General features: G+C 38.7%; 1 protein-coding gene across 1 annotated transcript; it reads left to right on the top strand.

Moving 5' to 3' along the window:
- Positions 1-75,423: 75,423 nt before the first annotated feature.
- LOC149187032 (uncharacterized) lies at positions 75,424-136,686 on the top strand. Its single transcript, XM_089409533.1, has 2 exons — positions 75,424-75,870; positions 136,507-136,686. The coding sequence occupies exons 1-2, from the start codon at positions 75,424-75,426 to the stop codon at positions 136,684-136,686; spliced, it is 627 nt and encodes a 208-aa protein (XP_089265659.1).
- The last annotated feature ends 7,493 nt before the right edge of the window (positions 136,687-144,179 follow it).

Raw genomic sequence — 144,179 nt, 5'->3', positions numbered from 1 at the left:
TGTGTCATCCATGTCAGAAGAAGACACTGGGACCGAAACACTAGGAGGAGTAACAGGAATATCTTCTTCGAAAGGCTCCCAAACGGGGTTCCAATGGATATCGCAAGACTTGTCTTCTGGAGCGCGAGAATTAATCGGTTGGATACTCGGAATAACAGGGAGAGTATCACTGACAACCGGTACCTCAGGAGCAATAGAAGAGGGAGACCCTTGGTCACTTGGGACGGGAGACAGGTTCAGTGATTCCACCAGGATGATTCAATTCAAAAATCCTAGGAAAACTAACGAGAAAGAACCCTACACAAGCTAAAATGCAAAAAAGATATAACAGGGTAAATGTGAATGTGGTCGAATAGATTTTAAGACACAGGAACAGAACTTGGCCTTTTCATCTTTAAAGAGTCGAGAAAAGGACGAAAAGATGACTCTAGTTGCCTTCGAATATTTAATGAGCCTGAAGTGACAAGTGCTCAGATGGACCTTTTCTTTTATGGAGTTCGAAAAGGAACGAAAGTGACTACTCTGGAGAACTAGGCAAAAGAATTACCAAACAACCCGTAAAACTGCATATACACCTTGGTAGTCATATGAAAACCAAGGACTTTCCGTATGGCAGTCAATCTTCCTGAATGTTGTGTTCGGTGCGTTACGATTTGCAAGGCGGCAGACACAGCTTCCTAAGGATAAAGGATGATAACCTAGTGGGGTCTCCCAACATATACTCGACGGTACATGGGAGCACAATTCCGTACTAGACCGCTATTGAGTCATAGAAGGAGGAATCACCCAACCTTGAGTGCAAACAATAGTGACTAGGTTTAACGACACTGGAGCACGTCTCTAGCCTAGACCTCTAAATAGTGTGCGTTATGTTCCAATGCGTTGTTAGGTTTATTCAGTTCATTTTAGAGTTGATCTTGAATTATGTTTCAGTTTTCAGGCCTTACCGTATGTATACAACAAATCCTAGGATGCAGCTAGAATGAGCGAAATATCCTTTTACTTCAATGAACACCTACCTACGGGAGGGTAGAGAGATCATTCCCAAACCAAGAAAACCAAGATAAACAAAGACAGTCACTCAGTGCATACAGACATCAATTCCTAAAGTGCATGGATACTACTAATGAGAGATTTTATCATTCGCTTTCCAATATGCAAACTTGAAATGCAAATTCACTTTCACTTTCGTATACTAAATGAATGCAATATTTTTGATTTTGATGTCTTTAAATCTAGAAGAAACAAATAAGCAAACAAGCAAGTGTGGAAAAAACCGGTTGATCCAAACAATTGTGATCTATGTTCGGTAGTGAAAAGAAATCGAATCAATACCAAGGATTGGTTCAATAACAGTCACTAAACAATCAACCAAAAACAAGCAATGGGGAAGGCTTAATCAAACTAACAAAAAGTTGTAAACGAACCTTGAGAAAACCAGCAACCAAGCCAATTGATTCAAGAAACTTGAAATAATGAACTAGGTCACACAGGCGAAAATGCAAGATTCCTTCAACAAAGCCAAAGAAAGAGTGCCTTAACCATAAACAGTGAAAAAGAAGCCACTGAGCAAGCAAGAAAAAACAAGGGACCCGTAGGACTGATGGACTCAGGAGGTAGAATTGAGAAAATCAATTCTACAACAATCAACGCTGGTAATACACAAGCAACTAGCACTGATAAAGAGCTGACTGTAGCAACAGAGCGATGTCGCCGCAGAAGTACACGAATTTTCTGCGATGGACGGATTTCCAGAGTCATCACGATTGTGTGATGTTATTAAGCGACGCACAAGATTTTACAAAAGGGTGAGCGTGATGACAACGCAACTGTTAAATTATTATCTGCGATGACGTTTAAAAACATGACAGGTGAACAAAAACTCCCAAACCAAAACCAGTCAATCCTTCAATCAAATAGAGGTACTTCCCAGATCAAGCCGGGAAACTCAAAAGACTGATAGTCAATCCCTAAACTTCAAGAGAGACCAAATCAAAATCAAAACAAGAGCAAACAAGAGAAGAACATAGGACAGACTGCCCAGCAGAGTCGCCAATTTGTGATGCAGGAAAGTGTTCCCTTTACGGACAGAGGAAACTCCTCTAGCCCTAGAGTGGGTCTAGTCACAAACAAGGACAAATCAACAATAGCTTTCCTTAAACAGTCATAGTTGGAGGCCTACCTCAACCGGTGGTTGATGGAGTTCCGTTGCGCTGCTCCAGCTTCTGCTTCCTTCTCCTAATGAGTGATCAACCTAAAACAATGCAAAGGAAATACAACAAAGCACGTAACCGAAAAACAACAATGATATATTTACTCACAAAGTCAAGAAGTCATGAGCTATCAAGTAAATTACATACAAGACATAGTAAAACATCATTAATTGTATTAATAATGAAATAAGAGCAATCTTACAACCAAAGTCTTGATGTCACAAGCCTTCTTAGAGGGATCCAACCAGTATGTTCCTCAAGCATTCACTCTTTGAAGATGGATCTCCCAACATACAAGTATCTCTCACTCATAAGTTTTGCACAAAGTTAAGGGCACTTCACACCCTTCCACAAGCTATCAACAATCCCACACTTGTCACACTCACACCAGCTATCTAGCAAAATCACAAACACTAGCAACACTGCTCAATCCAAGAATTTACCAACTAGCCAACTATCCAACTAGCAGAGCATAGCAATGGTGAGAGTTTAAATAGGAGAAGGAGTCTCCATGAAAGGTGGAAGAGAGAGATTATCTCCAAGGAAGGTAGCACAAATGACGGAACAACCATACCAGAGGAGGAAAGGCGACACAAACTATGCCAACAACCAGGTCTGGAGTCATCCAGAAGGCAGACTGTTGGAACAAATTCGCCCAATCTAGATCATCACGGGTGCATAACTGAGCTTTAGCGCTGACATCGCTAGTGAGCAATGTAGCTAGTCAGATCATCGCTAAAGATAATAAGTAACCTCACGCTGGAGCTTGAAATCGGACCATTGTGTTAATCAGATACTTCCATGCTGAAGGTGCGGCTGGACTGTTTATGAGAGTCGTTCAGCGTGTATATTAAATCCATAGTCGCGATGAGGCAGATAAATTAGGAAAAGTGGGTCATTTGGAAACACAAGAGAGAATTTGTTCAATATGAGCATGTTTGACTTCGACACATGACACAGTAGAAGGACTAGGGTGAAGGCAGTGACAAATTACTATGTAAAAATAGGAATGGACTGGTTGGAGGGACACTAATCCCTAGTAAACTATAAAGACAAAACCATTAGCTTTCTCACGGAAGAATGAGATAAATAATAAATTTATGTATTAAAAGAGACATTAAGTTGTGATCCATCACAATTAATCAATTGAAGAAGTGCATTAGGAAGGGTTGCTAAATTTATACGGCACAGGTGGGTCATACTAATACGAAGGATAAGTTAGACATCCTGGAAAATATACCCATCATTCAGGAATTTGTGGATGTCCTTCCAGAGGAAATTTCGGGAGTACTACCAAAAATGAGTATTCATTTCACCATAGAACTTGTTCCCAGAGCGACCCTGGTGTTAAAAGCTCCTTACCATATGAGTATATGTGAATTGATTAAACTCAAGATACAGTTGTAAGAGCTACTTGATAAATGTTACATTCGTTAAAGCGTGGCGCCCTGCCTTTAGTTAACTTGGTAATGTCGTAGATTAAATGAGGCTCATACCTCATCTGACCTAAACAACTTTCGCTACTGCTTGTATCACTTGGAACTCGCCTATGCCACTTTGGTTGTAGAGCTTGAACTTCCAAGGATGTGGGTGCAAATGACTAGGTTGAGCAGTGGATGGGGTAGGGAATAGTTACCCTAACCTTCTTGAGTGAACCATGACCGTTGCATCTGAAAACCTATCAAGCACGATGTGGATCCTTCCACCTGTCCTTACCCAATGAATAACAGTTGTGGGTTGTGGCTTTCGAGGAGGTTCTGGGCAGTAGTCAATTATGTCGAAATTTTTTGGTTAAGGTATAAGAAGTAGGCAGGGTAAAATTATACCTTTGGCCAAGTCGTCTAGTCGTTAGTTCAAAATAATAAATCACCATGGGAGTGATTAGTTTACTAACCATCAAAATTCCACAAGCAAGGCAAAGTAATGATAGATGTGGTGTAAATTGTCTAGAAAAGAAAATGTGTATCTTTCTAAAGTATTTGGCTTCGCATCTTACATATAGGCATTAATCTCCGCTCAATGAAGGAATTACATATATCCCTCATACTAAAAAGTATTTTTTTTTTAGTAATTTCAATTACTTTATCTCATTATATCAATTCTACGTAAAATAAAGCTAAAAATTGAAGTATTTTATTTAGGTGTACTCTAACTTATATACTAAATGACATTTTTCACGACCATTTTTCTGGTTAATTTTAACCAAAATTTGACAAAGATTTTTAAAAACTTGAGTTTAAATTGTTTAATATGCATAATTCGAGTGCCCTGGGGATTTTTTAGGGTGTTGAATCCATTTATGAATTCAAAAATGTATTTTAAACAACAAAAAATCTGGAAATTGTATTGCCGAATTTTGGTGAATTCCGGTGAAAAATGTCATTTTGTCTATAAGTTAGACTACACCTTTTATTTATGGCCAACATTGAATTTTAAAATAACATTATTATTTTTTTATGAAGTAATGTTACACACAATATCTCTCGCATATACATATATTAGCCAACACACACACACACACATGTGTGTGTGTGTGCATTTTTTTAAAACATTTCCCTCATATACTAGGTTGTAGAGCGCCTCTTGGCGCAAACATTTTAATTCAATGAAATTAAATTACAAATCAAAATAACAAAATAAAAATAACCCCATAAAAATAAAATAAAAATAAAAATGAACCACCTTATGTATGAAGTGATCAAATTTCTTGATATATAAACCTCTTTCAGATTTGGAATGAAAATGAATCTAAGTTAGTTTGATTTTTTATAAATGAAATGTATATTTAAATTATATAATTTATGTAAATAGTAATTAGTTACACTTAACCATCAAAAGTAATCCATAAAACTATTATAAAAAGATTATATTAAGTAAATTTATATCAAGCATAGTCTAACTTATAAACAAAATAGTCTTCTTCACGCGAATTCACCAAAATCCAGCAATACAATCTCAAGATTTTTTGTTGTTTAAAAAAAAATTGAATGCATAAATGGATTCAGCACCCTTGAAAGCCCTTGGGGCACTAAGATTATGCAGATTAAACTATTAAAACTCAAATTAAAATTAACCAAGAAAATAGTCCTAAAAAAAGCCTTTTCATCTATAAGTTAGACTACACTTATTAAATCTATAAATTAAATTAAGCTTTAAAAAAAAAAAAATCAAAATTTAAAAAATATTAAAATTAATTATTTTTCAAATTAAATTAAAATAAATTTAATATTATTTTACTTCTCTCAAAAGTATATAAATTAAAAATGTTATAATAATTAATATTAATAAAAAATTACCTATAAACTAAGGACTCTTACGAGTAATCTTATTTTATAAGTTTTTTCTTAACCATTATCTATTAAATTTAATATTAGTTTTTAATAGTTATCCAATAACTTTTTCCTTTTAAATATTTTCACTAGCACATTTTTGGAATGTTAAGCACTGCTGCCTTTTTCTTTTTTTCGAATACAATTATTTGTGACATCTTCATTTTTCATTAGCTGGAGTGCATTTGGAATGCATAAATGAATTTATATCCATTAAAAACTTAGTTTTTATATAGTTAATGACACAAATCTGAAGCTCCAACAAGTTTTTGGTCGGCCAAAAGTCATAAAAAAATATAACAAGGAAAAAACAGAAAAAACATGAATATTTAGTAATTGGAATATTATAATTTTATTTTTTCATGAGGATGGTGGGTGGATGGGTTGAGTATCCACTCAAAATATGGGTTATTTCATAAATTCACACAAAATTTATTTCCATGAAATTTAAATATTATGACAAATTGAAAAATGTACATGCTTACATTAAAACATTTTTTTTATATAATAATAATTATGCTGAGGTGCTCTCCATCTCGGTATAGAAAAGATGTTATTATCATTTAGGGGCTCTATAATTTGACAACCCATGGTTTTTCCAATGGTATTTATATGTAATATAGCCAATTTAAAGACATGAAGAAACTATATATATATATATGTATGTATGTATGTATGTATGTATGTATGCATACATACATACATACATACATACATACATACATACATACATATATATATATGCCACCTTAGCTCCATCTTAACTCTTGATATATCAAGCATTGAGAGGGATCAAATCTCTCATGGTGCAAACCTCTTCTTTTAGTGAAAAACTTGAGGAAAGATTTGCATCTTGAGAGACTTGATCCTTCTCACTCTTGATAGATCCGAAGTTAAGATGGATCCAGGCTAGTTTAGATGAAATCCTTCCACAAGGGAACTTGAGACATATATTATTACATGAAAATGAGCATTTGTCCTCACATTTGGCTTAATAACAAAGTCCCTCTCAATCAATACATTTCTATGGAGATTTCAGATATCAATGCTAAGAATATGTATATGGTCCCCTCATTTGGTTCAAAACAAAGACCCTCTCAATTATACATTTAGAAGGATATTTCAAATATTAATGTTAACAACATTTTTATATAGCAATTTGTTACTTTGCATTTATAAATTTTACATTTTATAAGAAAACCAATCTAGATAAGGATTTCCTCACGAAAACTCTAAAAAGGGCATTCACCCTAAGAAATGAAGGTAGTATCAAGTTATTCTTCTAAGCAATGATTCCAACCTTAATCCTCTCCGGATGGATGAGCTCCTTGTTTTCACTAACAAGTACAAAAGAAACTCTAAAGATCGTTTCGAGAATTTATTTAGTATTGAGTTAATCAAGCTCTATAACTTTCAGAGTTTAATAATTTGCAATGGTCTAATGAAGTAGCCAACTTCTAATCAAATGGATTGTATCCAAGAGTTGGCTAGTAGTTTCCTAGGTTATGTGATTTCATAGGTTCCCATATACAAACAAACAATAAAGTTCACATTTTAAATAGTCATGATTTTGAATCCAATCATAGATCTTTAGCCTTAACCTACAACTTTATCATGCACAAAGCTCCATTGAAGTAAATTATGGTAATGAAAGGCACTTGTTTTTCGATAAAAGTAAAGTTGAATATTTTCTTAAAGGACTCAAATATCCAATTAAATTGTCTATCCTATACAATAATGGGTGAATACATGAAGATGAGTTACACTTTTGAGCCAAATGTGGTGATGAAATTTTAAAATTTTCCTCTTTTATAGAATTGAAGCCCTCAAAATTCATATAAGCATTGTGAATTTTGATTCAGAGTAAAAATACAATATGCAGAGAATTATTTTTTTGCCCTAACGATTTTAAAAAAAAATAAATTAATGTTATATAATCTCTTAATTTTCCATTAAATGCAATATTTGTCCTTGCAAATTTGGGCACATCTTAAGAGGTATGTGTGTGTTCACGTAGCATAAGTTAGCTAAAATGTGTAATTTGAAGAATAATATGTGTGTGTGTGTGTGTGTGACCATGATCTACATGGAAAGAACAAAGTTTTTCATATTAAAAAATTATTTTTTTTATGCAAAATTATATTTTTTATTATTTTTCGAAGTTGGCGAAGTAATATTTCAATTACATTTTGCAGACACACGTGTTCACGTAATATTTTTTTCTACTCTTTAAATAAATTCAAAAATCAAGAGTACTCTTTTGAATAGGACTCATAAACGAAGATGTTTGTATTTTTTGAATTTTTTTTGTTTTGTATATTTTTTGTTATTGATTTTTTATTCATCCCCTTCGAAACTATCCAAAAAAAGTTCAAACATTATGTTTAAAATAAATTAGATGAAAAATATCATACAAATTTGAAAATGTCAAACTCATATACCATTGGATAGAGGATTCCTTCAAGAATCCAACATGATCAACTTTGCCACATAAGAACAAATTCTTCTTGAAGTCCACTAGGGTAAAAAATGGTGTTGCATAGAAATCTGTAGAAGGATAGCTAAAACTCCATTTTTTACTTCCTCAACAACTCTATTGAGCACTTAAAAAGCTTGATCAAATGATTGAGGTAAAATTTGAAATAGCTCAATCATGCCCTTTAAACCATAAACTCCATGTTGTGTTTTGGGTGGGAAGTTTAGAAAAAGTAGCTTAATTGAGCATTTATTTTTAATCACTCAAACAGCTTGATCGAGCTTCTTTTTACTCTCTCCGAACTCATGCGCTTACCAAAAAGTGTAACTCAGCTCCATGCACTCACCCAAATATTAATGACCTATACCATAATTTTATGGCTACCCTATGTACTTCAATTAACAAATTCTCTATCAAGGTGTTATGTAAAAGGAAAAAATGGACAACCAATTCTTGGTATGACTATAAGTGAAAATTTTCTCAAAACTCAATCAAAGATGCTTCTAATGAGTTCTTAAAATCATATAAGATAAAAATATACAAATCACTAATTAAAAGAGAAAAAACACTACATAAATAAACAATAAGAGAAGATTCTTTGCATGTCAAAGATCAATCCTAAGAGATTTTAGAAGAAACTTTTGACTCTACAATTACAGAAAATAATATGATTCCCCTAAAGGAATGGAACTCCTACCTCAAAAATCATTACGAATCTCTTATTGTTGTGGACAACATTCCAAATGTTTCTATAGTGCATGATTTTTTTCTATATAAGACATGAATCTTTGGCTTAAGAGACTTGAAAAAGGAAAATCTAAGGACATCAATGGATACCAAGCTGAAATCTTCAAAATTGAAGGGCCTACCCTAATCTCTCACATACAAGCTCTTCATTTTATCATTCAAGCAAGTCTTTCTTAGAATGTGGACTCAAAGCATCATCTTTCTAATATTTAAAATTAGGGATAAACGTAATCCCTATAATTATATAACCATTATGATTAGCCCATCTTAACCAAGCTTTATGGAAGTATTTTTGGGAAAAAAATCAACATATGGCTTGAAATCCTTGGAAAAATAGTCAAATGACAAGTTAAGTTTAGGAGATATCATTTGACTATGGACCATCTTGTTACTTTGAGGATCATTGGAGGAATTTTGCAATAATTAAATTAATCTTATTTTTTGTTTCATTAAGGCTAACATTTTGAATAGGTTAGAAGAACTAAAAGCTCCTTATGAGCTAAGAACTATTATTGTTGGGCTATAAAAAAATGTCATTGCCTTTGATTTAGGAACATTAAGGGTGGTTAGAAGAAACTAACTATAATATAGGAGTCAATAAAAGTTTTCATGTATCCCCTACTCTCTTTGGCATTTACATTGATAAATTGAAATATTGGCTGGAATTTGGTTGTATTAGCCCAACTCTCATTAGTATAGTCATCATCGTTCTTCTTTACGTTGATGATATTATTCTTATGGAATTAAATCCATATGGATGTAAATAATCATATAAGAATCATTAAGATTTTCTTCTCTAGTATGGGTATGATTACGAACATGGACAAAATAAAGTTTATGATGATATAATCCAATAAGATCACTAATGACATTTTCATATATGATAATAATAATTTTGGAAGAAGTTCCTTCATACAAATATCTTAGAATAAATATTTATCATAAGCTCAATTGGAACTCTAATGTTAAAATAAGTATATATGAAGGGCAGAACTCTTATCATGGGCTTGAAACCAGGTATACAATAGTGGATCTTGGGTTGTTGGATAGGTAAAACCTCCTATTTGATACTCTCATCACTCTTGTTATCTTATATGGATGTGAAGTATAAGGATGTAGTAATCTAGATAATCTTGGAGAAGGATCCAACAAATCCAAATGAATTTTATAATATATAATCTTAATATTAAAATAAATACATGTTATCCTATCATCCTCATAGAAGTGAGACTCTCCCCCATTGAATGCATGAACATGATTAGGTACTTAATATACACGAACAAGATAAACAATGTAGGTGACAAGGGCCCCCCAAAATTGCTTCCAATTCTAGCCATAACTACTAGTGGCTCAAGCAAGGATGGCATCAATATGCCAAGTCTTAGATAAATAATCAAGAAATACAAGAATATATCATCCTATAGGATACTGATAATATTAAAAATATTATTACAACTAAATTTAAAAATAAATTGTGGTGCAATAAAGAGTAAGAAAATAAAATGAAATTGATATACTAAATGAAACTAGTCAAACCTCATCTAGAAGATCAAAATTTCTCATTTATCAGTATACCAAAGAAGAAAATCAACAATGTTAAAATATGAACCAACTCCCATGCGTTACATACTGGAATTGGCATTGGATAATTCTAAAAACACCATGTGATGCAAGAATCTATCATCTTCGAGACACTAAGAGGGTTGAAGATGAAAGAAATTTTATCTTAGAGTGTCTTACATACACCAAAATTAAAATTAAATTTCAAAATATTTATTGCAATATTGACCTTCCTTAACTCCTCAATCATCAAAACTATGACAATCTTCGAATCTTTCTTTTAATGCTTATTGAACAGCAAAATAAGGTCATAAAGGAACATAAGCAACCTCTTACATTTTTTTGGGGTATGATGGACCATTTATGACCTCAATGGAGGTAATCATCATCAATATTATTTTCTTTTAAAATTTAAAATAAAATATTAAGTATTAAAACTAAAAAAATTATAGAAATATTAATTTAAAATAAATAAATACTAATTTTATCTTTTTAATTTATTAAAACAAAAATAATCATAATAATTATTAAATATAATATAATTTGTCTCCTTATATATATTATAATTATAATTATAGTAATTTAATTTTAAGGTCATGGTCATGCTAGACACCAAAGTAGTGTTGAAAAATTAAGTAGTCATGGTCAACATTTTTCATTGGAAACATAGAGAATAAATGAATTTTTGACATCTACAAGTCGTCCCATCCACATGTCGATTCCAACAAGACATCATATTGGCCCTAATAGGGCTAATTAGCCCTCACATGATGCCTATATATTAGATTTGTTGATCCTCATTTCCACCCATCCATTCATAACTCATTCAATCTGCAATTGGAGAAGTAATTCAATACGTGCGAAGGGAAAAAAAGTTACATTGATGATGATGATGATGGTTAACGTCCACTAAGACCAAACATTGGTCTATCGGACCTAAAGAAACAAATTATTTATTTTGATTTAAGATTTTATTCCTATGCTCAAAAAGCTTGGAGAGAAGCCTCCCGAGCTCACTATAATTTTGGCATTGTAAAAGGCTAGCAAGGTCAGTATTGTAACAAAGATTGTGAAACTGAGATCTAATGTGGTTGTACGCGGGGCACTCTAAGAGGAAGTGGTTTTCATCCTTTATGTTCCTATTCTCACATATATGGCAGATCCTTTCCATCCATGGCGTTTTAGGAACTGCCCAATGACCTATTTCACTATGGAGCTCATGAGAATTCGTTCTAATATTTGCTATATTAATTTTCTTCTTTGAGCTAGTTAAAGTAGAGAGATACTTTTGATCTTCTAGGGTGGGGTTGATGACCTTCTTATAATAATTTAATTTTCTTTTAGTCGCAAATCTTTCTCACACCACATTTTTTCTTTGAACTTAGAAGCAACAATATCTTTAATGTTATTTATGTTTTTCAATGCATCATTCTCGTTGATCTCCCAATAGTTTAACCAGGCCCTTGCATAATTATGCCACCCCCGATTGAGCCTTAGGTGGTTTTGGCTGGAATTTCAAGCTAGCTTAGGAAGTCTATGATCGTCTATGTTATTGAGTTTGTGCTTGTATAGCAGAAACCTAATCATAGCTAGGCTCTCAATAGGGGTGTATTACTTTTAATTTTCAGGTTATAAGCTATAAAATGCTTCTGGATTTGCTCAATATTTCTCCATGATTCTCTGGAGATGCTGCAACCCAAAACCTCACAGCCATATAAGATAACAGGAGTGACTAAAGTTTCTAAGAGGAACTTCTTTTTATCCCACATTACAAGGTTTGTTGTTTTAGAATTATTTTCAAGACCAAAATAAGCTTTCCACCCCCCATTAATCCTTTTCTCAATGCTATGGTTCCAATTGAGTTTGTGATGAATATCAATTCCTAGGTACTTGTAAGAATACACTTCCTCCAAGTTATTATTTTCATACATAAAATTAGCGTAAGTGTCATTCTTTGATTTAATAATTACAATCACGTTGACCTAATTCTTTGAACTGAAGTTGAACGAATTTTTTCTTGGGTATTTTAATTCTATTTGGGCTACCATCTTATGTCATCTAGAAGGCCAAATACTACATAGACTCTCACTCTCTTTGATGTGACTTATATCTAAAGTTGACTAAGGGTTTTTTGGGCAAAATTTTTCTTGGTTCGTTGGCATCATCAGCAGTAACTACAATGAGAAAGTTGACATCCTATCACAGTGATTACAGGTCTATATTCCAGCCTCCTTGTGCAGACCCTCTCATTGGACAAAAGTGGAATCTCTCTCTTTCTTTGTGTAAAATTTGATTGGGAATCTCATTGTTGATTATTTTTAATCTGTTGGAACATTTAGATGTACTATTGATGGACAAAATATCTCTCTCATAAGGATAGAATTTTTGGGTTTTGCCCTTGTGGGTTTTTCCCTGGCTGTGAGCCTAATATTGGTGTCTCTTGTCTGTTGTCTCTTTCTTATTGTCTATTGTTTATTGTCTACTGTGATATCTATTTACTGCTCTTGTTGAAGAATTATTGGTTAAATTTTTTCAGGTATAGCTACTTGTTAACTAAAGTATAAAGAAGGAACAATTTTCATTAATAGAAGTAGTCATCAATTATGAAAAACAATTGTAGTCATTGCATCACTATAATTTCAACAAGTAGTCTATGACATCCCCTTGTTTGTATATAAGGACCCTCCTTTGCCTAGAAGTTTGTGTATCAAAGTTTGGATTTGGACCTATAACCTCTTAAAAGGAAACTAGTGAGTTAAGATAAACAATTTTATAAAACTAAATATATGTTTTTTTATAAAGATTAAATTTGAAAATAGATAAAAAAAATGAAGTTCTTGTTATGTATCTAGATCAAAATAACATAAGAAAATATAGCTCAATGACTATATAATAAGCCAATTCAAGGGGGAAACCTCCCTTTACATCACATAAATGAACAATTCTTGGATGATTCAAATGTCAATATGTCCTTGGTAAATATAGGAGTCTAAAGGGTCAAAAAATAATTAGGGCCTACATAACAATAATAATTCAATGGCACAACAATAACAATAATGGGCTTCTATGGGGAACACCAATAACAAAAGTGGTTTCTATGGGACACACAATAACAATATGGGGGCTACACTAGTATTATAGGGACCTAACATGCCCCTCTCCTTCCTCAACGCTTGAGTGGTTATGGATGCTTATGTATAAAATATTCATCCTCCCATGTGGAATCTTCAGTAGGTAAGTTCTTACACTTAATGTGATACTCTGAAATTGATTGATTTCGTAGCCAAATTCTTGTTTCCATGATTTCTTTAAGATCCAATATGATTTTTCCTTCCTTGTAAAGTTTTGGAAATAGAGTTTGAACTGGGATCTTGTCACCTATAACCTTCTTTAAGCATGAAACATGGAAAACTAGGTGTACTTTTGAAGATGTCGGTAACTCCAATTTGTATGCCATAGTAGCAATCATTTGCAACACCTTGTAAGGGCCATAGTACTTGGTGATAATTTATTATCCTTCTTAGCTTGCTTGAGGGACATTTGTTTGTATGGTTGGAGTTTAAAAAATACCCAATCACCCACGTCACAACTTCTTTCATTGTGATGTTTATCTACGTGTTATTTCATTTGATTTTGTGCGAGAGTGAGGTTATATTTTAAGAGTTGAAGAACTTTTTGTTGATGCTTGATGTGATCTTCCACAACTTGAACCTTAAAATGGTCTCTTAGAGACGATGTGATCGATGGTGGATGATATCCATAAATCACTATAAAAGGGTTGTTTTGTTGTTTGTACTGAAGGAAATGTTATACCACCTTTTTGCCAGAGGTAACCAATTGAACCATTGTGTTTTTTATCAGATACAAAGCAAAGAAGGTACCATTCCAAACATTTTTTTCACTATATCAATTTGGGATTTTTTACGTAGATATAAGAGATCATTGTACCATACTAAATCATTTTTCTAGATAAATATATTAGATGCACTAGGATCTTGCTGCAACCTTTCAATGTGTTTCCACACCTCTTCGTCATTCTTCCATTCATCCCTTAATTGAGTTATCCAATTAGGTTGGATAATATAAATGGTGCACAGTAATGCATCCACATCCTCATACCTTCTTGAGAGTGCATATGCAATAACATTTTTCTTCCCTTTTTTATGGATGGCTTCAAATTCACAACCCAACATATTTGTGGCCCATTTTTGTTGCTCTTCTAAAGATAATATTTGCTCCAAAAAGTATTTAAGACTATCATCAAACAATAGTAACATAAATTTTCTAAGGAGGGGTTTCAAAGTGAAATTAATAAGGCCGAAATGCGTGACTAGAAACTCATAATGACCTTCATGAGTTATGAATGTTATTTCTGAAATGTATTTTGTCTTCATTCTAATTTGATGATATCCTGAATGAATATCCAACTTAGTGAAGTAAATTGCTCCATGTTCTTCATCCAACAATTCATCAATGAAAAGAATGGGAAATTTGTCTTTAATAGTGAGCTTGTTGAGCCATCTATAATTAGGACACATATGCCATGATCTATCCTTCTTGTCCACCAATACCAGTAGAGAAGAGAAACAACTTTGGCTAGGTCAAATTATACTTGCTGATGAGCCCCAAAAATGGATAATTATATGGGCTCATTCAACCTCCTAATTCGACTTAATCCACCATTCTCATTAGTTTATTGCATTTTTTTTATTATATTTATGCTAATAGAGTGAATTGGGTTAGTCATTATGCCAACAAGTCTAATGGGTGCTTTGTGCATATTTTTAGTCAATTTTGAGACAAAATCAAAGGTTTTAATGAGCACTTAGCAGCCAAATTCGTGGGAGAACAAGGGAGAGGATTTGTAGGAAGGTGTCCCCTTCATTTATGGGCCCTTACCTCGAATTCTCCACCATCAGCTCGGAGTTCAAGGGCCACCAAATCAATTATCACAAGGGCAGCCAAGCAAGTGCTAGTAAAAGTGTTGTTAACTACAAGTTTTGGCAGTCGAGTTCCTAAAGTTTAGGAGGGCTGTTGGGGTCCTCAATTTGTATAAATAAGAGGGCTTAGGGCCTCATTTGATTTGGTCACTTTGTAGGAAGAAGTTAGCTAGTTTGTAGTTCAATTTTAGTTAGTAGATTAGCTCTACATTTCAGCACATTTTCAAGCTTTCCCTTGTGGACAGTTTTGATGTAACTCTTTTTTTCTTGCTCAATAAAGATAAATACAGCTTTGCACCAGCTCTAAATCTATCTTAGGAGGCTGTATCTCTTGGGGTTGGGCCCATCTCAAGTGACCAGTACCTCCTTTGTTTACTTTTATGTGTCTTTGCTGCATTCTTAGAATAAAATCTGCTATTTAGATTTAAATCTTGTTTTGTTATTTAGGTTGTTTTTGATGATTAAAATAGCTTTTCATGTTCAGATTTATTTGATAGGTTAATAACAGGGAATATATTCAGAAAAAGACCATCAAGAACCTTTGATTTCACCTCTCCCTCAGTGGGATCAGGAGCTGGGATCAAGGTGACCTTGCTGCCAACAAAAACGCTTTCTTTGCTTCGCCATGCAATCATTAGTGTACGATTCTTATTTTCAGAAGTTGGTTACATGTTCAGATTCTTGATTGCTTTGTTGCATAAGTTATTTCACATGGTTTTAGTGCAAATAAACTTATGTTCCATTTCTTTGCTGTTATCTAGGTCAGAATAGACTAACGTAACTAGCTCCTTGATTTTCCAAATCCTTGTTTGTTTCGTTTGAAAAACAACTTGCAGAGCACCTGTTATCCTTCTTTATCTACCCATACTCCATCAAACCCATCTACTTCACCCCTCAACTCAGCTTCTTGCCTTACGTTTGCCATTTGCTCACATAACCCTAGTTTTTGTGCATCATTGCTTCAGTCCTCCTTGAACAAATCCAGCCATCTACATCTTTCCTCAACTCCATCCACCAAGTCCTGGACCACCTCCAACCCTTATCCTACCTCCATACCCACTCCTTCATCTTTTTTCCTCCATCCATCCTCAAAAATCCCATTTCTGAACATCCTGTAGAAAAATTACAGACATCCTGTAGAAAATCACAAACATCCTGTAGAACCCCTGCAGACTTCCTGTAGAAGCTCATGAATGAGGTTTCTTGATAGTTGAACTCTTTGAAACTCTCTGGAAGGGTGTTAGGGACCCCTTAGGCCCTCTCCGAACCTTCCCTACCTCCTGCAAGCATTTCCTCTCACCACTCCACCTCTGCACAGTAAAAAACCAGTCAAAGCATGCATGATAATTCTAACAACTTATTCAAAAATACAAAAAGATGTTTCTTTCAGATGTTACCATAGAAATAGCTTAGATACATGCATTTTATCTTCACAAATTCAATGGCATCTCTTTCAGTAGCTTGCATCCTATTTCTTGCATCAGTAGGGCTAGCTGGTAAAATTAGGGTTTGCTAGGGTTTACATTTTCTTTCAGCTTTCCAGTTTCTTTCTGCAAGTAGATTAGCCTTCTTTGAGTTAGCTTTCATCCATCAGTTAAAAAGCTTCTTCTAAGAGCTCATAGAAGTTGGTTTAAGCTCCTAGCAGACTTGTGCCAGCTGACCAAGTGACAGTTGCGGCAAGAGCTAGTACTTGTGCATACAACACTGTCGCTTCCAAGTTTGTTACGAACTACCGGGTTGATAAAATTAAAGAAGGGAGTTCTAGGATTTGCAGCATTATTGCTGCAATACTGGGGCTCACCACTTGCCTCTATCATTCCTACAACCATACATTCAATTTCACTCTTTTGGGCATAGGGATATCTGTAAGGCCTGATGTTTGGAGGAAAACTTCCTAGAATGAAGTTAATAACATGATCATGATCACGAATAGGTGTGAGACATTTGCAAGTCTCAAATACCTTGAAATGACTGTCAAGGACACTTTGGAGGTTTAGAGAAATGGATGACTTAGATGTTTGAACATCTAGTGAGCATAATTGTGCAATTACCCCTCGTTGTTCCTTCTTAAAAAGGCTTATGAGGTCATTACAGTTTATTATCTTCCCAAATTTCATTATGATAACTGTCAATTCAATTCCCTTTCCTTCCCATAAAAATTTCAATAAAATATCTTGAAAATTAAAAGTTATTGTCCCCAAAGAGTGTAACCATTGGACTCTTAATACAACATGATCACCACCCATTGGAATGGGAAGCATTAGACTACTCAATACATATTACCCCATAGTTAGATTGATATTATGACACTTCCATGAGAAATTTATTGTTCCTACATTTGCAACCATCAATTGGAACTTTGGTGCTAGATATAGAAACCAATTTAATGCCTGGCTATTTTACTATGAATAAATGGGTACTACCTAAATCAATCAACACTATTATATTTTTATTCTTGATATATCCTTCTATCTTAAGAATTTGAGGGGTGTTAATTCCCACCAATAAATTACAAGATATGGTTGGATTCATTTCTTATTTTTCAATCCATGAGGTTGATTCCTAGTGTATATCTTCTTCTTTTGATGTTTCTTGTTTCTTTTCTTCCTCCTCTTCACAATCTATATAAAATAATTTATTCTCCCCACACTTATGACATTTACTGTGTTTGTTATCACAACAATAATAAGGCCCTTTTTCCCTTTTCTTCCTCTAGTTGTTGTTGTGTCAACCTTGTGGGTTGTGAGAGGCTAGGAGTGGAAACACTTCCATCTTTACAGTTGTGAGTGGTAGACCTCCTTGTTGTTATAATTTTTCTTTTAACTTTTCTTGCCACCCTGAAGGAAAGCCTCATGTTGGATGTTATCCTTTAAAGTCCATATGAAGACATGAATCAGATTCTCCTAAGGAATATCAGTTACCTTGAAATTCAATCTTTGGAAATTCTCAATGTGCTCCTAAACTAAACCCTTTTGTTTGAGATTTATTAATTGGTTAAATAAGGTATTTCTCTTTGTATCCTCATAATGTGCTATCAATTTCTCAATAAATTTTTTCCAAGTGACGAGTGATTTACGAGAACAAAGCCATCGATACCACACAAACCGATTTGGTTCTAAATATAAATATGCAATATGTACCTTTTGTGTGTGTTGCACATCATGTAGATCAAAGAATTGTTCCATCTATAGTATCCATGTTACTAGATCCTTGCCATCAAAATTTTTCATATCGATCTTTAGAATATCGTTGGTTTTCAACCCAAAGTTAGAGTCTCTAAAATCATGACTCGCATTCCTTTTGTTCTCATCCTAAGTTTCATGGGATACTTTATCACCATTAGGAAGCGTTTCTTGCAGCAACTTTGTCAAACCTTCCATTTTTTCTTCTAAACCATCCTTCAAACCTTCCATGTCTTCTTTTAAACCATCCATATTAACATTCATCATCCCTTCCAATTTATTTTTGGTTGCACTTTGTGAAAGCGAAAGTTGTTGCACTTGGTCCCGTAATTTTAATATATCATGTTGCATTTATTCTTCTTCGTGTGTCATAGTAGAGATTTCTAAGGGATTAATGAGTTTAGAATTTCTTTTTGGGATGAAATTTTGAATCAAATAATGATACATATACTTCACTATGCCCTTTAAATCACTTCAAACTAATGTTTTAAACAAAAGTTATGCAAATTTTAAAATACACACCTTGTAAAGCTTGATTTTGAGCTTGTTAATAAGGTTGACATTGAAATTGTTGCACCTTTGTTATTTAAGCCTCCCAAGGTCTAAAATTTTGTATTGTGGTATCCTTTGTGTCTTCTTTCCAACCCCATAATTTAGACCGATATTGGATTCTTTAAGATAAAGTTATGCTAATTCTCCCAGGCTGACATGATTATGGACTAGTTCAATAGATCGAACTTGTATGGGATATCACATGTAATTTTTTTAATATTTGGCCCTAAAATGTGTATCAAAGAAACTAAATTCAATGAAATTTAATCTTTTTTTACAAAATTAAATTCCAGTGCTCGAAGAGAAAGTTCTGTCGATTTTCCCTAGAACACCTGTTTGAGATTGAATTCTAGAGCATGCAGAAACCCTAACTTGGACCATATCTCCAAAAATAAAGTGAATCAAGATATGAAATTCTAACCAGATGCTCATAAATATTTTTCCTTTTTGTGACACCAATTTCACATTTTGAATATTTGCAGGAAAAAAAATTATAGTGAAAACTCCATGATGATCTATTTGAAGCAACAAAACCCTAGGATCAATAGGTCTGATACCAAATGTTATTTATCCAAATAAAAATAACACATAAACACATGAAAAGATAGATCTTGAATAACTAGATAATAAGCCACTGTGAGGGGGAACCCCCCCTTTACATTACATAAATGAACAATTCTTGGATGATTCAAATGACAAGACCTCCCTGGTATACAAAGGAGTTTAAAGGGTCAAAATATAAATAAGGACTACATAAAAATAATAATGCAAGGGCAAAACAATAAAAATATGGGGGCCACACTAGTATTATAGGGACCAAAAAGTTCTTTATTACACAAACAATAATATTTTATATTTTGGATTGTAACTATCTAATAAAATTATTATGAACTATGGAGATTTATTTTTGGTGTATGTTAGGATGGTAATTTGTATTAGATCATATCAAAAGTATAAATAGATCAAATTTGTACAATATGTGTATTGATTTTCCACTAGGGAAAGAATCCTAGTCACATATTATAATTTTTTATCCCATGAACAAGGTTTGAAACAAAAGAAAAAACTACTGAGATATTGATTGCTTAAGTACTATCACTGAGATTGCCTTCCACAATATCTATCATATCCATTTTTATTCCTTAAAATTTGAAAAATAAATACCAAAATTATAAAGAAACATGATGACTATTTCGAAGGGGTATCTTCCTGGATAGTGACATGTGGACCAATATCTTCCTTTGAATATAAAAAATCAATATTTTCTAGTACCTTTGACATCTTTGTCACCTTTCTATCTAATGTTTTGACGTACTTTTGGGTTTTATCCAAACAAATGATAATCTCTTATTTCTCCTTTGATCTCTCAACTAACACCTTTCTCATGATAGTCTTTGATTTCCATTAGATATCTATTTTCTTTGTGTATTTGGTGCTCCCAGTCTTGGTGGTGCCTATCTATTGGACCTAACAACCCACATGGTCAAAAACTTCTTCATTTGAGATGAACCTTCATTCAATCCTGGCTTCTCTTTTTTCATTTTCAATCTCTTACTAAAATATTATAGAAGTATTGGTTTGAAAAACCTTGGTAGATTCTCTACAACAATTTTCACTCCATTAGTAGAGGGTCCTATTCCATTATGAAAATATCTTCTATTGTGGGCCCCCCTACCTCAATCTACGGCTTCAAACTAAATGAAATGTGTATGATAGTGAGAAGAGGGGAGAAAGAGGATTGATTTTCTAAACAAAAGAAGAAACATGAAGGAATTATTTTTGGATGAAGAGATAAGTAATATACCACCCAGGAAGTCACTAACTAGCACTCTAACAACCCAAGCCTTGGTAGAGGCTTGACCCAAAACTCCACCTCCTAGATATAGGAAACAAAGGAGCCAGAGAGGCAGTTGCAAAATGAGTTCGAGGAGCCACCAACTATAGAGGGAGACAAAGAAAACCAAGGGGAAAATTAGAGGAAAAGGAAATGAGGAGATGCAATCAAGCTACAGAGACCCATGAAGTCCATGAGAGTAGGAGAAGATAGTAAAATTGGAGAAAGGTAAGTATACAAGTTCGATTTGGACAACCATAAAGAAATCCCAGACTAGGAAAACTATCTTAGGAACAATTCACAAAACCAAAAGAAAATCTGCAAGAAGAAGGAGGAGAGCCAAGGAAAGCTCCATAGAAAAAAGAAAACTATTTATTTCCTAGCAAGCAAAACGAAAAAGAAAAAGCAACTAGAAAAGAAACATCAACCAATGAGGGATGAAGAATTGAAATAGACTCAAAAATTTCTGTAGATACCCATCAAGTTGTAAGAGACCAAATGCGTCCTCCTCCCAAGCAATTGATGAGAGTGGTGTTCCAACATGATGGTTTCTTGTATGCTTAACTATGCAACCAACTTCCACCATGATGCTATGGTACATGTATAATGAATGACCCTACAACCTTCTCCCTGTTATGTTATTTGTAATCTCCCCCATACCACTACACTAAAATCCCATCTTAATTCTCCTAGTGATGGTGGTAAGTAGTTTGACATCATTCATTTGTTTTGAATGCCAACTGCTAGGCATTGTCAGGCCTAAATGTCCCTCAATTTGACCTCCCATATCCATTAATGAGCTCATTATAAATCACCCGTCATGTGGAGTTTTTTATAATTAGTTATCACATTACATAAATTTTTAACAATTGAATTATAATTAAATATTTGGACTTCTTGATTTTTTAATTAATTTAATTATATTCAATTTTTTCAATGGTTATTTACTCTTTTTAGCAATTGTTACTAATGTTTTGTTATAAAACAGCAAAGTCATAAGAAATAAATGGTTGGTAAACATCCTCTCACATCAAAACACTTATCTCATAATACATCACACCTTGCCAAAATTAAAATTTAAAAAATCATAAAAATTAACTAAATTATAACTTTATTTTAATTTATTAGTATTATTTATTATAAAAAGAATGAATATATATATATATATATATATGATGATGATGATGATGATGGTTAACGTCCGCTGAGACCAAATAATGGTCTATCGGACCTAAAGAAACAAATTATCTACTTTGATTTAAGATTTTATTCCTATGCTCAAAAAGCTTGGAGAGAAGCCTCCCGAGCTCACTATAATTTTGACATTGTAAAAGGCTAGGAAGGTCAGTATTGTAACAAAGATTGTGAAACTGAGATCTAATGTGGTTATACACGGGGCACTCTAAGAGGAAGTGGTTTTCATCCTCGATATATATATATATATATATAAAGATTCTTAACCATAAAGATTAACGTGTAAAAGGACTTTGTTACAATACCATGGGCCATTGCCATGGTTTACTAATATCACATGCCCAAAAAAACATAACTCATGTTCATATGACACATGTCCATGTGGAATTTTTTTAATTAAACCATTTAATTAAAGGGAAGAAATAACATAACTACTTTTGAGGTAAATTGTAAAACTCAAACTTTGACGTGTGCCTACTGTTAAGAATATTCTAGAATATTATGTAGAGATTAAGTCTCTTCCATCTACCTAATCATTATTGATAAATAAATTAAATTTTGAAATTATATTCCAAAATAGACATGATCAACTTAATTAAAACTCCAACACTCTCTTATGATATATTTGTACAACTTATTTAATTCATGATGATGAATGGAGTGTCCACTCAAAACATTAAACATTTCACTCTAATTAGATCAAGACATAATTGAATTTTAATTTGATTTATAATAATTATTTACTAATTTCTTTTTTAGTTATTACATCAATAAGCCTATCTATTTTTGAATATGGATTCCACAATTTTAATTTAATTATAAGTAATTACGCTGATATGCATGTCTATTTTGGTATAGGTCTCCCAAAATTTTAATTTAGTTATCAATAATTATTAGGTGGATGGTAGGTATTTAACTTCCATAAAATATTTCAAAATATTCTTAGTAGTATACCGAAATCTGAGATTTATTTCCAAAGTAGTTATACATTTTTTGCTCCTTTAATTAAATTCCTTTATTAAAGAAAATACCATATGAACAAGTGTTGTAAGAAATGAGTTATGATTGTTTTGGCAACTGACATTGATAAGCTATGGTATTGTGACAAAGAGTGGGAGTGAATCTAAATGGTTAAGAATCTTGTTACATGGTTTTCTTAAATGTATATTTGTTTAACTTATATATTAATTATTTTTATCATTAATTATACCGTAAGGCATTCCCCTTTGAAAAGAATGCCCTTGGATTCCACTCTGTATTGATATTCAGCGTTGGATGTAGTGTTAGACGATTGGAAAAATATTGACCATTGGATCCTACTTTAGTTATGAACGAATGCTTGTGTCAGTTATCAACCAACTGATTAGCTAGAACGAATGCTTGTGTCAATTATCAACCAACTGATTAGCTAGAACGAATGCTTGTGTCAGTTATCAACCAACTGATTAGCTTGTGTTTAACTGTTATCAACCAACTTTGTGCTCCTCTGCCTTTTCAAATTTTTCAAGAGGAGGCTCAATCGTGCTTGGAATCGGTCGATTGAGCTCTCGCAAGACTTGTTCTTTGGCGCTGGTTTTCTTAAGGCCGATCAGGGGTCATTGGAGGTGTAGATAGCGAACCAAACCTTTGCACCCTCCCATCGTTTCTAACCATTCTATGGGTTGCGTCGTCGATGTTTGTTCTGTTGGGGAAAGGGAGTGGAGACCAAGACCTATCTAGGGTCGAAATCATCCATCCACTCCAGAGTCTGCAGAGTGCCTCTCCCTGTGATCGTGATTTCGCATCGCCCGTATTGGGTTTTCCCGGCGTCAGTAATGTTCGCAACATAACCCACCTAGTTAGACTTGTGGCTCCACGACTGGCGAGAGAGTGATTTCAGAAGAAAAATCTCTCGGCACATGGATGGTATTCTCTAGCCCTTGTCTAGCTAGATTATCCAAGAAAAAGCTATTTTATCTCTTGATTTCACTACGCTTAATTTTTATTATTTTTAATATAACAAAAATATACTGAAGTGTCCATTTGACAGCTGCCATTGGTTGCCTGGACGCCGCCCTCATGGCCCTGTGGGCAAGAGCCTCTCCGCCCCTAAGAAGTCTGATTCTCTCGTCAAGTGGGAGGAGCTGAAACTTGAAACCTCTAATTCCAAGCATTGTTGCTTGGAGGCCACCCTGGACAACCTGAAGGCCGTTGTTGGGTTCAATGCATAGAATTTCAAAGCTCTTTGTTTGTTGGGGACGTGTTATGAGAAGAAAGGGATGCTCGTCGATGCCCGGAAAGCATTCCAAGATGCGTTGGAGGTAAATCTGTCATCGCAGGAGGCCAAAGAAAGCATGGATCACCTGTCTTGATTAAGAGATCTAGCAGCATTTGTGAGATCGTATGCTACATTTATTTGTGTATGAGATGCCTTGGATGAAGAATAATCTCATGAGCATAGTGAAGGGATTTTTGTTTTTAAAAATGATTGGAAATGTAGTAGGGTGCTGCTGGTAGGAAAAAAAAAAAAAAGCGTGACCCATTTACATGACATTCCTTGAACATCTAATCTATTGTCATAAAAATAGCTAACTCAAAATTGCTTGCCTGTAAACGTCGTTTAACTCTAAGCACATAAGGCATCTTTCCAAAATAGAGGCTTTTGAGAAAATAAAAATGCGATGATTCCGTCTAGTTGGATATCTTCTTCCTTCTCGCCATATTTTATAGGTTCAATTCCATCGATGACTTTCCTCGAATTGAATAATCCATTCAATTGGTGTTGGGCGCAGTATCCCCCAAGGGAAGTTTTGGGGCTTAGAGCCTAGCTTTTAGTCAAAAGTTTTAACCCTAATGTAAAGACTCTGCATTTTGTGTGCATGGAGCGCATAGTTTGTAAAAGAGTCATAGGGTTGTCCACCCTCAATTTTGTAAAGTAATGTCAGCTGTAGAGATCTACCCATGGTTCGCAGACCTTGGGATTGTATAAATAGAGTGAGGCTCTAAGTAGTTAAGAAGATCATCGGAACATGGAATAATAAGGAGAAGGATGAAGAGTTGAGTCATATTTGGAGTGTAAAGTCTAGTCTTGGGTCGTAGAGTAGGAGAAGGCTCTGCAGCTGAGTGCATAGAGGCCTAGTAGTCTGCAACTGAGTGTGCGGACCCCTGCAGCTGAGTGCGCAGGGCGAGTTGAGTCTGTAACAGTTGGAAGTATTAATAAAGAGAAGTTTCATATCTATTCTGTGTATTCATTTCCTATTTTATGCATTGAATATATTGGGTATAAATTGCACTTCTATTGTTTATATGATGCGCGAATATATATGATTGTATTGACTAAGTGAATACAAGATATAATATCTGTTTACGTGAAGTTGACTAACATTTGTAAGAAGATAAGTAAGATACGTGGTGTAATTTGGGGAAACAGTGCAGGACGCTGCCATAGCAGTGCGAAAGCATCTCAGCCCCTTGTTAAGGAGGCGATTATAATAAATCATGAAGGTATTGAAGGTCAAGACAGTGCATAAAGTGACATGCATGAAGGTAGGCACAGGACTAAATCATCACCTCAGACATCTCAAGGGTGTGGAAACTTGGTTCCAACATCCCCCCATATTGCTTCGGGTGAGACTTCAGTCCGCACTCTGTGGGCTGATGCTAAAAGGGCCAATAGTGTAGGGATTTGTTTAGCTAAATAACTCTGAACCTAGGTTAGGCCCCATCAAGCCAACAAATGGTTCCGTTGTTGGGACCAAAATTTGCATAGAGATGTCTGATGTCGTATCATTGGAATCCAACTAAGAAGGAAATTTAAGGCTAGTTGGACAGAAGAATTCACGAGTTTGCAGCACAGGAGAACAGGAATCTGTGATTAACAAAATAAGAGTGGTTAGACAACTACCTATACACAGAGATCCATGAAATATTCTTTGCGTCTTTCCCTACTAAGTTGTACGAGTGGATCGCGAAGCTATCGAATAGTCAACGAAGGTGGAAACTCGACAATCCTATTGTGTGGACCCCAGAGCTAGTGCGAAGGTTGGAAGCATCGGAGGATAAGATCGTGCACGCCATTGATCATTGGCTCGATCGTATTATAGGAGGATTCATTACTGAGTTCGTGGTTGACACCTCAGTTAGCTATAGCAAGGCAGAGCGATGCTTTCTCAAAGGACCACAAGGTAAGTATGTAAAGTCTTTGAATACTTGGATTAAAATGCTATTGTGCGAAAAGAGGGTTATGCAGTTACCTTGATGTTCGGGGCTACGCGAAGTTGAAAAGCTTATAGGAAAGAAGGAAGTAAGGGACCAGAAACCATCCCCTTGATTTCATCTCTGCAAGGGGATGAGGAAGAGCTCGCAAAGATCTCACCGCGAAGTGCGATCCATCTGATAAGGCAAAGAATTCTGCGAATACAACCCCCACCCACACCGGCACCAACTTCACCACCATCACCTCCATCTTCACCCGTACCACCTCCACCACCACTGCGATTCGATATGGCAAGCATAGTAAAGTTGCATGTGTTCAAAGGTTTGGGAAATGAGGATCCAGACCAATTCTGGTTTGTGGTAAGGGTTGTATGGGAAGCGCAAGGAGTTACAGATGACAATATAAAGAAAGTGACACTGGTTAGTACCCTAAAAGGCCATGCGCTGACCTGGTATATTAAGCACTCCAATGATAATCCAAATGCGAGAATCGCGATATCCAAGCAGTGCTATACAAAGAATTTAGCAGTGCGAAGTTTGAAGCACAGTCAATCATTGGATTCAAAGAGATCACAATGCTACCAGGCGAGACTCCTTGGGAGCTAGATCAAACGCTGAAATGTACAATTTGCGAAGATAATATGAATCTGACGGATGGACAACATTGCGAATGGTTTGTAGTGTCGCTAATGCCACATTTGAGGAGTGTGCTATCATAGTAGAAATTAACGACTCAGGTAGAGGCCTTAGAGATCGCGATGAGGCTGCATGAGACCCTGGTGCAGGATCCCAACTTGGGAGTTCAACAGATCCATGCATAGTTGCAGAATTTATGCCTTGAGATGCAGAGTCTGAAATAGGATAAGACAGCTCGACCAGAAGTGTGTGAAGAGGTATGGTAAGTAAAATGCAAGGGTCAGGGTCATGGTAAGGACCACTGCCCAGTTTTCGCAAATTACCTCACAGGAGGAGGACCGATGCCTTTAAGGCCGGAAGTGCAAGCAAGACCTAGTGTGGTGCACGATTTGTCAAATAGCTGGAAAACATGCCACAAACAAATGCCATTTGTTACAGAAGTATACGCAAAATTTGCAATAGTTGTTCTACAACTTTTGTAGGTCAATGGGACACAATGAGCATACTTGTAGAAGTTATGAGTTAATGATGGATAGAACTCCCACCTATAGAGTTCAGGCCGAAACGTGGCCCCTTGATCAAAATGCAGGAATGGCGCGAACAAGATTTCAGGGGTGCGGACGAGGCCAAGGCGGAGGAGGACCTAGAAGAGGTCACGGACAGTTGATATGCTACAATTGTGGAGGGTCAGGACATTATGCCCGCAATTGTACAAATCCAATGTGCCCGTCATGTTTGTATTGCAACTTGTTTGATCATGAGACCGAAGATTTTCCTACACTGATAGCTAGGATACACAACAAAGGAGCGCTACCGCCTCCCCTGACTCAAAACTTGCAGATGATGAGGTCTGAGCCACACGAGGAAGATCCAATTGTAAATATTGTGCTCCGAAGTGGAATCGTGACGAGAGATGACAAAGGAAAACAACAAGAGGATAGTACTTGGGTTCAAAAAGATCCAGTGAAGGAAGTAGAGTTTGATTTGGAGCGCACTCGGGAAACCTTCATGGAAGCCAAGAAGAGCTTCGTTGAGGCCTCCACTTCAGGAAGCAAAGATAGACCAGAGCTAGAGATGGACCCATCCATGCTCACAACGTTCTTGGAAACATGTATGAAGTTACTGTGCGATAGTAAAGCTGTAAAAGGGTTACAGGAACTCATTAACAGATGTGCCGGGACCGCACCAGGAGAACCGCACGTAGTGAGGAAGATCGAAAAGCACAAGACAAGAATGGGAAGAGAAATGAGACTAACAACACAGATTGGAGAATATGAGATGGATCAAGTTATCCTAGATTTAGGATTGGATGCGAATATTCTGTCGAAGCAAACATGGGAGCGAATGGGGAGACCTATGCTACAGTGGTCTCCTATTCAACTACGAATGGTGAACCAACAGAAAATAATACCCATGGGGTGATTGCAAGGAATAACCATGGACATTGAGGGAGCGAGTGCATTAGCAGAATTTGAAGTGATAGAGATTGTTGATGACAACAATCCCTACCCCATGCTCCTACGAATTTATTGGGCCACTGACATGAACAAGGTGATTAATTTAAAAATCAAAAAATGATTTTTGAAAAGAAGTCACTACGCGTAATTATACTCCTGGACCTTGATGAGGGACCGTGCTATACGAAGCCGATGCGTGACTATGAAAGTGATGATTATTTGAACTACATATATAAGATAACAACGTGAAACCAGGACTGGGTGAATCCCACCACAGATGGGCGGATTGCATGGAGCGATGGCAGAATCAGTTGCACAAGGTAACTACACTAAATTGTAATATGATGACAAGGTCATTGCGCTGCATATCGACAGAAGTAAGAGATCTGCATAGTTATGATGGCCTAAGTGAGGTAGATACCTTATTGAATAAATTTGAGAGGAAGGTGCCGGAAAAGCAACACTTCGAGGCCTTGGACTAGGTACTGCGCGCTACGCCCGCGAGGTGGTGGGGTATGCACAAAGAGAGATTTGACGACTGGCACCAATGTAGGAGAATGATGCACACACGATTTGGAAAGACTAGCATGCGCTTGACAGACAAATAAAATGGACAGGATAGTTTGCACGCGCATCTAGCCAAGAGGATGCAAGCATATTGAAAACAACCTATGTGGATGCACATGAACTCCGCGCTGAGAGGTATGGTCAATAAGCATGCATTGGGGGAACCGATGTGAAAATGGCTCTTAATGTTGGGAAAACATTATGTAGGAAGAACAATCACACAGAAAGTTATCCACACGGAAGCGTTCCACAAGGTATGAAATGCACTGAACAAAGTATGTAATGTGCAGCGAAGTGATTGGGACCTGCACGTACCCATAGTATTATGGGATTATAGGACAACATGCAAGAAACTGACGAGACAAACTCCTTTTAGGATGGTCTATGGAGTGGAAGTTGTAATGCCTATGGAATACATAGTGCCTAGTCTACACATAACAATGCTCACAGGTATGATGGATAGCGGAGCCCTGGAGGAGAGGCTCGCACAGTTGGAGGAGCTCGAAGAAGAACTATTTTTGCCCAGATTTCACCAGTAGTTCCAAGAGCAGCGTGAAAAGTCTTAGCACGATCGACATATTAAGTTGCGCACCTTCAAGGTGAATGATTTTGTGTTTTTGTATGATAGTAAGTTCGATAAATTCTCCAGGAAGCTCAGAATGCATTGGCTGGGACCATATGTTATTAAGGAGATCACAGATGGTGGCGTGGAACAGATGGTAAAGTTAAATGGATAACTCTTCCTAGGAAACATTAATGGCAACCTTTTGAAGGTGTAAATAGGGACCTCAGCCATCTGACTAGCCGATAGAAGCCTAGTCTTAGCGCTCCAGGAAGCTGAAAGGAGGTGCGAGACTATAAACTACTTTGCCCAGGAGCTGCGCGATGTCAGGTCTACACACAGTAGCAAAGTGTCGCAAGGTCTGCGACAACGCGAGGGTAGTTGTGCTACCGCGCGGGTCAGTTGGACAGTGACCGTTACAGTCACTATTCATGATCTGATGCTTGGTTTGAGACTAAATGGAGCAAGCGACATGCATTTAAGGTGAACTTTATGGTCTAGATTCTTGAAAATTTGCCACCAAGTGAGAATTAATGGTGCTCCGTTAATGAAAAAGGTATTATAGACTTTATGTGAAGTTTTCTTATGTTACTTAGTGCAATGGATTGAAAAGATTGCAAATAACATAAAAAAAAAAAGCAAATTGAAACATAATCAAACATATCAACACAATAACAATTTGATAATGGAGTTCACCAGACTTCCTGGCTACCTCTATGGGTCCTTAACTTCTAGTGTGACCACTTTATTAGTCTTCAAAATGCTTTTATATACATGAGCTCAAAAACAGAGACTCAAATGAGAAAAAGGATCTCACCATTGCGTTCAGCATGAAATTTTGAGTCAAACGAGTATAAACTTGCCCATATTTGGCCTCTATGACCTCCAAACCCCCTGGAGAAATCCAAAACCGCCTCTGCCCTCTACAAAACCACTTTTGTCTGCACAATACTACCTCGATCTGTGCACTAGTGGTTTGACTGGTTCGGCACCTGCATAAACCTTAAACAAAGTTTTGGTGGCTTGGTTTACCAAGCTCTGCCCTTGGCATTTTGGTTAGCCCAAAGGTGTGAAGGCATTTGTATATAATGTTGGAGGTCAGCGAGTCAAAACCCCCGCTCGACACTCTAACGTTTTGATATGGATTGATACACATAAACTATGGTTTGGCCATATATATTTCTACTTGCTGTTGATATATGGTGGTTCAGTCAATTCATATATTGTGTATTGTTTAACACCTCCCACTACATGTGGGATATTTCTGAAATAAACTAAGGGGTCTGGCGGCCGTGGGGTTGACCCCAACCGTCGACCCTTTTTTTCGACGCTTCCAATCCCGTAAACATAAATACAACTTCATCCATAATCCTAACAAGATCCACCGTAGCCCGTCTAGTGCAGCCCCTCCAGCAAAAACTCAGTCTTCTGGGAGGTCAGGGATTCAATCCTCCCTGATCCCCAAAATTTTGGAAATAGGTGATATTGGGCAAAATCCGGGCTGCCACGTGTCAGCACCGGATTGGCCCATATCAACCAATCAGAATCTGCCATGTCACCTCCTCTGCTGACATCATCCAAGACTCGTGGCTCATTCCCGGGTTGACATGTGTCCTTTCTGACATAAGCCTTGACTTGGTTGAATGTTGACCGTTGATCGTTGACCTTTGACTTTTTTAATTTTTCCCTAATTTTCCCAAAAACTTTGACTGGCCTTAACTTCATTCGAACTCAGATTTACACACCGTTCGCACCATTGGAATTGTATCGACGAGCGCTTTGACTTGATTCTACTTTCAAATGCATTTTAAGACTTTGATCTGGAGGCAAAACTGGATCCATTTTGGATCACTCCTCCCCAATGGAAGCTTTTGCACCACCAAAAGTTAGTTTTAGTTGTTGAACAAGTGAGGATATTCTTCCCTCACTTTTCCAATTTCTATCCATCGTGCTTTACTTGGATTTGTACCTTTGAGTCCCACTCAAAGATACTCAACACTTCCTCGTCGCGAAGTCCTTATCCTCCTGTCAAGAACTGCATCCTCCTGTAGCTCATTGAGATACTCGGGAAAAAAATCTTCAATGGACGGTAATTGAACTTTCTCTTCGGAATCTTCATTCAATGAAGTCTCATACAGTCGCAAGTTTTCAACATTTACGACGAAATAGATCTGCATATAAGCTGGTAGATCTAGGCGGAAAGAATTTTCACCAATTTTTTCAAGTACTTTGGAAGGACCATATCTAATTGGTTTCAACTTCTTACCTTCCCCTTGCAGTCTTTCTTTACTGATGTACAACCAAACTTGACCACCAACTTGAAAACTATGTTCAACTCGATGCTTGTCATGTCGTGCGTTATACTTTGCTTGGCTTCTTTTCCAGTTGTTCCTGTATTTCTTGGTGAATTTCCTGGATTTGTTCAATGAAGTTGGTTGCTTTGTCCACATCATTGTGTCCATCAACTGCTATGTATTTACCAAAGACAAAATCCAAGGGAGACTTTGGTATAAAACCAAAACAAGTCTCAAAAGGAGATCTCTAAGTAGAAGAATGTTTTGCATGGTTGTAAGCATGCTGCACATAACACAAATGCTCATCCCAAAGTTTGGGATGCTTGCTACAATATCCTTGAAGCAACTGTATCACTGTCCTGTTGACCATTTCCGTCCAACCATCTGTTTGCGGATGAAATTCCATGCTCTTCTTTAACTTTGTGTCCATTAACTCCCATATACTTGACAAAAATTTCCTGAAAAATCGAGAATCTCGATAAGATACAATAGAAGTGGGTAACCCAAAATGAACCCATACATTTTGAAAGAACAACTTTGCAGTTTTTTCAGTTGTGACCTGTTTATTACATGGTGTCAAAATACACATCTTACTGAACCTATCCACAACTACATACAAATAATCATGACCCTTTCTAGACTTTTGCAATCCCCCAACAAAATCCATGGAAACACTTTCCTAAGGACAAGAAGGAATTGGAAGTCGAGTCTACAAGCCTAATTTTCTATTACTTGGCTTGCTTGTGGCACACATAGTGCATCCTTTAATATATCTAGAAATTGTCTCATTCATCTGTGGCCAATAGAAGAATCTTTGTAATTGTGCAACTGTTTTACTTACACCAAAATGACCTGATATGAGAGAAGTATGTGCTTCTTGAATTATATTAAATCTTTCAGTTTGTGGAATTCATAACTTTCCCAAATGATATAAGAGTTTGTCATTTATGAATTAATCCAATTCTTCTACCTGCTTGCCATGTCTTAAAGTTTCATATACATCCTTAAAATCTGTGTCTTGAGCATACTGTTCAATGTAACTTTCAAGAATTACTGAATTATGCTTAAGTATTGTGGATGCATTTATAATTGGTCTTGATAACATGTCTACAACCTTATTATATATGCCCTTCTTATATCTGATAACAAGACGAAATTTCTGTAGAAAACCCATCCATTGATAGTGTCTTAATTGTTGCAATTTAGTCTGTGAGTGTAAATATTGAAGTGGTTGATGATCTGTGTGTATGATTGTTTCTTTACCCATTATGTAATGTTTCGACTTTTTAACACTCTGAACTAATGCATACAAGTCTTTATCATATGTAGGATATTTAACTACTGTTGATGTGAATGTATCAGAATGAAAGCATATAGGCTTTCTGTGTTGCATCAACACTACCCCCATGGCATATTCACTTATCTCGATCTCAAGTGGATGTTGAAAATCTGGCAGTGCTAGTACTAGCACTATACTGATCCTTTCTTTCAATGTGTCGAAGACTTTCTACTATTTTCCTCCCCACTAAAACACATGTTTCACACTTGTCAAAGCATGTAAAGGAGTTGCAATCAAATAAAAGTTAGCAATAAACTTTCTCTGATATTGTGTTTCCCCTAAGAAACTTCTAAATTCTGTAGCAGTATTGGGCTTAGGCCAATTTACAATGGCTTCAACCTTAGAGGGATCTATCTTCAGTTCACAACCCCCCTACAATATAACCTAAATAATTCAAATATGTTATGCCAAATTCACATTTTGACAATTTTACTTAGAGATTTTCTCTTTTCAAAACATCTAAAACCTGCTTTACATGTTCATCCCATGTTCTACTGAAAACAAGAATATCATCTAAATAGACTATTACAAAATCATCAATGAATGGTCTAAATACATCATTCATGACTCGCATGAATGTAGTTGGAGCATTAGTTAAGCCAAAAGGCATAACCATCTATTCATAGAGTCCTTGCTTTGTTTTGAAAGCAGTCTTCCATACATCATGTTCTACAACTCTAATTTGATGGTAGCCACTTCACAAGTCCAATTTAGAGAAGTAAACTTGATCCAGATTTAAACAGGAACGCAAAAAATTACAGAGATAACCATATACACAAAGATGCAGCGGAAATAATACTTCATTTCATTAATGGAAAATACTGAAATATGCTTACAACCAGAAATGGAAATAAACCAGCTAGGGCGATGGTAGCTTATCTCTGAGAAGAGATGTGATGGCTACATGCCTCTGAACTATGTTACAATGAGGCTCGAAGGCCTATTTATTGTTGAGAAACAATGGAAAACCCTTAACATTCCAAAACCTAACCCTAGGAGATGAAACACCAAACTGTGGGCCCCGTTTGGGGTAAATTGGTACATCAACTTCTCGGGGTCGTAACTTTGGCATATGATCTCCGTTTGATGCATACAATAGCTCGTTAGAAAGATCTATCCGAGCACTACCATTGTTGGAACGGGAAACATTCCATGGACCCATGTTGCCCCCGGATTCCCCAAAAAACGTCGTTTAGGGCCTCAAAACGGCTCCGGAAGTTCAGGACCCGAAAAACTGCTAAAAATAGTAAGTTGTGCTACAATTAAGGAAACTGAAAATGTTGAGAAGGACAATGGTGGGGGTCCAGGTGGACTTGGCAGGTGGCCACCAATATCCACCTGGATCATTCCTCCCCCCTTAGGAAACAATGGTCCCCATTGCGTTGAGCTCCTCCATGAGATGAGGAAACTTTTGCTGAACTTGTTCCCTGGTGAGCCACTTGCCTTGCTGAAGGAGTTGGCCTGCTTTGACAACTCGATACAGTTGGATATTCTGTTGGCGAGTGTTCTTGATCTGTGTCCATGATCCGATCAGTTGCAGCTTGTTCCATGCAATCTGGATTTAATTCTGTGGGTTTGAGCTGTTCTGCAATGTCGGATGTGTCTAGCAATGGTGGAAAGTATGGCCGAAGGCGGTCCACATTGAACACTGGGTGCAGGCCAAGGAATGGGGGAATGCTGAGCTCAAATGCATTGTCTCCCATAGCCTTAGTAATGGTGTAAGGACCATATCAGAGTGGTCTCAATTTCCGATAGGCTCCAGTAAGGCGTTCCTTTTGCAAATGCAACCAGACTTTGTCGCCCACCTGAAACTTGTGTGGCACCCGATGTTGATCATGCCGCTACTTGTACTTGGCATTTGATTTCTCAAGAATTTCATGGACCTGCTGGCGAATATGTTGGATGCGCTCAATGAAGCTGGTGGCCTTATCTGTTTCGGACTGGACATGAGCTGAATTCATGTGAGTAGCTGCAAGTGGCATGGCCACATCAATGGGGCATAGTGGCTGGAATCCCAAACCCACCTGAAAAGGGCTATGGCCAGTGGAGCTGTGAAGAGCTCGGTTGTAGCTGTGTTGAACATAGGGGAGGCTCTCGTCCCATGTGCGTGGATGCTTTGAGTTATACATGCGCAGAATGTGCGCGATCATCCTATTGACAACCTCTGTCTGGCCATCAATTTGAGGATGGAAGGCTGTGGACTTCGTGAGTTTGGTGTCCAGCATTGACCAGAGACTGGACCAAAATGTGCTGAGAAACCGACTGTCCCGATCTGAGATGATAGACTGTGGGATCCCAAAGTGCACCCACACTCGTTCAAAGAAGAGTTTAGCAGCGACTTCTGCTGTGATATTCTTCTTGCAGGCCACCATAATGGCCATCTTCGAGAACGTGTCGACGACCACAAAAACACAGTCATTTCCATGCTTAGTGGAAGGAAGGCTTGACATGTAATCCATGGAGATGCATTCCCAAGGTCGACTAGGGGTAGGCAACGGGGTATAGAGGTCGTGCTTCTTAATGGTCGGTTTGGCAATGGCACAGGCAGTACATGATCTGATGTACTTCCCAACATCCTATCGAAGATTCGGCCAATAGAAATAATTTTGTAGTATTGCCACTGTTTTCTCGACCCCGAAATGCCCAGCAGCCCGACTGTAGTGTGCTTCCCAAATCATCTTGGCACGCTCGCTTGAAGGAACACAAAGGTGACCGAGGTGGCATAATAGGGCGTCCTGGAGGTGAAAATCTGCAACACGCCGACCCTCCAAGAGTGTCTGGTATGTGTGGCCAAATTCTGGGTCGCTCTTGTAGAGAAGTGGCCAATCAGAAGTCTCGTGCCCACAAGAGTTGAGCACGGTGGTTAACGCCATGATCGGCGGTCGACTGAGGCAATCTGCAACATTATTGGTGCTGCCCTTCTTATACTTGATATTCAAGTGGAACTGTTGCAGGTATGTAGACCACTTCTGATGGTGATCATTCTGCAATTTCCCTTGGGTCTGTATGAACTGCAGGGGTCGGTGGTCTGTGTGGATGACCGTTTCCTTCCCCAAAATGTAATGCTTCCATTGTCGGCAGGCCTGTACAATGGAATACATCTCTTTATCATAAGTGGGGTACTTCCGGACTGTGTCTGAAAGTGTTTCACTGTGATATGCCACTGGATGTCCATGTTGAGTAAGGACTGCCCCAATAGCATAGTCAAAGGCATCTGTCTCGACCTCAAATGGTTGTTGTAAATCTGGTAATGCGAGCACTGGTGCTGTGCAAAGGTGATCCTTCAACTCCATGAATGCCTTCTGTTGAGATTCAGACCAAAAGAATCTTGCTTTCGCCCCTCCCTTGGTGACCTGACTCAAGGGTCAAGAAATATGAGAAAACCCCAACACAAACCTGTGGTAGAAGTTGGCAAGACCTAGAAAGCTGCGGAGCTCTGTTAGAGTGGTTGGAGAGGGCCAATCCCGAATGACTTGGACCTTGGCTGGATCGACATGCACCCCCTGTTCATCAATTATGTATCCCAGATACTGAACCTGGGTCATGCCAAAAGTGCATTTCTCCAAATTGGCACATAGCTTGTGTTGCCGCAGTGTTTGTAGAACCTGTCGGATGTGGTGGAGGTGCTCTTCCCAACTCTGGCTGAAGATCAGAATGTCATCCAAGTATACTACTACAAAGGAGTTGGTGAATGGCCGCAAGATGTCATCCATTAGCCTCATAAAGGTTGCAGGAGCATTCGTCAATCCGAAAGGCATGACCAACCATTCGAAGAGGCCCTCCTTGGATTTGAAGGCAGTCTTCCACACATCAGAGGGTTCGATTGGTACCTGGTGATATCCTGACTTCAGATCGATCTTGCTAAAATATTTCGCCCCCTTTAGTTGGTCTAGGAGGTCATCAATCCGCAGGATCGGGTACCTATTACGGACAGTGATCTTGTTCAGCACCCGATATTCAATACAGAATCTCCACGTCCCATCCTTCTTCTGTACCAACACGATCAGGCTCCCACAGGGCGATGAGCTCAGACGGATGTGACCTTTCTGCAGGAGCTCCTGAATCTGCCTCTTGATTTCATTGTTCTCCAGAACGGAGCGCCGATAAATTGGTCCATTGGGCAGCGGCGCACCTGGGGTCAGATCGATGGAGTGCTTGACTTGACAGTGCAGAGGAACTCCTGCCGGAGAGGTGAAGATGTCCTCATACTCTTCCACAATCTTGTCCATCTGTAGTTGTCGTGCAGAGGGACCCCGTCTAGAGGCCGCGGCCACTGTCTTCTTCTTTCCTTGAGGGCGTATCATCAGGAAAACAAATTTCCTGGTTTTGGAAATGATCTTACTGCATTGTTTTGCAGTAATCAAAGAGATGGCGACAGGTGGTGCTACCTCTGGTATCCTGAACAACTTATTTCCCAATGTAATAATAACAGCACGGGGTCTTGATTCATACACAGCATGTCGCTTCCACAAGTATGGTTGTCCTAGTAATACATCACAAACTTCAAGGGGAGCAATGTCACACAATACCTCATCCGTGAAGGGCTTGATGTTGTATGGAAGGCGACACTGCTGGCTCACGCGAAGATCTCGTCCTTGGTGCAGCCACCCAATGGTGTATGGTTGTGGATGTGCTGTGGTCGGTAAGCCCAACTGCTTCACGACCTCTACCGAAATCAGGTTCTTTTGACTCCCGCTATCGACAATGAACTGTATCGGGGAGCCCTTTACCCACATCTGAGAGTGGAAGAGACGCTCCTCCTCCTCTGGATCTTCGGGTTCATTTTTCTGGATATTTGCGGTAGCAACAGTGGCGCTGGGATCCGCATCAATGATCTGTTTCCCTTTTTCATACCCCTTATCGGGTTCTGACTCAGAGTCGGAACATGCATCTGATTCTGAAACCTTTAGCTCAGCCACTAGTGACTGCTTGGCCCGACACTCACTTGTGTTGTGAGTGGAGCTCTTATGGAACTCGCACCATTTTCCAGTGTCCTTTCTCGGCTTCGCGGCATTGTTCTTTGCTTGCAGCTTCGGCTGGTTGTCTTGGGCTGTCCCGCCTTGGCTTTGTCCTTTGTTCTGTGGTTTCGGGGCACCTTTCCCCTGCTTTGGATTCGCAGATCCAAAATCTCGCTTCTTTTGTTTCAACTTCTGCTCGACCTTGACGGCATATCGGTATGCTACACCGAGTGAGGGGATGTTTAGGAATTGTATTTCTTCCTGGATGTACTTGTGCAGGCAGCCACGGTATTTGAGTATCAAATGTTGCTCCGAATCCTTGATACCCAACTTTGTGCGAAGGGTATGGAAAATATTGGTGAACTCCGGCACGTCTTGGTCCCTTCCCTGCCGCAGCGTGGTCCACTTTATGTATTCATCCTCATAGCTTCCAACAGGGTAGTACTGCTCCTTGACGGCATCCCGGAACGAATCCCAGGTGGGTGCGGCTGAAAATAGTGAGCCAGTACTTTCATCCTTCTGCTCGCAGTAGGTTTCCCACCAGTCCATGACGTGGGGGGCTGCTTTGAGAAGAGCAAAAACAATCTTTTCCCGACTCGAAAAATCATGAACAGAAAAATAACCCTCTAGCAGATTTAACCATTTATCTACGGCATCTGCGACTATCTGACCCTCGAATATGGGGATTTCAAAATTAACTTGTACCTTAAAGGGTGTGGCGTTTCCAGAGTAGCTGCTGGAAGCCGATGCATCGCTTCTGGGTAGCCGCTGAAGGATCTGGGCAAAGTTGTCCATCATCGCGTTCCGTTGTCGCAAAAGGGCTTCTTCGAGCAAGATTTTGATGGGATCTCCTGCCCCCTCGTCTTTCTTCTCGTCCGCCATGGGAGGCCGTCGGGATTTGCGAGGCTGGTCTTGCAAAGGTTCAACCAATTCAAGCCCTAACTCCTTATATCCCGACCTTGTTGGGGACATGCAAAGAAAAACAGAGAAAAAGCAGACCGCTCTGACACCACTGATCCGGATTTAAACAGGAATGCAACAAATTATAGAGATAACCATATACACAAAGATGCAGCGGAAATAATACTTCATTTCATTAATGGAAAATACTGAAATATGCTTACAACCAGAAATGGAAATAAACCAGCTAGGGCGATGGTAGCTTATCTCTGAGAAGAGATGTGATGGCTACATGCCTCTGAACTGTGTTACAATGAGGCTCGAAGGCCTATTTATTGTTGAGAAACAATGGAAAACCCTTAACATTCCAAAACCTAACCCTAGGAGATGAAACGCCAAACTGTGGGCCCCGTTTGGGGTAAATTGGTACATCAACTTCCCGGGGTCGTAACTTTGGCATATGATCTCTGTTTGACGCATACAATAGCTCGTTAGAAAGATCTATCCGGGCACTACCATTGTTGGAACGGGCAACATTCCATGGACCCATGTTGCCCCCGGATTCCCCAAAAAACGTCGTTTAGGGCCTCAAAACGGCTCCAGAAGTTCAGGACCCGAAAAACTGCTAAAAATAGTAAGTTGTGCTACAATTAAGGAAACTAAAAATGCTGAGAAGGACAATGGTGGGGGTCCAGGTGGACTTGGCAGGTGGCCACCAATATCCACCTGGATCAAAACTGCATCTTTTAATTGATCTAACAAATCATCAATATGAGGAAGAGGATAATGATTATTTATTGTGATTTTATTTAATGCTCTAAAATCAATGCACATTCTCCACGAACCGTCTTTCTTTCGCACTAACACAATAGGTGATCCGCACGGTGATGTGATTGGTCGAATAAACCCTTGATCGAGCAACTCCTGTACTTGCTTCTTTATCTCTGCATTCTCTAGAGCTGATAACCTGTACATTCCAATGTTAGGCAATGGACATCTTGCTGCAAATAAATCTCATGTTCTATCTCTTGCTTGGGTGGAAGCCCTTTAGGCTCTTGAAACAAAATATCATAATCAAAAACGAATTTAACTATATCTGCTTTTTGTTTAGGATTACAGCCTTGGAAAGCATCGAATTTATCAATATACTTTGTTTTTACAATCATAAGTAAAAATTGTTTACTTGAATTTACAATGCTTTTCATTTGTCTTGAATTTATGAGAGAGAATTTATCTTTGAGTTTATGAGCTCTTACAATATATTCAATTCCATCCTTAGTGAGTTGATACTTATTTTCAGTTCGATAGAAGATAGCATTTCTATCATACAAGTATGGACTTCCTAATACAATTCCACATATGTCCAATGGGACTATGTCTAACTTAGCCTCATCTAAAAACTTTGACCTAATAGCAAAACAAAATTTACATTGTTTCGTAACTTGTAGCTTAGTTTTATCACACACCCAACCTAATGGATTTGGCTTTTTATGAGGTTTTGCTTCTAGACCCAACTTCTTTACAATTGCCTCAAAAATCAAATTAACTTTTGAACCACTATCAAATAACGTGTCAATTTTAGTATGCTTGGAAATGACTCTAATGTGAAGTAGCTCATTTATTTTCCTCTCATCATTATCATTATGAACATAATGCGAAGAAGTACTTGTAGATGCTTTAGAATATTTATGTTTTATACCTGTAGTTGTAACTGTTGTCTCGTCATCTGAATCTGATCCCAATTCCTTTTGAATAGCAACAACATTCTTCCACTCCTTACTCCCAAACTTCTTAGGCTTCAATTCTCGATGAAATGACTAGCAATGTGCCTCATCATGGCCTTCCTTCTTACAATGAGTGCATGAAGGTTTATCTTTCTTCACCGTGTTCGTTTTCTTCTCCTTCCATTTAAGTTTCTTCTTGTCTTTATTCTTGCTTTCAATAGGTTTGGAGGATTTTCCAACATCATGGGTTACATTTTTTCCTCTAGCTTCTAGATGAGTTGCTTGGACCGATACATCATCTAAGCTAGTTGGATTAAACATAAGTATAGTATGCCTCAAATAACTATGTAGGCCACCTATGTATTTCAACAATGTCTCTGGTGAGTCCAATGATATGCCTAATGTTAAAGCTCTCTTATGGAATTTTTGAGTATAACTTTGAACACTTTGACCTTTTAATTGACGTAGTGTTTGCTAACTCATCATTGCTTGTTGCATATAATCCAAAGGATAGAATTGCTTTTTAATAGCAGAAACAAATTCATTCCAAGTTGAAATGATTTTACCATTATTTTTTAGATCTTCTTGTGTCTTGCCTTCCCACCATACAAGTGTGGTTCCTCCAAGTCGAAGGCTAGCAAGCTGGATCTTCTTCCTTTCTGAAAAAACTTTATGCACCCTACAATACACTTCAATTTTTCTTATCCAATTATCAAGATTTTCAGCGTTAAGTTCTCCATCATAAATTTGCAAATCAAATTTTACATCTAATTTGATCAAAGAGGATTTCTTCTTTTTCTTCTTAGAAGGACTGGATTTATGAGAAGATGATGATGATGATGATAACGATGATGGTGATGATGGAGGAGATGGTGGAGGAAGCATTTCTCCCTTTCCCTTATCTTCTTGATCTTTAGGTGATGAAGTGCCTTCTTCTTTGTTCTTATTAAACTCGTGATACATCTCTTCCACCATTGCACGTATCATCACGAAACTATCCAGAAATTGAGATTCTGACCCAAGTGGGGTTTCATCCATCATCCTTCTTTGTGAAAATACCCTTCCAATATCTGGATTCGCCTCAACAAGTTCACCTTCACCTCGTTTGAGCCTTAACCTAGTAAGCATTCAAATCTTCACACAATCTTGTCAGACCTTAAAAACCTTGCTGCTCTGATACCACTTGATCTGTTAATGAAAAAGGTATTATAAACTTTATGTGAAGTTTTCTTATGTTACTTAGGGTAATGGATCGAAAAGATTACAAATAACATAAACACATAAGCAAATTTAAACATAATCAAACAAATCAACACAACAACAATTTGATAACAGAGTTCATCGGACTTCTTGGCTACCTCTTTGGGTCCTTAGCTTCCAGTGTGACCGCTTTATTAGTCTTCAAAATGCTTTTACAGACATGAGCTCAAAAACAGAGACTCAAATGAGAAAAAGGATCTCACCATTGCATTCAACTCGAAATTTCGATTCAAACGAGTATAAACTTGCCCATATTTGGCCTCTGTGACCTCCAGACCCCCTGGAGAAATCCAAAACCACCTCTGCCCTTTGCAAAACCACTTATGTCTGCACAATACCACCTCGATCTGCGCAATGGTGATTTGACTGGTTCGGCACCTGCATAAACCTTAAAGAAATTTTTGGTGGCTTGGTTTACCAAGCTCCGCCCTTGGCATTGTGATTAGCCCGAAGGTGTGAAGGCGTTGGTATATAATGTTGGAGGTCAGCAGGTCGAAACCCCCACCCGACACTCTGGTGTTTTGATATGGATTGATACACATAAACTATGGTTCGGCCATATATATTTCCACTTGTTGTTGCTATATGGTGGTTCGGTCAATTCATATATGGTCCATTATTTAACACCTCCCGCTGCATGTGGGATATTTCTGAAATAAACTAAGGGGTCCAACGACCGTGGGGTTGACCCCAGCTATCGACCCTTTTTTTCGATGCCTCCAATCTCGTAAACATAAATACAACTTCATCCGTAATCTTAAAAATATCCACCATAGCCTGTCCGGTGTAGCCCCTCCGGCGAAAACTCAGACTTCCGAGAGGTCAGGGGTTTGATCCTCCCTGATCCCCAAAGTTTTGGAAAATAGGTGATATTGGACAAAATCTGGGCTGCCATGTGTCAGCACTAGATTGGCCCATATCAATTAATCAGAATTTGCCATGTCACCTCCTCTGTTGACTTCATTCAGGACCCGTGGCTCATTCCCGGGTTGACACGTGTCCTTGCTGACGTAAGCGTTGACTTGGTTGACTGTTGACCGTTGACCATTGACCTTTGACTTTTTTACTTTTGCCCTAATTTTCCCAAAAACTTTGACTGGCCCTAACTTCTTCATCTGAACTCGGATTTACGTGTTGTTCACACTATTGGAATCATATCGACAAGCACTTTGACTTGATTCTACTTTAAACTGCATTTGAAGACTTCGATATGGAGGCAAAACTGGATCCATTTTGGATCAAATAGACCGAATGTGGGGGGAACAGTCGAGTTCAAATTCAAAAGGTGCTATAAATTGCAAAGGGTTGTCCAGCAAACAACACTTGGAAATTTGAGAACTGAGTTGTTGCACGCCTAGAAATTCATGAACCTAGACTTGTTTAATCTGTTAAAGGCAAATTCTTTGTTTGAGAACTTACCCAAACCATTGAGAGAAATGTGGAATAGAACTATGGTTACCCTTGAGGAAGCCATGGATACCAGAGCAATGACCATTGAGGAGGCCGCGCGAGCCATGACGGTAGGAGAAGCCCCAGAAAGTGTTGGGATAGTCGCATCCCTAAATCACCACACACGTCGAGACCCAAGAAAGACAAGCAACCTATGGTACCGGTGCATGTGTCCCCTAGGAATCCGTTAAGGACTAGGGTTACCATGGAAGAAAAGGGGAAGGCAATCAATTTGGAAGCCGATGAGGAGGAAGAATTTGAAGAAATCCTGGTAGAGGAGGAGGAGGATGTAGAGATGGAGGTAGAAACTCAGGGTGCGGACCCTCTGACCAGGCTGCCTACATATGTTCCTCCACGAAAGGGAAAAGAAAGGGTGCCCAAAGACATAGATGAGAGAAAAAGCTCTTTGCAGACTCCGCTGCCCCTGACGACATTATTTTTGAAGGAGCACACTTGGGGTGAGTGCCTGCGCAAAATTTTTAGGATTGGGATCTTGTGGAACACGAGAAGTTCCCACATTTGGCAACCACACAGCTCATGCGCCAGAAGAAAGACACGCCGATGGGAGTTATAGAGTTGGAGCCGCGTAAGTGGCTAAGAGGTGTAGAAAAGGCGGGACTGTTAAACCTGCTCTGGGTGCCGCATTATCATCGCACCCCAGTGACTATTTTCGTCATCAGGCAGCTACTCTGCCTATTGCATGATGGGTGCTTGTGGCTGGAGGAGCTCATCCCCATCATGGACCACTTGATTCACAGAATTACCCAACTCCCTTACAAAGGGGAGGACCCAGTGAACATCTCGGAGGGTAAAAGTGATGATTTGACCATCGCAGAGGCCATGAAGAAAAAGTTCAAGCTGGAGAAGAAGAAGAGAGGGTAAGCGATTTCTAGCATCAATAATGCTGCAGTCAAAGTCGCGATGCAGATGCTGGTTGGGAAGGTTATGTGGAAGTGATGCGTGGATCAGGTGCCTACGCCGGTGGTTGCACTTGTTGCGCAGTGCGTTGAAGGGGTCTAGTTTAACTAGGCAGACTACTTGTGCAGAGAATTCCTTGCGAACTGCCGCGAGGCGCAAGAGCAGGGGAAGACTTTTCATTATGCATGACTATTGTTGTCCATCGTGCTGGTGGCATGGGAATTGCTCGAGGACAGGCAGTTCCCAAAAATTGCACAGAATCTTCCGAAGGCAGCAAAGTATGCTTCGCTGTGGGCAACTATAGATGCATAGAGAATCAGGGACATTAAGATATTCTCAGTGTTCATGGAGATGAACATCAGAATGGGGATTAACCACAAGCTGTAGTTATTGCCCACTGTTTATAATAGTCTACAGAGCTTTGCTGAGTTCAGGGTGGACTTTCATCATGTATACATCAAGGCATGAAAGGACCCTGCAAAGACTTGGAACAAGCTCCCTTATCTGGCGACAAACGATGTCATCTTCGTTGTCCTTGATTCATGGCCGCCGAATTGGTGTGCTCCATCCAGCTTCGCGGTGGAAGTAGAGAAGTCTACCACGTAGAAGAAAAATGATGAGGCGAAACTGTGGATGGCACAGTTGGCAGAAAATCACAGGAATGAAGCGACACACGACACTGCGAAGGCAGCGGAAGAGCAGCAGAGGGTAGTAGAGAAGGAGCGCGAAGGAAAAAAGTTGCCTTCGCCTAAACAGGGAACATATCTAGACGAAGGTGGCACATACCCACAGAAGGCGTCCACACAGCTGAAACCACAGCGCCCAAGAGAGCAGGTAGGGCCGTGGAAGAAGTCGAATGCTTCAAAGAATTCTTTCGACCTGATCACCCTCACCAAGGGGGATCTACATGACATTGGGGAGACAGTGAGGGACGTCACCACAGAGGCCATCCAGCAGTTTGCAGAGGAACACCAGATGGTGTTGGGGGCTCTCCAAGTGTAGATACAAGAGTTGCAGGTGCGCACTCCACAGGCTAGTACTGTGACAACCAACCTCGCAGTAGGCACGTCTACGGCTGAGGAAATGTTGTGCACCAGAATGACCAACACTATAGTGTTGCCAAATGGAGCACTCGTGACAGAAAATGAGGCCAACAGGCCTATGGTTAGTGGGCTGAAGCAAATTTGGATAAACATGGTTGCGCTCCCTTGGGAGATGCTCTACATTTTGCAGAATGGAGTTAGTGTAGAACTGCGAGCCAGGGAGGGTCGCACACTCCAGGTCATGAGCGAGCAGCGCATCAACATTGAACAGTTGAGTTTGTAGCGCGACAAGGTAGTGGCACAGAATCGACAGCTAGTGCAGGTGGTCGATGAAGCCTGCCGGATGGTCTTGGAGCTGGCCATCCAAGCAGAGGAACTGACGGAGGCACGCATCTAGAAACTCGTAGCAGGGGTGTGCGAGGCAAAGGAAGAGATGGCTAAGGTTCAGTTGGAACTGAACCTCGAGATAGTTGAACTGCAATTGAAGGCATAGCCTTCAACTCCGCATGAGGTTAAGGAACAACGTGCCAGCACGATTATAGTAGCAATAACGAAGGTCAACAGTGCAATGAAATACTGCACAAAGCTACTCGAGGGGTTATTCAAGGTTCTCACCACTCTACAGGAGGACCTGAACATACAGTGCCTAGAAACAGAGGCACGCGAGCTACAATAGAAATATGATGAAGTAAAAGGGACCGCATAGATGGTTTCCCTTACACAGAGGCTCGCGCAGATGCAGCAGGCGAAAGTGCTCAAGGAGCAGGTGGATGTTGCTCGACATAAGGAAACAGTTTTGAAGGCGCTCTTACAGCCATGGATTGATGAGGCATATGTCATTACAGCCTCTATTGAAGAAAAGCTCGCGCAGATGCAAGGAACACAAGAACAGGTTCAGGGAGGCAGTTCAGCTACAGCGGTCTCTGAACAGTGCGTCCAAGAACTACAACAGGCAGCCGCTCAGTGCGTTGTCAATCTTGTAGTGATCCAGGTAGAATTGGGAGGTCTTCACGCAAAGATCATCGTACCAACAGAGTGACTCAAGGGCGAGTCACGATGTTTGTGTTGGGGGCCTGTTGGGCGCGGGATCCCCCAGGGAAGTTTTGGGGCTTAGAGCCCAGATTTTGGTCAAAAATTGTAACCTGATGTAAAGACTCCGCATTTTGTGGGCGCGGAGCATGTAGTTTGTAAAAGAGTCATAAGGTTGTCTACCCTCAATTTTTTAAAGTAATGTCGGCTGTAGAGATATACCCATGGTCCGCGGACCATGGAATTGTATAAATAGAGCGAGGCTCTAAGTAGTTAAGAAGATCATTGGATCCTGGAATAATAAGGATAAGGATGAAGAGTTGAGTCATATTTGAAGTGTAAACTCTAGTCTTGGGTCGTAGAGTAGGAGAAGGCTCTGCATCTGAGTGCGCAGAGGCCTAGTAGTCTGTAGCTGAGTGTGCAGACCCCTGCAACTGAGTGCGCAGAGGCCTAGTAGTCTGCAGCTGAGTGCACAGGGCAAGTCGAGTTCGTAACAGTTGGAAGTATTAATAAAGAGAAGTCTCATATCTATTATGTGTATTCATTTCTTGTTTTATGCATTGAATATATTGGGTATAAATTGCACTTCTATTATTCATATGATTCGCAAATATATATGATTGTATTGATTAAGTGAATACAAGATATAATATATGTTTACGCGAAGTTAACTAGCATCTGTAAGAAGATAAGTAAGATATGCGGTGTAATTTGGGGAAATAGAGTAGGACGTTGCCAGAGCAGTGCGAAAGCATCTTTGCACAAAAGGTGATTATAATAGATCGCGAAGGTATCGAAGGTCAGGACAATGCGCGAAGTGACCTGCACGAAGGTAGGCACAGTTGGACTAAATCAACACCTTAGACATCTCAAGGGTACGGAAACTTGGTTCCAGCATCCCCCCATACTGCTTGAGGTGAGACTTCAGTCTGTGCTCCGCGGGATGATGCTGAAAGGGCCAGTAGTGTAGGGATTCGTTTGGCTAAATAACTCTGAACCCAGGTCAAGCCCCATCAAGCCAACAATTGGGATTCGATAATTGTTATTGAGGCTGTTGCTTAATGCATCGTTCAATCAAGATGAGTATTTTAAGAAGTTTTGAATATATATTTTGTACTGGAACCTTGTATTTTAAGAATGTCCAAACATGTATTTTGTACTGTTAACTATTCTTTTCATACTTTTTTTAATTGATTTTGTAATAAAATTTATAATTCCAATGTTGATTAATGTACTAAATTCATTTTATCAGTAGTGTATCACTTTAGTCATTAAAACTTAGAAATAAGGTTACTAATTCTAAATTACTCAATAAAATATATCAAAATGTTTTTCACTCTATAAATTATGGAAACTATATCATAAAAAAAAATTGAAATTTGTATTTTACACTCTTAACTCTAATTATAATGCTAATTAATACCCTAAAATCCTTCTATCTAGTTCTAAGAGTTTGAAAATGATCAATTTAAGAAATAAAGAAGTTACTAATAAATGTTGTTTAAATCTTGAATGGTCATAAAATTGAGGTGATGAAAAAGATAGGTAAAAAAGACAATGATAGAAGCTTAAGCTTTATTTTGTTATTTTTATTATACTTTTAATATTTTTATCCAAAAAAAACCATTAATATAAAAATTATAAATTTAGATAAAAAAACACTATAAAGATATATATAAATTTTAAAATTGTATAATCTGAATACACTAGTCCCGGTCCCTTCAAGAGTGCGAGATGAAATCCTCATTTCTACTCAAATTTCAAGCTTGAAAATGGGGTTTATCAACATCACATATAATTTCTACTCAATTTTCAAGCTTGAAAATGGGATCTATCAGCATCACATATATGTGCACACATCCAAAGGAGCCATCAATATGCTCCTCTTCCCACTATACTTAGATCATAGCCATAGGTATGATTGAAGAATTTTCTCCAAGCATTGAAATTGAATTTTTCTACGAAACCAACAAGAGGCATAATAGACCTGTCAAACTATTACACATAGGAGTATGATTTCATCTTGATTCAAACTCTAATCCACAAGGCACAACCCCATAGGGAACCACTATGACAATCACCATTGTCACTTAAGAAACATATCTTCACTGACCAACTTTCCTATGCCTCAATTACCTAATTTATGCTTATGCTTTTTTTTTTTAAGTGAAAAACTTTATTTTAAAAAATATATGATATTGTAATAATAAGTGTTATAATCATAATTATATAAATAATCTTAGGTTAGAAAAGTGATTCATCATTACATGAAATCACACAGAGAATCATTACATCATCATGGGTCATAATTATATTCATTTTTAATGTAACTCTTAGTTGAGGAGATGAGTAAACTCAAATTTTTGGGGGTAAATTTAATGAATTTTATTATGAATCTTTTAAATGCGAGCAAGGAACGTTATTACATTTGAATGTTTCTAATTGAATATACATAATGATTGAATCATAGTGCAATTTTCTAACTCAATTGATCCATTATCATGTGAACGGAAGGAAATACTTGCCTTTATTTGGTATAAACCAATTCCATAACAATTGCCAAATATAGTTAACAAATTTATTGTTTTGGTTATAGATGATTTTTGGAAGATCAAATCCTAACAATGATGTTTGGTTAATAATTATTTTTGGGTTGTTGATATCATCAATTAAAAGGACTTTGGCATCCTCATAGTCCTCTCTATGATTCAAAGACCAAATGTGTTGAGGCTTCATTATTCAAATTTACCATAGTTGTGGTAGAGTATGGTAATTTGATATTTTCAACATCCTTGAGTTCAAAAGATTCATATTTTGGCTTCAACTTCATCTTCTTATAATTTATCCAAAAGCATTCGATGCAGGTCACTATGATCCAGTCCACAGACTCATAAAAAAGATAATGTGTTATGAAACCAGCTCAAGAAAAGATAGAAAAGATAGATCCAACGCCTTAGAATTCAGCCTCTTCGAGGGGGAAACCTCCTTTACATTACATAAATGAACAATTCTTGGATGATACAAATGAAAAGACCTCCTTTCTATATATAGGAGTCTAAGGGGTCATAACATAATCAGAGCTGACATAACAATAATAATGTAAGAGCACAATAATAACAATAGTGGGCTTCTATGGGGCACAATAGTAACAATATGGGCACTACATGGGTACAAAATATAATAAGTGGGTTATACTAATAACAATAAGGGGTTACACTAGTAGTATAGGGGCCTAACATGCCCCTCTCCTTCAAAAAGCGTTGTCCTCAACGCTTGAGTAGTTCTTGATGCTTCTGTATAAAATTCTTGTCCTCCCATGTGGAATCTTCAGTGGGTAAGTTCTTCCACTTGATGAGATACTCTGAAATTGATTGATTTCATAGCTGTCGAGTTCTTGTTTCTGTGATTGCTCCAGGTTCCAATATGATTTTTCCTTCCTCTTCAATTTCTGGCAATATTGTTTGAATTGGGATCTTTTGCAACTTTTGAATAAGTGGCCATACTTCTTCGTCCTTATTCCATTCATCCCTTGCTTTGTTTATTCAATATGGTTGGATAATATAAATAGCACAAAACAATGCTTCCACATCCTCATCCTTGAAGAGTCTTCCCATTCGGTAAGGTCACCATTTTTTAAGTGCATGTAGTATTGCCAACATTTCCTTCTCATAAATAGCTTGCTTGAGATATAGCAGTAAAAAGACCCAATCACTTACATCAAAACATTTTTCACTACAATGTTTTTCTACCTGTTGTTTCGTTTGCTTTTGCACCGAAGTGGCGTTATCCTTTAAAAGTTGGAGAACTTGTTGTTGATGCTCGATGTGATATTTCACTACTTGAACCTTTTTCTTCTTGATATGTCCTTCTATCTCTAGAGTTTGAGGAGTGGTAATTTCTTCCAATCCTTTACAAGATATGGTCGGATTCATTTATTGATGCTCGATGTGATCTTTCAGTTCTTGAACATTTTTCTTCTTGATATGTCCTTCTATCTTGATAGTTTGAGGAGTGGTAATTTCGAACAATGAATTACAAGATATGGTTGGATTCATTGCTTTTTTCTCGATGTGATCTTTCACTTCTTGCACATTTTTCTTCTTGATATGTCCTTCTATCTTCAGAGTTTGAGGAGTGGTAATTCTTGCGAATGCTTTACAAGATATGGTCTGATTCATTTCTTCTTTCTCTAGGGTGGGGTCCTGGCATATATCTTCTTCTTTTAATGTTTCTTGATCCTTTTCTTCCTCCTCTTCATATTCTATGTAAAATAATTTCTTCTCAGCACACTTATGACCTTTAGTGCATTTGCTATCACAATTGTAACAAAGTCTTTTTTCACTTTTTTCTCCCAATTGTTGTGGTGTAAACCTTGTAGGTTGTGGAAGACTATGGGAAACAACACTTCCATCTTTATAGTTGTGAATGGTATGCTTCCTAGTTGCCATAATTTTGCTTTCCATTTTTCTTGCTAACCTGAATGCCCTCTCTAATGAATCAGGTTCCCAAAGGCGCACATCATGTTGGATATTATCCTTTAAAGACCCTATGAACACATCAATCCTATGCTCCTCTGGAATATCTTTTACCCTTATGTTCAATTTTTGGAACTCCTCAATGTGCTCCATTATTGAACCCTTTTGTTTGAGACTTATTAATTGGCTAAAAAAAGTGTTGCTTTTTGTATCCTCATAATGTGCTATCAATTCTTCCGTAAAAATTGCCCAAGTGATAAATTGTTTACGAGAACAAAGCCATTGATACCATACAAACTGATTTGGTTCCAAATATAAAGTTGCCATACGTACCTTTTGTGTGTTTTGCACATTATTGAGATCGAAGAATTGCTCCATCTGTAATATCCATGTGGCGGGATCCTTGCCATCAAACTTCCTCATATCAATTTTTGGAACATGGTGAGTCCTCGATCCAACATTAGAGTCTGTGGAATCATGATTAACATTACTTTTGTTCTCATCATGAGTTTCCTTTACTAACTTTTCACCATTAGTGACCCTTTCTTGTAGCAAGTTCTTCAATTCTTCCATGTCTGTCTTCAAATCTATCTTCAAATTTACCATCAAATCCTCCATCTTAGCTTCCATGCCCTTTATCTTAGATTCCACACCATTTATCTTAGATTCCACGCCAGTTATCTTAGATTCCACGCCATTTATCTTAGATTCCACACCACTTATCTTAGCTTCTGTTAGCTTTTGTGAGCGTGACATTTGTTGCACTTGTTCTTGTAATTTTGATATATCATGTAGCATTTCTTCCTCTTCTTCATGAGTCATGCTAGAGCTTTCAGGTTCCTTACTAGGTGTTTGCATTTTCTTTCCTCGGGGCATCAGTTACCGATAATAATGCTTTACTATGCCCTTTGAATTTCGTTAAACCAAGCTTACATAAAAATTTAAAAAAAAACTACACACCTTTTTTCACTTTATAGAAGCCTGATATTGAATCTGATGTATCTCTGTAATTTCAGATCATCCAGTTCTGAAATTGCTACCTGTAGTAGCCTTCTGCGTCCTCTTTCCAATGCCACAAGTCTGAGCCAAATTGGATTCTCCTAGTAAGAGTTATGTGAAATCTCCCACAGTGACTTGCTTTTAGACTGGTTCAGTAGAGCGAACTTGTACGACGTACCACAAGTCACTGTTTCAACCTTTGAATCTAAAAGACATATACAAGAAACTACAGTCCGTCCTCTTTCTGTACCTTCTTATGAAATTTCAATCCGATCCCCAGAGAGAAAGTTATGACGATTTTCCCCAGGTCACCTGTTTTGAATGTAATTCAGGAGTCTGCAAAAAGACCAACTTCCTCAGAGCATATCTCCGCAAATATCGCGCGAAAAGATCTGAAATTTGGACCCAAGGTTCAGCGCAATTTCTTCTCAAATGGGTTTTTTTTTGCGACTTCTGAAACGTCACAGAAAAAAAGTTATAGTGAAAATTCCACGATGACCTGTTTGGAGCAGCGAAACCCTAGAATCCAAAGCTCTGATACCAAATGTTATGAAACTAGCTCAAGAAAAGATAGAAAAGATAGATCAACGCCTTAGAATTCAGCCTCTTCGAGGGGACAACCTCCTTTACATTACATAAATGAACAATTCTTGGATGATACAAATGAAAAGACCTCCTTTCTATATATAGGAGTCTAAGGGGTCATAACATAATCAGAGCCGACATAACAATAATAATGTAAGAGCACAATAATAACAATAGTGGGCTTCTATGCGGCACAATAGTAACAATATGGGCACTACATGGGCACAAAAATATAATAAATGGGTTATACTAATAACAATAAGGGGTTACACTAGTAGTATAGGGGCCTAACATAATGATACAAACGTTTGCTAGAGTTTGAATTGGGGAACAATGTCAATAGATTTAAATGAAACCGAGGAGAGTTATATCAATTGCAAGAAATCTTGAATCCAAAATAATGTTGGTAGATAAAAATAGGGTGTGGATATATTCCAACCATTCAAGTAGGCTAATACTTCAAACGTAAGTTTCGCCAGTGCAAATACATATGGATGTTTAACCAAAATACCAAATCAAAGTCTTCTGGTGAATAATTGCTAAGGATAGAGATTTTTATTATCTCTACAGTGCATTCCTTAGCAACTACACTAAATAACCAAAAAGAGAGAACCTGATAGTGAGGATACTCATGTCATGTCAATGAAGTAATTCCTTAAACCCCCCTCTTTAACAAATACCCAAAATTCCACTTAGACCCTTTGGAAACATCTAGTGACAATTTCAATGTCATCATGAAAGAGTAATAGTTTAATGCTACTCTTTCCTACACTACTGCCTTACGACGTTTCGTTTGCAACATCTGGTGCAATTGCTAGTAATAACAATTTAAAATAAATACAAAAATTGTAAGTTAAAAGTTTTCATTCATTTGTCAAAAAGATACATATCAGTCTAATTGTTTAGTATTGGTATGCCTCTCAAGAAACCACACTAGTCCTTAAAGAGAAGTGATTTTGTTCAGAACATGATACATACAATATACCATTTATAACAAATTTTAATCAAAACTAAAGTGACTAGATGCCTTCTAAACACCACTAATATATATTTGTTTAACATAACAAAGTTCTTATAAATAAACATAGTAGATAGAATACCAAAATTTTTAGCAACAAGAACATGCATGGCTCTATGAGGATGTAGAAACATCAATGGAGACAAGGGTACCCTGTGATGTATGGCCTTTGCCCTTCAACAACAATTCCTCAATCCTATCCAACTAGGTAGAGATATTTATGTCTTCCAAGATAAAATATTTGTGACCATTTGTCATTCATTTATTTTCATTGAGATTTCTTTGCATACCTCATTATGTTCCAAAAAATCTTTTCTTAACAGGGAATTCATGTTCCAATATAATTTTATTGTAAAATATATTGGTTCTCGCGCCTCGTGATGTGGCCCAGGTTAGGCACCTAATCTTCCATGGAGGCCAGAACCTCTTCATCACTTCACTCATTACAATCAGTTCTTTCTTCATCATCAACTTGAGCAATTTCTCAGTAGATGGGATTGGGGGTCTGTGAGTAGTCTCTTTGCACAACATTAAGAGCTCGAAGTCTACCATGAGCGCTCCCCTCAACCTGAGAGGAGGAGCCTCATTGAGAGCTTGTGCATTGTCGAGGCATTGAAATAGAATGGATGAAAAACAATATGTAGGGTAAAGCATATGAGAGGTTGAGAATAATAATAAGGGAAAAGTTCAATAGGAGAGAGTAATCACATTGTGACCACAATGATGTAAAAACCAATTTAAATTATCGACATAGAGAGCAGGGGAGCTCGAATAGGGGGGAATTTTGCTTATACAAGGGGTAGGATGATTGGCCATGACGAATTTAACCAAATAGAGGGAGGACCAAATTCTTGATTAAAGAGGATAGTGCCTACAATGAAATCTTAAAAACCTTGACTTCTAACATTTCTGTAAAAGTAGTATGTATTTAATTGTTAGAAACAGGATATCGAACCACTCCTTTTAAAACTTGAGGGGAATACTAGTAATATGGTTGACCAAATTACCTTGAGGAATGCTAGAGTTGAGGAAGTGAGCATTCATGTGCTTTCCCATGCCACTACCAATGAATCCCCTCCTCCTTGAGCACTCTTCCTTCGCTACTTTCTCTCCAATGCAACAGGGAGGCCAATCAATGAATATATATAACGACCTTGGATAGATTATAAAGAGAGGAAATCTATGAAGATGACTTCGAGAACCAAATAAAGGGATGACTAGGTCAGGAATATCATGGCATACCCCTTCGATCAAAATGGAAACAATGAGACCAAAGAGGTAATGTGAGATTGGGTGAATCATAGAGTCTGTTAGAGAGAGGTTGCTACAATATTCCGCGACATAGCTCAACATAACCAAAATAATTCCTATTTCCATATTAACAAAATCCTTCAAATGAATTCTTTGAGAAATTGGCATCGAGTAATGGAATATCCTTTTGAACGGGCCTGCGAGGTTAATGAACTTGCATAGTTAGTACAACATGTGGCAAGCATCTTCATATTGCCATTAATTATTATTTGAGGTGGTGGCTCCAAATCTTTGTCAATTCTACTCTCACATCCATTGAAATCATTTATTTCTTCCTCAAGCATTCTGTTGGGTCCCTATAATACTAGTGATTACCCCATTACTATTGTAGTTATACCCCTTATTTATATTTTTGTGCCCCTATTACCCCCATGTTGTTATTTCTGTGCCCCATAGAATCCCTCTATTGTTATTTTTGTGGCTTTATATTATTATTGTTAGGTCGGCTGGATTATATTGTGACTCCTTAGACTCCTATATATAGAAAGGAGGTTTTGTCATTTGTATCACCGAAGAATTGTTCATTTATGTAATGTAAAGGAGGTTACCCCCTCGAAGAGGTTGAATTCTAAGGCGTTGATCTATCTTTTCTTGAGCTGGTTTCATAACATTTGGTATCAGAGCTTTGGATTCTAGGGTTTCACTACACCAAACAGGTCATCGTGGAATTTTCGCTATAACGTTTTTTCTGTGATGTTTCAGAAGTCGCAAAAAAAACCCATTTGAGAAGGAATCACGTTGAACCTTGGGTCCGAATTTCAGAGCTTTTCGCGCGATATTTGCAGAGATATGATCTAAGGAAGTTGGTCTTTTTGCAGACTCCTAAATTACATTCAAAACAGGTGACCTGAGGAAAATCATCATAACTTTCTCTCTAGGGATCAGATTGAAATTTCGTAAGAAGTTATAGAAAGAGGATAGACTGTAGTTTCTTGTATTCGTGTTTCAAATTCAAAGGTTGAAACAGTGACTCGTAGTACGTCGTACAAGTTCTCTCTACTGAACTATTCTAAAAGCAAGTCACTGTGGGAGATTTCACATAACTCTTCCTTGGAGAATCCAATTTGGGTCAGACTTGTGGCATTGGAAAGAGGACGCAGAAGGCTAATACAGGTAGCAATTTCAGAACTGGATGATCCGAAATTACAGAGATACATCAGATTCAATATCAGGCTTCTATAAAGTGAAAAAAGGTGTGTAGTTTTTTTTTTTAATTTTTGTGTAAGCTTGGTTTAACGTAATTCAAAGGGCATAGTAAAGAATCATTATTGGTAACTGATGCCCCGAGGAAAGAAAATGCAAACACCTAGTAAGGAACCTGAAAGCTCTATCATGACTCATGAAGAAGAGGAAGAAATGCTACATGATATATCAAAATTACAAGAACAAGTGCAACAAATGTCACGCTCACAAAAGCTAACAGAAGCTAAGATAAGTGGCGTGGAATCTAAGATAAATGGTGTGGAATCTAAGATAAATGGTATGGAATCTAAGATAAAGGGCATGGAAGCTAAGATGGATGATTCGAAGATAGATTTGAAGAGAGAAATGACAGATTTGAAGACAGATTTGAAGACAGACATGGCAAATTTGAAGACAAATTTGACAAATTTTCTACAAGAAATACTTACTAATGGTGAAAAGGTTGTAAAGGAAACTCATGATGTGAACAAAATTAATGTTAATCATGATTCCATAGACGCTAATGTTGGATCGAAGACCCACCATATTCCAAAAATCGATATGAGGAAGTTTGATGGCAAGGATCCAACCACATGGATATTACAGATGGAGCAGTTCTTCGATCTCAATAATGTGCAAAACACACAAAAGGTACGTATGGAAACTATATATTTCGAACCCAATTAGTTTGTATGGTATCAATGGCTTTTCTCTCGTAAAAAAATTATCACTTGGGCAATTTTTACGGAAGAATTGATAGCACATTATGAAGATACAAAAAGCAACACTTTTTTTAGCCAATTGATAAGTCTCAAACAAAAGGGTTCAATAATGGAGCACATTGAGGAGTTCCAAAAATTGAACATAAGGGTAAAAGATATTCCAGAGGAGCATAGGATTGATGTGTTCATAGGGTCTTTAAAGGATAATATCCAACATGATGTTCGCCTTTGGGAACCTGATTCATTAGAGAAGGCATTCAGGTTAGCAAGAAAAATGGAAAGCAAAATTATGGCAACCAGGAAGCATACCACCCACAACTATAAAGACGGAAGTGTTGTTGCCCTTAGTCTTCCACAACCTATAAGGTTGACACCACAACAATTGGAAGCAAAAAGAACAAAAGGGCTTTGTTACAGTTGTGATAGCAAATACACTAAAGGTCATAAGTGTGCTGAGAAGAAATTATTCTACATAGATTGTGAAGAGGAAGAAGAAAAGGAGCAAGAAAGGTCAAAAGAAGAAGATATACTCCAGGAACAAAGCCTAGATGAAGAACAAATAAATCCGACCATATCTTGTAATGCATTGGTGGGAATTACCACTCCTCAAACCATCAAGATAGAAGGACAAATCAAGAAGAAAAAGGTAATAGTGTTGATTGATTTAGGAAGCACCCACAATTTTATTCATTGTAGGGTAGCAAAAGAATTGAATTGATTCCTATATCCAGCACCAGAGTGTCAAGTGATGATTGCAAATGGAGGAACAATAAATTGCTCTGGAAGGTGCCATAATATCAAGCTATCCATGAGAGAATATGTATTGACTAGCCCAATGCTTTCCATTCCAATGGGAGGTGTTGATGTTGTACTAGGAGTCGAATGGCTACAATCCTTGGGTACAATAGCTTTTAATTTTCAAGAACTTTTCATCAAATTTTCTACGGAAGGAAAGGAAGTTGAATTAAGGGGTATTGTAGGGAAACCAGGAAAGATAATCAGCTCTAATGGTATGACAAAGCTTCTAAAAAAGGAGCAAAGAGGTGTAATTGCACAATTATGTTCGCTAGATGTTTCCACATCGGAATCATCTATTTCTCCAGATCTCCAAAAGTCCTGGACAATCATTCCAAGGTATTTGAGACTCCCAAAGGTATCCCACCTATGCGTGATCATGATCATGATATTCATCTGATTCTAGGAAGTGTTCCTCCAAACATCAGGCCGTACAGATATCCCTATGTCCAAAAAAGTGAAATTGAACGCATGGTTGCAGAAATGCTAGATGTTGGTATAATTCAACCAAGTCAAAGTTCTTTCTCTGCTCCAGTAGTATTGGTGCACAAGAAGGATGGATCATGGCACGTGTCTGGATTATAGGGAGCTCAACAAGCTCACTATTAAAGATAAGTTCCCCATTCCTGTCATTGATGAATTACTGGATGAATTGCATGGATCAATTTACTTCACCAAGTTGGATCTTCGTTCAAGATATCATCAAATAAGAATGAAGATTGAAGACATTCTGAAAACGGCATTTAGAACTCATGAGGGTCATTATGAATTTTTGGTCATGCCTTTTGGCCTTACTAATGCACCTTCAACATTTCAAGGTTTGATGAATTCAATTTTCAAACCATTCCTTAGAAAATTTGTGTTAGTATTTTTTGATGATATACTAATCTACAGCAAGTCTTGGAAGGATCATGTTGAACATGTTGATAGGGTGCTACAACTATTGGAGGAGAAACAATTATATGCAAAAAGATCCAAATGTTTCTTTGGAGTCCAGGAGGTGGAATATTTGGGTCATATTGTATCTCATGAAGGAGTTAAGGTAGACCCTAGCAAAATTAAAGCCATTAAGGAATGGAAAATCCCCACATCCATAAAGCATCTGCGAGGATTTCTTGGGTTGACAGGGTATTATCACAAGTTTGTTAAGAATTATGGGAGAATAGCAACACCTCTAACAACATTATTGAAGAAAGATGCATTTTCATGGACTCCGGAAGCAACAAAGGCCTTTGAACATCTTAAAGAGGCAATGTGCCAAGCACCGGTCTTAGCTACACCGGACTTCACAAAAACCTTTATTGTGGAATGTGATGCTTCAGGAAATGGAATTGGTGTTGTTCTAATGCAAGATGAAAGACCCATTGCTTTTGAAAGTCGTCCAATCAAGGGAAAGTTTTTAAGCAAAGCTATTTATGAGAAGGAAATGTTGGCAATACTCCATGCACTTAAGAAATGGAGAGCCTACCTAATGGGAAGACACTTCAAGGTAAAAACGGATCATGATAGCCTTAAATACTTTTTAGAACAAAGATTATCCTCTGAAGAGAAACAAAAGTGGGTCACAAAGATGTTGGGTTATGACTTTGAAATCATCTACAAAAAAGGGAAGCAAAATGTGGTGGCAGATGCACTCTCAAGAAAGGATGAGGATGTGGAAGCATTGTTGTGCGCCATTTCTATTATCCAACCAGATTGGATAAACGAAGCAAGGGAGGAATGGAAGAATGATGAAGAAGTGTGGGCACTTATTCGAAAGCTACAACAAGATTCCAGTACGTCTGATACATTTAGCTAGAAAAATGATTCATTATGGTACAAAGATCGCTTATACCTCTATAAGATTTCCCAGCTAAAACAAAAGATTCTTATGGAATTGCACACTTCTCCCTTAGGAGGGCACTCGGGATTTTTAAAAACTTACCACAGGGTTAAGAAGGAATTTTTTTGGGATGGCCTTAAATCAAATATTCAAAAGTTTGTGGCAGAATGTTTGGTTTGCCAACAAAATAAAGTTGAAACAATTAAGACATCGGGTCTATTACAACCTTTATCCATTCCAAGCCAACGTTGGGAGGAGGTTTCAATGGATTTTATCACAGGTTTACCCAAGTCTGAGGGAAAGAGTGTCATCATCGTGGTAGTTGACAGACTTACCAAGTATGCACACTTTTGTGCATTATCACATCCATTTAAAGCCAGTACAGTTTCTACTGCATTTATGGAAACAATTCAAAAGCTACATGGAAACCCAAAGATTATTGTAAGTGACAAAGATCCATTTTCACTGGAAATTTTTGGACATAATTATTTTCTTGTCTTGGTACTCAGTTAGCTCATAGCTCATCTTATCATCCTCAATCTGATGGGCAAACTGAGATAGTAAACAAATGTTTGGAAGGATATCTTCGTTGCTTTGTATCTGATAAATAGACACAATGGGTCAAATGGTTGCCTCTGGCTGAATGGTGGTATAACACTTCCTTCCATACAGCAACAAAAATGACCCCATTTATGGCACTTTATGGGTATCAACCACCATCCATCACATCATATTTAATAGAAAATTCTAAGGTTCAGGCAGTGGAACATCACATCGAACATCAACAACAAGTCCTCCAACTCTTAAAGGATAACCTCGTGTTGGCACAAAATAGAATGAAACAACAGGCAGACCAACATCGCAGTGAAAGAAGTTTTGATATAGGTGATTGGGTATTCCTACGGCTACAACGATATAAGAAAATGTTCCTAAAGCAAGCTAAGAAGGATAATAAATTATCACCAAAGTATTATGGTCCGTACAAGGTGTTGCAAAATATTGGTACTATGGAATACAAATTGGAGCTTCCTACAGCTTCTCGATTGCACCCAGTTTTCCATGTTTCATGTTTAAAGAAGGTTATAGGCGACAAGCTCCCAGTGCAAACAATATTGCCAAAACTTGATGAGGAAGGAAAAATTATATTGGAACTGGAAGCAGTCACAGAAACAAGAACTCGACAGCTACGAAATCGATCAATTTCAGAGTATCTTATCAAGTGGAAGAACTTATCCGCTAAAGATTCCACATGGGAGGATGAGAATTTTATGCAGAAGTATCCAGAACTACTCAAGCGTTGAGGACAACACTTTTTTGAAGGAGAGGGGCATGTTGGGTCCCTATAATACTAGTGATTACCCCATTACTATTGTAGTTATACCCCTTATTTATATTGTTGTGCCCCTATTACGTCCATGTTGTTATTTCTGTGCCCCATAGAATCCCTCTATTGTTTATTTTGTGGCTTTATATTATTATTGTTAGGTCGGTTGGATTATATTGTGACTCCTTAGACTCCTATATATAGAAAGGAGGTTTTGTCATTTGTATCACCGAAGAATTGTTCATTTATGTAATGTAAAGGAGGTTGCCCCCTCGAAGAGGTTGAATTCTAAGGCGTTGATCTATCTTTTCTATCTTTTCTTGAGCTGGTTTCATATCACATTCCTTGGGTACCACCCTAATCGAGTGAATAATTTTAAATAAAGTAATAATTTAGTTAATTTTTATGATTTTTTTTAGCAACTTGAAATGTATGATGAAGTAAGTGTTTCAATGTTTATTATGGATTAGCCTATTGGCATTTACAAGGTCCCATTTAATTTATATGGTTACGCTATGGTAGAGATATAACATGAGGAATATTTTAGAATCACAAAATCAAAGTTTCAGATTTATTTCCAAAGTAGTTATGTCATTTCTACTCTTTTAATTAAATTGATTAATTAAGAAAATTATCATATAAAATTAGTTATGGTTTTTTGGGCACATGGTATTGAGAAGTCATAGTATTGGCCCATGGTATTGTAACCAAGATAGCCTATTTACATGTTAAGAATATGCTTGATTAAGAATCTTGTTACATGTTTTTTATATGTATATATATTTTAACTCATACAATAATTCTATTTATAATTAATAATAATAATAATAATTTAAAATAAAGTTATAACTTAGTTATTTTTTTATGATTTTTTTAATCTTAAAAACTTAGTGTATTATGAATTAAGTGTTTTGATGCTTATCATGAATTAATGCTTATAGGAGCTTACTCACCATTTAATTTCTATGGTCTCACTAGTTATTTATTTTTGGTTTTTCTTTATATCATATTATTTTGACATATATATTTCAATTGAATTTTAAAAATAGATAAAGTATCTATACAAATATTAAACATTTCATAAAATTATACATAATTTATTTTCAACAAATTTAAATATACAATTTTTTTTTTCAAAGGGCCAGTTAGAAGATTTCTATTAAAAATAAAATCTAGTTTCCAAGCCAAACCCCTTACATAGTTCATCCTATTCCACTATAATTCTACTTCAGATGTTCAAAACATATGAAGTCTATGCTTATGTTTTTTTTCCTATAACCATAAATAGATGCTTATTATATATTCTTTAGTAAACTCCTAGATATAGCCAATACTTGCATAACATCAAAAACTAAAACACATCTTCGTTGATCAATTTTGTTGCTCTAGATGTTGAACCCTCTTTCCTTTTTTTCATGTTGCATCTTCATCGGCTTCGACCTTTGCTAGAGCTAGTTGTAGTCTCAAGATGAACATGTCCTCCATTTCTGACATTTTGCAGTGGATGATTGCTATCTCGGTCCTAAATTCACACTGTAACCAATCGGTTTTAATCTACATGAATTCGAGCTTCGAGTTGGTTAACAATTGGAGATATTTTTGAGCTTTTCATTCAGCTTCATTTTGTTTCTTGAATGTGTTCAACATGCCTTCCATAGCCTCCATATTCATGTCCATAATTTAATTGATGTCGACATTAGTGATGCCATGGGAGGAAGATCCCACATTCTCCATGGTGGTGAACTTGCACAATGTCAACACCTGCTTGTGGAAGCTAGTTCAAATTGTTGTTGCTTCTTTGAAAAAAATCTTTGTGTGGTTCAGGGCCCTGAGGTTGATATATAAACTTCTCCAGTGAATATAGTCTTTGGGGTCTTAATGCTGAGACTGAAATTGCCGTCTTAAACACTTGTCTCCTTCTTGATCGCAATTGAATGTAGGACTTGTTCATCCATGTCAATTCGGCTTCAAAATTCTTATTGGTGAATAAATGGCCCTAGCATGAGGAGAATTGAATGCATACTCCTCAATAAATTATTGATTCTTTATTGATTCTTTGAGAGATCACTTGATTACTTATTTGACCTAAAATATTTGTGTCTCTATTATTCTTGGCTATATTGTATTGTGCATATGGTTTACTATTTTATCTACAATTTCTTACTGTTACTGAGTGATTGAAAATAATTGCATAAAGTGATTGTTGTTGAAAGAAGAAATTTCCCAAGTGATTGTTACAACATAGAACATTGGAAAATTAACATGTATTCAAAGATGAGGTGAATACGAGCCCAAGGAGACAAGAGAAATCACCCTTTGAGGATATATTATATATTTTTGAAGAACATTTGACTTGATTAAGATGAATAACTCATACTTCAATATTGAAGAGAAGTTGAATCACTCATCTAACTATGTTATCTACAGAGCCAGGGTGGATTTGACTTTGGAGGGGAATGATTTTTTGGAGTATGTTGAAGGAAAGGTACCCGAGCCTCCAGAAAATGCTTTTGGTGTTGTCATTCCAGGTACAAGAAAGGTGAGGTCAAAGCTAGGAAAATCGTTATTGATTCTTTGAGAGATCACTTGATCACTTATGTTTGGAAGTATAAGAAGTCTAAGGAAATCTATGATAGTTGGTTGGGATGTATGAGGTGAAAAACTTGAGCCATATTATTTCTTTGAAGAATCAACTCGAGGACATCAATATGAAAAGGGGGAGACCATTCAATCATACTTCATGAGGATATCTCAACTCAAGGATCAACTTTTGTATATTGGAGAGATTACATCTGATAGAGAGTTGGTTCTAATCACCCTCGGAGGTATTCCTACAATTTGGGAAAAATTTATTACAACCATTAGAAATGATGATAGGTTTCTTTTATTTGATGAGTTATTGGGAAAGTGCACTCAAGAGGATTGCAAGATTATCTCTAGAGTGAGAATTCAAAAACATGAAGAAGGGGAACTCACTATATTTGTTTCTTAATCCAAGAAGAGAAAAGAAAGAGGAGGACCATCTAACTAGAGGAATTCTACTCTAACATCCAAGGACCCCAATAGAATATTTAAAAGAAACAAAATTCAGTGCTACAATTGCCAAAAATATGGTCATTATGCTTGATATTGCTCGGAAAATGATAATGCTCCTAGGTCTAACAACAATAATCATGGCTACAACAATAATAGGTCTAAATATAGAAGAAGTGAAGCTCCTACTACTCGTGAAGAAGGTCAGTGTGCTCCCAAGAGATCAAGGAACTCAAGGTATGATAATAATGAAAATGCAACTCAATTTGAGTACTTTCTTGTTTCTGCACTTTCTAGTTTCTCTCCTTTGGATTCTTTTGATAACTAGTTGGTAGATAGTGGGGCTTCTAGACACTTCACTAGTTATCATTAATTCTTGTCACCTGGTTGAGAGGGAGACAAATTTGAAGATCATTCTTGGGGAAAATTCTACTTATCTTGTGAAGGGTTTTGGTTCGGTTTCATTTCATTTGTATTATGGTCAAACTATACATATACAGGATGTTTTGTATGTATTAGGATTGAAAAAAAATTGTGTCTATATCTACCTTGGAGGACAAAGGAATGAAATTTTATTTTATAAATGGAAAGGTCCTTACTTGTCCAATGGAATCTATCTTGATGGATGCCTTGACTTTGGGATCAAGAATTGAAGGCCTTTATAAAGTCAATGGAAGACCAATCCGAACATTTTTCCATGATAGTAATCATCAATGTGAACTATGGCACTGAATATTTGTACACCTTCACTACAAGGCCTTGCCTCATGTGACAAACATGGTTTCAGGGATGCTCAAGATTCGTGTAGATCATGATGGAGTTTGTCAGAACCTCTTCATCACTTCAGTCATTCAATCAGTTCTTACTTCATCATCAGCTTGAGCAATTTCTCACTAGATGGGATTGGGGGTCTGCGAGTAGTCTCTTTGCACAACATTAAGAGCTCGAAGTCTACCATGAGCACTCCCCTCAACCCGAGAGGAGGAGCCTCATTAAGAGTTTGTGCATTGTCGAGGCATTGAAATAGAATGGATGAAAAACAATATGTAGGGTAAAGCATAGGAGAGGCTGAGAATAGTAATAAGGGAAAAGTTCAATGGGAGAGAGTAATCACATTGTTACCACAATGATGTAAAAACCAATTTAAATTATCGACATAGAGAGCAGGGGAGATCGAATAGGGGGGAATTTTTCTTATATAAGGGGTAGGATGATTGGCCGTGACGAATTTAACCAAATAGAGGGAGAACCAAATTCTCGATTAAAGAGGAGAGTGCCTACAATGAAATCTTAAAAACCTTGACTTCTAACATTTCTATAAAAGTACGTATGTATTCAATTGTTAGAAACAGGATATCAAACCACTCCTTTTAAAACTTGAGGGGAATACCAATAATATGGTTGACCAAATTATCTTGAGGAATGCTAGAGTTGAGGAAGTGAGCATTCATGTTCTTTCCCATGCCACTACCAATGAATACCCTCCTCCTTGAGCACTTTTCCTTTGCTACTTTCTCTCCAACACAACAAGGGAGGCCAATCAATGAATATATATATAACGACCTTGGATAGATTAGAAAGAGAGGAAATCTATGAAGATGATTTCGAGAACCAAATAAAGGGATGACTAGGTTATGAATATTGTGGCATACCCCTTCGATCAAAATGGAAACAATGAGACCAAAGAGGTAATGTGAGATTGGGTGAATCATAGAGTCTGTTAGAGAGAGGTTGCTACAATATTCCTCGACATAGCTCAACATAACCAAAATAATTCCTATTTCCATATTAACAAAATCCTTCAGATGAATTCTTTGAGAAATTGGCATTGAGCAATGGAATATCATTTTGAACGGGCGTGCGAGGTTAATGAACTTGCATAGTTAGTACAACATGTGGCAAGCATATTCATACTGCCATTAATTATTATTTGAGGTGGTGGCTCTGATTCTTTGTCGATTCTACTCTCACATCCATTGAAATCATTTATTGCTTCCTCAAGCATTCCTTGGGTACCACCCTGATCAAGTGAATAATTTTAAATAAAGTAATAATTTAGTTAATTTTTATGATTTTTTTTTAGCAACTTGAAATGTATGATGAAATAAGTGTTTCAATATTTATTATGGATTAGCCTATTGGCATTTACAAGGTCCCATTTAATTTATATGGTTACGCTATGGTAGAGATATAACATGAGGAATATTTTAGAATATTCTTAGTAGTATTCACAAATCAAAGGTTCAGATTTATTTCCAAAGTAGTTATGTCATTTCTACTCTTTTAATTAAATTGATTAATTAAGAAAATTATCATATGAAATGAGTTATGGTTTTTTAGGCACGTGGTATTGAGAAGTCGTAGTATTGATCCATGGTATTGTAACTAAGATAGCCTATTTACATGTTAAGAATATGCTTGATTAAGAATCTTGTTACATGTTTTTTATATGTATATATGTTTTAACTCATACAATAATTCTATATATAATTAATAATAATAATAATAATAATATAAAATAAAGTTATAACTTAATTTTATTTTATTTTAATCTTAAAAACTTAGCATATTATGAATTAAGTGTTTTGATGCTTATCATGAATTAATGTTTATAGGAGCTTACTAACCATTTAATTTCTATGGTCTCACTAGTTATTTATTTTTTGTTTTTTCTTTATATCATATTATTTTGACATATATATTTCAATTGAATTTTAAAAGTAGATAAAGTATCTATACAAATATTAAACATTTCATAAACTTATCCATAATTTATTTTCAACAAATTTAAATATACAAAATTTTTAAATTTTTTTTTAAAATGCCAGTTAGAAAATTTCTATTAAAAATAAAATCTAGTTTTCGAGCCAAACCCCTTACATCGTTCATCCAATTCTACTACAATTCTACTTCAAATGTTCAAAACATATGAAGTCTATGCTTATGAATTTTTTTTCCTATAACCCTAAATAGATGCATATTATATATTCTTTAGTAAACTCCTAGATATAGACCATACTTGCATAATATCAAAAACTAAAACACATCTTCAGAAGTAGAGCTCGTTGATCAATTTTGTTGCTCTGGATCTTGAACCCTCTTTCCTTTTTTTCATGTTGCATCTTCATCGGCTTCGACCTCTGCTAGAGCTAGTTGTAGTTTCAAGATGAACATGTCCTCCATTTCTGACATTCTGCAGTGGATGATTGCTATCTCGGTCCTAAATTCACACTGCAACCAATCGATTTTAATCTGCATGAATTCGAGCTTCGAGTTGGTTAACAATTGGAGATATTTTTGAGCTTTTCATTCAGCTTCATTTCGTTTCTTGAAGGTGTTCAACATGCCTTCCATAGCCTCCATATTCCTGTCCATAATTTCATTGATGTCGACATTAGTGATGCCATGGGACGAAGATCCCACATTCTCCATGGTGGTGAACTTGAACAATGTCATCACCTGCTTGTAGAAGCTAGTTCAAATTGTGTGGTTCAGGGCCCTGAGGTTGATATATAAACTTCTCCAGTGAATATAGGCTTTGGTGTCTTATTGCCGAAACTGAAATTGCCATCTTAACCTCTGGTCTCCTAACCTCTGGTCTCCTCGTTCTCTATTGAATGTAGGACTGGTTCATCCATGTCAATTCAGCTTCAAAATTCTTATTGGTGAATAAATGGCCCTGGCATGAGGCAAATTGAATGCATACTCCTCGATCGATTAATATATCAAATACCAATTCAATTCAAAGGATACACAAGGCAATTGAAGGTAGGCTTTTGCATGCCATGTGTTAATGGGAGCTCGAAAGGAGTACAAAAGGAGTGACGATGGAGGCCAGGTAGTTAATGACAGTTGAAAAAAAATATGCCATCACTTTTGAGACCTTAATACTCTTGACTGTTAGCTTGGTCCTTAGGCTTCTCGTATGCCCATCTATTTAATTTTCCGTTAATGAAAATGATTGTTCCCATTTTCCTTCTAAGAATAATCCTGGAAATGTAGAATTTGATAAACATCCATTATTCAAATCTATAATCACTCGGTTCAAAACAGATAATTTATTCGCTAAAGCATCCATTATTGAATTTAAATTTCTTAAGACATAGAGAAGTTCAATTCGGTCAAATTGTTGAAGTTTTAGGAGAATATGAAGCATAATGGGAGAGGAGTTGTATTTTTTTTTGTATTTGGACTCTCAATTTCATTGGATTATTGTCAATGAATCACCTAATATTATGATTTTCTAAATCTTTTTTTTTATGGTTAGTTCTAAACATTTCCAAAGAACTAGAAGCTCCACTTGATTTTGGTTTCCACTCCTAATCTCTAAACATATTGGATCTCAATTTTTTTATCAGAACAAAAAACCATCATCCCTCATAACTCTTGCCACCCCTAAAAAAATATGTTTTGTAGCTAGTTTATATTTCTTTAAATATCTTATTTTAAAAAGTAATAGTAATTATTAATGTATTTATATTTATTATTATTATCATATTTGTGGCCTATAGGATTAGTGTATGGTTTGGTTTAAAAAACCATGACTCAATGGAATTTAGGCCATCAAAATCAATTAAGTATTGCATGAGGCATAGCTCACACCAATCTCTAAAATTGAGTAATTGCATAAGTGTGACCCACACCAATATTTAAGATGATTGGATAAGTCACTTTAAAAAGGACGTGGTTGTGCGTTTCAATCCGCTTATGTGTGCACAAGTCACGAGATCATTGATATAATCATTCTTAGTGTGAAACCACACATTTAACCACTACCTCAAAAAGATCTAAAATCCTTTCAAAGAATTTATTTGATATTGAGCTAATCAAGCTCTATACCTCTCAACATTATGTGATTTTAGATATCTCCATATACAAACAAGTAATACATTTTGACATTTTAAATAGCCATAAGCTTGACATTGATTATATATATTTAGCCTTGACCTTCAAATTTATCATGCATAAAAGCTCCACTAAAGAACATTTTGGTAAACAAAGATACTTTTTTTTTTAAGTAAAGCTAATGTTTTCTTAAAATACTTTAGTCATTTAAATTGGATATTCTATATAACAATATTAATGAATTATATCATAATTTTATGTTTGACGTCTCTACTTCCATTAAAAAATTATTCATAAGGAGTTATGTAAAAGTAATAGTAGGACAATCAATTCTTGGTATGACAATTGCAAAATTGCTCAAAATTCCATTATAGGTGCATCTAATGGGTTCTTAAAATCATATAAGATAAAAATATACAAAGCACTAATTTAAAGGAAAAATCAATACATAAATAGACAACAAGAGAACTTTCTCCACTCATGAAATATCAATCCTAAGAGATCCTAGAAATAAATTTTGACTCATAAAATTAAAGAAAATAATATGATTACCTTGAAGGAATGGAACTCCTAAATCAAAAATATTTATGAATCCCCTATTTTTGTGGACAACGTTCCAAATATTTCTATATAAAAAAATGTTATTTCATAACTCTAGGATGCTTGGCATGTTTTTGCAATCCCTCCTCTTGAAATGAAGAAAAATCACTAGAGTCTCTCTTTCATTTTGCAAAGGCTTTTAATTGTTTTGTAGCTATATAAAGCAAATGTTTTAATTGTTTTTTAATTTTCTTAACTCTATTTGTGTTGAACATTGCAACATGTCTTGTAATTTCCTTTTATCCTTGACAAGCCTCCTTTTTGTCTGGTTTTATACACCTTTTTGCTCTATAATCCCTCATGTTTTTACCTAACTCTTATGATTATTGTCATCATTTTCTACATTCTTGGACTAATTATCTTAAATTCGAGCATGATAAGGTAAAATTGTAATTATAGAAAAATATCTTCGTTATATGCACTTTTTAGAATTAATGTTCTTTAAAATGTTGCTAATAAAGGGTTGCGCAGATCCTGCACCTTGTACAAAGATCCTGCAACCAAGGAGATGAATGTGTGGATTGTCTTGACACCAAGCATACTACGTGGGTCCATGATTAATCAACATATAGTACACTTGCTAATGATTGTTATGAGTTTTAGGTCATGGTCAAAGTGCACATGAAGGAGCCACAACTAATTTGAGACTAAAATAGAGGTAACTATCTTGGGTTCTCTCTCTCCATTAATGATTTGCAAATGTCTTGAGATAACTTGTGGTTATACCAAATATCATCTTTTCCATATGGTTGTTATGAATTGCACTCTTTTTCATGATTGTTTTGTCTATTACAACATGTAACCTATATAAAAGAGCCATGGCCCTATGCTTGAGCAACGAGTCCATTTAAATTTTTATGCTATTGGTTTAGGTTCTTGGGGTCCATCCCTGTCTTGTAATGGGATTTTGAGATCTTATCTCCAGATGTAAGACATTGAATAACAATTTAATGAAAGGACCATATGCCAGGTTTTACATTTTATTGTTTTCATATTTTATTACTTTGTGATCTGAATCTTTTCCAGGAAGCACGAGTTGGTTGGTTGGGCCCACCAATCATGCTTGTTGCCCCCTTTCTCTTGTTTATTTGCTTGTACAAGTTATAGATATCCTTTCATTAATTGGTATTCTAAAAGTTTGGTGTGCTAATTTGTATTTTAATTTTCATATTTGGAAATCATTGCATGTCAATAACAATAGAAATCATGTACTTTTCCTTTCTAGTTTTTATATTTGGTTTTTATAGCTTTACATAGTGTGATTTGAAACTCTTTGCTGATTTGTACCCTGAATTGCATTTGAGATAGCAAGATCAAGAGTCTTTTTTCTAAACCGTTATGTGCCACTTCTTTTTATTGAGCCAAGAATTGCAACTGCGCAAGAGTGATTATAATTTAATTATTTTTATACAATTCATTTCCAAAGGGGTCTTATCTTTGAGTATGCATCTAACTTTCTATGAGGCCTCTACAATTATTGGATATGCTTGTAGCCTTAAGAATTGGTTTCTTTTTATTTCAAAGAAAACCATTTGAGTGGTTTGTAATCTTGATGCTTGTAAGATTATATAAATTATTATAATGTTATGAAACTTCAACCATGTTTGTAAGATTGTGAACATTATTATAATTCTTGGATGGAGTCCATGCATTATTATATGAAGTCCACCTCATTCCCTTTTATAAAAATGAAATATGAGGGGTTATAATCTTAATGATTACATGAATTTTAATGCTTACCTGATTTCCTCAATGCTTGCAAACAAGATTCAATAAGAATACTTTTTATTTTTTGGCTGAATTTGGATTTATGGCAACACACTTTTTATATTGGTTGGGAATTATATTTTTAATGAAAAATATGCATAGGATGTCTTATGCTTATACTATTGTGTTGAATTAAAATGCGGGGTGTTCACAAATGGTCCTTTTTACTATAATATGTTGAACATTGGCAGTTGAGGGAGAAATTCCCTCTTTAGAGAAGCCCAACAAACCCTAAGGATACTCTACTTACCCTTGGAAAAAATTATTTTGCACATGGGAAACTATTATTTTTAATATTTTTCCAAGTCACCCTCAAAAAGTACAAGTCGACCCAAAAGGATAAATTCATCCACCAAATCCACATATAAATACACCTAAGGTCACATCACATTGAGGCAACACATCACATCATTCATTCTTCTTCATTGGTTCGATCTGGTCTAAAAATTGCGGGGTTCAATCTCACATGTGTGAAGAGGATAGAGAGAACTATGTGGCAATGTTAACTTTTCTATTTTGGCACCTTTGACTAGAGTTGACTTTGGATGGTTTGACTTGGTTTTAGATCTGTTTCGAAGGCCAAATTTAGGAGGAGAGATAAGACCAAATATTTTTGGGCATTTTGATCAGTGTTTGTTGTAGATGTCTGGCTAGGGTTTCCACAAGTTGACTTTGTTTGACTAGAATTTTGTAGGTAGAATTTTGGGACTATTTTGACCAAGTTTATTTAAGAAAAAGAGGTTACATTCTTTGACTAGTTGATCGAACTCTTTGAAGCTAATTTGACCATTGAATTGTGACTATTTAGGGATACGATCACTGTTATTGACTTTGATGGAAAATTGCAAAATTGGTATTTGACCAAATTTGACTTTTTAGCTCATATTAAATTAGATTTTGATTGGTTGACTTTGTTGATCAAGGCTTTGAACTTTTACTAGTTGTTAATGTACTTGGACTATGTATCTCTTTGTTGAACATTTGATGAACATCTAATAGAAGAATTATTTGGTTAGGGTTTTCCCCCTTGTGAGGTTTTTCCTTGGTATTTGACCTCAAATATTTGTGTCTCTATTATTCTTGGTTATATTGTATTGTGCATATGGTTTACTATTTTATCTACAATTTCTTATTGTTACTGAGTGATTGAAAATAATTGCATAAAGTGATTGTTGTTGAAAGAAGAAATTGCCTAAGTGATTGTTACAACATAGAACATTGGAAAATTAGCATGGATTCAGAGATGCGGTGAATACAAGCCCAAGGAGACAAGAGAAATCACCCTTTGAAGATATATTATCTATTTTTGAAGAACATTTGACTTGATCAAGATGACTAACTCATACTTCAATATTAAAGAGAAGTTAAATGACTCATCTAACTATGTTGTCTGGAGAGCCAGGGTGGATTTGACTTTGGAGGAGAATGATCTTTTGGAATATGTTGAAGGAAAGGTACCCGAGCCTCCAGAAAATGCTTCTGTTGATGTCATTCCAAGTACAAGAAAGGTGAGGTCAAAGCTAAGAAAATCGTTATTGATTCTTTGAGAGATCACTTGATTACTTATGTTTCGAAGTAGAAGAAGTCTAAGGAAATCTATGATAGTTGGTTGGGATGTATGAGGTGAAAAACTTGAGCCATATTATTTCTTTGAAGAATCAACTCGAGGACATCAATATGAAAAAGTTGGATACCATTCAATCATACTTCATGAGGATATCTCAAATCAAGGATCATCTTTTGTATATTGGAGAGATTACATCTGATAGAGAGTTGGTTCTAATCACCCTCGAGAAAATTTTATTACAACCATTAGAAATGATGATAGGTTTCTTTTATTTGATGAGTTATTGGGAAAGTGCACTCAAGAGGATTGCAAGATGATATCTAGAGTGAGAATTCAAAAACATGAAGAAGGGAAACTCACCATATTTGTTTCTTAATCCAAGAAGAGGAAAGAAAGAGGAGGACCATCTAATTGGAGAAATCCTACTCTAGCATCCAAGGACCCCAATAGAATATTTAAAAGGAACAAAATTCAATACTACAATTGCCAAAAATATGGTCATTATGCTCGATATTGCTCAGAAAATGATAATGCTCCTAGGTCTAACAACAATAATCATGACTACAACAATAATAGGTCTAACTATACAAGAAGAGAAGCTCCCACTGCTCGTGAAGAAGGTCATCGTGCTCCCAAGAGATCAAGGAACTCAAGGTATGATAATAATGAAAATGCAACTCAATTTGAGTACTTTCTTGTTTCTGCACTTTCTAGTTTCTCTCCTCTGGATTCTTTTGATAGCTAGTTGGTAGATAGTGGGGCTTCTAGACACTTCACTAGTTATCATTAATTCTTGTCAAACTTGGTTGAGAGGGAGACAAATTTGAAGATCATTCTTGGGGAAAATTCTACTTATCTTGTGAAGGGGTTTGGTTTCATTTCATTTGGATTATGGTCAAACTATACATCTACAGGATGTTTTGTATGTATTAGGATTGAAAAAAAAAATGTGTCTATATCTGCCTTGGAGGACAAAGGAATGAAATTTTCTTTTATAAATGTAAAGGTCCTTACTTGGCCAATGGAATCTATCTTCATGGATGCCTTCACTTTGGGATCAAGAATTGAAGGCCTTTATAAAGTCAATGGAAGACCAATCCGAACATTTTTCCATGATAGTAATCATCAATGTGAACTATGGCATTGAATATTTGTAAACCTTCATTACAAAGCCTTGCCTCATGTGAGAAACATGGTTTCAGGGATGCTCGAGATTCGTGTAGATCATGATGGAGTTTGTCAAGGATGTGCCCATGGAAAACATGTGAGGGGACCATTCCCTTCAAGTAGAATTAGGACTAATGGAATACTTCAACTCATACATTTTAATTTGTGTAGACCCATGTCAATAACCTCTCTTGGTATCTATATGCACTATATAATATTTGTGGATGACTTATCCTTCAAGACATGGATTTTCTTCTTGAAGAACAAGGACCAATAATTTGACATGTTCAAGGACTTCAAGGAGATGGTGGAGAATCAAACAGGAAAGGGGATAAAAATATTCAAGTCTAATAATGGAATAGAATTCATTTCAAATGAGTTCATTGACTTTTTCAAGAAAGAAGGAATTAAGAAGGAGACCATTGTACCGTAAACCCCAATAAAAATGGAGTAGTTGAAAGGAATAACAGGACTGTCATGGAAGTCACATGTGATGTGTTGCATGATCAAGAGTTGTCAAAGTTTATATGGGAAGAAGTTGTTAACATTATTGTCTATATTCAAAATCGAGTTCCTCATCAAGCCTTGGATGACAAGAATGCCAAAGAAGTTTTCATAGGTGTAAATCCCAATGTTAGACACTAGAGGATATTTGGGTTCATTGTTTACTTTCATGTGCAAAAAGACAAGAGGAACACGCTAGAAGATTCGGGAAAGAAATATACTTTTTCAGTTATTATGAACGTTCCAAAGCTTATAGAATATATGTACCTAGTTAAGGGAATATATAATTTAGCATGGATGTGAGATTTGATGAATATCTTACCCTTGGGAAAGCAAGGGACATTCCTCCCCCTTCCAATGTTGGAATAATGGATGATGCCATGGATGTACATGAAGACTCTCGTATGCCTGAGCCAAAGAATGATCTTACTGATGATCCCATGGAACCCATGGACCACTATGATCCCCCTTTTGTGATACTCCTACTAGAAAGAGACCATTATGGCTTCATGAGACTCTACAATATTTTGAGAGACATGTTGCTACAAGAGGAACCTTCAGGGAAAGCAAGAAGCCATGTCGATATTAGGGATATGTTTTAGCTATGAGAAACATCCTACAGGTTGAACCATGCACCTTTGAAGAAGTAGTGAAAGAGAAGGTATGGAAGGAAATTATGGCAGAGGAATTTGAATCCATCATGAAAAATGATGTGTGGGAAGTGGTTTAGAGACCCGAAGGGAAATCTGCTGAGACTTCCAAGTGGATGTATAAAATCAAGCATGGTGCTGACGGATGTGTTGAAAGTATAAGGTAAGGTTTGTGGCTAGAAGATTCTCCCAGAAAGAGGGAGAGGAATATGAAGAGATATTTGTTACAATTTCCTTATATAATACCATCTGATCCATGTCGATCTATCGAAAAATGCTCATGAACCATGATAGTCTAGGGTTTCTGACAAACCCTACCACGGCAGGAGTACAGGTGCGGCAAGCCTCCATTAAAGAGACGTAGTCTCTTGAGTGCTGCTTCAGATGCACTGACGGAGTCTACGTAATGAATATTCAGATGGGGGAGGCCACGGGGCCTCCCCCCATAGACAACAACGACAGCGGAAATCCCAACTTGAATACCAATGAAAATGAAAATCCATCATCCAGAATAGCGGTACAGTCGCAGAATCAATCCGCCCAGCAACAGGAGGCGGAAGCTTCGAAAAAAGGACAAGAGAAGGCCTCCACGGAAAATGAAGAACCCATGAAGGCGACATCGTCCACATGCAATCCCATAGTAGCAGAGCGCCCCAAGATCGACTTACCAAGCCATCGAATCAATGCCCAAATATAGTTTATGAAGGATCATGCCCTTATAGGTAAATTCATTGGTTTCTGGCCAATAGAGAAAGCCTTGAAGGGATGGATTGTTTCAAAATGGAAACCAAAAGGACATGTTACCCTACAGCTAGGGCCAAAAGGTTTCTTCAATGCTATATTTAACTACATCGAAGATAGGAATAGAATCTTAGACGGCGGCCCTTATTTCTTCAATGCAGCAGGTCTGTATTTAAGGGACTGGATTGAAAGATTTAATCCAGATAAAGAGGACTTCAGCTGGGCGCCAGTTTGGATTCGAATGTACTCTCTTCCTCTGGAATATTGGGACAAAGAATCATTAAAATCCATTGGCAATGGACTAGGAGAATTCATAAATATTGCAGAGGAAACAAAGCTCCGAAGGTATACCTCGTATGCTCGCATTTGCGTTTACATGCGGCTAGGCAAAGCCCTCACGGATTCGGTAAGCCTACTTCATGATGATTTTGAATGGATTCAGCCCATAGATTATGAACATGTGCCCTTCAGATGTAGAAAATGCCATGCTCATGGCCATCTATTCCGAGATTGTCCATTAAATGCTTCCCCCAAAACCAATGATAACTCGGAGAAATCTGATTCTGAAGGATTCACCAAGGTTACCAATCGAAAGAAGCATGCCAAAAAGCCCCCACCTGCCCCCAAAAACCCCTTTCCCACTTCCTCTGCACCCTCCACTAGTAATAGCTTTGATATTTTGTCACAACATTCCATGCCTGAAGCAGATCCATCCAAACCTGTTGAACCATCCACCACGCCATCTACCTCTACTCAAATTAATGATTCTAGTAAACCTTTGCATGATCCGAATATTGATCAAAAGATAGCAGCCTCTCCATCCATCCCCAACCAGCAGACATATATAGTCATATGGTGGGCAAAAGGAATGGACATCAACAACTTTTTATTAGATCTTGCCAAGACAACTAACTCAATGCCTAAGAGCAGCCAACCTAGCCACATGGATGAGGAACCAGAGAGCTTTGACCTTGGAGACCTAGACATCTTCAGTCTTGAACAAGCTTGCCGAAAGAAAGAGTTTGACAAAATTCTGGATAGGTAGCTCGAAAATTTGGAAGTAGTCCTTTCAAGAGTGCATCAGCAGAGAACCTTAGGCATACAACCAGGCAGCAGCTGGGACGGGAAAAATATCCACAAAGATAGCAAGAAAAGGGGAAGAAAGATAGATCTGCAAAGAACCATCATCATTGGGGAAATGTTGGTGGAGTCAGGAAGATATTCCAAGTTAACTAAGTACTATAGGCCATTACCCACTGGTCAACCATGAAGCTCATCTCATGGAATTTAAGAGGGCTCAATAGCCCTGGGAAATACAAAATGATAAAAAACATGATACAGCATGAAAGACCACAAATCTTCTTTATGCAAGAAACAAAATGCAACAGTAATACATTGGGTTCCATTCTATCTAGAGCTTGGACAGGATGTCACTCAGTTGCGGTGGATGCTTCTGGCACCTCGGGAGGACTCACCATCGGATGGAATATGTAGACTATCTCATTCGCAGACTTTCATGCTTCCCATCATCTCATACATGCCACTTTTCACATCATAGGAACTAATATACATGGTCATCTATCAAATGTATATTTTCCTCAGGACTCATTGCAAAAGATTGTGCTGCTAAACACATTGGAAGCTCTCAATTCCACCAGAACACACCCACTATGGATCACAGGTGGGGATTTCAACATGATTACTAAACTGGAGGAGAAAAAAGGAGGCAGAGTCAAACTGGACAATGAAAGCAGCCGCTTCAGAGACTATATACAAAACAACTAGCTGATAGATTTACCAGTCAATAATGGAATCTATACTTGGAATAACAAAAGATCAAGATCCCAACAAATTGCATCTCGGCTGGATCAATTTCTCATTTCAGACATTGCCATTCATCTGAGCGGAGACATCACAGCCTCAATCTTGCCTGTGTCAGGCTCGGACCATTGGCCCATTTCACTTCAGTGGCAAAGACCGGGAGACTCTACCAGAAGGCCTTTCCTATTTGAATCCTTCTGGCTCTCTCATCTAGACTTCAAAAATCTAGTCAAAACAGCTTGGGAAAACTTCTCTCCTCCTGAAGGATCAACCATGTATCAATTCCAACAACGACTAAAGAATCTCAAACAACAAATCAAGCAATGGAATCATTCCACCTTTGGAAATATTTTTCAAGCTCAAAAAACACTTGAGAAAAGCATGATGGAGCTCCAGCAGAGAATTATTGAGGAAGGGAGAACCGAAACACTAGCAAATCAAGAACAAGATCTTCTTACTTAGCTAGAAGACAGAAGGAAGCAAGAGGAGGTACTTTGGAAGCAAAAATCAAGAATCAGATGGTTAAAAGAGGGGGAAAGGAATACCAAATTCTTTCATCGCACCACCATACAAAGACGAATGCATAATAACATTGCACAACTTCATAATCAGCATGGAGAAAGAATGGAGGAACATGATGACATTGAAAGAGAAATCCTCACCCATTTTAAATCTGTACATCAAGAGCCTCAAGTAAATAGGCAACCAACCATAAACAAAATTCTTCAACATGTGCCAAAAATTATAACAAAAGAGCACAATCAGCTACTACTTCAATTGGTCACTCTTCTGGAAGTCGAATCAGCAACAGCTCAATTGAAAGATGGGAAAGCCCCTGGACCTGACGGATTTACCTCCAACTTTTTCCATCACTTCTAGGATCTCATCAACCTGGAGGTTTGGAAAGTTGTGGAAGAATCTCGAACTATGCACTGGCTTCTTCCGTCACTAAATGCAACCTTCATAGCTCTCATTCCCAAAGAAGATCGGCCAAATACTCCAGAGAAGTTCAAGCCCATTGCACTCTACAATGTTATATACAAAATCATCTCGAAAGTCATCACCAACAGACTCAAGCCACTGCTCCCTATGCTTATCTCGCAAGAACAATCAGGATATGTGGAGGGATGTCAAATCCTAGATGGCATAATTCTGACGCATGAGATCATTCACTCCCTAAAGCACAACAAACAGGCAAGTATGCTTCTCAAAATTGACTTATCTAAAGCATTTGACAAATTAAGCTGGACATATATAAAACAAATGCTTACAGCCTTTGGCTTCAGCCCAACCTGGGTCAGATGGGTTATGAATCTCATTTCATCCACCTTTTTCTCCATCTTAGTAAATGGCACCCCCTCTTGCCCCTTCTCCCCCTCTAGAGGCATTCATCAAGGCGATCCCCTCTCCCCTTTTTTTTTTCCTCATGGCAGAAGGCTTAGGTTGTCTTATTCAGCATGCTCTTCATTCTCAAAACCTTAGAGGCATTTCTTTCCACAGATCCTCTGTCGTCACTCATCAACAATTCGTGGATGATAATATTTTGTTTGGGCACCCTTCAGTCCAAGAAGCTTATACACTCAAATCCTTGTTAGATACTTTCTTTGAGGCTTCAGGAACCACCATTATCTCTGTTAAGTCTTAAATCTTCTTCTTTCATACTCCCTCATTAACACAAAGAAATATTTGCTAGAATCTCTGGTTTTCCTATCGCCAATCTTCCCTCCAAATACTTGGGCGCACCATTGATCGACTCTGCTATAAAGCATGCATCCTGGCATCTACTCCTAGAAAAACTTGAAGGCCGCCTCTCTTTATGGACTTATAGAGCCCTCAATATGGCAAGTAGGCTCATTCTTGTCAAAGCGGTACTACAAACTATGCCTCTATACATTTTCTTTGCTCTCGCAGCGCCGAAGTGGGTGCTCAAAAATATCAAGGACATACAGTGCAACTTTCTCTGGGGATCCTCAAGGCAAAATCGCAAATGGATCCTTGTGAAATGGTCGACAGTCTACATACCAAAAAAGCAAGGAGGCCTTGGACTACAGGATCCTCAACATAGTAATGCAATGATGGGGGCAAGACTATGGTGGCAATGGTTATCAGCCCCACACACACCATGGACCAATTATGGGCTGCAAAATATGCAAATAATCGACTGCCGGAAGAGCTTATCAAACTCACAAATAATGATGCAGGCTCTCTAATTTGGAATGCAACAAAACAACAGAGGGCAACGATATAACATCACAGTGTCTGGGAGATTAGAGACGGTGGCACTGCTAGATTTTGGGTTGACTCATGGCAACAACGACCCAAATTATTAGAAACTATTCATCCCCAAATCTTGAGGAACATGTTATTCATCAGAATGACAAAGTCTCTCAGCACTGGACTCAACATATCAACCAGGGATATAGGCAATGGAAAAAGGCAAAACAGATCATTCATCAAGAAACAAAGGACTTCTACAAAGAAATGGACACAAAGCTTAACAATAGGAAAATCAGATATTCAAATAAAAAGGACATTTTAAGATGGGGATACACCCTGCAGGAAATTTTTTTAACTAATGAGGCATATGGGTTGATGATTCGAACTCAGGAACCCGTGGACTTAGTCTGGGAATGTATATGGACCCTTGGAATATGGCCCAAAGTATCCACTTTCATATGGTTGCTTTGTCATAGAAGAATTCTCACATGGGATATTCTCATTAAAAGAGGTTTCCACGGACCCTCATACTGCCCCAATTGCAATCAACAAAACGAAACCATTCAGCACCTCATGGATTCATGCAACTTGGCCAACAAATTATGGGAAAAAATCAGCTTCAAGTGTCAAAGAACTTGCAGAATTTTGGGGGACATTATCAGCACCATCCGTAACTGCGTGTCCACTCCCTACAATAGCAAGCTACTAAATTCTCTATGGAAAATCCTTCTGGGTTTTCTTCTTTGGACAATTTGGAAGGAAAGATATTAGTGAATATTTAAGAATCAATGCACTCCCCTGGACATCATTTGGAGCAATATATGCTAGAATATTCAAGAAACCTTGGCTCTCCAGAAATGGCAGGCGGATGATCTTCCCACTCAATCACAAGAACAGAGTATTTGGGAGAACTGGAATATCATGATTCCACCTGTTCAGGATAATCTCAACATCTCTCCCACCACTTCTAGGCCTTCCACTCAATGGAATCCCCCTCCAACAGGTATGATCAAGTTAAACTTTGATGGTGCCTCAAAAGGCAACCTAGGCTAGGCAGGATATGGAGGCATATTCAGGAATCATGAAGGCACCCCTCTTTTAATTTGTTTTTGATCAATTGGCTGGGATATGAATAACTCATCATAACTGGAAGGTCTATGGCAGGGAATTTGTTTGGCACATCAACACAATTTTCACCTTGTTGTGATCGAAGGGGATTCCCAAATCCTCATCAACATGGATAATCAAATTCAACTGGGGACCCCAGCTTCTAAAGTGGCTAGTAGCTGGAGACTGGTGGTTCGTTTAGAACTCATTGAGCAATGGTTAAAAAACAGAAGAGATATCACCTTCAATCATGTCAAGAGGGAAGGCAACAAGGTTGTTGATCTTTTGGCAAATACAGGGGTAGACAATGATCAAGTACTTAGATCAGGATCCCTCACCATCCTTAATGATAGCACTCAATCACAGGAATGCACTGCCCTGGTGCACAAAGAAGAAAAACTCCCAGATGCAGGTGTTTACAAAGGATGATGTGATGGTAGAGATAAGGGCCAGCAAGTGGCATAGCCACATGGCCACCCGTAAGCTCACACACAACACAATAAAACTGTTCTACAGCCTTCATAAATGCAATTCAATGTGGCACTCACACCAACTTACCAATGCCATCCCGCCTCGACTCTTCATTATGGAAACCTCATGCACTCTTCGGCCCACATCCTCATCTGTTTCTACTCCTCTGCCTCTGAAATGTAAATGCCCCCTGGCTGTCGTGGAGCCAAGCACTCGCACGACAACAAGCAGGAGATGCCATATTCTCTATTGTATAGAGTTTGGGAAGGGCAACCATTATTCGCAGAGCTTGTTATGTAACATGTCCCTCACTTATGAGCCTTCCACCTCTGATAATGCCACCCAAAGTGACCATTTTTACTCTGTGCCTACTCCTCATAGTCAGTCCCTTTCTCCCTATGAAATTATGCCTTGGCTGCGCCAGCGAATGCATTGCAGGAGGGGCAGCAGTAGAGGCAGAATGCTCCATTCTTCACCCTCAACGGTCTCTGACTCCTCCTCCCCATCGTCAAATCACTTCTCGGCTCGTTATCCTGATACACACAGTGGCAGAGGTCGCCCTCGCATTGTTCACTCCCAGCCTTCGCAAACTTGTCCATCAGCCACTACTCTCCCTTCCAGCTCTCAGCACTCCAATTATACAGCTCAATTCACATACCAATGCTCTCTGGATCGACCTCTTATCAAGGCCACCATAACAATCACGTTTCAGGAGGAGCCTTCCATCGCTAAAGGACATCCCACTCACGCAATGGAGAAGAATGATATTTCTCAGGGTGAGCCGTCTGCAGCAGAGAAGAATCGAGAAAATCTAGAGAAGGAAGACACGGGTGAACTGCCAAAAGACAAGGATTACCTTGATACCTACAGGTGTCTAATTCTTGAAGAACACCCATCAACACCAAATGGCAACTAAACCAACACGTGTCTTCAAGATTCAGGTTCCCGACACCCAATCCTATGGGTTTATTTTTGCATTTTTGAGCAAAATAGTTTATTTTTGGGTTTTGAAGTTGTTTTCAAAAGAAGATCACTCTATGTTCACATGTTGGCTTCCCCTACAAGGGCAGTAAATCTATTTTGGACTAGACTGGTTTCCCTCTTCTGGGCAGTCTTCATTTTGTTCTAGTTGCAATATGCCATGAACCTTGGCTACGAACTGCAGAGGCCAATGCCTCCATGTATCATTTTTTTGTAGTAATAGATTTTAGACATATTTAGAAAAAAAAAAAATATCATTTGATCCATCGTTTCTCTTGCTTCTAGCCAAGGATGGACACTCCACCATATGGATGTGAAGATCACATTTCTACATGGCTTTCTGAAGGAATAAGTATACTTGGAGCAACCACAAGGTTTTAAGGAGCATGAGAGGAAGACTCATGTATGTAGGCTGATATGATAAGGTTGTGCATCCTAGGGTTTTCTCTAAAGGTGACCTTGTCCTGGTCTATGACCAAGACAAAGACGCCTTAGGGGAAAGCAAGTTCAAACCCATGTGGTACGGTCCTTTTATCGTTAAAAAGGTCTTGAAAAAAGGAGCTTACGAATTGGTTGATTTTGATGGAAATGAGCTGGCAGAGCCCAGAAATGGGCTCTATCTTAAGAAGTATTATGCCTAGGCTTCTGCCTATAATTTTCTTGGTTGTAGATGTATATATTTGTGCATATCTATCTATAGGTTTCATAGTGATATCGATATTTTTTATATGCTTTGGCAGGTATCGATGGATGATCTGGTATATCTAGGGTTTGTTGATGGTGTTAGTCGACGTACGCAGAATTTAGATTTCGCAACTTGGGTGATTTACTATCCATTCGGTCAGTTGTTGGTTTCAAGAGGCATATGTATCGGCCCTGCTTCAAACAATGTTGCCGAATATACTGTTGTTGTTAACTTACTATCTGAAAAAATATCTCTTGGTATTGATTCATTAGTAGTATACTTGGATTCACAACTAGTGGTGTCTCAATTAAATCACATCTATCGTGTGAGAGATCCTTATTTATATCACCAATTTCTGAGAGTGTGTTTATTACAAAGATCATTTAATTTTATCACATTTATTCATATTCCATGATCAGAAAATTCATTTGTTGATTCCATAGCTAATCAAGCATTAGATTGGAATATTAATCATTCATCACATTAAAATAAAAAATAATAAAAAATCAATTGTATATATGGTTGTCACATCATGAAACTGTTTGTATATAGATAGGAGTTATATGTTCAAAATATTATAAAAAATCGGGACAAAATGTCCTATAAAATTAGGGCTTAAGCCCAATCATGTCTATCAAAAAGATCAAGGCATCTCTAATCTATATCTATGGGTCCTGCCCCGGATGTGCATCTCGAAAGAAGACAATGGCAGTAGCCACCTGTCAAAAAAGCCACACCCAATCTCGTGGTACTCCTACCACGCGTCTCTGCATTGCCTCTGGTAGATCCTCTATTGCTGCCATAGGTACCTGGTGAGTCAATCTCTCCAAGTTCCTCTGTACAACATGGAGAACTCTTGCAGTCTCAGTTGCGGCACCCTCTGCATCTCTTCTACAATGCTTATGCCTAGGTAGACCCTCACGTCTTACCAGTCCCACATCTGTATCATGATTAAACAATTTTGTAAGAATTTTTGCTTTTGAAATCCAAAAAAAATCAAATAACATTAAAAACTTAAAAACAATTTTACCAATGGCACCCCATGCAGCGCCGGGTGGAAGCACTAGATCTAGATCTACTCTAAAATCCATGCCTGCATAGGGGTAGTCCTCAATGGCAATGACTTCTTGTTCCCACCAAAGGAAAAACTCTTCATCATGATTAAACAATTTTGTAAGAATTTTTTCTTTTGAAATCCAAAAAAAAATCAAATAACATTAAAAACTTAAAAACAATTTTACCAATGGCACCCCATGTAGCGTCGAGTGGAAGCACTAGATCTAGATCTGCTCTAAAATCCATGCCTACATAGGGGTAGTCCTCAATGGCAATGACTTCTTGTTCTCACCAAAGGAAAAAATCTTCATCAAATGTTGTTCTAGGGACCTCACCATCCCTTAGTCTCTTCATTAGATCAACCCATCTACCTCTCTGTGGATCTCTTGGGTTGCTGATGGTGGAAATCACTTTGGGTCAAAGTCCTACTAGTCTCTCAAAGAAGAAGGTACAAAGGATAGTACCATACCCAAAATGTTCAGTATTACTTGTTTTAATGGAAGTAAATTATTTTTTCAGATTGGTTAGGAGGGTTTGCACCAATCAAAAACTATGGTAAGGAAATCTATTGCTAAGATCATTGTAACATGTGATGCTTGGTGCAATGAAGTTGATCCTGCTACCCTCACAATGGTAAAAGGGAGAATCCTGAAGGGCAGGCTTTCCGGGATCTGTGTCCCTACCTTCTCATTATTTCCGGGGCAATAGATACGAATATAATCATCCACACTAAGGCTTCCTCAGGCCTTCCCTTGCAAATTGACTAGCTCTCCTCTCCGAGAAAGTCCAGTAATGAAGTATATGTCTTCTACTTCAATTCGCAGGGGAATCTGATCAATCATGAAAGCATCTTCTTCTGGATCCCAGTAATTGACGAGCATTTCTAGCAACCTTGTGTTGGTTTTCATATTTGGCATTTTGAAAAATTTCAACAATCCACATCCTCTTAGTGCATCCAGTGCCAATGGATCATTCATCACTTCATTATCTATTGCATTGTGCTCTCTTTCCTTCCAAGTAATTTTCATCTTGCAGTTTCAAACATTTTCATCCATTAAAATCAATGATTTAAAATTTTTTACTGCGCCCACGCAGGTTCGCTTCATACACAATGGCATATAGGGCTTCCAAATATGCAACTTCGATACACCCAACCCGCATACACACAGAGTAAAAATATAAAAATAAATCTTTTACGGTAAAATTATTGAAAAATTCCTTGAAAAGCATGAAATTTCATTGAGAAATCGAATTAGGAGATTACCTGGAAGTTTGATGGTTGTTCTGGCTGAGATATTTGGTGGATTGTGGTTTCCGGTTTTTTCTCCAAAGCTCTTGCACTCCATTATCTAAAATATAAATGAGGCTTGTTAAGTCAAAAGTTCTATTTATAAGTTGTAATTTCAAAAACTTAAAAAACCCCATTTTTGCAAAATTTATGTTTTATTTTTAATTTTATAAACCGTGTGACCTTTTGGTTTTGGGTGCTAGGATAGGTTGTTTTTTAGGTTAAATTGGAGACTTTGAGATGTTTTTGACCACTTCAATTCTATGATCGTTGACCCATCATGGCAGGTATTGTTTTCTTCACTGGCATATAGGTTAGGGAAGATCACTTTTTCCATTGCATTATGCATTCTAGCCTCCATATTGCGATATGTTGCCATAGGGTCGACCCCATTGTGTTATGATTCTTAAACCATTTTCACTCGCCGACTTATAAAATCATGACATGATGGTAGAGCCATCATTTACATGAGCTTCCTAGTTAGATCCTCGCTAGCATATGTTTCCCATGCTATAAAGATTAAGAAGGCTCGAGAGTCCTCTTTATTCCTGCCATGACTTTTGGAATGAAGCTTCATTCTCCTTCTTCTTTGCTATTTTTCTAGCTTTATGCCCTAAAGGCTCTGATATGTTGAGTTGTATTGTTGCATTGCATGTTGACTATTTGTACCTTTTGGCCTTAAGACGACTTCACTTAGACTCGTGTATAAACCGCTTTTTGACCATGTATTTCTGCAAAATCAACCTTGAAATCACTTAGCCTCTACAACTTGACACCTTGTGCTCATGGAAAGAACATTCATTTGAGTGTCATTGACCAATTTCGTCACATTGCATTAAGCATAGGAATGTTCCACTCCCAGAAACAAGTGCATCTATATTTGGACACTCGTTCTTTCCACTGTACCATAGGCATTCTTTTATTCTTTTTCAGGCTTTTTAAATATGAAAAAGATAAAAAATATTATATATTCCAAAAAAAGAGCGGGAACGGGACTTTACTTCCATAATTGATGGCATCAAGAGTTAGTTGTGTCACCCTTGAACAAAGCACTCAAACAAAGTCTTTCCTCCATCGGGATGGGATTTAGTTTGACTTAGGAGAGCCATAACCTTCTCATTGAGTCAATACTCCTTCGGTTGGTTATCTCTTCCAATCATATGGAGAGTTTGTTTATGCCTCTTGCATGACAAACTTATACAAATTTATCATATGCTTCCATACAGTCACATTTGAGTCATGCTTTTGTTCAAGGGAAGTAAACCTGAGTCGACCTTTCTGTGGTGTCTCTTGACTCATTTTCATTCAACCATACCCGGTCCGTCAGAGTTATGTTCAATATCGCATCAACTTTTTGGTATTTTGCTCATGCTAGTTAAGAAGGTCTCCATTGACTTCTTGTTGGTGGGTCTTCTCTTATCGACTTCGACAAATTTCTCTAAGAGTAGGCCTAGAGCCGCACCCTAGCCCTATTTCCATTATTGATAGATGACCTTGTTCTCAACATTGATTAGTAACATGTGTATTTGACTGAGTGGTTCCCCTTGTGTTCGACATCAACTTACATTATCACACATTGGGATTCGTGCAATACCTTGGTTTCCGTTTGACCTTATCGGCGGATTCCTCGCCTCTGTGTCAGTTTTCATTATTGGTTGGTCCATATGGTTTATGTCATGTGCTAGCCACATCTTGTGTACACCGGAAATGTGCTTGGGTATGGTTACTTTATTTGTATTTGTCTGATTCCTTCCAAATTATTGGCCTGCGGGTTACACGCGTTGGATTGTTGTGGGATGTCCTAATGCCTTCCTTCTAGCAAATCTTTTCCCATTGACTCCAACTCATTGCTATAAGAATAAGGTCTAGAGTTCTTTTTCAATACCTTAGGTTTTGCAATCATCAATGGCAGACTCTTTTGCTATCAACAATGATAATACATCAATGTCTCTATTGGAAATACTGGGGGGGGTGAATCAGTATTCCTTAGCAATTAGCACTTTTAAATCTTTTCAAAGCATTATTTAATCTTCAATTATTATTAATGTTTATGCAGTAATAAAAGTAAATAAAAGAACACAATAGGCACAAAAAAATTAGGTGGAAAACCCCCTCCAGGTCAAAAACCACCAAATGCTTTTCTGATAAATTCTTTAATCTTCAGCGCCAACTGAAATGAAAGCAACAGCTTCCTAGAATTCTAGAAAAGCATTATTCTCCATCTCCCACTGGAAGGATGCCCCAACGCCTTGGTTTCTTCAGTAATCAATTGAATGGATGCCCCAACACCCTAGACCAACCTACCACCCTGAAGTGCTCACAGGCTCCAACTTGTAGGTGACCTCATGCACCGACCTAGCACCTCCCTGCCACCCTATAATGACTGAAATGAGACAAGAGTGTGGATTCTCGTACTAGGGACAATGATCCACGATACAATATGATTTACAATGATTTTGACCGAACACCAATCACACTATGCCCTACAACCCAACCATGACATCATCCCAACAAAGACTTCTATACCTCCCAACAATGCCTTTTCGACACTAGGTAGATTGATTCTTTTATAATAATAACTCTTCCAATGATGACACTTTTACAAATGACTCTTTTACAACTTTACAATATTGGCCTTGCCACTTCCTCACAATATATGGATGGTTGTCATGTCTCTAAAGGATGTCCCACTGCAATGCTTCCTTTGATTTCATACTTCATCTCTTGAATGCTCGCTTGATGTTGTCCTTGAATCGTCTTCTACTTGCATGCAAATTTTGCTAGCGAAAGCCGATCTCAAAAGTAAAAACAAAATACCCTTCAACTTACCTCTACTTCCAAAACACATGTAAGTGCATAATAATGAATAAATACAAATTAAAATTACAATGTGTACCTGAAATGTTCTTGTCACTTTTGTTTTTGACTTGTTGCAGCAGTAGACAAAGACTCCCACTTTTGATATAGGCCTGGACTCTATGCAAGACTATATCCAAAACTAACCTAAAGATATATACAATAGAAACTGATGACAGACCCTAGACTTGTGATGAACCAAGTTCTAAGTACAAAAATAGAGACCATTCTATCAACTATGACAAGGCAAGTAATATGAACTTACAACATAACATAGATTTAGCAAACTTGGTATAGCATCAAATGTGTAGGATCAAGAATAGGACATCCAATTTGTGGTATCAAAACTAATTGTGACATATAGACACATAGAGATATAAACGAGACCCTGTATATACTTACGTATGTTAGAGATGATACTCAAAATTCAAATGTAAACCCTTAATCATACATACCTTGTTGTAGGAGATTTACCCTTGACTGTTGATGTGTGATCCTTACTGCTATGATCCCTGAATGCATGCTTTTTCTTGCCTTTTAGGAGCTTGATATGGAATCTATTGTATCTATGTAATTTTTGATCTCCAGGGTCCAAAATTGCGTCCTGTGATAGCCCTCTGAGTCCTCTTTGCAACCCCATAGGTCTGATCAAGATTAGATTCTTTAAGAAAGAGTTATCCCCAATCTCCCACGATGCCCTGATTATAGCCTCGTTCAGTAGAGTGAACTTGTACGAAGTGCCACATGTCACCGTTGTGACCTTTGGCCCTGAAAATGCTACTCAAAAAACTACAGTCCGTCCTCTTTCTGTATCTATTTATGAAATTTGAATCCAATGCTCAGAGATAAATTTATGATGATTTTCCCAACGTCACCTGTTTGACATGGAATTCATGAACCTGCAAAAACCCTAACTTCCTCAGATCATATCTCCGAAAATATAGCGAACCAAGATCTGAAATTTGGTCATGAAGTTCATCACAATTTTGACTCAAATGGGTTTTAATTTCAACTTCTTAAGCTTTTCAGAAAAAATGGTATAGTGAAAATTCCACAATGACCTGTTTGAAGCCACAAAATCCCTACTAAAGGAGGATATGAGGGTCATTATTTATATGAATGTCTTGAGTTGAGAGGGTCCTCAACAAGTGAACATTGGAGGGATTTTAGGGGCAAAAAATATTTATTAATTATTGACTATTCAATGATAGCAACCAATTACCAGTGCCATGCCACAACCCCATACATAGGGTTTTTGCCCACTAACTAGGGTTACTAACTTCAAACATGAATATCTCTTAAACCGTGAAGAATTACTTGGCGTGCCATATATCAACAGAAACATCTCGATGAGTAGAATCCATTTAGAATATCTTTGATTCAAAATAGAGTAATTTGTCAAGTCAAAATGCCCTTGCAAGATCGAGGTATCCCCTGTTGATGTTTGGGTTGACATCAATGAAAACCACTGATCAAAAATCTCCCCCTTTGGCATTGATGGCAACACAAGTACTCCCCCTGCGATCATGAAACCTCTTCCTACTGCCTTCTTTCCCCCTTTTTCATCAATGGCAAACGGTAACTCCCCCTGACAAACAACCATCATGTGGACCTGTACACACCTCCACTCCCCCTTTCTACTCGAGCAGATAAGAGAAAGAGTCTAATGAAAACTTGGGAGAAACCCAAGATTTTGGCAAAGATACTCAAATGCTTCATGAGGTAATGGTTTGGTAAAAATTTCAGCAATTTGTTCCTTGTGCCAACGTATTCAAATTTGATATTCTTTTCGGCGACCTTCTCTCTAACGAAATGATATTTACTCGGAATGTGCTTCGTTTTGGAATGCATCATAGGATTCTTAGAGATACTGATGGCGTTGGTGTTATCAGAAAAGATGGGAATAGGCACATCCAACTTGAATTGAAGATCTTGCAAAATTTGCTTCATCCAGAGAACTTGTGTACAACAATTTTTTGCCACGATATATTCCACTTCTACTGTGGACAAGGAGATTGAACATTGCTTTTTACTTAACCATGAAACAAGACAACCACCTAGATAGAATGTTGCTCCACTAGTACTCTTACGATCATCAACACTTCCTGCCTAATCTACATCTGTATAAGCTTGGATAACCAGATCATTTCCTTTGGGATACCATAGACCATATTCCGTTGTGCCCTTAAGATATCGAATAATTCTTTTGACGACAATAATATGAGATTCTTTTGGTGCTGCTTGGAATCTTGCTACTTGTCCAACTGCCTGCATCACATCAAGCTGGAATGATGTCACATATAGGAGACTACCAATCATGGATCTATAAAATCTTTGGTCCACATCCTTTGATGAATCTTCTAAGCTTAACTTGCAACCTGTTATCATGGGGGTAAGTACTCGCTTGCAATCTTCCATCTAAAAATTTTTGAGCATTTCCTTGATGTACTTGGTTTGATATATGAATATTCCTTTATCCTGCTGAGAAATTTGAAGCCCCAAAAAGTATGTTAGCTTGTCAAGCATAGACATTTCAAACTCACTTTGCATTTTTGTGGCAAATTCTTTACTTAATCCGTCATCATTGCTTCCAAATATTATATCATCCACGTATACCTCGATAATAGTTAGGTTATCTTGATCCACTTTCACATAGAGATTGTTGTCAGTGCTTCCTTTCTTGAATCCTTGTTGATGAAGATACCTATCAAGACGATAATACCAAGCCTTAGGAGCTTGCTTGAGACCATATAATTCTTTCTTTAATCTGCAAATGTAGTTTTCTTTGTCAGTGAGAAGAAAACCTTCGAGTTGTTCAATGTAAACTTCTTCTTCCAATTCACCATTTAAAAAGGCTGACTTAACATCCATTTGGTAGACCTTGATTTTTCTCGAGCGTGCATAAGCAAGAAACATCCTAATAGCTTCCATTCTGGCAACGGGAACAAATGTTTTTTCAAAATCGATTCCCTAAACTTGTGCATATCCTTTGCAAACTAATCTTGCTTTATTCCTGGTAACCTGTCTGTCCTCATTCAATTTGTTTCTAAAGACCCATTTAGTTCCAATAACATTTTTATCCTTTGGCCGTGGAACCAATTCCCAAGTGTCGTTCTTCTCAATTTGATCTATCTCTTCATTCATAGCTGCTACCCAGTGTTCATTTTGACTAGCTTCCTCAAAATTGCTAGGCTCAAAAGTTTCTAAAAGGGCAAGATGGGCTTGTTGTGATGAACGAAGCTATCGACCTCTTCTGTGTTGATTTGGGGTAGCATCAAATGTGCTCTAGCCACGAAAATTGGTGGAGAGGCTAAGGCACATTAGATCTCCAATACCTAGAAAGGGTTTGGGAAGATTCTAAATAGTTTGGGAGATATTAAAATAATTAATATTTTTAATGGAGTCCCTAAGTCTAAACTTAGGGAAAATAAAATATTAATGTGAATTAATATAAAACTGTGTTAGAATGGTCCAAAAGTCCTAGATAAAACCAAATCTAATATTAGCGATTTATTAGGGATGTAATCTCGACCGTTGATTTGTCTATGAGAAAAGTATAAGAGGAGGCTTGAGGGTCACTTGGAGAACACACTAAGAAATAAAGATTTCAACTTTATGGGGCTGGGTTTGCTGAGAAAGTTGAGAGTGATCAAAGTTGCCGCTGAGGGGCAGTCAATACAGAAGAAGAGAGGCAAATATAGCACCAGAAGGATCTACATAGTAGCTGGAGACAGGGACGTAGAAGAAGCCAAGGGTTCACACAGAGCCAGCCAGGGCTCATGTAGAGGTGTCTAGGAGCTGCGCAGTCACTCAGAGGGCCAATATGGGTGACGCAGAGGGCTAGAGGACTGACACAGTGCCTCCAGAGGCTGATGCTGGCCAAGCTAGAGTGACGATGGGCTAACGTTGGGCCAGAGAGAGGATGACGCTGAGGTTTAGTGGGGCAGATTGGAGTTGTGGAGCTATCAGAGTGCTTATCGGGGTTTTAGCCATAATATCTGCTTCCGAGTAGAGAGGTGTTATTGCCAAGATTTTTCTCTGTTGGGTGAGCTGGATTTGGAACCTAGATTGTATTCTGAAACTGCTTAATAATCAAACCCTCAGATAGCTGCACCGATTTTCTCGCATTGGGTTTTTCTAGGGACAATAGTCCAAAAACAACAGTGTCACTTGCATGCTTGTTTCTATTTCATTCGGTTGATGATCTGTAATGTGTTGAGCATGTACTTGTATTTATTTCTAGTATTTACATGGTAAATAACTTGTTAACTAACAGAACTAGTAGGTAGGAATAAATCAGTAAAGTGCATGAAGGGTTTCTAACATGTCAGACTTAGAAATTCCAACATGGTACCAGAGGGTGGTTGCAGATCATACGAGAACTATGGACATCAGCCAAACAGAGCAGCAGTAGCAGAAAACAACTGTCCCAAGTGACAGAAGTTGTTCCTAGCAGAGTAGCAGCAAGGAAGGGGTGAAGCAGTGTTTGCGTCATCAAGATTGAACCAAGAAGAGGCAACGCAGAGGCTGAGGGAGGCAAGGTTAGGCTCACGTAGAGCCACGCAGAGGCCAGGAGGGCTGACACAGTTAGCTGAGGAGGCTAATTTGCTGGTGCCGGGTTTGTGCAGAGCCTAGGAGCTCTAACCTTCAGTTTGTTGGGGGTTTAGGAGGCTGTGGGTAAGTTGCAGAGTGGAGTTGGTGGGGTACTATAGTCGGAACAGTACCTAACAAGGCAAGGCCAAGGTAGAGGGAGTTGTTTCCAAGGCAAATTTCTAGCCAAGGAATCCAGATTAGTGTTGCATTGGCACAAACAATTGGAGAGGGGCATCTGGACATTGGCAGAAGGGTTTCTAGAAGGAAAATCAAGGCTCAGAGGAGCGATACAAAGAACTTCCAGGAGGGAAGTAGAGGAGAAGTGAAATGGCACTACACAAAGTAAGAGACCAAGACAGACTGAACAAAACCTCAAACTTCATAGTTTGGAAGGCTAGAATCTTATCCGTACTAGACAAGAATCGTGTCAAGCACTTCGCCTTGAGAATGATAGCTATCCCCGTTGATTCAACTAATAACGACAAGTACGAGGATGTAATGATGAGGGCTAAGAGTATAATCCTTAACGGGGTCAAGGATCATATAGTACCACATATTGCCGAGAAGAACACAACACGGGAGATGTGGGAGGCCCTGACCAAGTTGTATCAGCATACTTCCATGCATAGGAAGATGTTACTAGAAAATCAGCTACGATCATACCAGATGAAGAAGGGAGAACATATCGACCCATTCCTCGATCGATTGAAGGATATCCGGGATCAGCCAACTTCCATAGGGGCAACGCCGGATCCAAAATTAATGGTGAGAACAACCCTGAACACAATCTCAAAAGACTGGGAAGTGTTTGTCCAAAGTATATTGGGCAGGGTGACCCTTCCAAATTGGGAGGAAATGTGGGTTTCTCTTTGCCAAGAAGAGATCAGAAGGCTAAGCAAGGCGAGAAGCAATGGCAAGGGGATCAGAATCAAGAAGGAGGAGAAGGAAGATGTTGCCCTAGCATCTGAGCGAAAGTAGGAGAAATGCAAGAAGAATGACCTCTCCAAGGTCAAATGCTTCCACTATGGGGAGCTCGGCCATTATGCGACCCAATGTCCAAGGAAGAAGAATAAGGGAGAGGCCTCCGAAACCAAGGCAACGCCAGCAAGGGCAGAGAAGGAAGTGGAGACAGACGATGACTATGCCATGAGTGCTTATGTGACACTTCAGAAGAAGTGGGGAGACATTGAGCTATAGTCAAGAGGACTATAGGAATTGAGGGGCAAGATCCTCGAGGTACCTAGCCTCTTGGATTATACCTTGCTACGTGAGCCCCGAAGAGGAGTAGCAGTACTAGCAATGTCACTAGAGACGAATGCGGATGGAGCGACAGAAGGAGATATAGTGCAGGATTCCCAGGACAACGTGAGGCTAGCAGGCTGCAACAGTGCAAGAGGTACAAGAGTTTTGCACCAACGCAGGATGGCATAGAGAGGTGTGCAATGGTGCGAGATTCATGGAGTTTTTGCAGCAGCGTAGAGGTCAGAGAGGGAGCACTTGTCAGCGACAGAGGGAGCTTCAGCATTAGGAGTGTTTCTAGCCTGTCGGAGATGTCAAAGTTGGGAGATCAGTTACTTACTTCTTAGTAAATGGGTTGCAGTGCATCAGTTAGCAGTGGTAGTGCTATGGGCAGCACGATGCAGCATGATGAGTGGGGTTGCAGTGCAGATGCAATAGTGGCAGTGGCAGGGCCATGGGCAGTAGCACACATGCAGAGGGAGTTGCATTACGGATGCAACAGTGGCAGTGGAAGGGCCATGGGCAGTACAAGATGCAACAGTGTAGAGGATGTTGGGCAGCAGGCCTAGCATCAACATAGGGACCGATGCCAGATGATCAGAGTGATGCTCAGTGAGGATTATTATTAGAGCACGATCCTCGCTAAGAGGGAGTGTTGATTTGGGGTAGCATCGAATGTTCTCTAGCCACGAAAATTGGTGGAGATGCTAAGGCACATAAGATATCCAATACCCAGAAAGGGTTTGGGCGGATCCTAAACAATTTGGGAGATATTAAAATAATTAATATTTTTAATGGAGTCCCTAAGTCTAAACTTAGGGAAAATAAAATATTAATGTGAATTAATATAAAACTGTGTTAAAATGGTCCAAAAGTCATGGATCAAGCCAAATATAATCTTAGCCGTTGATTAGGGACTTAATCTCGGTCGTTGATTTGTCAAAGACAAAAGTATAGGAGGAGGTTTGAGGGTCACTTGGAGAACACACCAAGAGATCAAAATTTCGACTTTATGGGGTTGGGTTTGATGAGAAAGTTGAGAGAGTGATCAGAGTTGCAACTGAGGGGAAATTAATACATAAGTAGAGAGGCAGAGATAGCACTAGAAGGATCAACGCAGTAGCTGAAGAGAGGGATGCCAAAGCAGCCAAGGGTTCACGCAAAGCCAGCCAGTGCTCACGCAGAGGCAGCCAAGAGCTGCGCAGTGCCTCAGAGGGACAGCGTGGGTGACGCAAAGGGCCAGAGGGCTGACACAATGCCTCCAGAGGCTGACACAATGCCTCCAGAGGCTGACGCAGTGCCTCCAAAGGCTGACACAATGCCTCCAGAGGCTGACGCAGTGCCTCCAAAGGCTGTCACAATGCCTCCAGAGGCTGACGCAGGCTAAGCTAGAGTGACATCGGGCTAACACTGGGCCAGAGAGAGGTTGACGCTGAGATTTTGTGGGGAAGATTGGAGCTGTGGAGCTACCAAAGTGTTTATTCAGGGTTTCAGCCATAATATCTGCTTATGAGTTGAGAGGTGCTACTGCCGATATTTTTCTCTATTGGGTGAGCCAGATTTGACACCCAAATTGTATTTTGAAACTGCTTAATAAATCAAACCCTCAGATAGTTGCACCGATTTTCCCACATTGAGTTTTTTCGGGGACATTACTCCAAAAACAATGGTGTCACTTGTGTCCTTGTTTCTATTTCCTTCAGTTGATGATCTGTAATGTCTTAAGCATGTACTTGTATTTATTTCCAGTATTTACATGGTAAATAACTTGTTAATTAATAGAACAAGTAGGTAGGAATAAATCAGTGAAGTGCATGAAGGGTTTCTAACGTGTCAGACTTAGAAATTCCAACATTTTGGTTCCAATTCCTTCATTTATGTTGTCGATGATCTGATTTGACGAATGATTCTTTTGAAACTTTTGGAGAAACTTCTTGTACATCCTGCTGATCATTTCTTATTTCTTCTTGGTTGACTGGTGTTTCCTTATTTGATTGGTCTTGTTCTAGAGCTTCTTCTTCATTCTTCACAGATTCTACCTCAAGCCCCTTAGATTTTCTTGAAGAGACAATCTCATTGTTATCCTTTAGAACACAGTCTTTGTCAAAAGTAACATTTATACTTTCAACTAATTATGTTAGCCTTAGATTGTTGCGTCTATAAGCCTTTATTTTGCAAGAATAACCAACGAAAATACCTTCATCAACACGGGAATCGAACTTGCCCAATTTTTGGTCTTCTCTTTTGATGTAGCATTTACTTCCAAATATTTTGAAGTATTTGACGTTAGTTGGTCTTCCTTTCCATAGTTCGTACAGATTCATGTTACAATTGTTCCTGAGCAAGCCTCTGTTTATAATGAATATGACAGTATCAATTGCTTGAAACCAAAATTTATCGTCTAAGTTTGAGTCTTTTAACATGGTTCTAGCCATTTCTTGTACAGTTCTATTTTTTCTTTCAGCTACATTCTGCTGTGGTGTTATGGCTGTTGAGAATTTCCATTTTATTCCATGTTCGTCATAGTATTATTGAAATGCTTTGGACGTGAATTATCTGCCATTATCTGATCTTAGACATTTGATCTTCAAATATGTTTCATTTTCGACCAATTCCTTGTAGATTTTGAAACATTCAAATGCCTCAGACTTTTTTCTTTAGGAAACTGACGGCTATCATTCTGGTGTAATCATCTATCATTAACATAAAGTATATTTCACCATCTAAATCTTTTGTTTTCATAGGACCACATAGATCAACATGTATTAATTCCAATGGATGTGACGCAAAATATTCCTTTGTCTTGAACTCAACTTTTTTATGTTTGTCGTGCTGGCACAATTCACATATCGTATTGGTAGGTTTTGAAATTTTCGGCATTTCTCTAACTGCTTCATTTTTGCTGATCTTAACCAAATTGTCAAAATTTATATGTCCCATTCTTTTGTGCCATAACCATCTCTCATCTTCTTTTGCCAAGAAACACCCTTTAGGTGTCTCATTCAAAATATATATGTCGTCTAGAGCTCTGCTTGCTCTAGCCACAATTTTACCAAACTTTCCTTTCCTGATTTCACATTTCTTCGAGTTGAATAACATCGTGTGTCCTTGATCACACATATGTCCAACACTGAGCAGATTCTGATTCACATTTTCAACCAACAGCACATCCTTTGCTAATGCATCCTTGCTTCCAAGAGTGACCATACCTGCTCCTATGACCTTTGAAGACCCATCATTTCCAAACGACATTGTTCCATCCTTTTTTTCTTTCAAGGATATGAACTTATTTCTATTTCCAGTTATATGCGTTGACCAACCATTGTCAACATACCATACGTTTATGTTTCTTTGAGCCTTGAGAGCGAAAGCACACCTTTCAGTCTTCCTTTTCCATACTTGTTCATTTTGATTTTGCGAGAATTCATTTGAAGAACTTCCAAGTCTGCAATATTTGGCCAAGTGTCCAAAATTGTTACATTTGTAAGATTCGACATCATCTCTCAAATGATCAAATATGTTGATATTCTGTTAAGTTTTGGAATATCCATTTCTGAGAGATCTCCTGGAATTATATTCATTCCAAACATACATGCGATATTTTGCAGCTCTATATCCAAACCTTCCACATGAATAATAATGAACATAAAATGCAGTTTGATAAATGGGAGGAAATCTTTTTCAAGGAATTGTCTTCCAAGGTTCTTCATGTCTTGATCTCTCGATCTAGCTGGGAGATCTACCTGTTTGGTAGGTTTTGCATATCCATATTATTTAGTTGTCATAGAAGGACTTGACTGCTTTTCAATTTTTTCTTTGTAACCGAGACCAAACTTCTCGTTGCATGATCATTGGTTGTTGATGAGTTCGTCCGAAGTCTTTGAGTTGTTGGCGTAGTTTTGAAGAGTTTTTCCATTTTTTACTTCCGTTCATAAAGAAATGATTTCAACTTCCAATGCTTCTCTTTCCTTGTTGCTTTCCTTTAATTCTTTCCTGATCAATTCTTCAATTCATTTGTATTCTTCAACCTTGATTTTAAGATTTAGGACATGTTCCCTTTCTGTCTTTAATTCGTCTTCAAGAGTGTTGACGTGCTTCTTCTCGACCTTGAGCTCTTTGATAACCCTGATCACTTCGTTTTGAAATTCAACCTCAGTCATTTCTTCTTCTTCATCTCCTTCTTCATCAAGTGCCTCTTGCTAATTGAGCTTGTCCATAAACAACACTCTTCCGTTGAATTCTTCTTCATTATCACTATCTTCTTCGAATGAGGAGCTAACTTCTTTGGAGAAGAAACTTTTCTTAAACCATTTATTCTTGCCTTGCTTGTTGAACTTCCTAGGACTTTTCTTTCCTTTCGTAACAATTGCATTTTTGTGAGGACATTTGGCTACAAAATACCCAACCTCACCACAATCAAAACATATTAATGGAAGTTTACCTTTGAATTTTCCCGTACCTATTCTCATTTTCCACATGAAATAGGCAAACTCTTTATCTGAGAATTCTTCTTCATCTTCTTCATTTTCTTCATCCTTACAATTGCAATTTTTTGCTTTCAGAGTCTGCTTGTCCTTACTATTCTTCTTGGATGCGGCAAATGTTGTTTCTAAGTGAAATGTGTCATCCTCTTCTTCAATCCTCATTTCATATGCCGTAAGAATTCCATGAAATTCATCTATGCTAAGATTGGTCAAATTCGATCTATCTTCCAAGACAGATACCTTAGGGTTAAATCTTGCTTGCAAGGTTCTTAGGATCTTTCGGACAACAATTTTTGTTTCAACAGGTTCTCCCAAAACTTCCAATGTATTTGTTGTTTCATCAACACGCTAAAATTATGCAGCAATATTTTCATTTTCCCTCATCTTTAGTTGCTCAAATTTTGCCCTGAAAATTTGAAGCTTTGCTTCTTTCACCTTTGAGTCACCTGCATATATATTTTCAAGTTTTCCCCATACCTCTTTAGCAGTTTTGCAACTCAATAAATTAATATAAACAAATTTGATAAGCCCATTGATAATAAGATATTTAGCCTTTGCATCATATACCATATTTTTCTTACCTTGTTCATCTTGGGTCAGTGTGAAGCCTTTGTCAACGATTTCCCATACTCCGTATCCTTGTGCCAGCAAATGAACTTTCATTCTTCCACTCCAAAGTGCATAGTTATTTCCATTGAACAAAGGAACTATATTCTTAGTATACTCCATGATCTCCTTCCAGTAGTTATACTGCTATTGAAGGAACCAAGCTTTGATACCAATTGTTGGAAACACTGGGGGGGGTTGGGGGCGTGAATCAGTGTTCCTTAGAAATTAGCACTTTTAAATCTTTTCAGAGCATTAGTTAATTTTCAATTATTATTAATGTTTATACAGTAATAAAAGTAAATAAAAGAACATAATAGGCACAAAAATTTTAGGTGGAAAACCCCCTCCGAGTCAAAAACCACCAAACTCTTTTCTAATAAATTCTTTAATCTTTAGCCCCAACTGAAATGAAAGCAAAAACTTCCTATAATTCTAGAAAATCATTATTCTCTAGCTCCCACTGGAAGGACGCCCTGGTTCCTTCAGTAATCAACTAAATGGATGCCCCAACACCCTAGACCAACCTACCACCCTGAAGTGTTCACAGGCTCCAACTTGCAGGTGACTTCATGCACCTCCCTAGCACCTCCCTGCCACCCTATAATGACTGAAATGAGACAAGAGTGTGGATTCTCGTACCAGGGACAATGATCCACGATACAATATGATATACAATGATTTTTACTGAACACCCAATCACACAATGACCTGCAACCCAACCATGACATCATCCAAACAGAGACTCCTATACCTCCCAACAAAGTCTTTTTGACTCTAGGCAGATTGATTCTTTTACAATAATGACTCTTCCAATGATGACAATTTTACAAATGACTCTTTTACAACTTTACAATGATGACTCTTGGCCTTGACACTTCTTCATAATATACAAATGGATGTCATGTCTTTAAAGGATGTCTTGCTGCAGTGCTTCCTTTGATTTGATACTTCATCTCTTGAATGCTCGCTTGATGCTGTCCTTGAATCTTCTTCTACCTACATGCAATTTTTCCCAGCGAAACCCAATATCAAAAGGAAAAACAAAATACCCTTCAACTTACCTCTACCCGCAAAACACATGTAAGTGCATAATAATGAATAAATACAAATTAAAATTACAATGCATACTTGAAATGTTCTTGTCACTTTTGCTGTTGACTTGTTGCAGCAGTAGACAAAGAATCCCACTCTTGATATAGGCCTAGACTCTATGCAAGACTATAACAAAATTGACCTAAAGATACATACAATAGAAACTAATGACAGACCCTAGACTTGTGATGAACCAAGTTCTAAGTACAACAACATAGACCATTCTTTCAACTATGACAAGGCAAATAACATTAACTTACAACATCATATAGATTTAGCAGACTTGGTGTAGCATCAAATGTGTAGTATCAAGAATAGGACATCCGAAATGTGGTATCAAAACTAACTATGACATATAAAGACATAGAGATATAGCAGAGACCCTATATATACTTATGTTGTCCTACAAAAACATATGTCATAGATGATACTCAAAATTCAAATGTAAACACTTAATCATACATACCTTGTTGTAGGAGACTTACCCTTGACTGTTGATGTGTGGTCCTTACTGCAGTGATCCTTGAATGCATGTTTTTTCTTGCCTTCTAGGAGCTCGATATTGAATCTATTGTATTTATGTAATTTTAGATCTCCAGAGTCTGAAATTGCATCCTATGATGGCTCTCTGAGTCCTCTTTGCAACCCCATAGGTCTGATCAAGATTGGATTCTTCGAGAAAGAGTTATGCCCAATCTCCCACGATGACCTGATTATAGCCTGGTTCAGTAGAGTGAACTTGTACAAAGTGCCACGTGTCATTGTTAGGACCTTCATCCCTGAAAATGCTACTCAACAAACTACAATCTATCCTCTTTCTGTGACTATTTACGAAATTTGAATCCAATGCTCAAAGAGAAATTTATGACGATTTTCCCACTTCACTTGTTTGACATGGAATTCGGAAGCCTGTAAAACCCTAACTTCTCAGATCATATCTCCGAAAATATAGAAAACTAGGATTTGAAATTCGGTCACGAGTTTCATCAAGATTTAAGCTCAAATGAGTTTTAATTTCAGCATCTAAGGCTTCGCAGGATAAATAAAAAAAATAAATCATAGTGAAAATGCCACGATGACTTGTTTGAAGCCACGAAATCCCTACTAGAGGAGGATATGAGGGTCATTATTTATATGAATGTCTTCAGTTGAGAGGGTCCTCAACAAGTGAACGTTGGAGGGATTTTAGGGGAAAAAAATATTTATTAATTATTGACTATTCAATGGCCACAACCAATTATGAGTGTCATGCCACAACCCATAGGGTTTTAGCCCACTAACTGGGGTTACTAACTTCAAACATAAATATCTCTCAAACCGTGAAGAATTACTTGGCGTGTCATATATCAACGGAAACATCTCGACGATTAGAATCCATCTAGAAGATCCTTGACTCAAAATAGAGTAAGTTGTCAAGTCAAAATTCCCTTGCAAGTTTGGGGTAGCCCCTGGTGCTGCCTGGGTTGACATCAATGACAACCATTGATCAACATGTCTCCTGATTGATATATTGCCTCAAATGTTCGACTTCAACTCATTTATTCGCACTTGTTAGATTGTACTAGGGTACCTTGACTCTCATCATCATTATCAGTGAGTTGTCTCGCATTTGTTAATGGTATATATTAATGACTAGTAATCAAACGATTTCTCACATGGTCGACTTCAACTCATTTATTCCCATAGTGTAGAAATGTACCATGGCGGTCGGTGAAGACCTTAGGTTGCATCAACATTTTTTGGTTCACTTGTCAGTTCCTCCAGCTTTTTGCCAGTGACACCATCCACCTTATATGTTGCAATTCATCACAACATCTTATATGTTGGCACCTGAGTTGCATGCAGTGTCATTATTCCACTTTTTGACTTGGTACTTTGAGGATTAGTTATGTGACATCAGTGACCAGATATCTACTTCGGCATCATTGATCAGTTCTTTTATATGTGATATTGTGACATGGCCTTGATATGTAATTTTGCGGCTATGATCAGATGATCCATTGTATTTCTTAGTTTCCTTTGTACTTTTATACATATTGGATCCTCTCTACACTTGATATGTGGATGTTCTTTATTATCTCTGAGCATGGGTATGCCTGCCTCAGACATGAAATTTCTTTCTAATATCTTCCACTGGTTTGGCAGGTTGGAATCTGGTGATCTCCTCCCAAGTCTTTGCATGATTCTTTCTATACACTTAATAAATTTCGGCCATCATGTACCCCTTTTGACCTCATATATTGGGGGCATCTGTTATAGCATCATTTATCACCCTTATATACTTGATGCTATGAGTCATGGCCTTGGGCAGCCATTTCCCTTTAGACTTGGTCCATTTACTAAAAAGCATTATTTTAAATTCCATACGCGACTCTACCCTTCAAAAAGCACGTGCACACGCTGATCCAACTATACCCAACCCACATATATGATTTAAAATATTAAAAAAATATAAAATCCCTATTTTATGGGCGTGGTTTACAGGTTACGCCAGAAGCCCACCTACAAGAGCTCGTGGTCTACTTGTATCCCAACTGAAAATACTATTTTGGAGTGATATAAATACACCTCATGGGAAAGCCTAAAGGGGAGAGAAATATAGGATATTGATATTATATCCAATTGGTCCCTAATCAAGTTTGATTTATACCTATGCCTCCTACACTGCCAACTATAGGAAACCCTTGTTTCATCATAGAGATGTCCATCTCCTTTATATGGCATCTATGTGTATGCATTTGAAAGAGGGTTGTTGAGGCCTTGGCTGGACGGATCTGGAGGAAGGTTTCGCTTTTAGCAATGGATGAATCAGGTTGTATTCTTCCACATTCTTCGCAGTCATCAATAAAGAAGCTATGTCTTGTTCCTGATGTCATGATCTGTATGCTTTAAATCATGTTATAATCTAATTATGTATGATTTCATGTTTTATATTTATATGCTTATATGATCTAACATTTATATCTTGAACATGCTTTGAACTACTACTAGTATATATGTTTTTCTTGAATGAGTTGCAGGTTTTGAAGCATTGGAGAAAGTAGAGGGTTTGGACCCAACAGGAACATCTTCAAACATAGGACCTTCGGGTACTATCTCTTCATCCAACTTCAGTAGTTTAAGCATTAAGACTGCTTGTTTGCTTCCTTCTTGTTAGTGTATGCCCTTCGATCTGTTGGGGTTCTTAACCCAGAACCTAGGGTGTATTATTCCTGTAATAGGAAGGTCTAGCCACAGCAAAGGGAGCATAAGGACAGCATGGAGTTCCTGTTTTGGAGGTCGAGGTATAGTTGTCACTAAGCCACAGTGTTGTAGGTAGAAGCATGGCATTTTGGAGGGATGTTTGGGCTTATTTCAGGGTTGTCTTTATTGCGGATTGTTGGGCATTGGAGACCGAGGAGCAGGGCCATATGCTGGAGGTTTGCGGATTGGCTGGAGCAGTGTTTGAGGGGTGCCAGATTGCTAGAAGATTGTTGTGTGGGAGGCCGCAGGCCATACCACAACAGAAAAGGATAGCGAAGGTTGTTTTGAGGGCTAGTTCCAACCCTTAACCTCAGCATGGAGGAGTGTCCCTCCTAGCCAAGGTTGCAGTTTGTGAAGGTTGTTTGAGGGTTGTTCAGTGGTTGGTTAGTGTTGTTGCAGCCTGCAAAGTGCCCTAACTAGGAACAAAAGATAGCAACAATATGACAACAAACATGAAGCATTGAGATGGAGGTGTAGTGGGTCAAATATTGACCAGTCTTGGATTAGTTTGAGGAGAAACTTGTGGGAGCCAATTTGAAGGCAAGATTGGGTAATCGTGAAATCTTCATCGGTGCAGATTCCGCAGTGACAATATTGGGTGCCATATGGCTGTTGGAGGGCCATGTGTTGGCTAACCAAAGCAGCCCTAGACAAGCTATCTTGAAGGACAAAGAGTAGCTGAAGGTTGGGTGACTGATGGTGTCGAAGTGCAACACTCTGATGCACAAGAGTTGTTGCTAGCCTAGCAGATTGGAGCTCGGGTGTTGGCCAGCCTAGAGGAGTAGATTGGATCAGCCCATGTACACTCTACAAATGGACGTGCAGCAGTGTTAGGTGGCAGCCCTTCTGGAGTCTCAATGTGTAGAGGCCTTGATGGACTAAGGCACTACTAGTGAGCAGTACTGGTGTGACGAATCGACAGAACAAGATACGACATAGAAGTGTTGCAACCAAGTTTTTCATTGTATCATGTAACCATAGACTGTTGTATTTATTAGATTTTGATTAATATAACGAAGATTGGTTATTGTACATTATTGTACAATTTTGTTTACAATTGTGTATCATTGTGCATATTGGTTCACTGCTTTATATTTCCGTCGTGCAAAGTAGTTTATGGTTGAAATTCTTAGCTTGGTAGCATCAGTCATTTTAAGACTCTAACCTAGACCCAAGGTCATGGAAACTAAAGAACCTACACCTATGCCTACTTCTCTAGAACCTACACCTACTCCACCTTTTTCTTTCCATGATCCACAAGCTTGCTCGTCAACCTATAGATACCATGCTGTCTAACTCTGAGTATAATCCCATTGAACTTAAAGCCTCTAGGCCTGAGTCTTTCCTTCCCATCCTAGAACAAGACCTTAAACCCTTTCCTCTTGATCATCAAGACGAAAATCAAGCTATATATAAGTCCTGGTACAAACAGTACATCCTAGACCCTCATCACACATCCTGTCTCCATCATCAATGGCACAACTCCCGATCCCTGGATATCCAACTGACTCTTGTCACCCAACACCATGTGCAACTTTGATGTAGGTTTTAACCCTGTACAGAAATTACCTACATACGAATTCTTAAACAAAGAAAATAAACAATGCGAGAGCATAACCCATAAAACACATATGCACAGAGATTTTTCCCTGGATCCCAAAACCGGGACTACCAGCTTGATTTTTCATTATTTTCCTTTCAATGTTACAATACATATTTATACATGCCGAAGCATCCAATACAATGGACCGAAAACCATCGCGTCCAATACCATGGACCGAAAACCATCGCGTCCAAAAAACATGTGCGAAAATCATGCACAAAACCATAGGTGGGTCCGCCCAACCTAACATATGGTCCAAAACCAAAATTTTCCGAGGCGCTGCCCCGGACCCCATAAAGTGGGCTTACGGGTGCCCTTCAAACCCCCTATTAACTACGTGGAAAGAATATAACCCAACCCAACATTTGAGTCCCATTCAACAAGAGTCTCAAAAACTCTTGTGACCCTATCATATGCTTCGTCGCACCATTGTCCACATACCATCCATACTCAGTGATAGTAACCTATGAGAAATGAGAAATCATAGCAAAGTCCTCTTCCAATCTCCTAGAGAGATCATCTATCTCAGCTGAAGTGGCAACATCGACGACTTTCTTTCCTTTCCTCTTCTCATCATCTCCCTTCTTCATCGAACATCTTGATGAATAATGGCCCATCTCACCACAGTTGAAACACTTGACTTTACTCAAGTTCTTCTTTTGCTTACCCTTCATTCGCGATGCAAGTGCCATGTCATCATCTAAAACCTTCTTCTTCAGATGAAGATCCTCATCTCGCAACTCTTCCTTAATGAAGTCACCCATAGCCTATCCAAGTCTAGCAGTTTCTCCCTGGCAATGATCCCTTTGATGAAGAGCTTCCAATCCTTGGTGAACCCTTTCAAGGCAATCCTTACCATATCTCCATCTGAGGTAGACACACCGATGGCAACAAGCTCATCTTTGACCTCAGGCAATCTCATCAGATACGAGGTCATGCTTTCACCCTTTATCATCTTGGTGGATTTCAACCTATCCTCCAATACCAGTACCTGGTTCTTGTTCTTATTCTGGAACAAATTCTGAAGAGCCATCCACATTTCATGTGCATTTTTCTTCCTGGAAAAATGAGGTATTTGGGCATCCTTCACACCATCTAGGATGATTAATCTCATCCTCGCATCCAAATCTTCATATATTTCCAACTCCTTAGGGTCGGTTGGCTTCTTGATCTCTTTCTCGACAAACTCCCAGAGCCTATTGACCTATAAGACTAACTTGATCCTTTCATTCCAAGGACTATAGTTGGACAACCCCTCCAACCTGTCCTCATACCGGAGCCCTGCCTGCAACTTCGACATTGTAGTGAGCCCTTCACTTACAATGTGACCAACTCCCTTTCATGTTGTACTTCACTGCGCACAACTCTGATTTACTTACTTCCAAAGTAGCTTAGACACGCTTTGATACCATGTTAAATTTCCATGACCTTGGGTCTAGGTTAGAGTCTTAAAATCACTGATGCTACCATACCAATCTCAACCATAAACTACTTTGCACAATGGAAATATAAAACAATAAATCACATATGCACAAATATACATGGTTTTTAGCAAAATTGTACAATCCCAATCTTCGTTATATTAAACCAAATCTGAATAATACAACAGTGTATGGTATACATGATACAATGACAAACTTCGTTGTGCAACTTCAATGGCGTATCTTGTCCTGTCAGTACCTCGCTCATGTACTACTCACTAGTAGTGCCTTAGTCCATCAAGGCCACTACACATCGAGACTCCAAGAGGGTTGCTTCCTAACAATGCTACAAGTCACTTTTGTTGCATGTACACAGGCTCATCAAACTACTCTCTAGGCTAGCCAATACCTGATCTCCAATCTACCTTCTAGTAGCCTCTTTCGTCCATCAAAGAGCTACTCATAAGGCTCAAAACTTCACCCAATCACGCACCAACAATGTCCTTCTTGTCTGCTACTCTGGGGCTACTTTGGGTAGCCAACACAGTACCCTCTAATCAAATCAATGGTACCCAATCATGCCACTGCAAGATCTGCTTTGATGAAGACACACAATCACCCAAGCTCGTCTTCAAATTGGCTCCCACAGGATGCAAGGTAAATTGATCCAATCTGATCAACACTTGACCCAACACTCCTCCACAAAACATTGTTGTCCTCCACTATTGTTTGTTTTTCCTGCAACTCTGGTTAGGGCACAAACTTCAGCCCTTAACCATCCATGTAGTCAACAACAAAATCCTTCAACGATTGTGGTTCTCCAAGGATATGCTCCTCCACACCCAACCTTAGTTGTTGGCTATGGCCTGCAACCTATTACAGCAACAAGTTGTGGCTCTTGGCCTCCCTCAGATCAACCCAACGCTGCCCTTAACACAATTTCGTAATGTATTTTGTTCCTCGACCTAGCGACTCAGCATCTCGACCCTAGAATAGTTGTCTTTTTAGCCTTTAAATAACCCTTAAAAGGTCTGCAATCATGCCCAGAACTTGGCCTCCAAACAGACCTGTCCCACGCTGCTTCTTGTTGAAGAATCTTGGGCATTTGAGTTATAATGAGATTCGTCTGGCAATGATAACAATTTGTGAAGTACATTTTATTTTTCTTATTACCACAATCTTCTCTTATTATTATCAATGTGTGTTCTCTTACTTCATCAAACAGTTACCAAAACAAAAGAGACAAGAACACAAGATGTTGGCTCTTAGCCAGGGCAAAACCTCTCTCTCCTAGAGAGGAAAACTCTTCTGCAAGTTTCTCTTATTGAAGCTTCAATTGATAAATTCCAAACCATAGATCCTTGACAAGAAGATCCTCCAAGCACAAGTCAAGCCTTTCCTGAGATCACTTCCTCTTGCAGCACTTCGTCCTCCTTCCAACCCTAGTTTGTATGCCCTAGAAGAGATATACTTCTTCTCTTCCTTTGCTTGAGATAGAGACATCCTTAATCAAGGAGAAGACCTTGTTACTAACCCAACCGAGCTCTCTTTTCTTCACTATGGTTGCAAATCTAGAACAACAATAGTATGTCTTCCCTTTCTTCACACATGTGGAGGATACCTTCAAGAATTGCAGCTTTGCATTCTCTCTTACCTTTGCTTGAGAGTCTCTTCCTTCACTTGAGTAAGAGGCCTAATAGGCACTCTTTTTCTAGCCCAACCAAGCATCTTCGTATGACTGTACTAGGAGGTTAGTTATGATAGTAGATTGACCCTCCTTCTCTTCGCACATGTGACTGTAATTAGGCCTGAAATATGCCTTGTGAACTCAGTCTTCTATCCCTCCTTCGTTGTAAGAGAGACACCTTTCTTCGTCCTTTTTCGTACCCTTTTCTCTTCCTTCTTCCTCGTTGATTTCAGAGGTGACTTGTTGCACTTTGGTGAGGATGAGTGACCCTATATATAGTGGTTTGTCCTCCTCTTTTTGGGTTGAATTGATCACTTTAGGCCGACCTAACTTTGGAGATTCGAATTATTCCTTTTTATGAGGTCAACATATGGAGGAGGCTTGTGACTTTGCTTAGAGGTATTTCTTGGACTCTAATACATAAATTTACATCGCGTAACATGCCCTTAAGGGTCTTCAACATTCACTGACTCTTTGACTTTCCTATAGCATTTTAACATGTGCTAGACCTATGCAATGAGCAAGAAACTCATTTTTATAATTTACAAAAATAATATTTCTTTTCTTTTACAAGTACAAAAATCAAAATTACATTTATGAACACTGAACCTAGTTACACTTTCTTCAACACTCCCTCTTAACTAGGGAGGTATTCATAAATCATTACAACGTGTTTGGCCATTTTCAATTTGACGAATTCACATAAGGGAAATCAGATTCTCAATCCATCTGTTACAGCATCATAGTAACCAACATTGTTTCCATAGCAAGGCCTTGACTGACAGCTCTATCTCTCAATAGATTAGAGCATAATGTTGGTGAGACCAATGATTATAGACACCTTCATCATTGTCTCTCAAGGTACATACCCACCCGGGTGTTCACTGAGTATGACCTCCTAGGACTATTCTTGTCTTGAGTTCCCAACCCGCAAAGAATATCAGTCCTCTTGCCTACTCTTGTCTTGGATGCCCTACACATCCTCAAAGAGTATCGGATGCCAAATGATTAATCAGTCCTCCATTTTTTCTTCCAAAGTGAAGACAAGAATGTTATGTCTATATCTTCCTCTCAGCTAGGGAAGATATGCCCATTCCTATGAAGGAATGTACCCAAGCTCCATCTGACCAGGAACTTTCCCAAGCTCCCTCTTAATCAAGAACTTGTCAAAGCTCCCATTTAACTAGGGACTCTCCTATACATCAGCAACTTTCTTCTTGTGGGACCTTTAGCTGCTTGATCAATTTCTTTCTTGATGTCATGAAGTTCATTCAAGCTTCTTCCTTGTAGGGCATCAACCATCAATCACTTTCCTTCTTGGTTTGTCATGTCATTTTTTCTTCATGGAAAGTGGTCTTCTTGATATATATATGGAAACTTCGTCATGTGGCTACTTCTTCCTCATCATGTTTCTTTCAAGAGTTTCCATCCATCACATGAATTCTTAGTTGTACTTGTACTTATAACTCTTGTTCTAGTAGCCCTGCATGAACCTATCCAAACATTGTTCAAGAATTCAAAGTATAACATTAAATCAAATAGTATCTTGCGAGATGGTTTTCTATCATGACATCTTGTTGACTTGAATCATCAGCGTCCTGCTTTTTCAAATCTCCAAGGCTCTTTTAGGTGTCAAGGGTCCTTTGATCTTTTTCCGCCTTTTTCAGAGTTCCTGGACCTTCTTCTAGGAGATGCCTTTAATAAATTTGTCGGATGTTGATTCCTAGTGTCCATGGTGTCCTTTTTATCCCCAATCTCTTTGCTGATATCCTTCTTTATAGATTGCTTAGTCAACCACCTCATACTCCTTATGAGGACATTTCTTCATGTTGACCTTCATTTGTGTGTGAATCATGCCTTCGAGCATATCCTTATTGAAAGAGATCTTCCTTATTCTTGACCATTCTTTTTAGAGCCATTCTCTATGCTCATTAACACATATGATGACATGACCTTTTAAACTAAAAACGTAGATGCATACATACCTCTTCTTAGTTATTTGATCATTTCAACTTCCTTTGATAGCTTCCTTGATTGAGATAATCTCAATTTTCTTTACTTTGCTACATCTTTCTCAGACTACTTATCATCCTTTCTTGTATCCCCATAAGTGGGATTCCTATCAAGACATCTACCTTTCGTGAAAGTCAGGAACCTTCTTATTGAAGATTCCACCAAAGGATCGATATAGTCCTAATTCTGCAAATGATCTTTCCCATTGATGATAATGGCCTTCTAAGATTATTCTTCTTGATCATGGTCATTCCTTTATACATTGATGAGGTAAATTAATGGCTACATCCTTCCTGCATGAATATCTTTATCTGAGCTATTTCTACATAATGCTCTTATATTCCTGAAGATGCCATTTTCATAAACCATGCATTATATCCTACAGCTACATGTTCCTATTATACCCAGAACTTATAAAAAATACTTATGTGAAGAAGTTGATTTCAATCATAGTAGAGATCTGGAGGGTCCTCCTTCAACTTCTTATCTTCTTTCACTTCTTGGGTAATGTGAGCTTCTTCTTGTTTCCTCTTATTGTTGTCTCTCTTAAATTTGGGACAATCCCTCTTATAGTGTCCATACTCTTGACAACCAAAGCATTGGATTTTGGACATATCTCTTTTACCCCTTCTCCATGGACCAAACTTGCCAAATTTCTCTCTTCTCTTGGCCATAGCAACAAATGTCTGCTCCTTTGATCCCACATCATCTTTGGCTTTGAGTCTAGTCTCCTCAATTTTGCATAGAGACCAAAGTTCATTTAGTGGGGTAGCTTCCTTCTTGGCATATATACTTGATGTGAAGTTGCCCCATTCCTCAGGTAGTGCATTGAGTACCACAGTTGTCATTTCTTTGTCAGACATAACTTCTCCTAGCTCTTGTAGTTGATCTCTCATCTCAGAGATTTTCATGAAGTAGGGAGATATTCCTTCTTCCTTGGATATCTTCATCTTATACAATTCATTACGCAATGATATCACTCTCCAGTTGTACTAACTGAGAATAACTCCACCAACTTATCATAGATTTCTTTAGATGTTTCAAGTTTGGATACACAAGGAAAGAGAGGGTCCTTGATGGATTCTATTAGAATCCTTTGAGCCCTTGTTTCATCCTTATTATGCTTTGCTAGGGCTTTAGTTTGTTCCTTAGCAGGAACAATGACATTCCCCTTGATGTAGTCCAGAAGTTCATTTTCTTTTAGAAGTAGATCGGTCCTCTTTTTCCATGCAAGGAAATTAGCAGTGCCAACCAATTTGTTGTTTTCCTTGCAAAAAGACATTTTGATATGTTCTGGAAAAGGACATGCAAATACTAACTTGAGAGTGTTGGTGATGAAGAGGTCTTGTTGCTTCTTTGAGGATTTGATGATTTGTCTTCTTGGATCTTAGAGATCTTCAAAATTCTTTCTTCAAGGTGTCTTGTGAGAGATTGCTTGGTGATGAAGACTTCCCAATGTGTAGAGGCCTTTAATGATGAAGCTTGATCTAGAGTGATTTTATTTTTTAGGATGGAGACTCTTCTTGAATGAGCCTTCTTGTGGATGCCTTTAGATGGAAGGCTTTCTTCTTTCTTTGTTCCCAGGATGGTAGTCCTTCTTAATAGATCTAAGAGAGGAGATGGAAATTCTCCTTGTCTTTGATGGATCTAGAACCCTTGCTTGAAGGTCTGGTGCTTCAATCTTTGTATTCCTTTGCTTCTTGATCTTGATGCTTCACTCTTCTGTGTTCTTGAGATTCCCTTCTTTGATGTGTCACGTTAGCTCTGATACCATGTTGAAGAATCTAGGGCATTTGAGTTACAATGAGACTTTTCTAACAATGATAACAATTTGTGAAGTACCTTTTATTTTTCATATTACCACAATCTTCTCTTATTATTATCAGTGTGTGTTCTCTTCATCAGATAGTTACCGAAACAAAAGAGACAAGAACACAAGATGTTGGTTCTTAGCCAGGGCAAAACCTCTCTCCTAGAGACGAAAACCCTTCTGCAAGTTTCTCGTATTGAAGCTTCAATTGACAAATGCCAAACCCTAGACCCTTGACAAGGAGATCCTCCAAGCACAAGTCAAGCCTTTCCTGAGATTACTTCCTCTTGCAGCACTTCGTCCTCCTTCTTCTGACCCTAGTTTGTACGCCCTAGAAGAGATATACTTCTCTTCCTTTGTTTGAGATAGAGACTTCCTTAATCAAGGAGAAGAACTTGTTACTAACCCAACCGAGCTCTCTTTTCTTCACTATGATTGCAAATATGGAACAATAACCATATGTCTTCCCTTTCTTCACACGTGTGGAGGATACCTTTAAGAATTGCAGCTTTGCATGCTCTCTTACCTTCGCTTGAGAGTCTCTTCCTTCACTTGAGTAAGAGGCCTAATTGGCACTCTTTTTCTAGCTCAACCAAGCATCTTCGTATGATTGTACTAGGAGGTTAGTTATGACAACAAATTGAGCCTCCTTCTCTTCGCACATGTGAATGTAATTAGGTCTGAAATATGCCTTGTGAACTCGACCTTCTATCCCTACTTCGTTGTAAGAGAGACACCTTTCTTCGTCCTTTTTTGTACCCTTTTCTCTTCTTTCTTCCTTGCTGATTTCAGAGGTGCCTTGTTGCACTTTGGTGAGGACGAGTGACCCTATATATAGTGGTTTGTCCTCTTTTCGGGCCAACTTGATCACTTTATGCTGACCTATCTTTGCAGATTCGAATTAATCCTTTTTGTGAGGCCGACATATGGAGGAGGCTTGTGACTTTGCTTGGAGGTCTTTCTTGGACTCTAATACATAAATTTACATGGTGTAACATGCCCTTAAGGGTCTTCAACATTTACTTTGAATCTTTGAATTTCCTATAGCACTTTAACATGTGCTAGACCTATGCAATGAGCAAGAAACTCATTTTTATAATTTACAAAATAATATTTCTTTTCTTTTACAAGTACAAATATCAAAATTACATTTATGAAGACCGAAACTAGTTACACTTTCTTCAACGCTTCTCGGCCTCCAATTCAGACCTATCCTCACGTTGTCTCTTGACCCTTTCTTGTTACGGTTAGGGCATCTGAATTTCAGAGTTATCTTAGATGAATGTTGCACAAGATGGATGCCTAAAATACAAGTGCTCACCCTCCTTTTACAGGCTAAAGAGGGGCTTCCACGAATTAGTGAAGAGACCCTTCTATTGGATGAATTTTACATCAAGCCTACATGACTTGAAAACCAATCATTACTAGTCAAATTCAAAAATTCATCTCTCTAACGACGACTCAGAATCAGATGATTCTCGTTGCGTTGGAATCGTCTCATCAAGCACTATCATCTTCATCCATCGCATGTCGATTTCTCATCACGGTTTTAGCCCAAATCACGATGGGTGCAAAACCCCACACTTGGGTTCCAAGTCCACAAGTTGCCCTTGTGTCGCTTTGCCCTCCAAACCCTGAACCTTAGGGCTTAGAGTACTTCCCAAGCTACACAAATCAACATAAAACACCTTTAGGAATCCATGATAAGGACATCTAGTATACAGGGATGGCCTCTAAGACTAATTTGATAAGTACCAACTTGCCAACTTTGGACAACCACCTGAAACTCCACACCTTTAGTCTCTTTTCAATTTTTGCAATAAGCCATTATCAGTCTCGTTTCCTATATTGTTATGTTTTAAGTGAAAGCCAAGGTACTTTAGCCACATCATCAAAAAGATTAGAATGAAAGCGGAAATGGCTTTGAACATTTCTACATTCATCCACAGATAGGGCAAGGAGGGCGATAGTAGATTTTTGAACATTCACTTGCATACCAGTCACTATCTGAAAAAGCTCAAGGGTTGTCTTGATAGAGGCGATATCTCTCCTAGACCCATCACAAAATAAAAGGATATCGTCCACAAACAATAAGTGGGTGATTACAAGATCTTCAACCACATTGATCCCCTTTAGATCCCCCTTTCTTTTGGCTTCAAGAAGCATCCTACTAAGACCCTCTACTACCAAAAAGAACAACAAGGGCAGCAATGGGTAGCTATTAAAACTGGAAACTAGGGCCAAACTCCATGTGGGTCATCTTATTAATGGCAGATGATATTTTTCTTGAATCCCTCTCATTGAGAGGTGTAGGATTGATCTAAATATCATCTGATTCCGATAAGCATTCATGGAGATATGAATTTATTTGTGTTATGGGACAATTCGTCAAGGTCGGCCAACAACTAAATAAACCCCTCTTGTTCTCAATGTTTTAGTATAAATAAAGGTGCCTTGAAAGTCATTTGGACACATAACCTCTTGGTGATCTCTTCCTATCCATTTGTCTTTGGGTTTTGGTGGGAGGAGAAATCTAAAGAGGATACATTGCCCTAGAGGATGCCCTAGATCTTAACACTATCATGGAGGAGATTTTAACACAGTGAAGAAAGGGTTCTATGCAGCTAGTCAACATGCCTTCTACTGGCAGATGATATTTTTCTTGGATCCCTCTCATTGAAAGGTGTAGGATTGATCTAAATATCATCCGATTCCGATAAGCATTCATGGAGATATGAATTTATTTGTGTTATGGGACAATTCATCAAGGTTGGCCAACAACCAAATAAACCCCTCTTGTTCTCAATGTTTTAGTATAAATAAAGGTGCCTTGAAAGTCATTTGGACACATAACCTCTTGGTGATCTCTTCCTATCCATTTGTCTTTGGGTTTTGGTGGGAGGAGAAATCTAAAGAGGATACATTGCCCTAGAGGATGCCCTAGATCTTAACACTATCATGGAGGAGATTTTAACACAGTGAAGAAAGGGTTCTATGCAGCTAGTCAACATGCCTTCTACGCAGCCCTAAAGGAGGAGTCTTGGAGGAGCCCTAGCCATAGGTATACATGCCTTAGCCGCAGTCAAGGAAGGAAGTAAAGTATAAGCCCTCAACGCTATCAAGAAAAGGCTCTCTAGTCTAAGGAGCTTCAACGAAGATCTAAGGAGTACTAGAGGGAGCCCTAGCCGCAGTAAAAAGAAGTCTACACACAGCTGAAGGATAAGCCCTCATACACTATCCTAAATAATCTAGCTGCAGGTCATGATTTGCTGTCACAAGTAACCCTAAAAACGCAGCAAAAGAGAACCTTGATTTGATGTCTGAGTAGCTCCTAAACCGTTGTCCTTAAAGATCCTAATCCGTTGTCATAATGGAGACTCTAGCCACTGTATTACGACGAGTTCTATATGCTGTCTACTGGAAGGTCATGAAGCCCTAGTAGCAGTGAGGAGAGATGAAAGGGAGATGTATTACACTGTCAATCTAGAGACCTAATTGGAAGCCCTCATCTAGCTCCTATTTTCCATCATGGAAAAGGTCTTATACACAATGTTATTAGCCGCAATAGAAGAGGCCCTAATCAGCAGCATACAAAGACCTAAGACGCAGGAAGAAGAAGTGGTCTTATGTCGCAACAAAAGGAAGTATTTCATCAGCACTAAAGTCACATTGTTGTAGGTGACTGCTTGACACATTTGAGATCTGTTCTGGGCATACTGTGCTGCAATAAGGCTGATTGGTGGACATTGTTCTTCAAGGGTAATAACTGGGTACTGTATGATAACCTTTCTTGTTGTTGGCTAGGCCGCAGGCCATAGCCAATAGCATATTGTGTTAAGGGTTGCACAAGGATAAGGACTGGAGGTTGATGTGACTACTTGTGTGGTCAGCATGTTAGACAGCTTGGTTAGATGCAGCATGGTATTAGAGACAGTAGTGAAGTGCAACATAGTAGTCATTGAAAGCAGAGTGCAACATTGAGTGCAGATTCGTGATGAGAGTAGCTTAGTGATTGGAGCAGCATAGTGACAGGAGCAGCAACATGAAGTGCCTAGCATGGTCATTAGGTCCAGCACTGTGATGATGAGTGTAGCATGGTGTTGCACGATGAGGTGCAAAATGTGGACGAGATGTAGCACAATGATAGGTGGAGTCACCTTGGAGATTCAGTTGAAGCAGCATGTCTTCAACTGATCTCATGATCTATTCTCTTATCTTGAAAGTCAAAATGTTGACTTTTGTTGTAAATGTACTATCTCTCTCTCTCTCTCTCTCTCTCTCTCTCTCTCTCTCTCTTTGTTGAACTATTGAAGAACATATAAGAAGAATTGATCAAGGGTTTCCCCACATTAGGGTTTGTCCCTGGCTAACGCCACATCTTGTATCCTCTTGTCTTGACTTGTCTTCTGCAATTTATATTTATGTTCTATCTGAAATTTACTTTAATGTTGATGTGATTGCTAATCTGGAAAAGATATTGAGCTAACTGTGAAAATTGAAATAAATTTCTCTAGCATAGAACATACCTAAACTTAACATGGGATCGAAGTTGAGGTGAAGACAAAGCCCAAGCAAGAGCGAAAGAGAAATCACCAAAGACAGTTGGGAAAGGACAAAAGGATCAATGGATTCCTCATTCCTCTTCAAATTCACCGAGGATGAAGTCAAAGCAGAGTATATTATCAGAATGGCACAGCGGAAGCTTCTGATGGCATACTTAAAGATCACTTCATGGGGAAGTCTGGATCTATGGGAGGAAGGAAAGGCAAATGCCTTGGTTGCAATAAGTTTGGCCATTATGAGAAGGAGTGTTCGAATGGTAGGGACACATCACTTGATGATGATAACAATCATTCCAGGGACATCTTCAATGATCAGAGGAATGACAGGTAATGCAGTTCATCAAGGAAATGACCGACTCTTCAGAGAAAGCAAGTAACTCCAGGTATGAAGAATCAAATGTTGTTTCTAATAAGATAAAGAAGCATTATCTTGTATTGGCCCTCTCCTTCAAATTCTTTGGGAATCTGGCTTATTGATTGTAGTGCTTCAAGGCACTCCATCGGATAGAAGGGTGCTCTCTCTAATTTAGCAGAAATGGAAACAATTGTGGGATTATACTTGGAGTCGATGCCACCTATCCTGGAAAGGGTGTAGGAAATGTTACCCCTTAATTGAATGTGGGTAACTCTATTAATTTACAAGAATCTCTTTTATGTACCTGATCGTAAGAAGAACCTGGTGTCCATTTCGGCAATGGAAGTCAAAAGGTTTCAGGGTGGCATTCATCGATGGAAAGGTACGTGTTTGAAAATAGAATTTTTCAAAAGATGTTTTTTCTCATGGGTTCAGGGTTGGAAATTTGTATCAAGTTGCAGGATGGTCCATTGGGGATCATGTCAAATGACATATCTCATCTATAACACCGAAGGTCTACTTATGGGGCCCTACTCGATGTGATTCAGATGGCGACAAGGAAGCCTGAATTCAAGAAGAGCATGAAGGTACATGTCTGAGATGTACCGAAGGAAAATCCAAAAAGGGGACCATTCCCCTCATGTAGCAGGTCCACAGGTTTGGAACAACCCGAGGAGTTTGAGATTCATGATCAGGAATCTCATATATACAGGTGGAAGAAAGCCCTCTGTGGCTCGAAGCAAAACACTCCAAGCATAGTATGAGAGGATTGATAGTTGTCAGATGAAGCTGAGATTCATTAAGAGTGAAGCTGATCCAAACCATTGTTTGAAGGTTGTGGATGATAAACCTCTCATATCAGCACCTTCTAAGGACGACCTATTTCAAACATGTGCAAACCTTCTCACTTGCAGAAGTAAGAGGGAGTTGGATTCCGGATGTGGAATGGTAAATTGCAAGCCCGTGACTACCTCAAGGATCTTAACTTGCAGAAGTTATATGGTGATGATGCCGGACCAGATTTGGGAAATGCCTCTAAGTTTCATAAACTCATTTGCATTGATGTTCTTGGTGAACTTTCGTCCAGAAAAATGTTTGGCAGTTAGCATGGTGAGTTCATATTTGGTTGAGCCTCACTAGATTGGTGCCAAGAATCTTCTGAGATATCTTCGAGGCACAATCTCTCATGGATTGAGATACACTGTTGGAAATATGAATCTAGATGATTATTCGAATGTTGACTGGGCAAGCAGTGTGGAGGATCACTAGAGCACTTCTCAATGTTGGTTCTCTTTGGGTTCTGCTTCGATATCATGGATGAGAAGGAAGTAGAAGTCAATTGCTATACGAACCTCCGAGACAGAATACATAGCTACGAGTATGATCTCGTATGAAGTTGCATAGTTGTGGAAGTTCTTCAGTGAACTATTTGTGCATATGATGAATACCACCATGATCCTCTGTGACAACCAGGGGGGATTCGATTGTTGAGGAATCCCGTATTCGATGATTTCTCCAACAGATAGACATCATATACTATCTTATCTGGGATACGATAATTCGATGAGAGAAGAGGCTCCATTGCATTGAGACTGATGTATAGGTCGCAGACATTTTGTTAAAGACCTAGGGAAGGTCAAATTCTTGACTTTCCAAGAACGACTTGGTGTCGTTCGAAGACCCTCTTGTGAGGGTCATGTATGATACACACATTGAGCTCTAGGAGCTCGAAGGGGGTGCATGGTACTTCTTGGAGTGACATATGACCACTGGGCGATTCACCCTCCCCTGGTGGTGCGTTATGTACAAGGTGACAAGTTCAACCTTCCCCTATGATACCCCGTGGCAACTGTGGAACATGATGATTAGTTCTCCTATGGACCGGGATGATTATTTCTCCCTTGGCAACTGTAAAAGAGGATGATTAGTTCTCCTGTGGGCCGGGATGATTAGTTCTCCTATGGCAACTGTGGGATAGGATGATTAGTTCTCTTGTCGAGGCATCCTACCCATGCGGTCTAGGACTCATGGGAAGTACCTCTCATCTGATCAATGAGCAGGGAAATGGGGTTAGGGACAATAGTAGTACTATCGATGGATGCATCATTGTATCTACCGTACTCCCTATGCTAGGATGACCTCCATTGATCTGGGATCAATGAAACTGATCTGGGATCAGTATGAGTGGTTTGAGACACTCCCTTGTGATATTGATCTGGGATCAATAACGCTGACTTCGGGTGAGTAAGAGTGATATGACACACTCTCTTCAGATGAAACTGACTTCGGGTCAGTAGAGAATGGTATGAGACATTCTCGATCAATTCTTCTTCTTCATGGTTCAATAGAGCAGAGCTCAATAGAGCAAAGCACAGCAGAGCAGAGTAGAGTAGTGCAAGGCACTGATGGTATAGATAGTACGGTCGAACACATGGATCAACGGATAAAGTTCTCCCTAGTTGAGAGGGAGTGTTAAAATTGGTAACTAGGGCCAAACTCCATGTGGGTCATCTTAATAATGGTGGCTGATATTTTTCTTGGATCCCTCTCATCGAGAGGTGTAGGATTGATTTAAAGATCATCCGATTTCGATAAGTATTCATGGACATATGAATTTATTTGTGTTATGGGACAATTCGTCAAGGTTGGCCAAAAACCAAATAAACCTCTCTTGTGCTCAACATTTTAGTATAAATAGAGGTGCCTTGAAAGTCATTTGGACACACATCCTCTTGGTGATCTCTTCCTCTCCACTTGTCTTTGGGTTTTGATGGGAGGATAATATAAAGAGGATACGCTGCCCTAGAGCCTAACGCTATCATGGAGGAGATTTTAACGCAGTGAAGAAAGGGTTCTACTGTTAAAATTGGAAACTAGGGCCAAACTCCATGTGGGTCACCTCATTTATGGCAGCTGATATTTTTCCTAGATTCCTCTTGTCGAGAGGTGTAGGATTGATCTAAAGATCATCCGATTCCGACAAGTATTTATGGAGATATGAATTTATTTGTATTTACTTGAAAAATTGTCAAGGTCGGCCAACAATTAAATGTGTAGCACACATGCCCAGTGAATCATATAAATACAAGAGACGTTGATTCATTTTCTCATCATCTTATCTCACTCATTCTTCTCTCTCTCTCTCCTTAGCTTTGGGTTATACAAGGAGCAGCTCACACGTGGGAAGAAGGAGGACGCATTAGGGCAAGGAGGACGCTGAAAGGAGGATGCAGAAGCTGTTGAAGGTCCTGCATTGACCAAGCGTTGACTCATCAAGGGTGCGGTTTTGGTGTGGCTGCCTCTCCTAAGCAGGCCACAGATTTTGGCACAAAAATCAAGGCAATCCATCCATAGGCTTGACCAACATTGACTGCCCTAGTTTTGGGTAGCAGGTTGACTTCAGTCAACAACAGTTTGATTGTGTTTTTGGGGTTGTTCAAGGGTTGGTTCTTCAGGCTGTTCAAGGGCTAGTTGACAGGAAATTGACCAAGCATATTGGAGGTCAATTTCAACTCAGTTGACCAAGTTTGATTTTGCTAATCTAGGGTTTGCTGTTGCTGATATAAAATTACAGAATTCTGATTTTGTACTATTTCTCTCTACTGAAATATTGAAGATAAAAGAATATTTGATCAAAGGGTTTCCCTGCGTTGGGATTTGTCTCTGACTAGCCGCCACATCTTGTTTCTCTTGTCTTGGCTTGTTTTCTGTTGATCGTTTAATGTTCTTTCTGCATTTTACTTAATGTATATGTGATTGCTAATATATGGCTAATAAGAAGAAAAGAAGTAAACTGCTCTAAGCATAGAACATACCATAATTTAACATGGTATCAGAGCTTAGGTGAAGACAAAGCCCAAGCAAGAGCAAGAGCAAAAGCAATCACCGAAGAAAAGGTTGGCAAGGCTATCCTAAAAACTTCATGGGGTCCTCAACACTCTTCCCCGCCAAAGACAAGATCCATGAGAAGTCTGACTATCACGAATGGAAAATGTCTCTCGATCTGTCCTTACAAGATCAAGAAGTGTTGGACCATATGAGAGGAAATATTGTTGCGACTCCATCAAATGCATCTGCTGCTGCCAAAAGCAAGTGGTCCAAGGGAGAATTCAAAGCAAGGAAGATCATCTGGGACTCTATCGACAAGCACCTGGTGGTCTATGTCTCTGAACTGACAACCTACAAGGAAATCTACGATAGACTGGTGAGATTATTTAAAGTTAATGATGCAAATCAAGTTCTGTTCCTTAGAAATAAGCTGAAGGAAATTAAGAAGGACAAAGATGAGAGTATGCAAGCATATTTCTTAAGGATCACCGAGATCAAGAATGATCTCCTATCTATTGGGGAAGTAGTTCCTGACAGGGAAATGACTATCACAACTCTTGGAGGACTGCCACCTGAATGGTATATATTCAGGACTACTCTTCTCAACAATAATGTCATCCCAGGATTTGAGGAATTGATGGCTAGATGTATTCAAGAAAAGACAAGGATGGAAGAGCAAGAAATGCCCGCACTTAAAGGCCATCCCTCTGCTTTTTCTTCTCATGCTAAAAGAAGAAACAATTTTCAGGCTATATCCAAAGGAAAGGTTGGACCAAAGGGTGGAAGAAAAGGTCGATGTTACAATTGCAACAAAATGGGCCACTATGCGAGGGAGTGCCATGATAAAAGGGACTCACACCATGACAATGACCAAAATGACTCTCAAGGCAATCAAAGGAATGGCAGGTCCAATGGCAGAGGTAAAAGAAATGTCGGAAATCAAGGAAGAGGACAACCCGTCAAGAAGGCAAGAATCTCCAGGTATGAATCTAATGTTGTTAACAATAAGCAAGATGAATATTTTCTACCAGCGACCCTCTCTACTACTGCTCCCCCGGACTTGCTAGGAAATTGGCTTATTGATAGTGGTGCCTCAAGGAACTTCACTGGCTACAAAGAAGCTCTCTCCAATCTGATAGAAAAGGAGACCAACCTAGAAATTGTTCTTGGGGACAACGTAAAATATCCCGTGAAAGGCGTAGGAAATGCCACTCTTCAATTGAATCAGAGTAATACAATTCATTTGCAAGAAGTCCTATATGTACATAATCTCAAAAAGAACCTGGTGTCCGTTTCGGCAATGGAGGACAAAGGCTACAAGGTAACCTTCATTGATGGTAAGGTACGTGTATGGAAAAAGAATTTTAAGGAAGCTTTCAGTCTTGGTTTTCAAGTCGATTCATTATATCAGGTCGTAGGAAGTCCATTGGGTTTTGATCCAAAATGGATCCAATAACTCTCTAAGTCTTCAAAATCACTTAAAAGATCGAAACAATCACATGAGAAAACCTTCATAAAACAACCGAAAACACTATCGGGACCCATAAACACTAAGAAACAGTGGAAAACAAGCTTATTGGCGGCTTGAACAATGAATGCACAAGAGCCATTGGATCTGGCCAATCAACAGTCTAGATCCGATTGGTGAATCGCAAATCGGCAGTGGCAAGTGAAGGCTATTAGCGGAGACCACACATGATATGCGATAGCAATCAACGGGGTCAACGAGGATCGTCGATCAAGCGCGCTGATCGACAACCCACATTGCATCGCAACATCGCATAGGCAAACCACAATAAGGCGCTCACCAAATGCCCAGGGTTATCGCAATATGTGATTGTGATCAATCGCATCGCGATATCGCAATCAGCAAACACAATGGAGCGGGCACATGCATATGTGTGTGTGTGTGTGTGTGTGTGTGTTCTAATCACCGGACCCGATAGCATTACAAACATTATTCCATAAATATTTCAAATCCGATATAAGCCGTTTGCAGGATTTTGCAGTGTTTTAACATAGTTTCCGAATACAAAGGGGAAAACCATGATACATGGGCAATTGCGACATGCGATGAGCGATTAGAGGCGGACCCGATATGAAAATAGTTCGGATTTAAGGACTTTTGAAGTCCGAAAGACTGTTTTTGGCAGATTTTCATAGTTTAGACTGTATTTCTCTACGTAAACAGAGAATGGCCATTTCCAGGATTTCAAAGGCCAGATGGACTCTTTCGTTGCAGAATAGGTGGCCACCTCCCCTAAAAACATTAGCAATGATTATTTAACGCCCAGAAGGGGGATTCGAGCGAACAGAGGCTGGAAGCCAGAAAGCCAGAGAAGAGGAAATGAATAGTCAGCGCAGATTGGCTTTAAAGCCATAGACAGAGAACAAACAGGGCAGGCAGTGTTGAGACAAAGCAAAGACAGAGACAGAGAGTGATAGAGAAAGTCTGTGTACCCAGAGAGGCTTGAGGGGTTCAAGGAAAACTCTTGCTGTTGTATCTGTTGTGTATTGAGACTCAAATTGAGCTCATACTGTTGTAAAACTCTTTTCTGAAGACATAATAGAGAGGCCACCATTGAAGGCTGGACCAGGAGATGTAGCCCAGGAGTTTTGGGTGAACTCCATATTAAAATTGTTGTGTTTATGTGTGTTGTCTATTATGCTTCTTTATTGCTTCATTGTCTGTGTATTTTGCAATCTTATCGATCCATTGCACAAAATAACATAGGCATATCCATGCACATGACTTTGTAATACCTTAATAAATGTCTTAGATCTCATTAACAGATCAAGTGTCATGTCTTGTGACACATCACTTCAGTCTGAACTATGGCATCGGAGGTTTTCTCACCTTCATTATAAAGCTTTACCCAATGTAAGACAAATGGTGTTAGGGATGCCCGAGTTCCAAGTAGAGCAAGAAGGTGTATGTCCTAGATGTGTTGAAGGGACGCTCAAAAGGGGACCATTCCCCGCAAGCTAAAGCAAGACCTCTGATATATTGCAATTGGTTCACTAAGACATATCTGGTATGATGCCTGTTAATTCTTTGGGAGGATATTTATATTACCTCACTTTTATAGATGATTATTCTCACAAGACCTGGATATACTTCTTGAAAAAGAAGGATGAAGTGTTCACATGGTTTCGTCACTTCAAAGCCTTGATCGAGAATCAAATTGAAAATAAGAACAAGATCTTAAGGACTAATAATGGGATTGAGTATGAATCCAATGAGTTCCATGACTTTTGCAAAGAAGCTGACATTAAGAGGAAGACTACAACACCATATACCCCTTAGCAGAATGGTGCGACGGAAAGGAAAAATCGTACGATTGTGGAAGTTGTCCGTGCTATGCTCCATGATCAAAGACTTTCGAAGTTTCTATGGGCCAAAGTTGTGAATATCGTCGTATATGTGCAAAACCGATGCCCTTATCAAGCATTGGGTTCCAAGGCTCCCGAAGAGATGTTCAATGGTAAGAAACCTGACGTATCTCATTTTAGAATTTTTGGAAGTCCGATATATTTTCATGTGCCGAAGGAGAAGAGGAATAAATTGGGTGCATCTGGAAAGAAATGAATCTTTGTGAGCTATAGCTAAAACACTAAGGGCTATAGAATCTATGTGGTTGGTCAAAGGGAAATCGAGATTAGCCATGATGTCACCTTTGACAAAGATATGGCTCTTAGTAAAGTTGACAATCTTCCTACTCAAAGGGGATCTAAAGAAGCTGACACCAGGGAACCAAAGGAAAAGGAAGATGAGATGATGCCCGATGTGGAAGAACCTATGGATCTTATTGATCCCCCTCCACAAGAGCCTTCCTCTTCTAGGAACAGGCCTTCATGACTTAGGGGAACACTTGATGATGCTGAAGGGCATGTTGCACCTAGGGGAACCTTTCGGGGAAGTAAGCCAACCAGGTATCAGGGATACTTGACCATCATTAGCACAATCATCCAAAATGAGCCTTCATTATTTGCAGAAGCTGTCAAGCATCGTATGGAAGGATTCTATGACTAAGGAATATGAGTCCATCATGAAAAACGATGTCTGGGATGTGGTCCCCAGACCTTAGGACAAAGAAGTTGTCACTTCGAAATGGCTTTACAAGATAAAACATGTAGTTGATGGAAGTACAGAAAAGTATAAGGCTTTCTTTTCACTCGTGGCTTCTCTCAGAACGAAGGTATAGACTATGACGAGATATTTGCACTTGTTGCCCTATATACCACCATTCGCTTGATCATTGATCCAGGTGGATATTGGTGGCCACCTGCCAAGACCACTTGGACACCCACCATTGTTTCTTTCAGCTTTTCAATTTCCTTAATTGTAGCATCGTTTACTATTTTTAGCAGTTTTCAGGTCCTAAACTTTCGGAGCCATTTTGAGGCCCTAAACGACGTTTCTTGGATAGATCTTTCTAACGAGATATTGTGCGCATCAAACGGAGATCATATGCTAAAGTTATGACCCTGGGAAGTTGATGTACCAATTTACCCAAACGGGGCCCACAGTTTGGCGTTTCATCTTCTAAGGTTAGGTTTTTGGATGTTTAGGGTTTTCCATTGTTTCTCAACAATAAATAGGATTTCGAGCCTCATTGTAACACAGTTCAGAGGAATGTAGCCACCACATCTCTTCTCAGAGATAAGCTACCATCACTCTAGCTGGTTTATTTCCATTTATGTTTGTAAGCATATTTTAATATTTTACATTAATGAAATGAAGCGTTATTTCCGATGCATCTTTGTGTATATGGTTATCTCTGTATTTTGTTGTGTTCCTGTTTAAATCTAGATCAGTGGTATCAGAGCGGTCTTTTTTTCTTTGCATGTCCCCAACGAGGTCGGGATATAAGGAGTTAGGGCTTGAACTGGTCGAACCTTTGCAAGACCAGCCTCGCAAATCCCGACAGCCTCCCATGGCGGATGAAAAGAAAGACGAGGGGGCAGGAGATCCTATCAAAATCTTGCTCGAAGAAGCCTCGAAAGACAAAGAAACGCAATGATGGACAACTTTGCCCAAATCCTTCAGCGGCTACCCAGGGGCAATGCATCAGCTTCCAACAGCTACTCTGGAAACGCCAAATCATTTAAGGTACAAGTTAATTTTGAAATCCCCATATTCAAGGGTCAGATAGACGCAGATGCCGTCCATAAATGGATAAATCTGCTAGAGGATTATTTTTCTTTTCATGATTTTTCCAGTTGGGAAAAGATTATTTTCACTCTTCTCAAAGCAGCGCTCCATGTCAAGGACTGGTGGGAAACCTACTGCGAGCATAAGGATGAAAGTACAGGCTCACTATTTTCGGCCACACCCACTTGGAATTCATTCCGGGATGCCATCAAGGAGAAATACTACCCTGTCAGAATCTATGAGGATCAATACATAAAGTGGACCACGCTACGGCAAGGAAGGGACCAAGACGTGCCGAAGTTCAAAAATATTTTCCATACCCTTCGCACAAAGTTGGGTATCAAGGATTCGGAGCAGCATTTGGTACTCAAATACTGCGGTTGTCTGCATGAGTACATCTAGGAAGAAATAGAATTCCTGAACATCTCCTCGCATGGCACTGCATACCGATATGTCATCAAGGTCAAGCAAAAGTTTAAACAGAAGAAGCGAGAATTTGGATTTGCGAATCTGAAGCAAGGGAAAGGTGCCCCCAAACCAAAGAACAAATGGCAAAGCCAAGGCAGGGCGGCCCAAGACAACCCGCCAAAGATGCAAGAAAAGAACAATGCCGTGAAATCGAAAAAGGACATAGGAAAGTGGTGTGAGTTCCATAAGAGCTCCACTCACAACACAAGTGAGTGTTGGGTTAAGCAATCACTGGTGGCTGAGCTAAAGGTTTCAGAATCGGACGTAGGTTTTGACTCTGAGTCAGAACTCGACAAGGGGAATGACAAAGGGAAGCAGATTATCGATGCGGAGCCCAACGCCACCATTGCCACCACGAAGATCCAGAAAGAGGAACCCAAAGATCCAGAGGAGGAGAAGCGTCTCTTCCACTCCTAGATGTGGGTAAAGGGCTCCCCGCTATAGTTCATTGTCAACAGCGGGAGCCAAAAGAACCTCATTTCAGCAGAGGTCGTGAAGCAGCCAGGCTTACCAACCACAGCACACACATCCACAACCGTACACCATCGGGTGGCTTCACCAAGGACGGGATCTTCGCGTGAGCCAGTAGTGTCGCCTTCCATACAACATCAAGCCCTTCACGGATGAGGTATTGTGTGACATTGCTCCCCTTGAAGTTTGTGATGTATTACTAGGACAACTATACTTGTGGAAGTGACATGCTGTGTATGAATCAAGGCCCCGTGCTGTTATTGTTACTTTGGGAACTAAGTTGTACATCTTAGCAAAGGTAGCACTGCCTACTGCCATCTCTTTGATTACTGCAAAACAATGCAGTTAGCTCGTGTCCAAAACCAGGAAATTTGTTTTCCTAATGATACGCCCTCAAGGAAAGAAGAAGGCAGTGGCCACGACCTCTAGACAAGGCCCCTCCGCATGACAACTACAAATGGACAAGGTCGTGGAGGAGTACAAGGACATCTTCACCTCCTCCACAGGGGTTCCTCTGCACTGTCAAGTCAAGCACTCCATCGATTTGACCCCAGGTGCGCCGCTGCCCAATGGACCAATCTATCGGTGCTTTGTTTTGGAGAATGATGAAATCAAGAGGCAGATTCAGGAGCTGCTATAGAAAGGTCACATCCGTCCAAGTTCATCGTCCTCTGGGAGCCCGATCGTGTTGGTACAGAGGAATGATGGGACTTGGAGACTCTGTATTGACTATCGGGCACGGAACAAGATCATTGTCCGTAATAAGTACCCGATTCCACGGATTGATGACCTCTTGGACCAACTGAAGGGGGGAAAATATTTCAGCAAAATCGATTTGAAGTCAGGATATCACCAAGTACCAATTGAACCCTTCAATGTGTGGAAGACTGCCTTCAAAGCCAAGGAGGGCCTGTTTGAATGGTTGGTGATGCCTTTCGGATTAACGAATTCTCCTGCAACCTTCATCAGGCTAATGGATGACATCTTGCAGCCATTCACTGATTCATTTATAGTGGTATACTTGGATGACATCTTGATCTTCAGCCAGAGTTGGGAAGAGCACCTCCACCACATCCGACGGGTTCTCCAAACACTGCGGCAACACAAGTTATGTGCCAATTTGGAGAAATGCACTTTTGGCATGACCCAAGTTCAGTATTTAGGATACATTATTTATGAACAGGGGGTGCATGTGGATCCATCCAAGATCCAAGTCATTTGAGATTGGTCATCTTCAACCACTCTAACAGAGCTCCGCAGCTTTCTAAGTCTTGTCAACTTCTACCACAGGTTCATGTTGGGATTTTCTCATATCACTTGGCCCTTGAGTCAAGTCACCAAGGGAGGAGCGAAAGCAAAATTCTTTTGGTCTGAATCTCAACAAAGGGCATTCACAGAGTTGAAAGATCGCCTCTGCACGACACCCATGCTCGCATTACCATACTTGCAACAACCATTTGAGGTCGAGACAGATGCCTCTGACTATGTTATTGGGGCAGTCCTTACTCAACACGGGCATCCAGTGGCATATCACAGTGAGACACTTTCAGACACAGTCTGGAAGTATCCCACTTATGACAAAGAGATGTATTCCATTATGCAGGCCTACCGACAATGGAAGCATTACATTTTGGGGAAGGAAAACGGTCATCCACACAGACCACCAACCCCTGCAGTTCATACAGACCCAAGGAAAATCGCAGAATGATTGCCATCAGAAGTGGTCCACATACCTGCAATAGTTCCATTTGAATATCAAGTATAAGAAGGGTAGCACCAATAATGTTGCAGATTGCCTCAGTTGACCACTGATCATGGAGTTAACCACTGTGCTCAACTCTTGTGGGCACGATACTTCTGATTGGCCACTTCTCTACAAAAGCGACCCAGAATTCGGCCACACATACCAGACACTCTTGGAGGGTTAGCGTGTTCCAGACTTTCACCTCCAGGATGCCCTGTTATGCCACCTGGGTCACCTTTGTGTTCCTTCAAGCGAGCGTGCCAAGATGATTTGAGAAGCACACTACGGTCAGACTGTTGGACATTTCGAGGTCGAGAAAACAGTGGCAGTACTGCAAAAGTATTTTTATTGGCCGCATCTTCGACATGATGTTGGGAAGTACATCAAATCATGCATTGCCTACGCCATTGCCAAACCGACCATCAAGAAGCAAGGACTCCATACTCCGTTGCCTACCCCTAGTCGACCATGGGAATCCATTCCCATGGATTACATGTCAGGTCTTCCTTCCACTAAGCATGGAAACGACTGTGTTTTTGTGGTCGTCGACAGGTTCTCGAAGATGGCCATTATGGCCGCCTGCAAGAAGAATATCACAGCAAAAGCCACTGCTAAACTCTTCTTTTAATGAGTGTGGGTACACTTTGGGATCCCACAGTCTATCATCTCAGATCAGGACAGTAGGTTCCTCAGTACATTTTGGTCCAGTCTCTGGTCGATGCTTGACGCCAAATTCACTAAGTCCACAGCCTTCCATCCTCAAACTGATGGCCAGACAGAGGTTATCAACAGGATGATCGTACACATTTTGCGCATGTACAACTCAAAGCATCTACGCTCATGGGACAAGAGCCTCCCCTATGTTCAACACAGCTACAACCGAGCTCTCCACAGCGTGATTCGCCATAGCCCTTTTCAGGTAGGCTTCGGATTCCAGCCAATATGTCCCATTGATGTGGCCATGCCAGTTGCAGCTACTCATGCAAATTTGGCTTATGTCCAATCCGAAACAGATAAGGCAAATAGATTCATTGAGCACATCCAACATATTCGCCAGCAGGTCCATAACATTCTGGAGAAATCAAATGCCAAGTACAAGCAGCGACATGATCAACATCGGGTGCCACACAAGTTTCAGGTCAGCAACAAAGTCTGGTTGCATTTGCAAAAGGAACGCCTTACCGAAGCCTATCGAAAACTCAAACCACTCCGATATGGTCCTTACACCATTACCAAGGTTGTGGGAGACAATGCATTTGAGCTCAGTGTTCCCCCATTCCTTGGCCTGCACCCAGTGTTCAATGTGGAACACTTTCGGCCATACTTTCCACCATTACTAAACACATCCGACATTGCAGAACAGCTCACACCCACAAAGTTAAATCCAGATTGCATGGAACAAGCTACAACTGATCGGATCATGGACACACAGATCAAGCACACTCGCCAGCAGAATATCCAATTGTATCGAGTTGTCAAAGCAGGCCAACTCCTTCACCAAGGCAAGTGGCTCACCAGGGACCAAGCTCAGCAGAAGTTTCCTCATCTCATGGAGGAACTCAACACAATGGGGACCATTTCTTCCTAAGGGGGGAGGAATGATCTAGGTGGACATTGGTGGCCACCTGCCAAGTCCACTTAGACCCCCACCATTGTTTCTTTCAGCTTTTCAGTTTCCTTAATTGTAGCACAATTTACTATTTTTAGCAATTTTTTGGGTCCTAAACTTCTAGAGTCGTTTTGAGGCCCTAAATGACGTTTTTTGAGAAAACTAGGAGCAACATGGGTCCATGGACCGATGTTGCTCTTCCCAAAATTGTATTTCTCGAATAGATCTTTCTAATGAGACACTGTGTGCGTCAAATGGAGATTGTATGCCAAAGTTACGACCCTGGGAAGTTGATGTACCGATTTACCCAAACGGGGCCCACAGTTTGGCATTTCATCTTCTAGGGTTAGGTTTTTGAATGTTTAGGGTTTTCCATTGTTTCTCAACAATAAATAATCCTTCGAGCCTCATTGTAACACAGTTCAGAGAAATGTAGCCGCCACATCTCTTCTCAGAGATAAGCTACCATTGCCCTCGCTGGTTTATTTCCATTTCTGTTTGTAAGCATATTTCAGTATTTTACATTAATGAAATGAAGTGTTATTTCCACTACATCTTTGTGTATATTGTTATCTCTGTATTTTGTTGCATTCCTGTTTAAATCCGGATCAATCATAGCCCTTGCTACTTCGCAAGGATGGAACCTACATCAGATGGATGTCAAGACCACATTCTTGCATGGTTCAATCAAAGAGGAGGACTATGTGGAGCAACCCGAAGGTTTTGAGATTCATGATCGAGAATCGCATGTGTGCAGGTTGAAGAAGGCCCTCTATGGGCTGAAGCAAGCACCCCGAGCATGGTATGAGAGAATCGATAACTACTTGATGAAGCTGGGATTCACTAGGAGTGAAGTTGACCCTAACCTTTACTTTAAGGTTGAAGATGACAATCCTCTCATACCGGTGTTGTACGTTGGCGACCTCTTTCTAACAGGCGCAAACCCTATCATTCACAAATGTAAGAGGGAGTTGGCTTCTGAATTTGAGATGAAGGACCTAGGACTGATGCACTATTTCCTAGGACTAGAAGTCTGGCAAGAGCCACGGGAGATTTTCCTATCTCAAGGAAAATATGTGGTGAAGATATTGGAGAGATTTGGTATGGTGGACTGCAAGCTCGTGACTACCCTGAAGGAGTTTGACTTTAAGAAGTTAAGCAATAGTGCTACCGGACCCGTTTTACGAAATGCTACCAAGTATCGTCAACTCATCGGAGCATTGATGTTCTTGGTGAACTCTCTTTTGGATATATGTTTTGCAGTCAACACGTTGAGTCAACATATGGTTGAGCCTCACCACTCACATTGGATTGGTGACAAGAATCTGTTGAGATATCTTCATGGCACAATCACTCATGGGTTGAGATACACTGCCGAAGATGTGAGACTACATGGATATATCGATGCTGATTGGGCAAGCAGCCTGGTAGACCGAAAGAGCACTTTTGGGTGTTGTTTCTCTTTGGGATCTGCCTCGATATCCTGGATGAGCGGGAAGAAAAAGTCAGTGGCTTTGAGCACCGCCGAGGGAGAGTACATTGCTACTAGTATAGCCTCTTGTGAGGCGGTCTGGTTGTGAAAGCTCTTCAGTAAGATGTTTGGATTTACATTGGATACCACTGTAATCTTGTGTAACAACTAGAGCGGGATTTGTTTATCAGAGAATCCCGTATTTCATAATCGCTCCAAGCATATTGATATCAGGTACCACTATAATCGGTATATGGTGCAGCGGGGAGCAATAAGGCTCCTACATATCAGTACAGATGAATAGGTCATCGACATTTTCACGAAGCCCCTGGGAAAGGTCAAATTCTTGACTTTTCGAGAACGACTTGGTGTCGTTCAAATACCCCTGTATGAAGGTCGAGTATGATGTATTGAGCTCTGGGAGCTCCAGGGGGCACAAGGTACTTCTTGGAGCGACATGCGATCATTGGGCGACTCACCATCCCCTGGTGGTGCACTATGTACAGGGTGAAAGGTTCAACCTTCCCCTGTGACACCTCGTGGCGACTGTGGAATAGGATGATTAGTTCTCCTGTGGGCCAAGATGATTAGTTCTCCATGGCCAACTGTGGAACAGGATGATTAGGTCTCCTGTGGGCCAAGATGATTAGTTCTCCTGCGGCAGCTGTTGGACAGAATGATTAGTTCTCCTGTCGAGGCATCCTACCCATGCACTCCAGGACTCATGGGAAGTACCTCTCATTTGATCAATGAGTAGGGAAACGGGGTTAGGGGTCATTAGTAGTACTATCAATGGACGCATCGTTGTATCTACCATACTCCCTATGCTAGGATGACCTCCACTGATCTGGGATCAATGATATTGATCTGGGATCAGTGAGAGTGGTATGACACACTCTGAGATTGACTTCGGAGCAGTGGAGGATGGTATGATACATCCTCAATCATTTCTTCTTCTTCATAGTTCGAGCAGAGTAGAGAAGAGCAAGGCCAAACAGTGCAAGGTAGTGCATTTGATGGCTGGGATAGTAGCACTGGTCAAACGGATTACAGATGGAGTTCTCCCTAGTTGAGATGGAGTGTTAAAATTGGCAACTAGGGCCAAACTCCATGTGGATCACCTCATTTATGGCAGCTGATATTTTTCCTAGATTCATCTTGTCGAGAGGTATAGGATTGATCTAAAGATCATCCGATTCCAACAAGTATTTATGGAGATATGAATTTATTTGTATTTACTCAAAAAATTGTCAAGGTCGACCACTAGTTAAATGTGTGGCACACATCCCCAGTGAATCATAAAAATACAAGAGAGGTTGATTCGTTGTCTCATCATCTCATGTCACTCATTCTTCTCTCTCTCTCCTTAGCTTTGGGTTATAGAAGGAGCAGCGCACACGTGGGAGAAGGAGGACGCATTAGGCCAAGGAGGACGCAGACGCTGTTGAAGGTCTCTTTGACCTATGTTGACCAAGCGTTGACTCATCAAGGGTGCAGTTTTGGTGTGGCTGCCTCTCCTAGGTAGGCTACAGATTTTGGCACAAAAATCGAGGCAATCCGTCCATAGGTTTGACCAGCATTGACTGCCCTAGTTTTGGGCAGCCAGTTGACTTCAGTCAATAGCAATTTGATTGTGTTTTTGGGGTTGTTCAAGGGTTGTTTCTTCAGGATGTTCAAGGGCTAGTTGACAGGAAATTGACCAAGCATATTGAAGGTCAATTTCAACTCATTTGACCAAGTTTGACTTTGCTGATCTAGGGCTTTCTGCTGCTGATATAAAATTACAAAATTCTGATTTTGTACTATTTATCTCTGCTGAACTATTGAATATAAAAGAAGATTTGATCAAAGGGTTTCCCCGCATTGGGGTTTGTCCCTAGCTAGCTGCCACATCTTGTGTCTCTTTTGTTGGCTTGTTTTCTGTTGATCGTTTAATGTTCTATCTACACTTTACTTAATGTATATGTGATTGCTAATTTGTGGCTAATAAGAAGAAAAGAAGTAAACTGCTCTAAGCATAGAACATACCATAATTTAACATCTACGCAGCTAGTCAAGATGCCTTCTACACAACCCTAAAGGAGGAGTCTTGGAGGAGCTTTACCCACAGGTATACATGCCCTAGCCGCAGTCAAGGAAGGAAGTAAAGTATAAGCCCTCAACGCTGTCAAGAAAAGGCTCTCTAGTCTAAGGAGATTCAACGTAGATCTAAGGAGTGCTAGAGGGAGCCCTAGCCGCAATAAAAAGAAGTCTACACACATCTGAAGGATAAGCCCTCATACATTGTCCTAAATACCCTAGCCGCAAGTCATGATTTGTTGTCACAAGTAACCCTCAAAACGCAGCAAAAGAGAACCTTGATCTGATGTCTGAGTAGCTCCAAAACCATTGTCCTTAAAGATCCTAATCCACTGTCATAATGGAGACTCTAGCCACTCTATTGAGAAGAGTTCTATATGCACTAGCAATAGTGAGGAGATCTGAAAGGGAGATGTATTACACTGAAAATCTAGAGACCTAATTGGCAGCCCTCATCTAGCTCCTATTTGCCATCATGAAAAAGGTCTTATACGCAACTCTATTAGCCGCAATAGAAGAGGCCCTAATCAATGGCATACAAAGACCTAAGACACAGCAAGAAGAAGTGGTCTTATGCCGTAGCAAAAGGAAGTATTTCATCAACACTAAAGTCACATTGTTGTAGGTGACTGCGTGAGACATTTTAGATTTGTTCTGGCCATACTGTGCTGCAATGAGGCTGATTAGTAGACATTGTTCTTCAAGGGTAATAGCTGGGTACTGTATGATAACCTTGCTTGCTGTTGGGCTAGGCCGCAGGCCATAGCCAGTAACATATTGTGTTAAGGGTTGCACAAGGATAAGGACTGAAGGTTGATGTGACTGCTTGTGTGGTCAGCATGTTAGACAGCTTGGTTAGATGCAACAGTTGGATGCAGCATGGTATTAGAGACAGCAGTGAAGTGCAACATAGTAGTCATTGAGTGCAGAGTGCAACATTGAGTGTAGATTCGTGATGAGAGCAGTTCAGTGATTGGAGCAGCAGCATGAAGTGCCTAGCATGGTCATTACGTCCAGCACTGTGATGATGAGTGTAGCATGGTGTTGCATGGTGAGGTGCAGCATGTGGACGAGATGTAGCACAATGATAGGTGAAGGAGTCACCTTGGAGAATTAGTTGAAGCAACATGTCTTCAATGGATCTCATGTAGAGATGATCTATTCTCTTATCTTGAAAGTCGAAATGTTGACTTCTGTTGTAAATGTACTATCTCTCTATCTCTCTCTCTGCTGAACTATTGAAGAACATATAAGAAGAATTGATCAAGGGTTTTCCCACATTGGGGTTTGTCCCTAGCTAGCGCCACATCTTGTGTCCTCTTGTCTTGACTTGTCTTCTGCGATTTACATTTATGTTCTATCTGTAGTTTACTTTAATGCTGATGTGATTGCTAATCTGGAAGATATTGAGCTAACCGTGAAAATTGAAATAAATTGCTCTAGCATAGAACATACTTAAACAGTAGCCCTATCATAGTTCACATTGTGGATGGAAAAAAGTCGATGTCGAGTCATTGATGAGGACCACAAATGATACTAAGGTTATACAACTCATGATCGAATTGGTAAAGGGCACTTCAAAACCAAGATGTGTAAGGATCAAACATATATATAACCAATTGACTCAGTCATATGCTTTTGACAGATCAATCTTTATCACCATTCCTTTCAGTGTTTTTGGTTTTAAACTATGAAGGCCTTCTTGAACTACCCCTATTCCCTCATGAATCTGATGACCTTCCAAGAAGGAAAACTGCTCCAGAGTCACATTCTTAGGGAGTATAGGTTTGATTTTGTTAGCAATTATATTTTCTATCACCTTATAAATACAGTTACATAGAGAGATTCGCTTGAAGTTATCAAAGGATTGGGGATCATCTGTTTTTGGAATAAGAGCGATAAAAGTTGAATTAAAATATGTCAGCACTCTACCATATTGTCTGGAATCCCCAATCACCCTTAGCATGTCATCTCCCAAAATGGCATACAATCCAAGAAAGAATTCAATTGTCCATCCATCAAGTCGAGGACTCTTGTCCTTCTAGAAACTATGGACCCCTTGCAACTCATTATCAATAACAGGTTCCATCAATCTTTGGTTTTCTTCATCATTAGAAAACGAGGGAAAAGTTGTGACAATAGGATCACTTAAGCGATCGAAGCTTCCATGGGCGCTTTATACAGATTACAAAAGTGTCTTTTCCCAAACCTGGCTAATTCTTCCAAGGAAGTAGCTCTTCCTCCTTCCGGGTCATTTAAAGCCCAAATGGTGTTGGCAGCTTTTCACACTTTACAAAAGTTTTGAAAATATTTAGTGTTCTCATCACCATTTTGCAACCATACAATGCTTCTTTTCAGTGCCCATTGCCCCTATTTCTCTCCCAGTTTTCTTCTTTTGGAAGCCTCAAGCCGAAAGATTCTTTACTTGGAATTCCACACATAACCTCCTCCTTCCAGCCCCTAGTCTCCCCAGTTCTTCCTCAATAGCTTTGAGTTCTTCGTCTTCCTACATTTTCTTAAAGATAGGCCACTGCAATGTAAAATCTCCATTAGTATTAAATAATAATAGTAAAATCTCAAATCAATAACTATATTTAAAACTTCATATCGATCTTCATTATTAAATATTATAACTTCACACAGAATTACACCTTATCTTATTTATACAATTGCACGAATATATGTTCCTTTAACATATACACTATTATTTAATATTTTACCAATATGGTAAATTATACAATTACACGAATATATGTTCCCTTTAATATATCCACTATCTCACTAATTGCCAATTATTTAATGTAAATTTAGTACCTTTTTTATTATAGTAAAAAATAAAAAATTACATACACATTTTATGTGGAGCAGAGCTCCAAAACTTGTCTACACAGGCAGAAAAAACAGGTATTACTTCCAACAGTCAAGAACAGAAATTTCAACGCCTATAAAAATGATTCTCAGTCTACAGAAATTTCAGTGCCTATAAAAATGATTCTGAGGATTCTACAATATCACTGTATGCAGCTAATAAACACAAAAAGAAAGGATTTGAGTAATGCTGTAGAAAAACTGCTAAACATCCCAGCCGAAAGAAACAGAAAAGAACTAAATATTGAATCAGTTCCTCTCAGCAGATTGAGGGAAGCAATTCTGAAGACAGAAAAAGCTAGGCTGACAGAAATGCTGAACGCCTGGACTGTCTAAGACAAATAAATATCACAGGAAAAGAGGAATTCTATTTAATATTTTACTTGTACGGTAAAGTAAGCTCACAATGTGAATTATTTAATATTTTACAAATATGGTAAATAAAGCTCACGAATAATAGTCACGAGGCTTATAACCAATGTTGCAGTAATCATTATCGGGATATTATTGGCGCGGGGAAAAAATTGGTAGAAATCGGGAAAAAAATGGTAACATACAAATATATTCATTTTTTTCAATTTTTTTAATATCTACAACATAAAATAAATACATTGACACACAAATGTGATAAAAGAACTACTATATAAGATGTTTAATATCATTTCTAGCGCTACATCACACATAACAGTGAATCATGTCTTAAATAGTAAATCCTGACTCATAACTCCCAACTCAGTGTCAAAATATCAACAAAAAAAATAATAATGTATCTCATGAGTCATAATGTCATATACAATGAAATGAACCAAATAACTAAAGCTTAATACTATTGATTTCCTCTGCCCCTCTTGCGAGAAAATGCAATAGCTTTCCCTTTACCTCTAGATGTAGATGCCAGTGGAGTTGGCAGTGGACTCTGTTGTGCTCTAGAAGCTGAAAAACTAGGAGCTATAGGAGGTAGACCATGTCCTCTACTAGTGGCAGGGGTAGCCCGAGTAGGTGGTGTCACCTCCTCCTCATGTTGCTCCGCCTCTTCCTCCTCATCCTACTCATCTTCCCCCTCCACTACCTCCTGCACTAACCAATCATCAGCAGACTACATGAGAGGCCTCTCGACCTCAACCCTCCATGCAGCAGTAGTGTCAATCTCATCCAATGAGATAGCCTCCATATCAGGTGTTCTCTCAAGTTGCCTCACCCACAATCGAAAATTGTAGTAGACGTAGACCATGTCATTAAGTCGTTGGGACTCCAACCTGTACAAAGATCATGAAGTAATAATTATTAAAAAATATTGTTTAATGAATTCAAAAAATTATTTGGAAATTTGCAATATTTTAAATGTTAACATGTTGCGCTTCTTGTTGTGTATTTTTTCAAATACACTCCAGTTGTGCTCACATCCTGAGGAGCTACATGTTTGGCTGAAGATTCGAATGACAAGTTTTTGCAGAAGGGGTACCCTGGCACCATACATTCTCCACCATGCATCTACAACAAAATTACAAATAAAGTTTTAAATAAACATAAGAAAAAAAATGAAATTGAAAGTTGAATCAAAGTATGAAGTTACGAACTTGAAGAGACAATGAAATTTGAAACAAGCTAAAAAATACCTGGCACTTTAATTGTCCTATCAGTCACAGCCATGTCAAAGCCAAATGTGCCACCTACCATCCTATATGTCTCAATTTCTTTGGAGATTTTTGTACGTTCTGCTGGAGATCACACCATCCTCTGAACACGGGATAAGAATCCATCCATGATCTCAGCATCAAATGCGAACCCACATGAGTAAGAAAATGTGGGGTTCAGGTTTATTCCTGCAGCCTGAATGGGACGATGGAGTGTGTTGTTTCATCGTTTATCAATCACTTCCAATAGGAGGAGTTGTCTCTGAAACCCCTCATCTCCCTTATCATCATAGTAGGCCCGAATGGATTCTTTCGCCCTGTCCATGGCCTCATACAAATAGCCCATTACGGGCTTCTCACCATCAACTAATCGAAGAACCTTTATCAAAGGTTCAGTAATGATGCACACCTCCTGCACTTCTGCTCAGAAGTCTTCCTGGTATGAAACTAGTCTGCATATAGCCTCTCCCTCTGGTTTGTGGCTCATTGTCAAAGCACACCGCTCCTTTGAAAGAAACATTCTCTTCACATCCCACATAGAATTCAAGAGAGATTGAAGAGATATGAAATTGGTGGCAAACCGTGTAATGGCGGGGCGCACCAACTCTTTGTTGTTGGTGAATTTTCTCATCAAGCTAAGCATAGATGTATGATTATATATAAATTTTGTAATGTTTTTTTATAACTCAGCAATATCTTTGACAAATGAAATTTTTCTTATGTCCTCCAACATCAAATCAATACAATGTGCAGCACAAGGTGTCCAAAATAAAGTAGGATGCCTCTCCATAAGCATCCTGCCAGCGGCAACATAATTTGCAGCATTGTCCGTTATGACTTGGACAACATGTTCTGCACCGACCTCCAAAATAAACACATCCAGCAAATCACATAAAGTTTATGCATCTTTGATACATGCAGATGCATCAACAGATTTGATAAACATAGTCCCCTTGGGACAACCAACCAAAAAGTTTATAAGGGTTCTCCACTTTTGGTCAGTCCAACCATCTGACATCAAAGTGCATCCTATTTGTACCCATGATTCCCTAAACTCCTCCAAGCTTTTGGTGCAGTCAACTTTTTCATTTTGAAGAATCCGACCTCTAAAGTCACCATAAGAAGGGGTTTTGTACCTTGAGCTAACAGTTGCAATAACATCAACAATAAGCTGGAAAAATGGATTATTCCTTACAACACTGAAAGGAATATCACTCCAAAGGAAAAATTTGGACAACAACTTGTCAGCTTATTCTTTCTCAGTTTTTTTAAGCATTGAAGTGATAGATGGTTGTAAACCCGGTGTGGTTCTAGGAACAAAAAATGATGAGACAACTACCGGGTTGGTTGTAGATATTGATGTTGAAGTAGAACCAGTGCCACTTCCTTGTTCACCTGAGCCTAACACAGAGTTTGTTAGTTGCTTCTTCAATTCTGCTTTGGTCTCTCTATTGTGCTCTAAATTTTCCAATGATCTCATGGCTTTTCGGATGATTTTAGGATTTGTATTTGTGCAAAGCCCTACATCAAATCCAGGGATTTGTGCAAGGTGATACTTCAATCTGTAAACCCCCCTGACATATGTTGCCCACACAACTTGCAAGACAAGTTTATTCTATCAATCCCTCCATCAGGTTCACCAAATTCCCACAGAGGGTCCAATTTCCTTGGCATGTTTGACTTTGAACTTTGAACTTTGAAGTTGAATGGTGATTCGATGAACCTATGGCAAAATAAGGATTACAATTTACAAGTTACAAACTTACAATTAACAAAAACTAAAAAAGAATTATATACATGAGTATCATAACAAAACACATGGAATTTTTGACAATTTAAAAAATTTTAACAAACAAAATGAAAAATCAAATGACAAAAACCCCATCAACATTCAAATCAATTCAAAAATATTTGATAATCCATTGAATTCTTTTGATAAACAATGGGTTATCCAGATTCCAAACCCAACCAAAAACATAATAAAAAAAACCAAAACAAAGTTACAAAACACAAAATTTTGGTGCCCATACTAGTTTGATGGAAAAAATTCTCCTCCTTAGCTCTCACTCCGTTTTTCTCCTCCAATCAACGGATTCAACTCCCAAACAACCAAGAGGTCACTCCAAAACCCCATCGTTGCCGGCGTGTTGCTGTCTGTGCAAATGAATGTTAAAAAATCATGATTTTTGTTTTATAAACACATCGTTGTAATGGCACGTGATTTTTTTGAAAAACCACGAATTTTTCCAAAAAATCGCCGAAAAAAAGTGTGTATTTATTGGGCGATTTTATCGTCGGATTTAAAAAACCGCGATTTTACGATAAAATCATGATTTTATCGCAAGTACTGCAACACTGCTTATAACACAAAGGCCGAGATCAAAGCCCAGAATATGACATTTAAATTGTTACACACTCGTGCTATGAAATGAGAGAAGATAAATGAGCAGGTTAATTCTATGGGTTCGATGGTTGGGGACCAAATACTTGCAATTGCTAAAGATGGTCATTTGGCTCTTACTATCTCGAACTAGGGTTATATCAGTGTTGCAGTACTCGCGATAAAATCATAAAATCGAGGTTTTTTAAATCCGACGATAAAATCGCCCGATAAATACACACTTTTTTTTCGGCGATTTTTTTGGAAAAAATCACGTGCCATTACAATAGCATGTTTATAAAAGAAAAATCATGACTTTTTGACATTCATTTGCACAGACAGTGGCACGCTGGCAACGATGGGGTTTTGGAATGACCTCTTGGTCGTTTGGGCGCTGAATCCGCTGATTGGAGGAAAAAAACAAAATGAGAGCCAAGGAGGAGACAAATTTTCTCCATCAAACCGGTATGGGCACTAAAATTTTGTGTTTTGTAACTTTGTTTTGGTTTTTTTTATGTTTTTTGTTGGGTTTGGAATCTAGATAACCCATTGTTTATCAAAAGAAGTCAATGGGTTATCAAATATTTTTGAAATGATTTGAATGTTGATGGGGTTTTTGTCATTCCATTTTTCATTTTGTTTGTTAAAATTTCTTAAATTGTCAAAAATTTCATGTGTTTTGTTATGTTACTCATGTATGTAATTCTTTTTTAGTTTTTGTTAATTGTAAGTTTGTAACTTGTAAATTGTAATCCTTATTTTATCATAGGTTCACCGAATCACCATTCAACTTCAAAGTTCAAAGTTCAAAGTCAAACATGCCAAGGAAATTGGACCCTCTGTAGGAATTTGGTGAACCTGATGAAGGGATTGATACAATAAATTTGTCTTGCAAGTTGTGTGGGCAGCATATGTCAGGGGGAGTTTACAAATTGAAGTATCACCTTGCACAAATCCCTAGATTTGATGTAGAGCCTTGCACAAATACAAATCCTGAAATCATCTAAAAAGCCATGAGATCATTGGAAAATTTAGAGCACCATAGAGAGGCCAAAGTAGAAATGAAGAAGCAACTAACAAAGTCTGTGTTAGGCTCAGGTGAACAAGGAAGTGGCACTGGTTCTACTTCAACATCAATATCTACAACCAACCCGGTCGCTGCCTCATCATTTTTTGTTCCTAGAACTACGCCTGGTTCACAGTCATCTATCACTTCAATGCTTAAAAAAACTGAGAAAGAACAGACTAACAAGTTGTTGGCCAAATTCTCCTTTGTAGTGATATTCCTTTCAGCGTTGTAAGGAATAATCCATTTTTTTAGCCTGTTGTTGATGCTATTGCAACTGTTGGCCGAGGGTACAAAATCCCTTCTTATGGTGACTTTAAAGACCGGATTCTTCAAAATGAAAAGGTTGACTGTACCAAAAGATTGGAGGAGTTTAGGGAATCATGGGCACAAACAGGATGCACTGTGATGTCAGATGGTTGGACTGACCAAAAGGGGAGAACCCTTATAAACTTCTTGGTTAGTTGTCCCAAGGGGACTATGTTTATCAAATCCGTTGATGCATTTGCACATATCAAAGATGCAAAAACTTTGTGATTTGTTGGATGTGTTTATTTTGGAGGTCGGTGCAGAACATGTTTTCCAAGTCATAACGGACAATGCTACAAATTATGATGTTGTTGATAGGATGCTTATGGAGAAACATCCTACTTTATTTTGGACACCTTGTGCTGCATATTGTATTGATTTGATGTTGGAAGACATAGGGAAAATTTCATTTGTCAAAGATATTTTTGAGTCATAAAAAAACATTACAAAATTTATATATAATCATACATCTGTGCTTAGCTTGATGAGAAAATTCACCAACAACAAAGAGTTGGTCTGCCCCGCCATTACACTGTTTGCCACCAGTTTCATATCTCTTCAATCCCTCTTGAATTCTTGCGGGATGTGAAGAGAACGTTTCTTTGAGAGGAGTGGCGTGCTTTGACAATTAGCCGCAAACTAGAGGGAGAGGCTATATGCAGACTAGTTTCATACCAAGAAGGCTTCTGGGCGGACGTGTAGGAGATGTGCACCATTACTGAACTTTTGGTAAAGGTTCTTCAATTAGTTGATGGTGAGAAGCCCACAATGGACTATTTGTATGAGGCCATGGACAGGGCGAAAGTATCCATTCGGGCCTACTATGATGATAAAGGAGATGAGGGGTTTCAGAGACAACTCCTCCTATGAGAAGTGATTGATGAACAATGGAACAACACACTCCATCGTCTCATTCATGTTGTAGGGATTTAGTTAAACCCCGCATTTTCTTACCCATGTGGGTTCATATTTGATGTTGAGATCATGGATGGATTCTTAACCTGTGTTCAGAGGATGGTGCGATTTTCAACAGAACGTATAGAAATCTCCAAAGAAATTGAGACATACAGGATGGCAAGTGGCACATTTGGCTTTGACATGGCTGTGACTGATAGGACGACTAAAATGCCAGGTATTTTTTAGTTTGTTTCAAATTTCATTCTCTTCAAGTTCATAACTTCATACTTTGATTCAACTTTCAAATTTCATTTTTTTCTTATGTTTATTTAAAATTTTATTTGTAATTTTGTTGTAGATGCATGGTGGAGAATGTATAGTGCCAGGTACCCCTTTTGCAAAAGCTTGTCATTCGAATCCTCAGCCAAACATGTAGCTCCTCAGGATGTGAGCGCAACTGGAGTGTATTTGAAAAGATACACAAGAAGCGCAACAGGTTAACACTTAAAATATTGCAAATTTCCAAATAATTTTTTGAATTCATTAAACAATATTTTTTTTATAATTATTATTTCATGATCTTTGTACAGGTTGGAGTCCCAGAGACTTAATGACATGGTCCACGTCTACTACAATCTTTGATTGTGGGTGAGGCAACTTGAGAGGACACCTGATATGGAAGCCATCTCATTGGATGGGGTTGACACCACTACTGCATGGAAGGTTGATGGCATCAACCCAACACTGTTTAGATTAGTCGCTGATTAAATGATATAAAGAATGATTAACTATGGATTAGGTTATAATTAATGACTTGACCTCGGATATTTCTGGAACTTGATGTGGTGGCAATTATGTGCGTAATTAATGTGTTGTATTGTACCTTGGGTTGTGTTTCCCGCTCCTCGTTCACGCCAAAACCTTCCCTCTGACTATCACTCGGCCATTTCTGCTCTTTGCTCCTTATTGTCGAGGGTTTGCTCTGGTAAGGTTACGCTGCTTGTGCATGCAGCTGTGCTGCAACTGTTGGGCGCGTTGTTCATGATTTCTTTTTCTGAGGGTTTGGCTCTTACATTCGCCTAGATAACTTTTGGTCCTAGTTCATTATGCAAACAAGGATGGTTTTGTCGCCTGTGTGAGTAAATTCCTGTGCTTCTTCTGCAATTGTTTTAACTGGTCTTTGCTCCACAGTCTCTGTTTCTGGTATGAGGTCGTCTTGCTGGTAAATCTCAGTGGTTTGGCATGCACTCAGGTTGCAAAACAATGGCGCTCTCCGGTCTTCGGCTTCACTGCAGGTAACTTCGTTCGTCCATGATTCAATTTGCTCTTTTCTTTATTCTGCTTCTAATGTCGTTGCTCCTTTGTCACAGTCAATGTCTGGGTTTCGTGGCTCAATGGCCTTTGCTCTATTCACGCTACGAACCCTTCAGGTAAGGAAATGTATCCCTCTCTCGCATACATTCATGCACTTCTTTTTCCTCCCATTGTCGACAATTTACTCACAGTCGGTTTTTGATTCTTTTGCAAGTTATGGGTTTGCAGT

Source organism: Pinus tabuliformis, chromosome 3_1 (assembly GCF_031772625.1).
Source record: "Pinus tabuliformis cultivar Carrire ecotype Pingquan chromosome 3_1, CPIR1, whole genome shotgun sequence".
Classification (NCBI taxonomy): Eukaryota; Viridiplantae; Streptophyta; class Pinopsida; order Pinales; family Pinaceae; genus Pinus; species Pinus tabuliformis.
The sequence above is the reverse complement of the archived record's forward strand: the minus strand, read 5'-3'. Positions and strand labels throughout refer to the sequence as shown.

Coding starts and splice junctions, on each gene's coding strand:
- LOC149187032 (XM_089409533.1), top strand. CDS start 75,424: ATGAAGGATCATGCCCTTATAGGTAAATTCATTGGTTTCTGGCCAATA. Junction 75,871..136,506: donor GCAAAGCCCTCACGGATTCG/GTAAGCCTACTT, acceptor CACTGTATGCAG/CTAATAAACACAAAAAGAAA.